The sequence below is a fragment of the Chiroxiphia lanceolata genome, chromosome Z (genome assembly GCF_009829145.1).
Source record: "Chiroxiphia lanceolata isolate bChiLan1 chromosome Z, bChiLan1.pri, whole genome shotgun sequence".
Taxonomy (NCBI): Eukaryota; Metazoa; Chordata; class Aves; order Passeriformes; family Pipridae; genus Chiroxiphia; species Chiroxiphia lanceolata.
Window position 1 is genome coordinate 41,014,041 of NC_045671.1, and position 144,179 is coordinate 41,158,219.

General features: G+C 39.0%; 1 protein-coding gene and 1 long non-coding RNA gene across 5 annotated transcripts; one reads left to right on the forward strand and one right to left on the reverse strand.

The window, feature by feature from the left end:
• Positions 1-40,989: 40,989 nt before the first annotated feature.
• SLC12A2 (solute carrier family 12 member 2) lies at positions 40,990-100,996 on the reverse strand. 3 transcript variants are annotated; one of them, XM_032674913.1, is made up of 27 exons: positions 100,144-100,996; positions 81,777-81,896; positions 79,766-79,841; positions 79,066-79,161; positions 77,428-77,567; positions 76,678-76,788; positions 73,607-73,715; positions 73,033-73,160; positions 72,860-72,944; positions 68,667-68,815; positions 64,088-64,195; positions 63,372-63,495; positions 62,089-62,190; positions 60,715-60,870; positions 59,635-59,734; positions 56,858-56,969; positions 54,333-54,473; positions 54,023-54,129; positions 52,244-52,323; positions 50,806-50,946; positions 50,093-50,140; positions 48,622-48,744; positions 48,351-48,462; positions 47,782-47,868; positions 45,691-45,826; positions 44,693-44,760; positions 40,990-43,958 (listed from the first exon to the last, which is right to left on the reverse strand). In XM_032674913.1, exons 1-27 carry the CDS (start codon positions 100,642-100,644, stop codon positions 43,823-43,825), a joined length of 3,396 nt encoding a protein of 1,131 aa, XP_032530804.1. In that variant the 5' UTR covers positions 100,645-100,996; the 3' UTR covers positions 40,990-43,822. The 3 variants fall into 3 exon arrangements, with proteins under 3 accessions (XP_032530804.1, XP_032530802.1, XP_032530803.1); XM_032674911.1 differs by having other exon boundaries at positions 50,806-50,943; positions 100,144-100,950; XM_032674912.1 differs by lacking the exon at positions 50,093-50,140 and having other exon boundaries at positions 100,144-100,949.
• A 135-nt stretch (positions 100,997-101,131) lies between these two features.
• Positions 101,132-108,564, forward strand: LOC116780252. Of its 2 annotated transcripts, XR_004354396.1 has the most exons (3): positions 101,132-101,245; positions 104,258-104,441; positions 108,299-108,564. It is a non-coding gene; the product is annotated as an uncharacterized LOC116780252 (long non-coding RNA). The 2 variants fall into 2 exon arrangements; XR_004354395.1 differs by lacking the exon at positions 101,132-101,245 and having other exon boundaries at positions 102,365-104,441.
• The last annotated feature ends 35,615 nt before the right edge of the window (positions 108,565-144,179 follow it).

Genomic DNA, 144,179 nt, shown 5'->3' on the forward strand with positions numbered 1-144,179 from the left:
CGATCTGCTTCTTCTTCCTCCTCATCTGCCAAACTGAAATTTCCACCTTCAGGTCAATGTGTTATAATCTCTAGAATTCCAGGGCGATTTGAGTTTCCGATTTGGGCACGTTGTGTAATCAAAGCAATCCACTTACTCCATGTAGCAACAGTGGTGTGATGTGTAGAGGACACTTTTCCCTTGAACATCCAGCTCAGCACTGGTAGTCGGGGTGCCAGGAGAAGCTGTGCTTCTGTGCCAGTCACCTCTAAGGCTCCTTGTATTCCTTCATAAGCCGCTAGCTTTGGCTCCAGAAACCAAGTGGTTGGCCTCGGGTGTCACTAGGCACTTTCTACTAGAGACTCCAGGAGGGACCATTATCCCCAGCTGCAGAATAAAGTACATTTTTCACGTCCTGACTGGTCCAAGTGCCACGGCGTGTGCAATCTCTTGCTTAATCTGTTCAAATGCTTGCTGTTGTTCAGGACCCCATTGGAAATCATTCTTCTTACGGGTCACTGAGTAAAGAGGGCTCATGATTTGGCTGTACTCAGGGATATGCATCCTCCAAAAACCTATGGCCCCTAGGAAACCTTGTGTTTCCTTCTTGTGAGTTGGTGGAGCCATTGCTATGATCTTGTTGATGACTTCCATTGGAATCTGGCGATGCCCCTCTTTCCATTTCACCCCTAAGAATTGAATCTCTTTGGCAGGTTCTTTGACCTTACTCTTTTTGATGGCAAAACTGGCTTTGAGAAGAATCTGGATGATTTCCTTTTCTTTTTCAAAAACTTCCTCTGCTGTGTCCCCCCATACAATAATGTCGTCAATGTACTGTATGTGTTCTGGAGCCTCACCCTTCTCTAGTGTAGCCTGAATCAGTCCATGGCAGATGGTGGGACTGTGTTTCCACCCCTGGGGCAATCGGTTCCAGGTGTGCTGCACGCCCCTCCATGTAAAAGCAAACTGCGGCCTGCACTCTGCTGCTAAGGGGATGGAGAAGAACACATTTGCAATATCAATGGTGGTGTACCACTTTGCTGCCTTGGACTCCAGTTTGTACTGGAGCTCCAACATGTCTGGGCACTCAGTGGCGGGGTAACTTCATTCAAGCCACAATAGTCCACAGTCAGTCTCCATCCTCCATCAGATTTTACCTACAGGCCAGATGGGGCTATTGAAGGGTGAGTAGGTCTTGCTGACCACCCCTTGGCTCTCCAGCTCTCGGATCATCTTATGGATGGGAATCACAGCATCTCAATTTGTTCAGTATTGTCGTCTATGTACTGTTGTAGTGGCCGTTGGCACTTGTTGATCTTTGATTTGCAGAAATCCCACAATGGAAGGATCTTCTGAGAGGCCGGGCAGTGTAGATAATTGTTTAAATTTCTCTGTAGACACTGTGGCTACACCAAAAGCCCATCAATACCCCTTTGGATCTTTGAAGTATCCTGTTCTGAGGTAATCAATGCCAAGGATGCAAGGGGCCTCTGGACCAGTCACAATGGGGTGCTTTTCCCATTTGTCCTCCATTAAACTCACTTCAGCCTCTACCACTGATAATTCTTGACATCCTCCTGTCACTCCAGAAATCCAGATGGGCTCTGTGCTTTTATGCCCTGATGGCATCAAGGTGCACTGTGCACCAGTGTCTACTAAAGCTCAATATCTCTGCGGATCTGATGTGGCAGGCCATCGAACCCACACAGTCCAGTAAACTCTATCATCCCTTTCTTCTCCTGGCCAAAGGCAGGGCCCCTCTATTGTTCCTGGTCAAAGTATTCACTGTCTGACCTTTGCACTGCCCAATCGGAGGTCTCCTCATCGGGATCACAGGAGTTGATCTGTCTTTTTGCGTCTCAAAGGTTGCTGATCTCTTTCCGGGGTCTCTGCAACAACTACATGGATGGCCTTTTTACCAGCTTTCTTTCGTCTTAATTCTCTTACCCGTACCAGGCCAGGCCCCAGTACAGGGCAAGAAGTTGCTGGTTTTGATCAGGATAGGCAAGGCATCCTTCCATTAAACAACATGTCAGTTTGTTAGGGTTGAATACTTCTTCTGATGTGAATTCCCAGGCAATGGAGGGTGTCAAATGCCCTAAGAACGTGCCCAAATTCATCCACATTCCCTGCCACCCAGGAACTGGGCCCTTTAAGGCACATCCCAGTAAATTCTCTCTTGAATGTTGTTTTGTCCTGCGATGAGGCAACAAAGACAATACTACATTCCTCAATCCCCATAACGTTCTCATAGTGTTGGTTATAAGCAATCTCATTGCCAGACAGCTCAAGTAAGGGTTAGTAAAGATCATTGGTACTTTCATTGCAAAACCATCTCTGTCAAAATTAAGAAGGGGAAGAAAGTTGTATCCATCCCCCTGAAGGTCTTTTAAAGGTTAAGTCCCACATCCGAGAAAGACTGTTAGTAGAAGTACAGATATAAATACTAAAGCTGGATGTAAGGCCATGTTTTATATTAAAGTGTTCCCAAGTTAGCAAAAACAAAAAGATAAGCGAGGCAGTGTTTATGTAAACAACCTTTCTTGGCAGTGTTCCCGGGTTTCGGCACCAATTTTGTTATCGTTTACTTTGGCTCAACGCCCGATGTCCACCAAGATTCCACCCAACCCCACCCCCCGAGGGAGAAGGAGGAGGAGAGGGAGGAAAGGAAAAAAAAACTTGCAAAACAGAGACTGCTGAGAAAGGTGGTTTTATATTTACACAGAGAAGAAAAAGAGAACTATAAACACTATACACACAGGGAAAACTAAACAATAAAGACTACTTCCTCACAAAAGGTATTTTCCTCCTCCGAAAACAGCCATCTATCCTGCTCAGCTGTCCCAGAAGAGAAGAAGGAAGTTGTTTTCTTCTCATCTCTTTATATCTGAGCTGACATAACATGGTATGGAATAGCTTATTGGTAAAATACACATCAGGTAACCTATCCTAGTTCTGTTTCCCTCCTAGGAAGGGTTACAAAACCACTACAGCCCCCAGAGTTCTCTCAGCCTTTTGTCTCATGACACCATATTCAGTTTGCCTGCCAACTTCATGGTTTCTTTTGGCAGCTGCTGATTCTATATTAGCAATTATGTTTGAGTTGAATTCAGATCACCTACAGTTGTAAAGTCGTGAATATGAAAAAAAAAAAAAGAAAGAAAGCTTTTGGTTTTCCAGGAATATTACTGTTTATGGCTACTTTAGTACTCTCTTGAATTTTTTTATGTTTTTGAGAGCATCGGTGGCTGCCAAACAGATTTTTGCCCAATCAGAATAAAAGGGACTTAATTGCATCCTTTTTCTTCATTCAGCCATATGTCCAGAAAATTTGCACCTACAATTACTAAAATTGCCTAGGTGATCATGTGTGATTGTACTGATACTTAGATTAATATTATGACAGCTCTTACAACATATGTTCCCCATTACTTTCTGTTGATGTTATTTGCAAAGAGCTTTACAAGAATTCATTATTTCTGTCTGTAATGTGAAGGTTGGCAATGGCTAGATTACTTTTTGAGGTTGGAGTGATTATATGCAGGAGAAACCTAAACAATTGGGGCCACAGAAAAATTCTTAGTTTTCATTTACCCATGTAATGTATTCCCTTACATTTTATGTGAATAAAGGGGAAAAGACTTGTTTACTTCAACAGTCTGGCTCATCACCTGTTCTTCATGGCCACAGAAGGACTTTCAGCCCAAGTCATTCATTACAGAGAGCAGTTTTCCCATCCCATGAAGCTGAATTGCTGAGCTTTGTATATTAACAACTATCACAAGTAACTGGGAAATTAATTACCATTTTCTCTGAAATAAGCTGACTTGAAATGCTTCAGAAGTAGGAGCCTGACCATGGGAAGCTACTGCAGAGTTCAGTCATATGCCAGAATATGCTACAGTGGTTTGTCCATGTGCTGTTCCTAAGAGCAATTTCTGAAAATAGGTCAAAATGTAATATTTTTCAGAAGTAATATCACAGAATCTATTCCGACGTGACTTATTCTATCACTCCACTTATATTTGCCTAATAATAAAGACTGTATTTTCATTATTTCCTTACCTGCTAAATACAGGGTGGTTTTCTAAAATACAGTATAGCAGGGAATCCAAGAAGTATGAGCAAAAATGACACTTCAGATTTGTGACTCAACACCCATGAAGCTTACTTTCATGCAGAGTACCTATTCCTGCCTTCAGTTTGATAAAGATCAAGATGGATATTGTTGTAGAATGGTTACACAGCCATAGGTCTCTGATGGTTCTTTCAGTATTCCTTACTGAAAGATTTAGGAGGGGTTGTTCTTTGAAGATTGTTAAAATACATTTCAGAATTTATCAAATTATAATTATTATTATCTTTAAAAATTACCTTAGAAAGGAGGCTCATATATTCTGTCAGTATTTGCAGAATAGAATAAGTTTAAATATAGTTTTGAATAATAGATATGAAAAATTAAAGGTCTCAATGTGTCTATTATATTTTCTTAATCTGTCTATTATATATATAGATGCAGGATGTACAGCTCCACAATTTTACAGGCACATGATGCTTTTATTAAGTCCCCATTTTTTGGCTTAAGCTTTTGATAATTATTTAATGTAATATTTAGTAATATGCCTCTACTAAAAAATTAAATCTCACTGTATTCAAGTAGTCACACCATTATATTGTAAATCATGCAATTGAACAGGAACAGATTTTAAATAACACAATGAGAGTGGCAGTGAAAGACTGCTAAAAATAAATCTGGGTATGCAAATACAATTAAAGGTGTCCCTCTACAAATGAGTAGCTATAGTTTCAGTTCCATAATCTGTCATTCAGCATGAAAAAAGCACACCTTTAATTAAAGAGAACCCCTAACATACAAATTTTTGAAAATGCATATTTGGATGTTTTCTGTTTTAAGAAAAATATTGTTCTTATCAGAATAAAAGCATTTTTTTAATGTTTATGTTATAAATATAACAAAGAACAGAGAATGGTATTTGGAAAGGAGGGTACATGCGAGTGGAATGCTCTAATTTGAAAGATTCAGTGGAACCTTCAGGCTGCTTTATCTCTTGGGTATTTTACTGGAAGCTACTGAAGTTAAATAACTAAATTAATAAACAATCTTTTCTGACCAAGGAAGTCACAGCCAGCGAGGTTATGGTGAACCTTTTCTGCATTACTTTACAGATATTAATGAATGTAATGAGGACGTCAACATCTGCCTCTTTGGGTCTTGTACAAACACCACAGGAGGTTTCCAGTGCATTTGTCCTACAGGTTTTGTGCTCTCTGATAATGGACAGAGATGTTTTGGTAAGTTAATGATAAAGGAATATAATAACTGATTCTAAAAGATAATAGGAACTCTGTAGAGGTCCCTTCCAAATTATGGCCTTATGAGGCATGCAAAATGCTTTCAAAATAGTATGAAAAATACGAGCCTTAGATTATTCATTTCAGGGCTGGAGAGTCATCATCCAGTATTCTCTTTTTTCAGATACTCGTCAGAGCTTCTGTTTCACTAACTTTGAGAATGGGAAATGCTCAGTGCCAAAGGCTTTCAACACCACAAAGGCAAAGTGTTGCTGCAGTAAAATGCTGGGAGAAGGATAGAGTGATCCTTGCGAGCTCTGTCCAAAGGAAGAAGAAGGTACAAATCAAGACTGAAAATTTTTAGGCAGTAGAAAATGAAGAGCACATTGGTGTTGTACCTCTTCATCATTAGAAAGAGAGATTTTTTTGGCATTCACTCTTAATGGCCTTTTCTGGAATAATTTTCAAGTCAACAAAATGAATAAAATTAAACAGAAGAAAACACAAGAAGGGAAACACTGAGGTTTTGGCTTTGCTCTGTAGAGAACTGAACAAATATCCTCCATCTGTAGATCTAGTCTAGGCAAAAGAGGAGAGCAAAATGGGATAAAGCCAAGAATCCCTGAAATAACAGCTTTCAGTTCTTGAGTTTCTCCAGGTATGGAAAAGGGAAGGCACCAAGCACATACACACAGAAGCTGAACAAGTGATAGTGCTGCTTTACTGACCTAAAGACAGTGTTACTTTTGCATCTGACCAAGACAGTGTCATGACAGTGGTTTAAAGAGTTGACAATTTTCAAAAATGTGATATAGAAGATTTTTTTATGGTTTTAACCATCTGTCATGGTTCTCTCACTCTTCTTTTTTAAAAGAAAACATATCTCTACAGTTGCTTTTCAGGACCTGTGTCCTTATGGTCATGGAACTATTCCTGGAATTAATGATACCCATGAAGGTAGGTATTCTTTTTCCTGTTAATTAAAAAAAAAAAAAAATATTTATACTTAAAACTAGACTTGGATACTATAGTATGTGATAACTTACTCCTCAGAGCTGTTGGTGACAAGGCTGACCTGTAAAATATGGACCATTTAGAATGATAGTTAAAAGAACACTTTTGAAATTACATGACTTGAGACAAAAAGAATAGGGTGCTCGAGTTTTTTTAAAATGCTTTTTTTAAGAGTTGAAATGCATCAGCTAAATGATTGATAATATCTTTCTGCTTTTTAGATGTCAATGAATGCCTTGAGAGCCCAGGAGTTTGCTCCAGTGGTCACTGTATCAGTACTGATGGATCGTTCTGCTGTGAGTGCCCCATGGGATACAGCTTGGATTTTACTAGAGTACATTGCATCAGCGTGTACAATTTATAGGAACTGGAACACTTGAAAACACAACTTGAAATGTGTCCCATTTCTCTTCAGGTTGCATTTATTCATTATATACAGGTACTGATGAATGTTCAATTGGCAACCCATGTGGAAATGCTACGTGCACTAATGCGGTTGGCAGTTTTGAGTGCAGCTGTCATGAAGGATTTGAACCAGGCCCAATGATGACTTGTGAAGGTAACCTGCCCTCTTTTTTTTTTCCTTTATTTTTTGTACAGTCCTCAGTATTCAAATTACTTTATTAACCAGGTCTTTGGTGCTGTAATAACTGGGAGGAAAAAAAGTTTCTGAGCTTGAAATACGTCATTGAAAAAGAAGCTGTGAATTGATTTAAGCAGTATTTTTAGTTTATCACAAGATTTCCCCAAACTGTGTGGTGTGGGATGTTCTATAATTCAGTTGTTTGTTGGAAAAAGAGTTAGAGAAGTAACAGTTGAACCCCCAGAATATCCTCGTAGATGGATATAAAAATAGCTAACCATGGCAAAAATGCCTGAATTTGCAGAGCATTTTGTCATGCAGAGCAGAGCAGTTATGAACTGACCCACTCGTCACAGCTGTAGGAACAAGTGAGTTATTTTTCCTGTAATAAACTCAAGTTAAACTGCTGTTCCATTAATTCATCTCTCACAGCTGAAATGCTAATTCAGCATGGAAACATGACTTAACAGGTTTCTGCAGTTCACTCCTCTAATGCAAGAGCTGGATATACAGAGAACATATGATGTAAAGTGGGGGATGCATCCCTGCAGAGGGGGTTTAGTGTCCACTTATGGGTCTGTTGTCCAAGAATCTATCCAGAACAGTTAGAATCTGCTGATGCCTCTCTTCTCATTACTTAGGGGAGTATTTTCTTTTGTCTCTTTTAAACTAATCCCTTACTAGTTTCCTTGAGTACCTCTTATTTTTCACAGTGTGTTAGTTGTGTATGACTCTCATCAGATGCTGATCAGGATTCTTCTTACAGATTTTGTATTTTATGACTGATAATCAGTTTGCTTTTTGGAGCAATTTCTTTTTTTTTTTTAGAGTTGGGGAAAAAGGTAATTTTTTTTTTTAAGATTTGGGGAAACAATATGACATTTCCTATCACATGGAAATATATTAAAAATTATCATATTAAAAAAATCTGAAATAGGCCTATTCCAGCTTGTCATTCTAAGCTTAAGTAGTTCTATAGATATTATGCCATTATTCTCAAACAGAGCATTGTTCAGTTTTCTCTAGTCACTCAAAACCAAACATCTGTAAGTTTCTGGTTTGAATTATGATATTTCTGATAATTTTAGCTGACAAGGGAAGCATAGGTACAACAAACCCCTCATGATGGTTGTTTTTAAACTTAGTAGAGAATGATTATTTTGTTTCTTTCTGTTCAGATATAAATGAGTGTGCTCAGAACACTTTGCTGTGTGCTTTTCATTGTGTCAACACCTATGGTTTCTACAAGTGCATCTGCCCAGTCAGGTACAAACTAAGAGAAGACAGATGTGCAAAGGTAATGGCTGATGTATAAACTCCTCGCTACCTTCCATCACCCTGTACTGGCCAAAGCATAATCCAAATATTTCTGTGCATCTTGCATTCATCCTCTGAGTGGAACGTAGCAAACAGCTCAGCAGATGATGATTTACTGTTTCAGAACTCACATAAAGAGCAGTATTTAGTATTTTTGTCAAGTGTAACCCTTGAGGGGAACCATACAGACAAGGAGGTCACAATGGTGAAATTCATCTTTAACATGCCAAGATGACACAACTCACAAAATTAAGACACCTGCAAATAAGCATTGCTCTTAGATTTTTTTCTTCAGTGCTTGTTAGTTAGGGAAGCCTGTACGTACTTTTTTCTTTAGAAAATTCTAGTCTTCAGTAACTGAAGCTAGTGGAAGGAAGTTCAAACACAAATATGTATTTTTTTTTGCCAGATCTAGATGAGTGTACTGAAGGTCTCCATGACTGTGAATCAAGAGGCATGATCTGCAAAAATTTGATTGGTACCTTCCTGTGCATTTGCCCTCCTTGAATGACCTGGAGACCTGATGGAGAAGGATGCACAGGTAAAGCTTAGAAAGGGAGGAAGACATCTACTGAAATATATACAAGCAAACAAATAAAAAATTCTCTGTATATGTATATAGTAAACTAGAAAATAACAATTCATAAAGAATACTTAAGGTAGCTAATGATGCTAAACATTTTAAACTTTCTTTTTTGTTTCAAGGTTTGAACCTCATCTGGAAGTAGTTCTAAATGACTAATCAGGATTCCAGAAGAAACACTCTATTGTTGTATAACAAAATCCAAAAGTTTTTCAAACAGTTATTACATTTAAGAAATTAAATAGCTAAACAAATGAGACCTCATTTGATGGGTAGGAAGCAAAATTATCATAAATAAAAACAGTGTTCCTTCAGCAGGAGATGACTCCTCCTCTTTACAGAGCTTTCTGATTTTTTTTTCTCAGGTAATATGATCTGTATTAACAAGAATTTTATCTTTTTTGACATGTAATTCTGCCTTTAACTCACCTGAGTTTTTTCTGAGGTTTCATTTTAGACATCTATAAAGGTGTGTAATTGCTTGCAGTATCCATGCCATTAGCTATGGAAAAAATGCACTAAAATTGTAAACTATTTTGGGGAAATATGCGGAATATTGGGGAAATATGACATTGAAGGAAAGATCAAAAGTACTCAGAGACTAGTAGAGATTACAAAGTGAAAATTCATTATGCAAATATTGAAGGTATTCCAGTTTTATTTAAATATTACTTGTCAGGGAAGTGTTATGACTAGACGTTGCTTTGCTGAAAGTGTTTCCTGCTTCTTGTTGTAAGTTGCAGAGCACAGAGAAAGATTAAATTATTAAATTCAGATTTATGATTAAATATTTATTATTAAATATTATTATTTTATGAAAGTCATATTATTATTGTTATTGTTACGGGAGTTTTGTTATTATTATTATTATTATTACTATTATTATTATTATTATTATTACTACTATTATTATTAACTCTTTTCTGGGATGCAGTACAGAAGGAATGGAATACGATAATTGTACTAAAAAAGTCCTTTCCAGAGTTTACCAGTTGTTGGTTTTCCACTTCTTGTAGATATTTTTCAAATATTACAGAGAATAATTGACACATTTTAGGAGTCTGATGTATTTTCCAGTAACAAGTGTTTTATTATAATTATTATGTTTTTATGAACGAGTGCCAGACCAAGCCAGGTGTCTGTGAAAATGGTCGTTGTGTGAATGTTGTTGGGAGCTACAGATGTGAATGTAATGAAGGGTTCCTATCAAGTCCATCAGGCATTGAGTATCTTGGTAAGTGCCTCTTTTGTACACATTTCATCTTAAAAGTGTAAAGGATGCAGACAGTGAATTAGAACGTAACAGGTCTCAATCTACAGAAATGAAATAATCATCCTTATTGAACAATGATATAATATGAAATAATGATAGGAATAAGAAGCATCCTGAGAATATCATCTGAGCGTAGCAATCAGGGGCTTCACATTGAGGTGTCTTAATTCTATAGGATATGAATCTTGACAAAAGATACAGGTGTTTTTACAGAAGAAGGAGAATTTGATTACCTTGAGATAAATAAAAAACTGGGATACAGAGTAAAATTCAGTGTTTGCATATTCAGAACGCAACCTTAAGCGCCATGATACTGCAACTAGGCACCTGAATTTTCTGTACCTTTAATTCAGACAGTGATTATGCATATAAAATACTATGATTTCATGAAAAATTGCAAGACATATTAAAAATTTTTATGCAGGACTGCAGATTAAATGCTACTGAAGAGTTTTATGTTAATCAACCTGTATTTCCTTTTCAATACATTCAGACTTGCACTATAAAATTCATCATTCCCGTTTTGGAAGTCAAACAGAACTGCAAAACCTTACTTTTCCATGACAAACATTCAAGTGTAAATACAATACTGAAATGGTATGAGTATTTATTAATATTTTTACATTAAAAATGCCTGAATATTACCTTATGTAAGTACTATAAAACCAGCTCCCTGTAAATTGTCATCAGTAGTGTTCTGATTTCATGGCAAAGCAATAACACAGGAAAAGCATAGAATTTCCTAAGGATTGAGAACAGATTGGAAGAGAATGGTGCAGTCTGTTAACCCCAGCAAGTCATTAACACCAGGGAAATACCCTGTTTGGAGGTCATTGTTGCTTCTTTATATTTAATATGTAATTTTCTTATTATTTCCTTTAAACTGTGATTTGGGAAGGTTTGCTCATTGCTGCTTTTTCTTCAGGATTTCCTGGGTTAGAAATTACAAGGAAAAATGAGTCTGGCAGAAACACAGTATTTCTTCAGAATTAAAGCACAAACATGAAGTCATAGATTACAGCGTTTTAAATGCACTGCGCAAACTTTTATGTTCTTTGGACATTAAAATTTATTCCACATCTCAAACTGAGGACAAAGCGTTTATGTGTTCCTCAGGTCATAATGTCCCTAAAGATCTGCAATATACCTGTGTAGGAGAACAGAAATCTGCTCACAAAGAGAAGGTCAGCCAAGTGTTGATACATTTACATATTCCAGGTATTCAGAAGGATTTTAACTCCGAAGAGAAAAAAAAGAAAATCTTTCATTTAAAAATTTAAGCATTTTCAGACCATAATTGATAATGTCTCCATTTTAATTAACAAATAAGACAGATGACTTAGCCTATTTACAAGATATGATTTCCACAAGATTTGGAGTTTCCATTAGCACTGGAAACTGGGATCTCTGCTCTCCTCAGCTGCCTGTTTGAAGGAAACCTGTAGCAGCTCCATGACTTTCAAACTTTGCTTCCCTTTCATTATTGACAAGTATTAGCCAAAAGGTGTAGGAGGCGTGTTTAAGGCACGGGGTACGTGCTGGGGCAGAAGAGCCCAAAAGAGCATGTGCCGACATAGACAACCTTATTGGTCAAAGAAGTCACATGGTTTGAAGGGATAAAACCAGCGCCGAATTTGAAGTAAGTCCTCTTTATTCATCATCTCACAAGGAGCGTGCTTCCTTCTTTACCATGTAAAGTACCTGCCATGCTACAAAAAGGCTTTAAAAATAAAATAGAATTAGACAGGGACAGATCAACATTAGGACCATAATTTTTTTTTTCCCTCACAACAAAGACTAGGACAACCACAGAAAAAGGACTGACTTGCATATACACTTTTTAGTGATGAGGATTTTATTATTTAAACCGCATCAGAGTAATTAGAGATGATCAGATGTTATTTTGTCCAGCAAAACAAACAAACAGAACAGACTTCTAATCCCACTCCAAGTAAAAGCATGGGCAGCCTAAGTGGAAGCTCAGTTTGGCCCACAGCCTGTTTTACTGTTAAGCCAGTCTTACTATCATCAGATATGCCCCAGGGCTCAACTTCCCTAGAAGTAAAACTCTTATCCAGCTCATGCAGGTACTGAACATTAGGAATGTCTTGAATATATTTGGAATTGCAGCATACAAAAAAAAATCTGAAAGGTTAAATCAAGACAGTCTTCATGATAGCCAGTAATCTTGTAGTGCTTGCATGTGTTGACGGAGAACCACAGTAATACATCAAGTGCTTAATTTTCTATTCTTCTCTGGTTTAATCTCTTTCCTTCTTCCTCACAGATAATCACCAAGGGTTTTGCTTTGCTGAAGTTCCACAGACAATGTGTCAGATGGCTGCCAGCAGCCAGAATCTTGTCACTAAATCTGAGTGCTGCTGTGATGGAGGCCAGGGCTGGGAGAACCAATGTATGCAATGCAATGCCCACTGCCCAGAACCAGTACAAGAAACTCTGTCCCCACGGACCAGGCTATACCACAGATGGAAGAGGTATTGGCAGGGCAAAAAGGCAAAAAAGAGGAAAAGAATATGCTCACATATTTAAGAAAATGCAGTATTCTCTTTGAAGTTCCTTTGAAGAATTTCCTGTTGAGTTTGATATTTCAAATACTGCTCAGCCACCAGATATTAAAACCACATTTCAACAGTAGCTGCGACCAGAATGGCTGTGCAGAATGTTCAGGATTGGAATCTCTAAAGAAGGAGATACCACAGTAACTAAAAGCTAGAAATTATCCCAAAGCTTTTGTGTGCTGAAAAGTTGCATACATGGCAAAAGCAACAACTGTTGTTCTAACAACACTCTCACAATGCTTTGCAGGTGCTGTTTCCTCAGAGGAAGCAGAAGCTAATGTATGTTTTTTAGTTGTGAAAATTTTATGATCACATGAGCAGTCATAAGAAAATTCACTTCTGTGGGGTTTGTATTTTGAGTTAGTAAAACTGGGACCTGAGTACACAAAGAAATAGCAGGAATGTTTTGATACAAAGAAGAGTAATGAAAGTTTGAGGGATGTTTGGCTTTGTATTCGGATCCATTTTTAAAGAGGGAGAAGGCGTAAAGCTCCTATCACAAGCACAATGATAAGGAACTCTGCAAAAATGGAAGAGGAAAAACGTTGAATTTAAAATTGAGAGGTGACATGTTTATTATTTTCTGTACAGATATTGATGAATGTAAGGTCATGCGAAAGCCGTGCAGAAATGGACAGTGTATTAACACAATGGGCTCCTTCCAATGCTTCTGCAAAGCTGGTCGCACCACTGACATCAGTGGCACATCTTGTGATGGTAAGATTCAGTGTCTTAGTTACCAGAGATTTGTTTGGTTTTTACATAGTGATGTGTCAACCTCTGTAAACCTTTGTAGCAAACCATTTTTTTCTCTTTTTCTGTTTTACCTCGTTTCTGTCCTTCTTTTCCTAACATACACTTCTGGTTTTGCTTTTGATTTGGGGAAACAGAGAAATGAGCTCTACTGGCAGTATTCCTGCAGTAGAATGATCAGTGAAGTTGTACGGATCAGCTGTATAACCACATTAACTGACAAACCAGCTCAAGACTTTTGGTCTACATTTTCCCACTTTTTTTCTGGTTAACACGTATAAATATACCATAGTATGCCAAAAAATAAATACTAGTTCCTTACATGAAAAAACTCAGGACGGTTTTTCATGGTAGAGGCAACCCCATATAACCCCATAAGGAATAGAAACTCTGAACAAGTGTGAATCAGAGGCTTTTTCTGTGAACATTCTCTTAAATGTAGTGCTGTCCAGCAGACATCCTTCTGTTGAGGAATTCAGTACAACAGATACTTAATAATTTCTCCCTTCAGACATTGATAAGTGCTCCCAGACTCCTAGGCCATGCAATTTTATCTGCAAGAACTCAGAAGGGAGCTACCAGTGCTCATGCCCTCGGGGCTACATCCTTCAGGAAGATGAAAAGACATGTAAAGGTAAAGGTTATACACAGTAACTTTTTTATTTGGTTTCAACTTGCCTTAAAAGCAAATAGTTTTGAAATGTAATTTTTTTATCAAATTAGACTAAATGTGCCTCTTTTTTTGTTGACTTTTCTTAAGACAACACCATCTCTTACTTTCAGATCTTGATGAATGTCAAACGAAACAACACAATTGTCAGTTTCTCTGTGTCAATACCCTTGGAGGCTTCACATGCAAATGTCCACCTGGTTTTACACAATATCACAAAGGTTGTATTGGTAAGAAAAACATTGGTTTTCTTTCATAGGTTTTTCTGTAAGAACAACATTCTCAACTCTGTTATTTCTTTTACTCTTTATACAGAGCAATAGTGTCAGGAGTTCAGAAAACAGATTTTGAAAAGTAACAATTATAGCTAAAAAAAAAAAAATCAGTCTATCCAGTCTGTCCACTGTCTGAATTTTCTTGGTTAGTAAACAGTTGTCCTATTTAATACATGTTATTATGTTCTAAGTATCACTACATGGAGACAAAAGGGTGAATTATTAAAATCTCACTTAAAATGTAGTTAACCAAAACCAGACTGCGTTTTCTTTCTTAATAGATACAGATGTCTTTAGATCTTAAGCATCTGTATGAATCTCGCCAACTGAAACTATTTTAGTTCAGCTAACACAGAAGTGCAGCATTTTTCCAATATTAGCAATTACATGACTGGTCTTTCATATCATAACTGAATTACAGCTTGCACTTTCAATTTATTAATTACTCCTAGCTCTGTATGACTTTTCAGTTCATCTGACATTTAAAAATGAAAAGCTACAAAATAAAATGTCGCACCTCTGTGGATTTCAGACTCTTAAGAACTAGTTATATAAACATGTCTAAAATAATGCCACAGGTTAAACCAATCTTCTTCTCTCTCCTCTGTGTTTTTAAGATAACAATGAATGTGGTTCTCATCCATCACTTTGTGGATCAAAAGGAATTTGCCAAAACACTCCTGGAAGTTTTACCTGTGAGTGTCAAAGGGCATTTTCTCTAGATTCAACTGGACTAAACTGTGAAGTTAACTAGCAATGGTCAAATATTTTTTTATGGTGCAAATCCTTACTTCTATGTCTAGTGGATCATTTGATGTCAGAGCACCATCCATACTGAAGATAATCACCAGAAAGTAATTGGAAAGCATTTGAGTAATTTTAAGCATGGTGTAAGCATATGGAAGAACATTACTGCCTCAGTAATTTTTACACAAATTAGAATAAAAGGCACTTTTTAGCCAAACTCTTGAACAATTGTTTTCAGCCTGCCATTTCAACTTCACGTAGGTTTATGCACCTAAAAGTCTAGTAGTTGGGGTTTTTTTTCATTTTTATCTCTATACTTCTAAACAGAGTCTGTCTGCAATTCTTCAGCTAATTGTAATTGTCTACCTGAAGGTATCCAAGATTAGATTCTAAATTCTCTAGATATCCTACCACAGAGATACACATTCAAAAGGCTAATTCTCTATACTCAGAAGGGTAGTCCATTACAGTTAAAATGCAAATTATATTGATGAGCTTCATCTCCCTGTATTGGCCCAAAAGGGAGCCTCAGTCAGGAAATCTCTATTTGAGACCTACAGACTCTTCAGTGGGCCTTAGGTATTGAGCAAAGAAGAAAATAAAAGGCAGTACTAGGCCATATGACTGCTGAGAATTAGAAATGCAGGGGTATACATTAACAAATTTGTGAGATCTCAAAATAGCAGCTACTCTGATACAACGTTTAAAATAGGAATTGATATATAGAGCCTATTTCTAGAATAGCAGTGAAGGATATATGCAGCTAGAAGGTTCAGAAAGATTTATCTCCTGTTAGATTACTTTGTTGTCATGAAGTACATATACCTTTGTGTGCCTATGAAACACAAAAATTATATATATCAAAGCATTCACAAGATATGTAAACAACTAGCACATCAAAATTGCTCTATATGGCATTGCTGATAAAAATGACAGCTTTTGGTTCTTGGCACAATGGTTTTCTACACCTCAGGCTCTGGGACATTACAATTCCATTAAATTTCTTTCCAGCTGTGGACAATGGAATGTAACTTACAATCTGTGATACCATACATGATTTTTTTTATTTTCTGCTAGAATTGCATACTATACCTGACAAATTTGGTTGCTTACAGTGCTTATTTCTTATAGTGGACACAGTTTCAGATGTCTGAGTTTTTATATTTGGGGAAGTTGAGCTAGGGCTTTCTCCTTAATTAACACCTCAGAGACTTTTTACATGGCTTTTTCTTTTTTGTTGGAAAGACATCCAAATTTAGCATTCCAACACCTCAGTATGTTCCAGGAAACTGAAAGCTCAGCCCTGTGTAGTTCTCTAATATGATGGATCAGCTGAGGCAAAAAAAATTCTGATGTTCCAGTGATTATGATCCAAGTGAGTAATGTATTTGGCAATGTGTGTAATTGTATGTTCTTTCATGTTCTGCTTCTCTTTTGATCACACAGATGTGGATGAATGTGATGGAAACCACAGGTGCCAGCATGGGTGTCAAAACATCCTGGGTGGATACAGATGTGGATGCCCACAAGGATATATTCAGCATTACCAGTGGAATCAGTGTGTTGGTAAGGAAACAAACAGCACAAAATATATTTAAGCAGCAAAGGTATCATGGGGATTATAGTGGCAACACTGGGCAAGGGCAAGAATGGACAGAACAAAGGGTATGCAAAGACTGATCTTTTTTATCTCCCTTGCCCTCCTTCCATACATTTACTACTCCCAACATAAATCAATGACAGGAGGTAACAAGAAAACACACTTGTCCTGTTGAAATTCTGTGAGACAAGAAGCTTTCCTAGTAAGGTTTAAATTATAATTCTCTTCTTTGTAGAAAAATCCCCATCTTAGAAGGGTGAAGAATGTTAATTGAATTCCTGAAAGTATCAACGTCAATACCTCTGCTGGGGGAAGAAAGAAAAATAAAAATCATACCTTCCACTATTAAGAATTAGCATTATTAGCAATTTGAGAATACTACAGAATGGCATCTATAGTGGATGGTGAGAAAAAAACCAACAAAACCATTAAGGGTTGTCTACTTCCAAAATACAGTATTAAGGTCAATATTAGTAATTTGTGCAGGAAACAGGGACAAATAAAGATGCTCAGGAGTTTTACAGTAGATTTAGCTAATTTATTTTCTGTGTTTCATTAACTCAGCTAAATGCAATACAAAATGAAATGTGGGATTTTTTTTTTTTTTGTTAATAAAAACCAACCATCATCATCATCATCATGGCTGGACTTCGCGAACGAAGATTTGGGAAAAGCTCTATCCACATTTGTTACAGGCACGCTGGTGGCTAATAAGGCCAATATGAGACAGACATGTCCGATTGCAAAAGGCACAGCAGAAAGACTCCTTAGGTGGTATATTCTGCAAGGCACGATTCTTTCTGCATTGTCTTTTCTCCTCAAGAGTGATCCTGCGTGCTTTCTCAAAGGAAGCAGCAGCATTATAGATGGTGTGTCTCCAGGCCTCCCGATTTGAGGCCAGAGTAGACCAGTTATGTTGATCAATATGGCCAAGGCTGAGATGTTGTTTCAGGGAGTCCTTGTATCTTTTCTTCAGGGCTCCTCTCATGCAGCAGCCGGTGGCAAGTTCACCATAAAGATCTTAGGGAGGCGGTGGTCCTTCATCCTTGAGATGTGTCCTGCCCAACGCAACTGTGTTCTCAGCAACATGGCCTCAATACTTGTGACTGCTGCTTGTTCTAGAACATAGTGAAAAACTCCCATCCTGTTCTGTTCAGAAAGAACAATATAGCATGTTTACCTTTTCAGGTTTGCTTTCATGGCAATGTAATCAGAGGATATAAGCACTGCCATACTTTTCATATAGGCTGATATTACTATCCTGATCCTAGACATATAAATTAGTTTATTCTACACATTTTACATTAAGTAGCACGCCAGACAGTTTTTCTAAGTCCCAACCAACATTGTCACTCCTGACTTATTACTGCTTTACAGCAAAGAAAGCAAAGGACTGGGGTGAGAGTGACAGAACACAAAACAAAAAGCTCTCACAAAACTCCAAACCAGCTACAGTTTCTGAATATTATAGTCCTCAAATAATCTCTCTGCTGTTGTTCTTCTTGAAACCAAATTCAGTCACACTGACTGGAGGTGTCACCTTCTCTGTATCTTAAAACCCACAAGGTGAAGATGATACTCCTTTTCTCTTTCATTTGTTTGGTTACTTCAATTGGCTTTCTCCTCCCAGAGCCTGAAAGTTTCATGAAAAGTATATGCAAACTTCTCCCCATCAGTAGGTGCCCAGGAACACCACCATGGCTGGAATTCCAGCCCATTTTCCCCTCTGTGTACCTTGTATGAGAAGGCAGTACCCTCCTATCTGTATGTATGGCCAGTCTTCGCGAACGAAGATTTGGGAAGGGTCTTTGCCCTTCGAGCCTGCGCAGTGGATTTTTTTTTTTAGGTGAGACACAGTGTGCGCTGAGCTGAGCCCACCCTTTAATCCTAAGGTTCATCTGCCGGGGCCGAGCAAGCTTGGACGGTGGCAGTGAGGTCCTCAGGACGTAGGTTTGTTAAGAGTGACCTTCTCTTAGATGGATGGCCTTACAGGGCTAACGAGCTCCATCTACCCGGGGGACTCCTCTGACCGGGACCCGAACCCGGGCCGCGGCGGTGAAAGCGCCGCATCCTAACCACTAGACCACCAGAGGGCCCCCACCCTCCTATCTACTCTGACGGGAAACAGAACCCTTAAGCAAAACAGACATTGAAGGAAGGGTGAACATTGAGTGACTATAAGGTTAACAGTAACAGTATCCTAAAATACCTCTTCATCCCAGATACACAAATTTGAGGCCTTTGGCAATGACTTTTCCTTCAGAAACCAAGTGTCTGTGGGGTAATGAGGTCAGGGATGTAGCAGAGCCCTAGGACTTGCAGATATTCTGATTTCTTAGCTACATCACGCTTGCCTGATGTCTGTCAGATTAGAAGACACCAATATATTTTTGTTTGCTTACCAGATGAAAATGAATGCTCCAGTCCTAACACATGTGGCTCTGCTTCTTGCTACAACACCCTTGGAAGTTACAAGTGTGCCTGGCCATCTGGTTTTTCCTATGACCAGTCCTCCAGTGCCTGCCATGATGTGAATGAGTGTTCTTCCACCAAGAACCCCTGCAATTATGGTTGTTCCAACACTGAAGGGGGTTGTGGCTGCCCACCTGGCTATTACAGAGTTGGACAAGGGTAAGTATCTTCACAGAGTCATTCACCAGAGACACGTTAAGGAGGGCTGGTCTGAGGAGCAGAGGTGCAAACCTTGTGCTGGTTTAAAGGTAAACCGGCAGGGGAAATGAATCCAACTCAAAAAAGAGATTATAAATCAGCATAACAATTTAATAAAAACAATACAATAAGTACAATTATACAGACAAACAATTGGTTTTAACCCACAAAACCCAAATGTATAACCCAACACCCTGGGGCATGAACAGAGTGGTGTTCGTTGGACCCTCTGAGTCCAGAGTAAAAGGAGAGGGAAAAAACCTGTTGATGAGAGCACTGTTGCAGTCCAGTCAAGAGTGGTGGTCTCAGTCTGGTTGAGAGTGGTGGTCACAGTCCTTCTCTGGATCCCAGGAGTGGTGCAGAAGTCCCAAGACTCCCAAGATTATATATTCTCAGGTTTGGGCAGGAATGCCCAGTACCTCCCTCAGGGCAGGGAGTTCCACAATGGGTGTGAGGACAGGAGCATCCTCCTGTCTCACAGGCCTCTTAACACCCAGCTCATAGCTGAGGGGTCAGGTGTCCTCTGGGCAGCTGCTGTAAATGGTCTATTGATAACAGTTTCTGTTATCAGAAAGGCTATAGAATACACAGTTTTGGGTTACAGTGATGAACTAGTCCCAGCTGTTCTAACTAGGACATCCTTTCTACTCCTTTCTACTTTTACATACAATATTCAAAAACTAGAAAAAAAAAAAAAAAGACGTGTCTGGACATGCAACATGACATTCATTTTAAATCTAGTAGATAACAGTAAACAAAGAGTTCTGCTTTCTTCCCCAGTACCAGCAGATGAACTCCTTCACAAACCTACTCAGTGAGGACTGTTACCACCTGTACTGAGATAATTAAGGGTTGTAAGTAACACTGATCAATCCAGAACATTAAACACAAATCGGCATTGTGCCAGTACATGACAATGGGTAAATTCTGTAGTTCCCAAGTTCAGGGCAGGCTGACCTTTTTCTGTTTCTTTGTAAAACTTGTAAATCAAAATTAGAAAAGCTTACAAGCCTTCAGCCAGCGGTTGTATTTTGTTCAATATGCCACGCTAGTGTGAAGGAAATTAATACACGGACCTCCTGCTGAGTGAAGGGAAAGGAAGGGTCACTGCGGTACAGATTACACACTCACTTTCCATTCAACAGGACAGTTGGTAAAACTGCAAAGAGCAACTAAAACAGAAGTTTTTATTCAACAGACACTGTGTCTCAGGGATGGGATTTAACAATGGCCAGTACCTTCCACTGGATGGAGATGCTGATGAAGAGAATGCTTTGTCCCCTCTAGCATGTTATGAGTGCAAAATCAATGGCTATTTCAGAAAAGACAACAGGAAGAAGAGAAGTGCTAATGACACTGTATGTACTGGGATAAATAACCACTGTAACGTGCTTTCATTTTCAGGTATTTCCAGAGATATGATTCCAACAGTATCAGTAATAGAGGGAATTTTTAACAGGCCACATTCAGTGGTGAAAATCTTTTTTCCCCTGCCCTGTTGGCAGCAATATCATGACAATAAAAACCATAGCAATAACTATGAATGGATGAAGTCTTTAAGGCTTGTATAGATTCCTTTGTAGTGTGATGTCGTCTAGTTCTCAGAATACATTCAGGGAAATAATTTTTATATGATGACAGAGAGCTAGGAAACTTGTCATGTCTGCAGTCTGTTCTGCTGTCAAGAGGAGATTGCACAGCATTTTTGCTCTGGGACAGCTAAACAGACCCTCTTGCAGATCATTGTAGTCATGGTGTCTGTTCCATGGTTGCTCACTATTGTGTGGGACTAGAGACCATGACCTGGCTGATACACTGAAGTCCAATATTTGCAGAATTGCTGAGGCTGATAGAGAACTATACTTCAGACTTATTTTTTTCTTACTTCACTTTGTGGGCTTTTAAAGATAAGTTATAGGATATTGATGAATGGACAGACCTAGTGTTTACATCTTTTAGATACTTTTTTTTCAAATGTTAGAAGAGCATACCTGTGTATCTGTCAGCTGCATAATCTGTGTGATAGCTCTTGTCTTGTAGCTGTAGTCTTGGAATATGCAGTAATATAAAACTAACTCAGTTTAGAGGGGGGGACACACACAGGTAGGTAAAGAGCTGTATAATGCACATAGGCAAAATGCAAACCCTCAACTAAACTGGTAAATTGTGCTACCCACACAAACTACACTGAAAAGATGGAGAAAAAAGTCTGCTTTCTAAAAGGGTAAGGGCATAAAATAATCCAGATGCTCCAGCCTTAGTACATACTACTTTGCATGATGCCATCAAAGCCAGTTCTTCTACTGGCAAAGTAACCTTATAATTTTTGCTCTAAAGGATCTCTCTCTCTCTCTCTAAAGAATATATAATTTAAAATTTAAATATTTGATTTCCCCACACACATCCAAACTTCCTACAAGCATTCCTTGTCCCTCCCTACCACCCACTCCCACTGAACCTGAATTCTAGTGTGAACTCTGTGGTCAGCCCACCACTGAAATTCATGGATATTTTGAAAAACATTTTTTTATGTTGCACAGTTAATTCCATATCGAGTTCATAATTGTTAAATCTTGTTGTTGCACTTTTTTAATAGCATTAACCTTGTCAGTTTCTAGTGCTTGGGTGGTAAAAGTAACAGATTTTGCATCCATAAAATTATGTGAAAAAAGAAAAGCTCTTATCACTATTGACATTTATGGGTTTCAGTATTTAAAACACTACAGTTCTTGCTCTTGTCCAAAAATTTTCCTTGTTTTCAGCATATGTTTTTAATTACATTACATATTGGTACACAGTTGTACTCACGTGGGATTTTTGCAGAAGCACTTTAAAAAGCTGTTACTTGTTAAATGGCTTTCCTAAGACTGCACTGTGTTCACAACTAACACCTCTGGGCACACTCACAACTGCAGCATAACTCTACTGAAACTCGAATTAAAAAAGAAATTGTGAATGATTTGGCAGAAAAACAGTACTGTGTCTTTTTTCACACTCCCTTCAGTGGTCCCAGTAGGGCGTAACTGCACAACGTGACACACTGGCTCTCTCTGTAGAAGGCTGACAATGCAGCAGTTCTCTCCTTACTTTAGTTTCCTTCATAAATGGTGCTTCTTCATCACAAAATGCTGAGCCTGCTTGTTTTTAGAAGGCAGGACTCATTAAAACAGTTTCAGGGAATTCTCAGAGGAAGTTTCAGGGAATTCCCATGGTGTTGTGGTATATGTTTCAGAAATGTGAGATGGATCATAAAAACAAAGCTGTGCCTCATTGTACAGTCTTTACTGCAGTAGTAAACACAGGTTGCTTCTTTATATGGGCTCTTTACAGGCATGAAGTTGAACAGATTGTCAAAAGAATTTGAAATCAGAGCCTCGCAGTATTCACCCTGTTAAGCCCGTGTGAAAAGCCTTTCTGGTTTACTGGATGTGTTGTATGGAATCAAGCCGTTCTTCCAGATGGAAAGGATTTACAGTTGCTTCTTTCACAGGTAGATTTTGACAAATGCAGAAACTGCTAATCATCACATAACAATTCCTCTCTCAATGCAAGTGAGTATCTGTTTCTCCTGCTCTAAACATTCTCTCCTCCTTTGCTTCAGATGGAGCAGACTAAGTTGGGAAGTCTGGACATGGATAGTCCTGTGAGGATCAGGGTCAATATTTCCAGGTTGGATCACATGGAGCACATCCTGGAACTCCTGCCAGCCATCAAGCCTCTCACCCACCATGTGCGTTACGTCATCTCCCACGGAAACGACGATGGGATCTTCAGGATCCACCAAAGGGGTGGGCTGAGCTACTTGCACACGGCAAAGAGGAAGTCAGTGCCTGGCATTCACACACTGGAAATCACCAGCATTCCATCACCAGAAGAAGGAGCTAAAGAAACCGGAAGAGAGCAATAAGGACAGCTACCTCCTGGGGCAGTGCTGGGGGCAGTGCTCAGGATGAGGCTGTGGATAGATCTCTATTAGCCACGTTCCAGACTGAGCCCAGTCCTTTAGTCACTTCTGCTCTCCTTTCTACCCACCAGACAATATCTGCTTTTCCAAAGTTTTGAAAAGCCACTGAACTCCAGGGAAGGAAGAGCCCTTTCTTCCCACCCTGCCAAGACTGCAGAACCACCCTTTCAGGAGGATAACTCAAAAGGCCACTGCCAAAACTTCTATTACAAGGGCAATCATGTTTACTATATCTTTCATATAACCTCAGTTAAAGTATATTAAAGTGCTAAAGTTCAAGAAGTCATTGTATGGCACTAAATGGCACAAAAATGTGAGCTTATTTTCCTTCTGTTAGCAGTCTGTAAAACTTTGGGTATTTTGCTATCGTTCCTAATTAAAAAAATATAGAAGGTTATTTATTTTTAATGCAGTAATATATGGAGAAAATAACAAATTATGTAAAAAAAAGGGGGAAAATTGCTTGTTTTTATTTAGATTTATAAATTTGAGCTATAGCATTTCAGAGGTACTTTCCTAAAAAAACAGATTTGAAAGATGTTTCCTTTTTGGGCCAGTCATCCAAATAGTATATAAGTAATATTAAAATGTATCAGAGCTGAAACATCACCATAGTACATCTTCTGAATATTCTAAAATGCTCTTGAAAAACTTTGAGTATTAAAAAAAAAAAAAAAGGAAAAAATTAAAGAGAGTCATAGAGGACAAGTATTAGAGTATCAGTCTCTGCAGAGATCATGTTTCACATAAGCCACAGCAAATAGTGGAAGAACCACAACCCCTGTAGCAAAATACCTTGTCTATTTTTAATAACATTAGAATTGCAGAACCAAATTGTACCTTCCCTCCAGTGACCTCAAAGAGCCACACATGCAACCGCACTTCACTCTCAGAAAGGGTGCTCTAAAAACTGGCATTACTGCAGGAAGCTGAAGAAAATGTGTCTCTGAAGGGAGCACACAATGTTTTCATACTGTTTGTTGCTGGCTGGAAATGATGGTGCATTTGCTAAAACCTGAAAGCTGTTTCAGGAGTGCCATGTGTGCAAACTAATTATGCAGCACAGACCAAGGAAAAAGTGTTTTTGAAGTTCATTTGTTAGAAATTTCATTAATGCTGTAGTTATACACCGTATGCCTCATTTTATCAGAACTTATTTTGTAAGAAAGGTGACTGTACAATCAGTTGAGTTTTAGTTTACTGTAGTAATTTCTTTTCTGTTTTAAGTTTCGTACCATTATGCGTTAAGTGTAGGTCTCAATGGTGCTTTTTTTTTTTTTTTTGACAGCTGGTGCCTGTAACTAAATCATGTAACATAATCTCACATGTGAAATAGCCAAAGCACATGCTGATTCAAGATTTGTTTCAGTTTCCTGTAGGTGTTGACCAAAGATTATACGAAATTAAACTCAGTGATTTTTCTTTTCTCTTGTTGAGTATGGGGATTTTGAAAAGGAAAAGAAACTTGCTACATTTTTAATCAAATGTTGTAAGGAAAAAATGTTTTTCCTGAATGTCTGTATAAGTAAGACAATACAATAATTGCAATAAAGCTTATTTTGGGTTAGTTTTTATTTGTTGAAATATCTATATTCTTTATACAAAATAAGCAATCTAATAGTAAATCTGAAAGATTCAGAGCAGGAAAAAAGGGTGTTATGGTACAAACACTTCTTCATTCATATTTAAGGTTATACAGTATTTGCTGACTCAGTTTCCCTCTCATGACACAGCTGAAACACAGGAGTTAAAATGTCCTTAGGAAGTTAAAACTGCTTCTCTAAGAATCTGTCAAATATCAGGTTCAGGTGGGCTGGCCTTGCAGAACATTGTGCTTGTCCGTTAATTGAGTGCTGAAGGACCATCACAATTTAAGTTGGATAATTCACCTCTGAAAAAAAAGTCTGCATACGTTTAAGAGTAGGAGTGTAAAATCTCCATCCCACCCGAGCAGCAGAATTCTCTAAAGACCATCAATAAAGGTAATTTTGCTTGCTAGCAGTTGCTTCATTAGGTACACAGTCAAATAACACAAAAAATGTTTTGTTGTTTTTTTTTCCTAAAGTATGCAGGGTTTCCACAAAGACATAAGATAATATAGTGCCCTTTTATTCTATTCAGAGTTAAACTGGTGATTGCTTTTAAGTAATTGTTATAGGTTAGAAATCCAGGAGAATTTTTCTTCCCCCTGCCCCCACTGTAGGAAAGACGGAGTTTGAACGGAAAGGGAGGCAATTAGCATTACAAAAGGTCTAGCCAGTCAAGCTGCATTCCTAACGAATGGCCCATTGGAGGCTGGGGGAAAGGTAGGGAGGAGTTTTGGGGGGTTGCTGGCACTCCTCAGGGGGGAGAGATCGGACTGCTGAGTTCTCTTTCTCGGACGGAGACGGGGGTCTGTGTGTGTGCATTTGGAGAGAAGGCCTGGAGGTCTGTCTTTCTGGCTTCTTGTCCTGGTCAAGCCCTGACTGCTGGCCTCAACTTGCCTGCGAGCTGTCTTTTGTCTCCAGCCCGGATCTGCTGCGTTTTCATCGGAGAGTCTCTGTGCTCGCTGGGAGAAAAAGAGGAGCTTTGGGGCACCATCATCTGAGAACAACAATGAGTCCTGTGGGAGTGGACTGCTTTTCCTTCTGCCCTTCTTCCATTGGGGGAAGGGCCCCCCGTTGTTTCTTTTTCGGCTTCTCCCGCAATCCGAGACCAACCCCCCCCAGCCCCCCTTCCCTTCCCGCGCGGTGACCGCCAGAGCCCAACAGCGCCCCCTGCAGGTCAACACAGAGCACTGCAGGCTCTGCTCCTCCAGCGATCCAACAGCGCCCCCTGCCGACCGTGATCAGAGCTGTGCTAAAGACAGAGAAGTATTCAGACTTCTTCTTTTGTTTGAAGGGAACTTCTGGGTACAGGACTATTGTTCAGCTGTTTTTATGTTCTGCTACTGTTCTTGCCAATATACATATATCTTTTAATAAAGGGTTGTTATTTCTTCCTTTTTTTCCACATTTCCTCAATTAAAGCCCCTTAATTTTTGAATTTACAATTGCTGAGAGAGAGGAGTTTGGTCTGTCTCATAACTCATCCTCTTTAGCAAACATTCCAGTCTCCTCAAACTGAGACAGTAATAGCCAATACTGATTGTGTGTTTTTGTCACACTGGTAACAGCCAGAGAAAGGGAAATTGGACACATTGGTTTAACCACCAAATTAAGATGAAAAATGCTTGGTTTAGTTGTACTCTTTAGTTTCTGAGTATAATAGAAGACAGAATCAGTCTGGATGAGCAGAATTAGCCCTATATACTCTGTTGGGGTTCTTTTGTAGGAGTGGCACTTCACAAGTTAATTGCATTAAAAGTCAAGATGAGGGTTTAAGGTTACAGTTATTGGACATGGTAACAATAAGTTTCCCTAGTGTTAGAGATTTATTCTTTTTCAGCATAAAACTCCTCTTTCCCATGCTGTAAAAGCCCCAGGCTAACATACTTCTGCCACCCTGCTGCATCACTCTTCCCTAAAATATTAATAAATTAATAAAGGAAATACAAGTTTTTAAAGGACTCATACACTTAAATTTCACTCAAGAAAGAAAATAGAAATTATGGCATTGTAATTTGTTTCATAATTAATGAAAGTTCTTGAAGGACTGTCTCATGTGGGAGGAACCCCATGGGGAGCAGGGGAAGGAGTCAGCTCCTCTCCCTGAGCAGTAGCAGAAACAACCTGTGACGATCTGACTGTGACACTCATTCCTGTCTCCTTGCACACCTGGAGGAAGGAGGGAGAGCCTGGGAAGGAGGGAGGGTGAAGGGAAGGTATTTTTAAGATTTATTTTGTTTCTCATTCTCCTACTCTGATTTTCTTAGTAACAAATTCAATCAATATCCCCAGTTGAGTCTGTTTCGCCTGTGACAGTATTTGGTGAGTGATCTCTCCCTGCTCTTCTCTCAACTCATGAACCTTTTGCTGTATTTTCTCTCCCCTGTCCACTTGAGGAGGGAAGAGATAGAGCAGCCCTGGTAGGCGTCCAGCATCCAGCCAAGGTCAAACCACCACAAACCTGCATATGTTCTCAGGTTTATCTTACATTTAGTAGTGCATCAAATTAGACAAAACAATATGAAATTGTCTGTAACCAGACTTACTTGCATTACCTTCAGATACAATTCAAAGCTGCTTCTGGGTAAAAGGACTGACAGCTACAGAAACAAAAAGACCTCTAGAGGTCTGATAACTAACTTTAGGACTTAAAAACTCAGCCAGTTTCCAAGAAGGCTACTCTCTGTTGAAAATGGGAGCTTTCCAGGAAGCATTTATTGCAAGAAAAGTCAACAGACTGAACCCAGTAAAGCATATTATTCTTTGTTGCCAGCTCTCAAAAGAGGAAAGAAAATAGTAGCAACACTCACTAATGACTCAGAGCTCTGAGGCTACAAGTTCTGGAGAATTTTATTGGTAAACAGTGACTATTTACACGTGCTGTGCACACTTTTTAGATTTTTGTAGCCTTTTTTTAAAAACAAGACACTATCATTAGAAAACACCTGTGTTAACTTACCACACACTAAGTTTAATATACTAAAAAAGCCTTATCCCTTTACTATAAAGGCAGCATTATCCTTTACCATCTTAAAGTGCACGAGCCAGTTATGCACAATACCCAGAAAGAAGTTACCCCCAGCTTCAAATCCATAGGGAAAAATATTGAATTATTTAAAAAAACCACAATTAAACAAAACAAAACAAAAAAGCCAAAATCAAAACCAAAAAGCCACCAAGCCAAAACAACCACCTGCTTTCAATCCAGCCTATCTTACTATGTGTTTCTACAGCCATTTATCCAAATTCTACCCTTTAACATCCTCTAGCCTTTTAATGATAAAAGTTTAATGGGAAAGCTGACTAGACTTGCACAGGTAGTGTCCCAGAAAGCTACAAACCCTCCAAATCTGTTGATAACAATAAAATGAAAATTGTCTTGCTCTTTAGAAGAGGCTGATGTATCAATCTCTTGGCAGCTTGGAGCAAGATTGTAGTGACTAAAGGCAACATTTAAGCTAGGCTGAGGCAGCAGGGATTTCATCAGTACACTTTAGCTATTCTAGCAAGTCTATGATTCTTTTTAACAGCAAGTTGTGTGTGGAGATTCCCCCCTTGAGTGGGGGATGCTCCTCAAGGTCACTCTTCAAGGCTGAGTGAGAGATTTGCCCATGGTCATTGGTATAGGTGAGTGACATCAATCCCTACTTAACAATTATTTTGCCAGCTTTAGTATCATTGCTTCAACATTACTTCAAAAAAATAGTGCCCTGTACTAGCAGTTGTGTTGTCCCTGAAAAGTGGGATCTTTCAGCCAGTGTGCAAAGTCAATAGACACACAAGGTCAAAGTATTTATTTATTACTGTTCTGCACTTTTAAGTGCACATCCAATTTTTTTTTTTTAAAAACATTAGCTTTAAGATAAAACTCAACACACAGATCAACCATAGCACCAAAAAGCACATGTTTCATTGTCTGTTCCAGAAAAATCTTCTAGCAGAAGGCTGAAAGTAGGCAAGAAGTAACTGATTAAAAACTTACCAATTAAATAAAAATCCTGCCAAGTAGTTCAACTTAAAGGTTAAAAAGTATTTGAACCGCTCTCCCCAGCTCACATAACATTTTTGAAAGCCATGAATTCTTAAAAATCAGAAATAAAGTCAGTTTTGAGCATGCAAAACATTTGAGAAGAACAGCTCCCACATAACACTGACAGGCACAAATGATTTATGGCCTGAGTTGCCTGTAAACATAAAAATGTAAACATAAAAATGTAAACATTTAACATCAAGGAGGAAAGTTGTTTAGTACAAATATAACACATCTGGTCTCCTATAATGAGATAGGACGTTTACATGACCATTCGGTGCACATATTTTCCCTGTGTGTATGCACAATCAGCCCATCAAGAAGTGATCAGATTTGGGAATTTCGAGATTGACTCAAAAATCCAACAATTCCTACCTCTTACAAACAGGCTTCTAGAATTGCACAGCCTTCATATTTTATGCTTAATCTGTCAAAAGTAAGAATAAAATGCCATCACCAGTCTCCCTCTCAACCTTACTGATTCAGCACTGCCCTACTCTGCTCTTCCATCCTCAACATTCAAGATGCACTTATTTCCAGGTTCTAATTATATAGACAACCACAATCTTTAACTTCTGGTCTAGAGTAAAGTCTGCAATCCCACACCACCTGGCAGTCACAGAGTTTTGTTTTCCTCCATCTAAACTACTAACTTCACAATTTGTGTCATTGTTTTATATTTTTATATTGTAAAATGAAGGGTACAGTGTTGCTGAATGCTTTATTTTCATGGCATTGTTTCAAATATACAGATAAGAGACTGAAAACTGATAGTTAAGAATCAAGATCCAGCTTGAAATGCCTGTCATCATATTTATCAATTGTTGCCCAAGACCCAGATAAGATAAATTAAAAAACAAATAAACAAACAAACAAACAAACACAAACAAACCCCAAACAAACAAAAACCAAAAGAAACAAAAAACAAAACAAACAAACAAACAAAAACCAACCAACCAACCAACAAACAAACAAACCCCAACTAGAGTATTTTTAAGGCCAAACCCACTACGGAGATACCGCAGCTCTAGGTCTCTCAATCTTGATCAGGAAGAATAAACACCAGACAGTTCTGTCAACAGCAGCCCCACCTCTGGAAAGTACAGTGTGTTTCTCAATGGGTCTCTGATCTCTGCAGAAAAGCACTTTTCTGAATCATTCACTGAATTCCTGGACATGCACAGTATTTTAGGTTTTTTTATTTCAGTATGCCTAAAACTCCGTGAAATCCTTACAATGTGTGCTATTTTTACACGGATCAAGCACAGAGTGATGGTCTTAAATTGCTGCTCTTGAATTAGAGCTGAGCTTCATTAGGATGGCTCCTAATATAGACCACCTATTAATACCGATCCATGGAAAATACCAAGTATACCAGACATGCTGGTAACTAAACAGATTGAAATTTCTTCGCTTGCTTATCATATGATGCTATTTCCAAAGCATCCAACAGAATAAGAGATCTATTGAGTCTCACAACAGCTGTTTTTTTGGCTAAACAGTAGCTGTCCTGTAATTCAGTTTTAAAGCCACGGTGAAAGTAGAAGACGACTGTTCGAAAATAAACTTTATTGTTGTAAGTAACTTTTCACCTTTTGAGAACACAAATGTAAATTTTATAAACTTCAAAATATGAAAGTTTGTGGAATATGGATCAAACCACAAATGAGTCTTTTTTCCTTCTGGATCCATGCAACACTTGAACAGAACGTAATTAAATGGGCTGAACTGGCTCCTGTGTTTGTGTTTGACATCCTGTCTACTCCTGTATGTCCTCCAGCTTCTTTCAGTGGAAGGAAAACTCAGCTACCCTTCATCAGGACACATGTTCATAAGGAAAAGTACAGTCCAGAGGAAATACCCAAGCAAAACAAAACACAGTAACCAAATCTCAAATTGAGTACTAGCAAAGCAAATGATTGAAAAGCTCCTGTTCCTCTAAACACCCATGAAAACATTGCTGCTGGCAAGACAAAACAAAACAGTAAAAGACAACATGAAAAGGGCATCAATTATGTATAGAACTTGGTATGCTTAATAAAAACAAACAAAAAAAACCAACAAACCCATCCTTTGTGGAAAGCAGTATTTTTTTAACATTTCTGAAGTTTCCAGATGAACTCAAGATAGAAAATTGGGTCATATCTATTTATCCACAGAACATGCAAAAATGTTAGTCACAGTGCTTGATCTACTTTCTTTGTTGTTCAGACAGTACTTTCCAAAATTAACATAATAGAAATTTCTTCCATAAAAAGAAACCACTCTTAAATCTCACAGTCTTTTTATTCTCTTCAGAGTAACAATATCAGTTAATACTATATAATTGTTTTTGTGAAATAACCTTGTTCCTTGTTATGAAAGCTTCTTAGTTTTGCTTTTGTTTAGTGTTGCTACCTAATTAACCACTCTTATTTTCTTAATTTTTCACTTTCATCCATTTATTTTTTTTTAATTGCCTCTAAATTTCCTAGTGTCACAAATTCTCCATAACATTTAGAAGTCTCATCTGTAAAAGCAGAACATCTATCACCAGTCCCCATAAACAGAGAAACTCTGTCATATGCTGCTGTAGTAACACATCAAAGAACTATGCATTCAGATGTAGAATGCAGTCTACCTCAAACAAGTTGCTTATGAGAGCAACAAAGAACAAATTATTCTAAAGTGATCAAGACAAAACCCTAGATTTGTTTAAAAAGCAAGAGGAAGCAGAATCCAGAGTATGGTCAGCACAAACTCTCAAAATCAAAAGTTTTCAATGATGCAAGTAATATTAAGTATTCCATAACAAAATGGTTCATCATGAAAATAAACAAACAAAAGAAAAAAAACAAACTGGAGGACAAGCAATACAAACTTCAAAAACCTCTTAAACAATGTGACCTGACCAGCCCCAGTTTTACTGCTACCATCAAGAAAATCTTAAGCCTTAGGTAGAACCTTGTCAGTCCTTCAAGCTCCATATTTCACAGGGCAATCTCAAATCTCTGTACATATGTTGTAGCAAAGGCAGTGAATGCACATGATATTTTTTCCTGCTCTTGCTTAGATTTCGGAGGTATTATGCTTAAGGACTGAAGGAACAAGATGGTTTATGTATTTGATTTTTCTTTATCAGTAACAATTACTTATCCAGACAACACAGGGATAATTAATGTTTCAAAGTAGATTACAAAGAGTAATTTTTAAAGTAATTACAAAGGATTAATTTTAAAGTATTTCCCATTAAAGGGGAGAGAAAATATTACTAGTATTCACAGTGAAACCTAGGAAACAGGATTTGATCTGAATTCTAAATCTGTCACTAAGTCATTTCCTGGCATAAAAGGTGCCACAGAATATGGTTAATGACTATCAGAGCATGGACAGAACCACAAACTCAGAATCTAACGGCTGCTGGAGCTGCACGCGGTCTGCTGGAGGTCTCCCGGGAGGCCAACAGCTCACTAGGGGACGGAACCCAGCCCGTCGACGAGGGATTTAAACGGCTGCTGGGAGCGCCAGCGACCCGGAGCGGGCAAAGAGGGACACGGTGCTGCAGTTTGCGCGGCAGTCTGTGCAGGCAGGGCAAGCAGGAGGGGCACAGCCACCTCCCAGCTCTCTCAGGTGAGCTTTTTTTTTTTTTTCCTTTTTTCCCCCGTAACTCAGCTTAAGCAATGGTTTCCAGAAAATCGGAAGCCGTTGCTGCTGCTGTTATCACAAGGAGTGTGTTCACACAGACAGAACCCCTCAAGGACACCAAGAAGGACGCAGCTGTTCAAGTCTCTGGCTGCACAGAGTGTTTGAGCCTGGCTTTAGTACCAGAAGACAGTGTAATTGGCGTCTGTGTACGATGCGAGCAGGTGAATGACTTGCTGTGCCTGGTGGCAGAGCTCAAGGAAGACGTAGAGAGGCTACGAAGCATTAGGGAAAGTGAAAGGGAAATAGACTGGTGGAGTCGCACCCTTTTGCCCCCCAAAAAAGTCCAGCAGGAGATGGCGAAGCCCTGCCCCTCCTGCCATCAGGCAGATGGAGCAAACCAAGTAGATGGGGGGGAATGGAAACAGGTCCCTGACCAGAGAGGTAAAAGAATCCCCTCCCGCCCCCCCATCACCTCCCACAGTGCCCTTAAAGAACAGATATGAGGCCCTGGACCCAGGGAGTCAGGCAGAGGACAGTCAAGAGGAAGATCTGTTTGGAGAGTCTCCTGGTTGCACCCCATCTACCAGATGGATTACAACCACCGCTATTTTTAAAAAAAAAAAAAAAAAAAAAAAAAAAAAAAAAAAAAAAAAGGGTAGTTGTAGTTGGTGACTCCCTCCTAAGGGGAGCTGAGGGCCCTCTATGTCGACCAGACCCATCTCACAGCGAGGTCTGCTGCCTTCCCAGGGCCCAAGTGAGGGATATTAGTAGGAGACTTCCTGAGCTAATTCGGCCCTCAGATTATTATCCACAGTTGGTAGTCCAGGCTGGCAGCAATGACATTAATGACATGAATGGAAGAAGTACCAGGACGATTAAAAAGGACTTCAAGGCACTGGGTCCATTAGTTAATGGGACAAGAGCACAAGTGTTGTTCACCTCAGTTCCTGCAGTAACAGGGATGAATGAGGAATAGGAAACTCATCAATAGGTGGCTAAAGGATTGGTGCCACTGGTGGAATTTTGGTTTTTTTGACCATGGGCCAAATTCCATCATACCTAGTCTCTTCAAATCAGATGGGCTTCATCTGTCTAGCAAGGGCAAAAGAACTCTAGCCCATATGTTGTCGGGGCTGATCAGGTGGGCTCTAAACTAGGTTTGAAGGGGGAAGGGGTTGAAACCAGGCTCTCCAGAGAGGAGCCTAAGGGTGGAAAGCCAGAGTTAGAAGTAAAATCAGCAGCCCAGCTGAAGTGCATGTACACCAATGCACGCAGTGTGGGTAACAAACAAGAGGAGCTGGAAGCCATCGTGCAGCAGGAAAGCTGTGCTGTAGTCGCCATCACGGAAACATGGTGGGATGACTCACCTGACTGGAGTGCTGCCATGGATGGCTACAGGCTCTTCAGAAGGGATAGACAAGGTAGGAGAGGTGGAGGGGTGGCTCTGTATGTTAGAGAGTCTCTTGACTCTGTAGAAGTTGAAGTCAGTAACAATAAGGTTGAGTGCCTGTGGATCAGAATCAGGGGGAAGGCCAACAAGGCTGATATCCTGGTGGGAGTCTGTTACAGACCACCCAATGAGGATGATGAGGTGATGAATTATTCTACAAGCAGCTGACAGATGTCTCAAAATCGCCAGCCCTTGTTCTCGTGGGTGACTTTAACCTGCCGGATGTCTGCTGGGAACTCCACACAGCAGAGAAGAGGCAGTCTAGGAGATTCCTAGAGCATATAGAGGATAATTTCCTGCTCCAGCTGGTAAATGACCCTACCAGGGGTGGGGCCCTGCTAGACCTGCTGTTTACAAACAGGTGGGAGATGTGGCGGTCAGAGGCCGTCTGGGGCACAGTGATCATGAAATAATAGAGTTTTCAAAACTCAGGGATGCAAGGAGGGCCATCAATAAAACTTCTACCCTGGACTTCCAGAGAGCAGATTTCGGCCTATTCAGAAGACTGGTTCAGAGGGTACCCTGGGAAACAAGCCTTGAAAACAAAGTGGTGCAGGAGGGATGGACATGCTTCAAGAAGGAAGTCTTGAAAGCACATGAGCAGGCTGTCCCAGTGTGCTGAAAGGCAAGCTGGCGGGGAAGACAGTCAGTCTTTCTGAACAGAGAGATTTTGAAGGAAATTAGGATAAAGAAGAGAGCCTACCAATTAAGGAAAAAAGGGCTGGCTACTTAGGAAGAGTTGAGGAATATAGTTAGTTCATGTAGAAAGAAAATTAGAGAGACGAAGGCACAACTTGATCTCGCCATTTCTGTGAAGGATAAAAAGAAGTCTTTCTACAGAAAGGAGGGGCAAGGAAAAACCTCCATTCTTTATTGGACATGGGGGGGAATATAGTTATCAAAGATGACGAAAAGGCTGAAATATTTAACACCTTCTTTACCTCAGTTTTCAACAGTAAGACAGGTTGTCCTCAGGACAAGTGGCTTCTGGAACTGGTAGACAAAGACAAGAATCTGAACAGCCTCCCTGTAATCCAGAAGGAAACAGTTAGTGACCTGCTGAGACACTTGGATCCCCACAAGTCTGTGGGACCAGATGGGATTCACCCAAGGGTGATGAGGGAGCTGGCAGAAGAGCTCACCAAGCCACTCTCCATCATTTACCAACAGTCCTGGCTCACTGGGGAGGTCCCAGATGACTGGAAGTTGGCAAATGTCACATCAATCCACAAAAAGGGCTGGAAGGAGGACCCAGGAAACTACAGGCCAGTCAGCCTGACCTCAGTGCCTGGCCAGGTTATGGAGCAGATCATCCTAAGTGCAATCATACAGCACCTACAGGATGGACAAGGGATCAGACCCAGCCAGCACAGGTTTAGGAGGGGCAGGTCCTGTCTGACCAACCTGATCTCTTTTCATGATTAGATGACCTGCCTGGTGGATGAAGGGAAGGCTGTGGATGTATCTACCTGGCCTTCTGCAAAGCCTTTGACACTGTCTCCCACAGTATACTCCTGGAAAAGCTGGACAGGGACACTCTGTGCTGGGTTAGGAACTGGCTGATGGCCGGGCCTGGAGAGTGGTGGTGAATGGTGCTGCATCCAGTTGGTGGCCGGTCACTGGTGGTGTCCCCCAGGGATCAGTGTTGGGCCTAGTTCTGTTTAATATCTTTATCGATGATTTAGATGAGGGGATTGAGTCCACCATCAGCAAATTTGCAGATGACGCTAAGCTGGGGGAGAGTGTCAATCAGCTGGAAGGCAGGAGGGCTCTGCAGAGGGACCTGGACAGGCTGGAGGGTTGGGCTGATTCCAACGGGATGAGGTTCAACAAGGCCAAGTGCCGGGTCCTGCGCTTTGGCCACAACAACGCCCTGCAGCGCTACAGGCTGGGGACAGAGTGGCTGGAGAGCAGCCAGACAGAGAGGGACCTGGGAGTTTGGATTGACAGGAAGCTGAACATGAGCCAGCAGTGTGCCCAGGTGGCCAAGAAGGCCAAGGGCATCCTGACCTGGATCAGGAACAGTGTGGCCAACAGGTCCAGGGAAGTGATTCTTGCCCTGTACTCAGCGCTGGTGAGGCCACACCTGGAGTACTGTGTTCAGCTCTGGGCCCCTCAGTTCAGGAAGGATACTGAGGTGCTGGAGCAGGTCCAGAGGAGAACAACGAGGCTGGTGAAGGGACTTGAGCAGAAGTCCTCTGAGGAGAGGCTGAGGGAGCTGGTGCTGTTCAGCCTGGAGAAGAGGAGGCTCAGGGGAGACCTCATCACTCTCTACAGCCACCTGAAAGGAGGTTGTAGCCAGGTGGGGGTTGGTCTCCTTTCCTAGGCAGCTATCACTAAGACAAGAGGGCATGGTCTTAAGCTGTGTCAGGGGAGGTTTAGGTTAGATATTAGGAAGAAATTCTTTACAAAGAGGGTAATCAGACATTGGAATGGGCTGCCCAGGGAAGTGGTGGATTCTCCATCCCTGGAGGTTTTTAAGATGAGACTGGATGTGGCACTTAGTGCCATGGTCTAGTAACCACAGCGGTAGTGGACCAGGGGTTGAACTTGATCTCAGAGGTCCCTTCCAACCCAGCTGATTCTATGAGTCTATGATTCTATGATTCCATTGTCCTTTATTTAGTGACTGACTACATATAGTCAAAGCTACAGTAGAAGATGGTTTTTATTTTTAAGCTTGCCTAATCCTGGGAAAGTGATAATTTCTTGACTGTGATGCATTTGGAGTGGTGGCACACGGATACATTTGCAAAGACAGACTCCAAACCATAAATTAATACTGGAATGTTTTGTGTCTGGACACAATGAGTTTCCTACAATGACTGAAGGGTTTCAGAGTTGGCGAATAGTACAGGATGGAAGAAGTCAGATCTGCTTTATGGCTAGAGGATGCTCAGTTCCCAGGGTTGGTAAGGAATCATAACTTTTTTTTTTAACCTGTTGGAATTATTTGCAGTTCCAAGTCTCAGCTGGGAATAAAGCCTTGTTCTTCAAAGTACTTACACATGTGTCAAGAACATGAAAGCAGGAAGTCTCAAACCCCACAATATAATTAATATAAAAATATCAGGGATAAAAATCAGCAAGGTTTGGCATGTTGAGCTTTCCCGATAAATCCTACCATGCCTGAATCACTACTACTACTCGTTGAAGGAGACAGAAATATTTAAATGGGAACAAAGACTCTTAAAATTAACAATGCTCCAGAAAATGAAGTCTGTGTGAGGTTAGCCAAAATCCCATATGGAAGCCCACAGTATTCTGTGGTTAGCTTTGATTTAATGTGTTAATACCATGAAAGGCTGTCCTTGGTTGACTCTGTAGTCATTTGCTCCCCTTGGCAACCACTGTGCTTTGACCTGCCAAGATTTCTGGGTTACCTGTGATTAACCTACAAGCAGCAGTGCTTAATTTTTGTGCTTATATTTTTGCACTTTACATCTGTTTCGATTCCATTTTTATTTACCCCCACTGCTTATCAGAGATGAGTCATATTAAATCGACCCCAATGTTTATGAAACACATTGGATTATCTGGCATGTTCTTTTGTACATGTATCTCACCTCCTGCTTTATGCATACTTTTTATCTTCACTACTACTCTAAATGTTAGTCTGTGTAATCAGTCACAGTAGTACAACATTCAAGAGTACCTATAATTTGCAACACTGTGGTTAAACCACCCAGACAAGCAGCTTGATCTGAAAAATGATTAATTTCACAGGCCTGGGAGTGAGGATATTTCAAGACTAATCCCAGCTCTCTTAATTTTCAGCCAGAGCCTGTGGAAATCCTTTGCTTGTGACTCCATTTTGCCATCTGTTTTGCAGAGATGAATCTAACTGCAGAGAGATGTTTCAAGATTTAGTAGTTGTAATACACTTCAACAGTGATAAAGTTATTTTCAAGCTTAATAAATTTGAAAATGCCTAGTGCTACATTATTCAGTTTCCTGCTGAAAAAATATCTTGTTGGAATGTTATGGATCACTCTGAAATCAGATGGGACATGCCAATCTGTTTTGTTTTCTAATGTCTCTTCTCTCTTTGCCTGTGGCATTTCTCCTTCTGCTGAGGTTCACACAGCTGGAAATAGCCACTGAGAAGAGCCTCACACAGTGTGTTATGAAAAGGTGGTTACTCAGTGGTAAAAAGGCTGTTTGATCTCAACAGGCAGCACCTGCTTGGAGATTTCTGCATCCCTTTGGAACAACCAGAGTATTTTTTCCCACCACGGGAGGCAGAATTAATATTAAACTTTTCTCCAATCCACAGTCAAAATTATGAAAAAATTAATGGGAAAGAATATTATCATGCTGATATGTGCTGTTTAGTCAAATTGTTAAGTCATTTAGTCCATGAAACCAAAGAAACAGTGCAAGAAGAGTGTATTCAATCAGTGCAGTTTCAGGCATCACCTGAAATGCTGAAAGACAGTAGTGCCACCTGGTGATACTATTTTAGTTTGAACTCCTAGAAAACTAATGGGACAGTATTTCCTTCACTAAAAATAATGTTCAATTAGCAGGATTTTGTTATTATTGCTGTGGAGGGGACTGAGGGACTATAAATATGAGATACCTAGAACCTCACACTGGAATTTGTTTTGACTACACCTTACCAGGCTCAGTTTTTCCCAGGTCCCCCAGGTGTGGGAGCAGGATTGTGGGGCACTTCTCTCCCATCCAAGTGCTACTGTGACTGGATTCCTGTGAACAGGGGCAAGGGGGCTGCAAAGGGCACAAAACAGAGTGGTTTGGAGAAGGATGGTTAAAAAGTTAAATTCAGCATTTCCTGACAGTTTAAATCCTGAATGATCTCCTTTCCACTCTCCCTATTACATTGTGAGGTGCAGGCAGAGAAGAGAGGCAGGGCTGTCAGAGGGCAGGGTGAAGGTCCCTGGGGCTGCAAAACAGGTGTTTTCTGGAAGAGACAGTTGGCAGATCAACGGTGACAAAGAAACTGTTCTCAGGTTCCTTCTCCTGCTTCTCAATTCAGTCAGAATGGGGATATAAGAAGTCAGCAAGATCTTGACTTGCACCTGGTCACACAGGTAGCCTGTGGTGGTGCATGTCAGCAAATCCAGCTGTCTGTCAGCATGAGATGGACCTCTGGATGCAGGAGGCTACCTATGTTTCCCTGCTTCTGTTTGGAGAAGACGCTTGCTACTGCTTCTGCATTTACTCCTTCCACATTAATTCTCAAAACTTTGCACCAGCTTGCATCTCTCTTTCCTAGTGGCCTTCATCAACCTAATCCACAGTCCGGACTCTGGAAACCTGTGCACACCACGCTGTCAAAAGGCAGAATAGCAAGAAGGATTTGATGATGCACTGTACCACCTCTCACTGCCTCCGTGGTCTCCCACTCGAGCTGGACACAAACCAGGTTTTAGTATTTACAAGATCACATAGCAGTGTTATTGTTTACTTTGGATGAACACCAAGTATCTACTGGGCCTGCACCCAGTCCCTCCGGAGGGAAGGGGAGGAGGGAAGGGGGGAAAAGAAGGGAAAGAAGGAAAAAAACCCCACAGAATTGAAGCTACTAAGAAAGGGTGTTTATATTTACATAAAGAGGGAAGATGTTAGAAACACTGAATGCGCAGAGAAGAACTAAAAATAAGGATACTTCCCCACAACCAACGCTCTTCTCCCCCAAAGGAACTGCCCAATTGCTCCACTCAGCTACCTGGAAGAGAAGGGCCACTTCCTTCCTTCCCGTCTATCTTATATCTGAGCTGACGTAACATGGTATGGAATACTTTTATTGGTAAAATACACATCAAATGACCTATGCTATTTCTGTTTTCTTCTCAGGGAGAGTAACAAACCCATTACAAGCAGCTACACGAGAAGTGTAACTGGACTGGTGAAGAACATGTACCACGGTGAACGGAGTCCTGCTTCACTGTTTCAAAACAAAACCAAAGCACATTACTGTGCTGTGTGAGCCTGTTTCTCTTAAATTCACTGCTGTTTCTGCATTAAAGTGATGAGATCAACCTTGGTCCAATTCTCATTTTTTTGTTTTGAAGTCACTTATCTATGAATTCAGCAAATTGCCATTACTTAGATCAAACACTTCTCCAGCACACATGAGGATCTAGAAAAACTGCTACATACCTTCTACTCTGCCTCTTCACAGAGTAAAACAGGTTACAGTCAATGCCACAGAAACTGGTAGTGTACTTTTAACAAGCTTTCCCTTCCAGTGGCCTTCACCCCTCACTCTTAAGGTCTCGATTTAAACACATGACTAACAATGGATACACTGAGCTCTGAATTTAGTAGAGATTAAACACCAAAACTGATGAGGTTAAAAAATTCTTCAGCGGTTCTAAGTATGATTTTAATATGAGAAAAGAACTTGCCCTTTCTTACCATTATGCTTTTAAACATTTGTTTTTCAACTAGTTTTTAGTTGAATGTACATTAGTGAAGTTAAGGCCAAACATGTCTTGCTTACAAGCAACCATGCAAAAGTTTTAGCAGTTATTTTTCCCAACATATTTCCTCATGTCCCGCGAGGGAACTATTTTAAGGTAGAAAGAGGAGTTAAAACAGCCCTTTACTGTATTCTGAGTCAAAACAAATTGCAACAGGTTTTCAGATACCAATGTTCCAGCCTAAACACACTATGTGCTGAGGATGGGTTCATGTTGTCCAGCAAGCCATGACAAATTCTAGAGGGTAAAACAAGGTTTATTTGTTATGCTACCACTGCTGTTCCTAACCCAGCAGAGGCAAACATTCCGCCCCCCCACCCCCCCCCCAAACCAACACACTTGTGTTCTTATACCAGACACATGAAGTGCTAAAGTTTTACTGGTCCTATACAAATTCCACTGTAAAGCTAATTATCAGATGCATGCAATAAGCATACTCACACATCAAACTATATTCAGCATTAATCTGTTGAACTATGGACTTTATTCCCTTCCCACCACCAAAAAAAAAGCTTTGTTAGACAAGACAGTTGTATTGAATTCACTTCCTTTTATTGCAGTGACATCCCCCAGTACAAAGTTTTAACTGCAATAATTACGTTAAAACATTAGAAAAGCATTTGTGTGACAGTTACAGTACAGTGTCAAATCTTACATCTTCAAACCAAGTGGGCCATGACCCACTGAACGCTCAAATCCTTTAAATTATTTTCAGTTATTTTTAAATATGCAATGTCAGAAAAAGCATATAAAAAGAATGTATGTAAAAGGAAATCTAAATACAGTGAGCAAATAAATAATTGATTTTTGCCAGCTATTACTATCTTTCTAAACCCATACCAAGGAACCTAATCTACAGAAGGTATGAATTGCCATGTGTAAGCGATTTCATTTTCCACGTAATTAATGATGATTGGAACATAAGTAAATTTGGCGTCAAAATCAAAGCAGAAGTTGGAGTGACTGCCGATAACTGATATCTGTTGCAGATAATTACCATTAACTGTTCAAATTCTAGTGAGCAAATGATCTTGAAAAACTTGGCCTCCTGCCCAGCATTAGTGAACTCCTGAGAGTGCATGTGAAAAGCATCCTATCTTATTTTGCAGACATTACCTTAACTATCCCCATATGCATATTTAGATATATTTCATATAATTTTATACACATATATGCATGTACACACACACACTTCATTTGGTTTCTGTGTTGTGTTACAGATCACAAGCAATGGTTTCGTGAATGGGCAAATAAACGCCTTAAATAAGTGTACCTGTGCACGTTTGTTTTTTAAGATAGCAGCACTAAGTCCATGCCATACTGTCCATCTGTTCAAAAGAATGTTTCCCACAAACCAACAAGAAACATGGCAATGATTTCATATGCACAATGTGACAACCTCATCTCCTAAAAAAACACTGTAAAACCTGTGATAGATATGTTGGTAAATTTGATCCAAACCTGGAAGGAAACACCACTTTTACTGCAAACTGTCTTTTTCTTACAATGTTTATGATAACAAGCTGGGTTCATGCTGGCATCAGTTATCTCACACTTAGCAGCAAGACATGCATGTTTGTTTTTCTTAAGTTTTTCAAAGTGAAATGATTCAATAGTCTCAAATCCAAATGACAGAAACAAAAAACCAAACCAAACAAACAAAAAAGACTTTTTGCAGTTTACCAAGAACTTGACAACAGTGTATACTGCACAGTGTAGAATATTTTCATCTTTAATCACAAGTTGAAGCTCTACCTTGCCACACAATGATTATGCTTTGTCCTTCAAAAGGAACAGTTACATTTCAATTTGATCCTGCATTTAGCAAAACAAACAAAAAAAAACCACAAAACACCTTTTCTGTGCATCCTTAAATGAAAGTCACTCACCCACTGGTAAACTGATCCAGTAGCATGTCCAATAATAATATCAAAAACCTGTGAAATGTTTTTAGGCAATCCTTTCTATCCAAAATATATTAGGAATTTAAAAAACAGTTCACATTACTAACCTTTATATAAAGGCTCAAGTGAAATTTCTTTTGCAGGTGTTCATAGTAGACTAAATTATGAAGTTTTCAAAATATACAATGAAAGGGCACACAAGACTGGCAGTTTTTTTAGTGAACATAGAAAATGTATAAAGTAAGATGTATGGAATAGATCAAAATAGCTGGACAATCAAACCTGAGTATTATTTAATAAGACTAAATGTATTTTCTGACAACTGAACAAATTGACCTAAAACATCTCCCCTAATAACTAGTGGTCCTTTTAACCATTTGTTGAAAAATGCGAGAGAACTGCAGCTTTTACATTTCATATTGGATAGCACAATTCCACATAGTGTTTACTGTTTTCTGTTAGATAGCATCACATTGCTTCTATTATCCCCATTCAAGCCTTAAGTTGAGTTTTGTTTCAAAAATAAGCTGAAAGTGACACTAAAACGTAACAGGCCAACAACTAGGACAGGTCTTTTAATTTTCTTCTAATTTGTGGTTAAGATAAAAAGCCTCAGCCAGCAAGATGAATTTCATTTTGTAGTAGAGCTAAGACTGACCAGTATTCTCTGCCAAAGTAGCTAATTTTAGTTCTCTGTCTCAAACTAGTGCCCAAGTAGTACACAATTGTCAAATTTGAGAAAAGGATGCTCTCTGCAAATAACATTAGTTTTATTTTCACAGTTACAAAACTTAGTAGAATGAAGTCTTGACAATAACATCAGGGATTTGCTTTAGTTCAGCTGACCTGCCCCAATTCTCACCTTTAAATCTAACAGATATAATAATAAAAAAACCTAAAAACTTTCTGACGATAGAAAACATACAGTGCTAAGAACTAATAGCTCAATGGAAGACTGAAAAGCAGCATTGATTTTTATTGTAATATGGAAGAGACTAGAAACTAAAGGAAGTCTGATCTAAACTCTTAGTTGAAGGCAGATTTTGACATTCTATATAAATTTAAAAAATAGGATGTATGGGTGAGATTTGGTTAATTTCAGAAGGCACCTCAAGGCTAAAAGGCTTTTATAAATCTATAATCCTTTCATTGATCAAAAATACAACATTTTATTGCTGCTACTCAAATAGCAAACAAAAAAGCTTGTCTTGTTCTTCAGTCTAAGAAGGAATCCTCCCCCATTAAAGCAAGATTAAATTACAGAAAATATAGAATAAAACTGAAGATGTCACAACTTTAGAAATACAGTGACTTTCCTTGTGTGCTTTCAAGTCAGTGAAATAGTAAAAGAAGAGTCACTTTTTGCCTTTGTGATGTTAATGAACTACAGATCACGTCAGTCACTCTCCCCTGGTCACTGAAGTACCATTTCATCACAGCTGAGCCATGTGCAGTACTCTTAGGAATAGAAGGTGAGAACACTCTGATGATTCCCACGAACAAGAAGAATTGGTGGCAGATCTTTAGAGAGGGCTTCTAACCAGGCCATGTACAGTGCACTAGAAACTGCACCTTTTCGTGCAACCGGCAAACTCCTGCAATTCACAAGGAAAATAATGTTCAACAATCAGAAAAACATGGTATAGTACAAGTCCGAGCATAATAAATATGAAACTATGATTCTGCAAAGAAGTCAAATTTGGTCAAATTTCTTAACCTTTTTAATTTATTATTTTTCCTTCAGAATTCAGTCAATGAGTTGAGATTTTGCATCTCAAGCATCACAGGCCTTAATACCTATTTACCCCTCACTTTTGGTCTGTTACCACCATTTTCTATTCAGGCAGCTTCATGAACAACTGAAGAGTCTCTTGAAAGACTCTTTCAAGATTTTAAAATACAGCAGTAAGAAACCTACAATCCACATCCTGTTTGTTTACAGCAAAAGCAATTCCATGAAAATCTGTGACCAGGATAATTATCCAACTCCATCATGAGAGATCTCCTAGAAAAACAGACTGAAAGAAAGAACTGTGAAAAAAAGGGAACAGGTGGCATTCAGGAGGCATGTGCGAATCCTGAACTGCACAGCAAATGTGGAGGTGATCAACTAAAACAGCACATCAAAAGCACATAACTCCACAGGAAATTTTTTCATTAGTATAGCAGTTCCATGCTTCTAATAAATAAATACAGTCAGCATTGAAATCTCCTTGAGTATTTCTACACTTCAGTGACGAGGCACACGGTAGTTCCTGATCTCTATTTACATCTTTGTATATTTCAAATTACAATTCCATATTGACACAAATTGAAGTAACTTACTTACATGACAATTATGTTAGCTGTACTTGAATGTTCTTTCAGCAACTCATTTAGCCTAATCTGTCGGTAAGTCTGTAAATAAAATGAAACTTGTTAGGAAGATATTTTATTTAAAAACTTTATTTATTCAAGAAAAATGAAAAACAATTATAATCAATTGGTATAAGTATTTTATAAAAAGCATATATTTTCACCTCAGTGTGGGAACTTTTCCCCTTTCCAAAAAAAAAGGAAAGAAAAAGGCTGGGAAAATACAATACCACCATCCTCCATAGCTCCTGGAAGTGAAGTCCCTTATCTCAGGATCATAGAATGGTTTGCATTGGAAATGACCTTAAAAAGATCCTCTAGTTCCAACACCCCTCCTGCACATCCTCAAAGAAGTTGTAAAAATCCAAACAGGAAAAAAGATAAGGGTGGAATAAACTCAGGACCATCTTGAAGAGCTTCAGATCAATGCAACTTTACCTAATCTTTCTTTAGGTATGTGTCTGTATCTGTATCCTATTATAGATGACATTTATTGTTCTCCCCCATAGAAGCACTTGAGAAGAAGCACTTCTGATGTCTCTGTAGTGCATGAAGGCTTGGAAAAAGATATCAAACCTTTAACTGCTCCTTTACATCACAATTAGATGTGTTGTGTTGCTTGGTTTTGGTTTCTGGTGGAGTTTTTCAAAAATAGCCAAGCAAAAAACGTTAGTTTGGTCAAAAGGAAAAAGAAAAAAAAAAGAAGGAAGCAAACGCCTGAATACAAACTATATTATTCTAAACTAACTGCTGAAATACTGAAGGGAAAAGTTTGGCCCCTGCTCATACTCAAGTGCAAAGCTTCTTTTTTCTTTTGTGAACCATCTAAATGGTTTTAGATGTTGCTTTCATCAGCCACACATAAAAACAGCTACAAGAGAGAATAACAAGAATGAACTCATCAATATCACTCCCACAAATACAGTAGGAGAAAAAAGGGTATCTAAGATAACGCTCTAAAGAAAACAGTACCTTTGTTTTGTAAAGCTCAAGTTCATTATCTGTTATCCTCCATGGTTCATCCTCCTTCATTTTATCTGCAACTTCTTGCTCTTTATCATCCTCATGAAGTCGGAAGGGCTCTATCATTTCCTCAAAAGCTGCAATGCTTGAAGGATTAAGTGAATAGACATATTAAAACTGATGTGAGTCTGTATGTCAGCAATTACTTTCGTGGTGTCAGAAACTAATATTACTATATAAAAATAATATTACTATATAAAAACTGAAGTTTTTTTCTCTGCCTGGTGCAGTTAGAACATCAGATCAGCTGTTTGCATTACAAAGACACTGTAATTCAGCAAACAGTCTGGGGCAGCTGTAGGAGCTTTCACTGTTCATTACCCAATTGAAGTTCTACCGAGTTCAAAAAACAACCCCCACCTCAACTTTTCCTAGAGTTTCACTCTAGTTTTGAAAGCTGAAGAGTACTACCCTTAGAAAACAGCCAGTAACTAACAGCAGCTTCTTCCAAACTAAATTTGAAAGAGGGGGAATTTACACATCACACTGAAAAAAACCCAGCTATCAAGTCTCATGCTATTGCCATTACAATTTTGGCTTTGGTATTTTTATTTTTCTTCTTTTTAGTCTTTCCAGTACAGCCCAAGAGCCACATTCAAATGCAAAAAACCAGACACCTTATTTAGTCTTCCTGTTGCACTTGTTAGAGTAAGAACATTCTGAATTCACTAGAAAACCTTCTGAAGATCAAAGAGGCATTAAATACCTAGTAGCAAGAACAACTCTCATTACCCTACTTTTCTACTCACATTTCCTCCAGGAAATGCCCACATTACTACTAATACAATTTTTTATCTATCCTTGGTAGTTTTTACTGTAGTTGACACAATGACTTCACCTTAACCAAAAGGAAGAAAACAAATTTCATCTGCTACATTTTGGCTGGACAAAAAGGAGAATTACTAACAATTTTATACTAAACATCACAGCAACTGTTAAAAATAAATCTTCCTGCACTTGGTTTTCAGCTTCTATTAGTGCCAAATGGTATCTCAGAAAGGTTTTGGATATATTATGGGGAATGTATTCACACAGAGAAGAAAAAAATGCTCTCAGAAGAAATAACTCAGATCACTTCTATAAAATAGAACTATTTCCATGTAATTCTACCACTTCAAGTCTGATGCACAAACAGGCGCTACCTCAAAGTTTACATCTTTCACAGTGGCAGAATCCTGAGAGCAAAGACACCAGTGTGTTGTAAGTACTATAATGTTTTAGTTGCTTGATGTATTCTATATAATGAAGAAAAGGTGATTAAAAAGCAGGGTATAAAAGAATGTGTATTAGTATTTAGCATTTGCCTGACTTGTAAAACAACCCTTCCCAATTTGCATGGCATGTCAAGTCTTTCAGATACGTGCATATCCATGTAAAAGACATTTTTACAACTTCAGCATACTCAAGAAGAATTGAAAGGGAAGGAGGATAGTTTTTTAAATTGTACACATTCTGTTACAAATTTTTACTGAAAGTCATCTACAAGTAATATTTTTTGAACTTGAAATGGAGAAGTATCAGATCTACGATCAGTCCTGTGTAAATTAAAAGTCCAAGCAATTTAAAAAAAAAGGAAAAACAAACAAAAAAACCCCCAAACCCAAACCAACAATGAAACCAAACCAAACCCAAAAAAACCAAATCCCAAACAAAAACCTACCAACCAAAAAAACCCACATAAGGCTGTATTTCAAGACCGAGCTTTGTTGCATTAAACTAGGATTCCAAATAAGATTCAGACCACTTCAGTTTTTGTGAGCATTCCTCTCTGTAAACAAGACTGCTCCAGACATCATGGATTTTTTTCCTCTGTATTTGTCTCAGTTCAGTATTACAGTCAAAGGCCCACAGATCTAAAAATATCCAGATTTCTATATTCTTGGAGGTTATTAATTAATTTCCTCCATTTCTGTCAAACGATGAATGTCACAGGAATTAGCTGTGCCATAAATGCTATGTAGAAAAGAATGACGTGTTCTAAATTAATGAAACACATCATAAATTCAAATAACAAACACAATGTGGTTTTTCGAGACTTACTTTTCTTTCTTTGGCTTAGTATTAATATCCCCAAGAACCATAATATCTGAGAAGTCTATCCGAAACTTGCTCAGCAAAGTAGCCATCCTGTATCAGAAAAACAAGCCTTTATAGATTATCATATTTTTAATTATTTCACAGGGTAAATAGTAGATGTTTGGTAATAAAAACATTGGTCTAAGAAATGAAACAAAAAAAAAGGCATCTTAAATGTAAGGAGGGGGAATCAACAGAACTGACATATGATTATAAATCAACACCATGCTTTTGGAAAAAACTCAAAACAGTTTTATGATTTTAAATAAGACAAACTCAGAAAATATTTGAAAAAGAAAATGTTAGCACCAGACAGTACTGCGGAAAACTTAGTTTGAGGTATCTCACCCAAAACCACCTGGGGGAGACGAAACCTTTTCTGGATCAAGGGAATATAGAATATGATAACACCTCAACCAAAGAACAACTGAAATAAAGCTACTAAGGAAGAGATAGTAATCCAACGAGTAAAATGCTCTTGGATGCATGTAGCATTCAAGTAACATGCACTTGAATTTTTAAGGGAAACTTACGCTCTTCTGTCATGATCAATCCTGTTTATTTTCCCACCAATGAACACTCTGATCTTACAGTCTTTCCACTTCTTCTTGGTTGTGATAAGATACGGAATCAACAGTGTCAAACCTGTGTTTAGATCAGAATTTGAGACTGATTGAGAAAACAGCATCTTGTTAAACAGTACAGATTTTATATCAACTGACTGAAAGGTATCTATTGACAATTAATGCAAAATCACTTCAATGATTTTTTTAATCAAGTTTTTTAAACTATAAAGTACATTACCTCCATCATCAAAGAGCCACCAGACATCAATATTGCTTTTGCCTTGTTTCTTCTGAAACTGAGAACTGGCATCAAGAAGTCTTTGGTCAGTCATATTTAAAGGAGAAGATGAGCTCTTTGAATCTGGAAAAAATTATGATAACACCCTGTTTTTGAACTGTTTTGCCTAATCACCTTGAAATTCATCAAATATAACTTCTTAATATTTTGTGGTACCTATAATTTTGAATAAAAATTGTTCCCCCCACCCCCACCCCCCAATTCCAGATTTTCATTGACTGGATATAAACTGAGCTATCTGTACTTAAGGAGCCTAACTCACAATTTCAACAGATGAACTAGTTTAGCAGGCATCTGACAAATAAAGGATGTGTGAGATCTTTATATTGACATTTGCCTGGACAATTTAACTAACCTTGCTTCAGAGCATTAGGCTACGCACTGTTTTCACCTGTTGTAAATAACGAAACTTCCCTCAAATAGGTAGATAACTAATTTTACAAGTAAATACCACATCCTAAGCACTTATTTTCCTTAAATCTGATGTTCCTTAAGCATGTGGTGAAAATAAAAGCTACTTATGCCCATTGGAATCCTGTCTTCTACAAATACCTTTTTGCAAGTACAAGACTCTAAAGCACAATACAGACTGTTCTGCATAACAAAATTATTTGATTTGCTGAGAAGAAAACAATAATGGCATTTTCAATTAGAACAATACAGGTTGATTTTGTTTTTCAGTATAGGAAAAAACCCTAACCTCTTTCTCTTAATTAGAATCTCAGACTGAACAAGAGCCAAGAGTTTGACTTCATCTCTGTCCTTATTTTATTAGGAATTTTTAAATTTAGAGCACATCTGTGACTGATTCACATTAAATACTACTTTACTGCATACTGGACTTCTTCCAAACTGCCATCTTGTGCTTCAAGATGTAATCTCACTTTCCATTATTAAAACACAAAAGCTTCTAGCTGCTGAAATCATGAAGAAAATATCAAAACAGTGAGATGAGTTGTAGTTAAGGCAAAAATACCTAATTTAACTCAGAAGAAGTCTGAAATAAACCAAGAAGTAAAAACTGCTTAGTTCGTCTCTCAAATTGCTATGATTTGAACAACTACTTCAGGTTATTTCAGATGTCCACCTCACTCAAAAAGCTCCTGAACACATTTCAAATATTGCTTAAAAACAAAAGGGTTGTTTTTTTTTTTTTTAAATTCCAACATTTATGCACAATCCTTTCTTAGTAGCAACTTGTTCTGGGAATTTCCATAATGCTGCTTTTTTTTTTTCATAGCCTAATCCCGAAAGATGAAGCCCATTTTAAAGCAGATCTGAAGTAACAAATTAACACTGCATGGTTGATATTTTCCTCTCCAGTACTAAGGTGTAGAAAGAAGTACAAAAGGAAAACTGAAATTAACAATGTGAAAGAATGATTTAACACAAAAAGGTGGAAAATGCCTGCCTTTTTTTAACAGTGGTTGTGCTGAAGTCTTTCCATCCTCGTCCTCCTCTGGAAGGTTTTTAAAGATACAAAATAAAAATGTTAATTTCCTTTGTGATATTAATGAAAACAATACAAATGTATATATAAAAAAATTAGAAAATAAGATGTAGAATGAAGTGGATTTTCACACAAAGGAAAGCACACAAATGCAGTCTACCAAATCCTGAGATTCATTTGTACTTTAAAAAACACTCTACTCCCATTGCTCACTTAACTATTAGGTTTTTGCTTTGTAAGAGAAGAGGAAAGTTGGTTATTGTCAAAGTATCTTGGATGATCTGTGTTTCTGCTAACATGCACAGAATATTTTAGTCCAGGATGAAAAAGCCTTCAGAAATTTAGCAGCCTTCCAATCACATGTGGGGCACAATTCTCAAGCCCTTTTTAATGCCTGTCAAACTCAAGAACAAAGAAAATCCCATTGTAGGTAATTGTCTACCACCTGTTTTATTTAGGGGACTAGAATCAAAAGATTTATTTCACATACAGGTAAGCTCTAAACCTAATTACTTAAATGATTAGACATCAACATCTAGAAAAGCATGACACACTTCTGTTTCACAGATACAAAGATCCCATAAATAACCCCTTAGTAAAGGGAGAGAGGAACTGAAGAGGGAATGAGAGAGAAAGAGTGAGAACTCAAGTTTCACTACTAACTAGCAAGTTACCTTTACGTGGAGTGGGAGTTCTTTCACTAGATGATGGAGCAAAAGCTATAGAAGTGTCTGTCTCAGACTTCTTGCTATAATCCACTTTTACTATGACATCCTTGGTGCATGGAGATTTTTCTTGGGATGACAGTAACTCTTCTTTGAAAAAGCAGAGAAACATACTATAAACCACTTAATTGTTTCAAATGGTATCAACAGAGGTACGTGACTACAGTGTGCTGGTTCACAATTAATTAAACTCTACAGGAACTGCTATGCTTTGGCAAAGAGGGGGGGAAAAACCAGCACAAAAGTCTTGTATGAACTGCTTCACAGTACAAGGAGGTTCCTCCTTTGAGCAGAGCTGTAATTCTTTGCTACTTCCCCACATTGTGGTTATTGAATGCACTCCCACAAGCTAAACATAATAAAGCAGAGCTAGTTAACGCTGTGGAAGCACAACTAGGAGGAAAAAAATTAGTGTTTTCCATTTCCACTCCAACTCCAAAAGGAAGGTAAGCCTTAGACAAGGCACAGACCAAGTATGTCTCACAGCCAAATCTTTTTTTCCAGATTTGGCTTCTGTGGAGCTACTTGGCAGCTGTCAGAGTTAAAGCAAACTCACAGTCCTCAGTGGGCACTAAGATTCTTCCGATACCTCTGTGTTACACTCCCAGTTTTCTCAGCAGTGTTGTTTTCACAATTTGTCATCTCTCATACTCCTCTGCCCTCCTGCATGCAGTGACAGGCTCGCTCTCTCCAAATTCTAAGACATTCACATGTTTCCAGTGAAGGAGCAACCCTCCCCTCTTTCAGGAGAGTGCCCCTCCTACATAATTTGTGTCACGAGGATTCCTCCTCACTGCAGCAGCTCTGTATAGAGCAAGCTACAAACAAATTACACATTATCAACTCAGCAGACAGTTGTCACCAAAGCTCAAAGGCTTCCTTCATTATTGTGCTTGATGCTGAATTAAAATGATACCATTCAGCTTAAGAACACTACCCACAAAGCACAACCATGCCTTCTACAAGGAAAACAGAAGACCTTTCCAAATTTGAGACAGACTACTCAAAAGCTCTAAACTAGTGTGTGTAGAAGTTGGCATCCCACACCAGACTCACGATACTCTTGCATCATAGATAATTTGTTGTGATTTTCACAATTTCTACGCTTGAGTCCCAGATACTTGATACCAACTTATCTTTAATTTGTTCCAGTAAAATAGTAAATCTTTGGGAAACAACTATATACAGCTTACAAATACAGAAAGCTGAAACACAAAAAACCAAGATCTGTTCTTATTTTACAGTTCTGACTTGCTAATTTCAGTGAATTTTATTCCATAAGAAGGGTGGGGGTTTTTTTAATAATTTTTCCTTTAGTATTTTTAGAAAGCAATATTAAAAGGGAATTAGAACAGCTATTCACCAGATAGAAAAAAATAAGTCTTACCTTGGCCCTGAAGATGAGAAATGTCCAGGCCCTCCTGTAGGCGAATGACAACCACACCATACTGAACATCAAAGGCATCACTAAACAAAAGGGACAAAACCAAATTATTTTACAGCTTTTTCCTTTCCAAAGGACCTACCTTATGCACCCTCCTTGAATAAATTCCAGTGATTAAACACTGCCATTGGAAGTCCCAATTAATAAATGTGCATTACAATTTCAGTTTTGATTCCAAAACATTAACTGTATCAGTAAACTGAACAGCAAATCCTGAAAAGCGATGTCTAAAGAGGATACCTGTTCCCTCTTCTCCTTCTCCCATCTATGTAAAAAGTGATTACACGAAAGCAACATGAACAGGACAGTCAAGTTCTGCACAGATAAGATACACTAAGAAAACTGTATTTTTATCTCCCTCAATCAACAAAGAGATTTACTTTGTGTAGATCCTGAACTGAGAACTAAAACATTCTGACATCTTTTCAAAACATTTGGAGTATTAAAAACATCTATGATGTTGTAATTTAGAATCAAATTATCTATAGGTAAGCTATAGTGCTCCTAGTTCCATTACATCTGATGAGGTAGGAACTCACTCCATTCAAAAACAGAGGGAAAACTTCATTATTGTAAAAACAACCAGAGAGCCTGAATAAATTGGTAAATAAAACTGTAGTAAAATTAGTAACAATTTCCTCCCCTCCAAGATACAAGATATGAAAAACACGAACTTAACGATATCATAGTTTGCATTAACCACTAATCATCCTTAACATATAAATACCTCATTAATTACAAACAACCATAAATCAGAGAACTCCCTCCCATATCCTTTCCACAGACAGAAATTTCTCAAGATTTCACTCAATAAACACTTCTTTTTGGAAACACTAAGACTCGATTAGAAATGTTTGAAGTATCAATATATTCTATAGTAAGTGCAAGAAGAATTGGAGTTGATTTAAGAGGAAAACGTTTTGTGCATTAGTGAACATTTTAATTTAATTGTTCAATGTGCTAGATTTATACAGATTAGATGTGTTTCTGTTCTGTGGTTCAGAAATTTTTAATTTTCCAGAAATATGCTTAACCTACAGTTATTACCTCCTGAGGTTTCTTTAGGGATGTGGAGAACCACATGACTTGGTGGTTGAGAACCACATGACTTGACAGATCTTCCAGCAAAAGCCATCCCGAAACAAAATAGGAAACAAAGAAAAACTAAGAACTAACTGATGTGTTTACTTATTTTTCACTTCATTTGGTGCCCCTGCTTTTCTCTTAAGGACCTGGGTGTGACTTTTTTCCCCCTTTTCTAATTTCTGCCTGTAAACTCCCATCCTCTCTTTCTTTTAGAAGGGCAGTAAACAAGAAATATAAAGCACAAATGAAGAGGGTGAAGCGGCACTTGCGCTCAACAAAAAAATCTCTGTGTAAGTGAAACAAGGAGGTTTTTTCCTTAAGTGTTTGTGCAGCACAAGTTATTTGTATCTTTCAGCCAGAACTGGTCTGCTTTTCAGTGCTGTCAAATTACACTGGGATTTCTTTTTGTACCTCCTTTATGGCTACTATATTATCTTAGGGGTCGTGCTGTGTTTTGTAATCTACTAAAGACTTATTAGTTTCCACATCAGGAAAAAAACAAGGTATTGAAGACTGCCAAATCAGTCATATGGAAAATCTATACCTGTAGAAGACTCTGTGCAACTAAGATCTTGACTTACTACTAAACATACTGAAATGGAACACAGGACCTACGGCTTCACATTTTCTACTTACTGGAACAAGTTGATATAGGTTTCAACCTCTCTCATATCACCTTGCCTCCAGTTTTTCTTAAATCCAACAACAAGGGTGTTAGGTCTCATTCTACCCAGACCAGCAGCCTAAGAGGAACAAAAGGTATATTCTAAAATAATATGTTATTGAAACAACTAAAGGTTCTATTATTCTCTTAAGCAGAAAACAAAGTACTTTTCATCAAGGCTATCAGATAATATTGCAACGGAACATATTTCAAAGAATAAAGCCACTTCAAATTTTGATGTGTATCTTCACCACTTTAAAACAAAAATTGAAAGAGATGTACCTGCATTAAATATTGTCCTCCATCCCTCAAGTCCTCTGCATGCACTGGTGCATAGAAAGCTTTCATCTTGTTTTTAATTAGCCATCGCTGATACCTAGCCAAATCAGTCGTCAATTCCTTCATGGCTTGTCTCCGAGGACCCTTTCAAAATAAGGAAATAATAAGAGAAGAGTGAACAACAATTAGGAATATGAGTAGTGGGAGTAAAAAAGCCCCCCCACCCCACCTTTTTTTTTTTAATTCCACTGCTACAATACAAGTCAGACTCTGAGGACCTCAAAAAAAGTTTGCACCCTACCAAAACCACCCAAAACCCACAAAATACCAGGCATTATCAGCAGCAAAGGCTGAAAAATGTTATCATCTTTAGGAAGAGGGTTGCTCAAGCTTTAACAAACTTGTCCCTGCAGAGCACAACACTTTTCCCCAGAGGGTGGCACAAGCTTGTCCTCCAAAGCATATCTGGGAATATCTGTTTCAAGTTGTACAAGTGTGCATGTGTACCAATCCTAATCAGAAAGCCTTTGTCACAGTAGTGTCACTTCTGCAGTTTTATCTTGCAGCCAAAGTCATTTCCTCTTTAAATACTTCTTTTATTATTACTTCCATCAGGATGAATCTTTTGTGTTCCTCCTGGACATCAAAATGCAGAATACAGGACAAGGTATAACCAAGAACACAGCAGCCCAGTTTTTGCAAAAGGACACAGACTCTGAGCAAATATTCAGAGTTAGTGAAGAATGAGGTAGTGTCACCCTTCCTGCAGGAAAGCCATTTTAAATAGAGATAGGATACTTCTCCCAAATAATATCTAATCAGAATTGCCTTCCTACAAGGATGACACCACCTTATTCTTTTCAGTACAGCCCTATTCTTTTCAAGGGGGATATTCCATCTATGATATCTTACTTCCCTATTACTCAGTTTCTGTCCTTTCACACTCATTGAAATATAAAGTTCGTATAGACAGAAACTGGAAGTTTTTGAAGACAAAATATGTATGTACTGTGGATTGCATTAACTCAGTTTGCTCTTATCTGTTCATCAGATCAGAAGCAAGTTATATTTAGTAAGCGTAGTATATTCAAACCCGTTGTACAGTATTTAAAATTACAGAATCATAGAATGGTTATAGTTAGAAGTGACCTGCAACCCCCCTTCCATGGGCAGAGACGCCTTTCACTATCCCAGGTTGCTCCAAGCCCCTTCCAACCTGGCCTTGGACACTCCCAGGGATGGGGCAGCCACAAGCTTCTCTGGGCAACCTCTGCCAGGGCCTCACCACGCTCTGAATAAATAATTTCTTCCTAACATATAATCTAAACCTGCCCTTTCAAAAAACATTGCGCTTTGTCCTGACACCCACCTGCCTGTATAAAATGTCCCTCTCCCTCCTTTTTATAAGCCCCCTTTTGGTACTGGACAGTGCCTCTAAGGTCTTCCCAGAGCTTCTCTTCTCCAGGCTGCACAACCCCAGTTCTCTCAGCCTGTCTTTGTAGGAGAGCTGGCCCAGTTCTCTGAACATCTTCATGGCCCTCCTTTAGACTCCTTCTAACAGGTCCATGTCTTTCTTGTGCTGAGGTGACATATGTCAGTTATATTTACACTTGCCTAAATGTTCTCAGTGATGTGACAAAGTCTGGCCTGAAGATATGAAGCTAAACTACACAATCCCAACATGCTAATGTTCATCAGAGACGCCATGGCCTCTCTGTAGCTAGCTCAAGTTCTGTTAAAGATCACAGTGTGACAGCCACCCTACATCTCAGCTAACACAACTGAGCATGATTCTGAGGAGTAATTACTTGAAGTTTACTTCCTTCTCACCACCATGAAACCACCCTATAAGTATGCCATAAAAGACACTTTAGGTAGTAAGATCTGTTAAAATTATGTCCTTGCAGAACCACCCTCACAACATACCCCAGCGCAAAAACATCCACGTTTCACATTCTGATTAAAAAAAACCAGAGATACTTAGTGAAATAGTAAGGGCTGGACAGAAAGGAAACAGGAAATACCTGTTCACATTACTGTTGCAGCTGCCAATGAAATGAACCTGATAATTGAAGAAATAAAAAACCTACTTGGGAGGTTAAGAGCAATTTTTAACTACTAGCTAAATTGCTATTGACTTCCCTGCTCAAGAAGGTTTATTTTCTCTCAGGCTTTGTAAGAGCTCTACATAGTAATCAGTCTCTCTGAAATAGTCAAATTGAGAGGAAATTTAGCTCTGTACTGCAGATTCAAAGCATGAGACAGTACATGAGACTGTATGATGCAGAAACAGAAAGAGGCCCAGGCTGTAATCCCGTATTAACTTTATTCCTAGAAAGGTTCTTCAGCATTTAGATGTCAAATGATCTAAAGTACTAACTTTGGGAAAAAAACCAAACCCCCTATATTTAAACAAAAAAGAGAAACAAAAAGCAAACAGGTTAAAAAAACCCAAAACCAAACCCCAAACTAGACAGAAAAAAAAAACTCAACAAGGTAATTTTGAAGTAAAGACAGAATACACTTACCATATGCACATGGCCACAGATCATCAAGCCCACATTCTTGGTGAAAGCATGGACAAGGTGAAGCAAAGCTGGACGTGCATTTGGAGCTCCTGTCATAATTAAGCACTGAGGTCTAGAATTATGAAGAGATGGGGGGGAAAAATGGGAATTAATCTGGAGTTCTGGAGCATTTCTATATACAGAAATATTTCTTCTAAATATTAGCCATAACAACATAATCATCACTGAAAATGATCTACTATTACAAGACTAGGTTAAATTGAGTAAAGATCAATTGTTCCAGAACTGTCAGTGGATCTATGACTAATTGGATAAAAATTTAGTATTCCCATTAAATCTAAAAATTTATGCATTTAAGAAGTTCAAGAACAGATTTTAGATAAGACTAGGTCAGAGGGATGAATTTCCTCCCCCATTTTAAGTTCCATCCCTTCGCATTTTCTAGCTTAGATTCTTCTGTGTCCAACGAAAAAACTGGAATCATATGCTCCTTTTAAAATTACTATCATTCAGAAGGCAGAACCAAACTACTGCAAGTAAGTTATTAAAGACTACTTTCTCATCAATTTTAAAAGATGATGTGTCTAGACTTCAGAATTCATTTCAGGTGAAAATTTTCCATATCATAAGAATCACCTAAAGTAATCTGTCTCAACCTCTGTAGCAGCTCCAGTTCATTTTTGATGTTAGAATCATAGAACGGAATCAGAGTTACTTAGGTTGGAAAAGACCCTTAAGATTATTGAGTCCAACCATAAACTTAACACTACTAAATCCACCACTAAACCTTGTGTTCCTGCCAGGTTCTTCATAACCTCAGAGAATGTCATGTGTATTAAGAATCTCTCCCTTAACTAATTTCTTATTAAATTCTGCCCCAAGAATGCAAAGATAGAGATTTGCTAGACTAATTGCCAAGATTATAAATCCTGTGCTGGGCAAAGGCAGCATGTGGGAGGTAATGACAGGTCCATAGAATATCCAGCTTAGGAAATACACAACACTTGACTGGGTATGGCCTTGAGCAACCTGGTGTAACAACAGAGTTTGCAACTGGACCTATGGTGAGTCAGTTGAGTTGGGGACTGGAGGAGACCAGATGGAAAAGTCGCATTCAAGGGAAAATGATTCGTCTCAATCTATAATTCCACTTCTTTGGATGGATTAGTTTAAATCAATACTTTCTGTTAAATTTATTTGAAGCATCTTTCTTCTACAACAGCTTATCCCAGATAAGTGGCATAATTACTAATAGGACAGAAAACCGCCTCTTTGAGTAGGACCTTTCCTGGGGAGCCATGCTGATAGACAACAAATCAGTTCTGTTCCTCAGCTTCGTGAAAAACACCCATTGAGCCTGTTTGCCATTACTGAACTGCAATGAGGGATTTCTGAAGTGAAACAGATGGTGTTGAGTACAACATCCACAGATACATATCTTCGGGATTTAAGGTTACATCAGATTCATCCCAAGTGAAGTGAATGCTTGTTAGCACTTTGGAGCATATCTTCCAACTCAAAGAGGAACACAAATCACAGTTCATGATGCAGACCACAAGGCATCTAACAGTAAGCAGGCATCATCCACAGCCTTACTTCTGAAGTGCAAACTCTAACCACAAACAAAATGCTCACACAAGTATGTTCAGGGGATGTCCACAGTGAGAAATTCGAAGCTGATATAAATCACAGGAGACGAACATGTACACGACAGACTAAATGTTAATGGTTAATGACTCAGACAACTGGCCATTTGCAAAAGCAGCAGATGCTTTGCTGAGGATGTGCAAAGTAACAGCCCAGGCACAGTGAAGGAGAGGATGACCATGACAAACCAACTTTTGTTTGGCAACAAGCTGGGTTTTGAGCCAGACCAGGAAAGAGTTCAATAAGAAACAGATCCTGTGAGACGGGACAGTGCTTTTTATTATGGCAATGTCCTCCCTTACACAACTGGCTCAGGTGTAAAAATTCCCCTGCAAGGAGATACTGAGACATTCAAACCTAGGCCTGAAGGTGTTCATCCCCTCTGATAGGGCAAAACTGGCTAAAACATGCTGATGTGAGAGGCAGCTGCCATCTTAGAAGGTGTCCTAAACCATCAAAGACTCACAAAGAGCCCCCAGACTCATTTCTGGGGCTTTCCACCAGGGGACTGCACATGATCCACAGTGTTGCAACAGTGCTGAACTCCCCACTCAGCAGAAGTACGCGGGTGTTCCCACCTGAACCTAAACAGTCATTAACCCAATGAACTTTGTGTCTTGTGGGCTTTCCCCAGCCCTGACAAACCAAGACTGTGACCATCAGACATCAAAATTGCAACAATGACACTTGTCACTTGATTCATGAGTGGTGATATCTTTCTACTCTTATCCTTTCTTTCTCCTAACTTCTCAAAATATATTGTAAACCAGCCTAAAAATTCCAGTCAATGCCTTAGTAAGTGCCTTCTTGTGTCCAGGTAAGTTAAAGTTGGCTAAGTTTAAGCTTGCTAAGTTACAGTCTGTAAAGTGCTTTACTTTGTCTGGATGTTGTTTTAAAATCTGCCAAGTACCTTTTTCAACCTTAATGTTCTAAAGTTTGCAAGTGAAAGTTTGTTATTGAACCTTCTGAGGATTTTGTTGTTTTTCCCGTGCATGGCCTAGAGTGAATCAAACAACCTGCCGAACAGGATAGGGTGTAACAGTGCATTTAACAGAAGCCACAACAGCAAACATTGTGACAGTGCTCTACTGAACACTGAATTTCCTATTTTTAATATTAACTAAAGTTACCTGAAATTCTTCACATGATCTTCCACTCCTGAGAGCCGGATAGAATGCTGAAGTGCATTCAAGTAAGTCAAAGCTTGCGTAGAGGATCCCCAGTTCACATCTGTTGAAAAATTTGAAGTTCCAATATATTATTTATACATAAAACTACATAATCACAACATGAATGTTGCATACCAACTGAAAACAAGAAATTCAAGCTATACCTCTATACATTCTACACAATACTAGTCAACAAACCCTACAGCTAAACAGGTAACTCTATTAAAGATAACTTCAGAAAAAACACTGTGTTATTTTATATCACAGCAAAGAAAAAAGTAATTTCAAAGCATTTCCTACATAGTCAAGATATTTGCAGTGACAAACTGCTAGATTAAATAAATCCTTTTAGATTATTATTTTTATGAGGAAAAGAAAGATCCCACTATCCTCTCTTTTTGTTCCAATACACATCTCTGATGGCTACAATGAATTATCACAGAGTCAAAGAATATCCCACAAGGATCATAGAGTCTAACCCTTTTCATCCAAGTACTTATAGATATTCACAGACCCAGATGTAGAGTTTTCCTCATTTCCAACTTCAGAAACACCTTTTTGCTCAGTTTTGCTCCATCTTGAATTTACGACATACAGAGCTCTTAGAAGCACTAATAAATCGCTCATAGCACTACGAATGGTTTACAGAAAAAGCATCCACCACTCAAATCCCTTTTCAGTTAAGAACGGCAGAGAAGCATCCTCTCTCACTTCCCATCAAGATATCACATTCTTTCCTAGTGCCTTTTTTGCTGCAACCTGAGCTCTTTCCATATCACCCTTTTCCTCAAATTTTTATTCAGATACATATATCTAAGTGAAAGGCACATATCTTCATAATTTGGGAGGAGGGGAAACAGCACTGACTACACAGGCATAATTACATTTCTTTACAACTAAAAAGCCTGAAACAGAAATTTGAACTAGTTGCCCAAACAGAAAGAAATTGTTGGGTGTCTTCTCCCCACAAAGGCCACCACTTTTTCCCTTCTGCAATCCTCTTTCCCACTCCCCACAACCAAAAGAAGTCCCTATACATACCTGGTTTCTTGTAAGTGACATAAATGTAAAGCCCAAGGACTATGACATATGTTAGAAGTGCTGCCCACCAATTAATGACAAACATTACAATGCAGCAGAGAATAGCTCCAACAAGAGAAATCCACATATTGTAGTATTTGAAAGCAGGGCGCCAACCTAGTAAAAATATGATTTGGAGGACAGAAAAGAAGGGGAAAATTAGTTTTATCACTACTCCAAGAGAAGGAATCACTATCTGTTTTTCCCTTCCCTAGTGTTCTGCATCACATTTCATGTGAATGTGTTGTTTTCAGTGATGTACAAAATACAGATTGGCACATTTATGCTTTCAATTATCCAACACCTTTCAAATGAATTTGCATCTTTCTTAGACAGATATGTAAATGCTCCTAATTTTGCCCTCTAAAAGCATAGCTCCAAAGGAAAGTTCGAAGATGCTTGTGCCAGTATGTCTATTAAATCAGGCCACAGAAACCTTTTACAATGGCTTGTCTGACAACTGGTTTTTGCAGTAAAAGGCAGTATAACATGAATCATCAGCTCATGACTCAGTCTCCTATATACTACTAATTGCTTTTAGTTGTGCATTTTTACTATTTTCACATAGTTGTAAATTTTCACCACGTGAAAAGGACAGATATATCCAAGTAGAACTTGAGTATGTCAAAGTACTGGACTGTCACCATTTTACAGCCTTATTTGCCTCAAGTTTATCCCAAATCAAGTAAATACACGTGCACACATACACGCCCACAAACACATCCAAGATTAACAAGTGTATTAAACACAGAACTGTTGTGTAAACTGTGGAAAAAAAATTCTCCAACTACCTTTCAGTTTGGTAACTTAAGAAGCTTTTAAGGGTGTTATTTCCATACAAATGCATGTGGACTAGGTATGATATACATCTGTTGTGCAAGTACCGGGTTTTGGCTTATTCCTATAAATTAACCAACCTCCCACTTCCACAGACTACAAAAATGTGGCAATACCACCCGCAATTCCTGTTTCTTCTGGACTGGAAGATGGAATATATTAAGAGAAATGCAAAGACAACAAAAGGGTGGTTTGCCAACACCAAATACTGAATAAGTAAGAAAGTTTTCTTCAGGAGTTTCTGAATAGACTCTGAATTATCTTGTGTTCCCTCAGCAAAGGTGACAAAATTAGTAGCTCCCAAGCTCTACCAAGTTCTCAAAATTTCAGAAGACCCAGGTACATAACATATTACTCTTTTAATTCAAATGTGCCATGAGAATCAAGTATGTTTTCAGTAATTAAAGTAAACCTTTATTTATATTAATACTTTTAAAATTACATTTATGCATAAAGGAATTGCAGGTTAAACTCCCACTCCCAAAATGTAGTTCCTACCTGGAGATTTTGCAAGAGAAGCATGGAATACAGAGAAGTTAATCAAGGCATATGAGGCCAAGAAGAAATTAGAAATAATTGGAGCAATGACATTCAGTTCAGCTGCAAAATGAAAAACAAAGCAGGCTGTTATCAAGAAATCATCCAACGGCTTTGTAGACTATAAAGTAAAAATTCTGCTACAAACCATGTTACTTTCTAATATACTCTCAGGAGATGCAGTTTAGTGCACCAATACACTGGGTTCTGAAGAACTCCAGCAGAAATAGATAGAGCACTAATACATCTGCAGTACATCTCCAGGTCAATTCCCAAACAGCAAAGAACAAGACACTTCTACCTTTTAGACTTAACTACAGTGAATAGCAACAGCTGACAAAGTTACTGTGAGCAATATGATAAATATGTTCATCTGCCTGCATTTTAAACTGAAAGTTGTATCAATGGTACCAGTACAGAGCATTATTACACACCAACATCATTACAACAGCGATGCCTAAATCCTTTTTAGCGAGAGGGAAGAACCTGATGCCCTCCTTTCCTTGAGGCAGCACGGGACAAAACATTTATATGTGTACTCTCACCATCAAAAAACCCCCAAAATACAGAATGTGCCATGCTAGCCTACAAGTTTCTACTTGTTGCAATTAAGCTTCTGTCAACATGGTCAGTAGGAACCTCATGGGTATACCTCTGCCTTAAGCAGACTTGGAGGAAAGATGAAAGAGCAAACTGGGAAAAGAAGTTCAAAAGCACTGGCACAGAACTCATGGGTGGACACAGCACAACTAGTTTGCCATCTACATAGAACACATTAATTCTACCTAAACTCATCTTTATCTTTAGAAACAGCAGCATCAGCACTCATCTCTATTATCTGTAACTTACTATAAAAACACATTTTAGAAAATATTGCTCAGGCAAGTTTGTCCTTTACAGAAGCTTTTATAATTATTAAAAATCTGAAATAAACTTTCATATTTACAAGATGTAACATCTCTCTACTCAAGCAAAAGCTGTATTTTTATTGACTGATAGTAACTGAAGACAGATATCTGCAGTTATTAAGAAAGGTGCAGTATTCCTACAGTTAAAATTTACTGCAGTTCTAGACAGAGTTATATCTAGAAGATAGGAAAAATTAATCCTCCAAATAAACAGATTTAGAATGCTAGCTCAGAATTAAGCTTTGCATTAGATCCCTGTCATGAAGTCACAATTTGGACTTGAATGCTTTCTAAAGGACAAAACGGTACTGAGATTTATTACAATTTCCAACTAACCAATTAGTATGAATCCAAGAGCAATTAAAAATGTTAAAATATATCCTCTCAGTGGTTCATTGTTCTTCCCATAGCCTTTAGCAAACATCTGAAATCCTGGGTAAATGCTGTCTTTGCACAAAGCCTAAGAAAAAAAAATAAAATCACAAGTCAGTATGCATTTTGTTCAAAATGTTTCCCTACTAATCCATCTTCCATTACAAATTACCTTCCTGATCAAAGGTTTATAACCATCATGTACTAATTCTATTTTCAATTGTTGTTCCATCTTGACATTTTGCATTTCCAACATATCCTTCAGTAATGTCTATTTATACGAATAGCAGCTCTGCTCTCCTGTAACTAACTTGACTATTCTTTCTGTTTTCTCAGAAAGCAGAAAGTTGTCCAATACATACACTAGTACTTGTGTTTCTATTGTGCAACAAAATCCTTTCTACAACTGACTCCTACTGATTTTTTTTAACCCAGTTAAAGACAAATTTTAAGACAAAGGAGGAGACTAAGTAGTTAAAAGAAGGTAAAGCAAAATAACACAGAAACATCAAACAGTAACATACTGTTCTCCCATTCTAAACAAAAGGTTAATATTAACACAATCTACTGATTTCAACCGGTATGAATCATGATGGCAGTATGTCAAGAGTCTCCTTCCAAGAATCATGACTCAAAATTAATTATTCTTTAAAATATTATGGTTCTGTTCCCCTACTTACCTGGAAGATCTTAGGTGCACTCACAAGAGATGCCAAAGCAGAAGACAGGGTGGCTGAAAAAATACCTGCAGAAATCAGTGGTGCAAATCCTGATACCATGCTCATTACCTGAAAGAAAAATAATTTTTTTTAAAGAATGTGAAAAAGTATACCACACAAATGGATGACATCATTAACTACACAAACAAAAAAAATACTATGTACTCGCCACTTATAAGTTGTTTGAATATCATGCATTCATGTAAATGAATGAACTAGAGACAAATCGGGATATAAATGGACCCTATTTTTAGAACAAGAGAAGGTGGCTTTTCACACAGTACTATCGTCAAACCATGTAATCCTCAGATCAAATAATCAATGCCACAAGTCTTCATGGGCTCATAAGAGGTATAAAAAATGGTAATGGAAGAAAAATATATTGGAATTTTTTTCATATTTTGACTAGCCTATCATTGACCCAGACACAAGTAGAGACGAGGAGAAGAATTCACTGAGAGTTGCCCTGCTGAGGAGGACTTGGGCTTGTAGTGAAAACCTGCACAATTAAGATACAAAACTATGTATTTAAAAATATTCAGGGCTTAATAGAGCACTTCTCTTTATAAAACAAAAGCCTAAGTTGCTTTAAAACAGTCAATGATTAAGAATTTTATACCATGCTTTTAGTCAACCGACCAAACTCTAGTTCTGCATTATTTGCACTACTTACTTGCCTTTCATCCTGGCAAACTCAGCTAGATTAGCAAGAAAGCAACTGATGGAAGGCAAGAAAGATCATGCAGAAGTGTCCCACTTTAAAGTTACTGTCACCTGAAGTTGTAGAATCTAGCTGTTTAAAGTAATCTTACTAGGCAGGACATGTTCTCAGACACAATATATAAGGTGACTGATGAAGTTTTGTTCACATTCCTAGAGCCAACTTCATGATGAAATTTAGTGGTTTTCCCCAGACCAAGCTAACAAAGACTGCTGGGCCTCTCCAACAGGCAACTGAACTCTACACTATATCAGCCTTCATTGGTCAATACAAGGCATGCCTTGGCTAAAAAGAGAAATTAGATAATTGCAGGTTGCAGTAGATGACAGTGAAGTTACCGTCACAGTACTGTAATGAAAGGACAGAATTTCCTGAAGCCTATTTGTAGTTTATAAAAAAAGGTATGCCAGTTTTAATCGCAGATGAACAGAACAACACATTTATTAAGTTATGCCTCCTATGCCTGGGTTTAAGCTAGTTTTATGAGCAACACAAAAAGTTACAGTTCTAAATGCCAATTTCTAATAATCCTACACTATATTATAGAAGAAAGCTTAAGGGTGGTTAATGCTTTGCTGTTATTTTAGAAAGAAACTTTTGCTACAGCAACATAATAAACAAGCAGATAATAACTTTTATAGAAGTAGCAAAAAAAATTTTCTTCCCTGCAAGGATGACAGTCAATCTTCCCTGGTTACAAACAGAATTTATGTACGAGTCTCCATCACTTTACTACACTTGCATCAACTTCTTACAATCTACTCATATTTTACATTCTCTTTCCAGGCTCTGTCCAATGCCTCCAATTATTTACACTATGTACATTTGAGTATTACACCCTTTTACAGAAATAAAATATATAAAATTGAGAGATATCTGAGCAATATGTATGCAAATAACATTTGGCATTTTAAAAGCTAGCAAGTTATGCTTTAGGTTACTAATGTAAGAGACTTTAGGAAGACGTTTTTGGAGGAATACAAGGGAAACCAGTTCCAGCAGAACCAGTATGCTGTGGTGTTAAACACCCCTCCCTCCCACCTCCAGCACAGATCCCATAATCCAGATCTCATGACCACAAACCAAGTAGTGCACACACTGCAGTTGGCTATAGAACCGAAATTTTCATCCCTGAAAGAACATGCAGAATTGGAAGGGCAGAATGGCCCTGTAACCATTGGTGTGGTAACACAGATATACAGTTCCTGCTGATAAGGGCCTCATTATGTTTGCTTGGGACTTGCAGTTTGGGCAGTTTCTTAAATTCCAAACGTTTGGGATAATGAAATAGCATATTTTGACTACAGTTTTAGTTCTTTGGTCCAGCCACTGTGGAGCAGAAAAAAATGCTGTATCAAAACAATGGTGTTTCATGCCACTTTCAACTTTCATCCAAAGTTGACCAGATTCTGCATTTAAGTTATCCAAAGCTGTAACAACTACTACAGAAGTCTTAGGGTGAGGCTGTAGAGCCCAATTACTCTTCTGCCAGGTGACAGCCTGTGCACAGAATAATCACTGACACTGATCAGAGAAATGTCTGAAACCTGTCAGGAGGACTGTAATTCACTGGCACTGACTACAACAGCAACTAACTAAAGATGGTCTTTTAATGCAAGTCTGACTAAGCCAGTCTGAGCAACTGTCCTCATTTTAAGTTTCTCATCTAAGATTTCCACAAGCCATGCATTTGCTGTCCAAACACACTCAAAACCTGAGCTGCCTGAGCAGGAACTTCAGATTAGTTCTTTGCCAGAAGAACTTAATGCAGTATAGAGTGTACTGAAGCAATAAAAAGTCATCAGGCCGTGCACACAAACTGGCACTTTCAGCCTCAGAACCTGTATGTTTACAAGCTGTAAGACAAATACAACACTCTTAGCTCACCTGACGGATTAATTTCAGTTTCTGAAGAATTTGTTCTCAAGTTATTTAAAGTAACAGAAAGAAGTTATGTTTGTATGAAGAGCTTGAGAGGTATACAAGCTCGGAGCCCCTGTGCCCGCACACACTGTGCCCTGCATATGGAAAAAAACCCCAGTATCTCCTTACAGCTACCATACACACAGATCTAAAGTTGAGAGCAGTTCTTCTAGAAAATAGTCAAGAGTTTCTCATTAGGTAAACAGCCTCTCACACAACTTCCTTCTGACATCCTCTGATAAGACAGAATCAGACTCTTCTCACAGATAAACAGCAAAAGCTATGAGGATGAGAGAAAAAAGAGCAAGGGAAAGTCCCACTGGCTATTAGGAAAACAAATTCCGGAGAGAAGGTGGCTAAGCACTGCAGCAGGTTGCCCAGAGATGCTGTGCGGTCTCCATGACAAAGTTTTCAAAACCCCAACAAAGCAGGGGGGTGTGAGGAGCACTGCATTCTCTGTGCTGCCTCTGGCCTTGGAAGTGAGTTTTCCTATTTGGCACTCACTTGTTTTCCCAGAGAGAAGCAGGAATAATTTGGAAGACAGAAATACACTATTGAAAGTACAAGCAACATTTATGGTAAGCAAACGTTATGACTTAAAGGAAAAGACATATCAGAGGAAACCAGTTACATGCTATTTGCAGCTGTACATCTGACAATAATGGTGGCTCTTCTGAGCTTAAACAGATGAGGAAAATCACCCAATTTTGCAGAATTATCATTCCCACCACAAGAGCAATTCTGACTTTCTCTAAACAAGAACAAAGTAACATTACACAAAATACTCAAATCATTCCACTATAAAAATGTATTTTATTGTAAAAGAATGGTCTGCACTGCAATGTTATTTCAGCACATATGGAACAGGTTTTCCACAGTGCTTTACAGATAAGGCTGTCAGCCTAACATGCCAGCACATGTAAGGAGTACATGCACCACATACACTTCTCATCAAATCAATATGTTTTCCAGCAGTGGATTTCAGTTTAATCTCTAGTCAACGTTTTTTACACCTACTGGAAAGACTCAGGGCAAAGATGGGCTACCACAAACCAAGATGAAAATCAACTGGCAGTAAGTACATTTTCTTTGGGTTCTTTCAAACACTTGCCAGTAGTTCACGGACTAAAGTGTGCCTCGAAGACTATGAATTACCCTGTAACTCTTTCAGGATTTTTAAATACAGTAACATCATCTTTAATGGAAATTCACGAGACTCCTACCATTAAAGGGGATACTGTGATAAAGATGTAAAACATTCTTAAGTCAGCATATTTTCTAAGGTACTTATAAAATTAACAAACAAGTTATTGACAGAGGCTACCTATGGTTACTATGCATCACTATTGAAAAAAAGAGTACATCTATCCCCATCAGTGAATGATGACATTCAAGTACCTAAAGAGAGCTGCAGTACCACCTAACCAGTTTACTCAGAAGAAAAGTAAATATTTGTACCACTTGTGTATAAACACCCAGAAGTTTGATATGCATACATTCTTCTTCTACATACCAGCTAAAGTGCACTACTTCACTATTCCAGATAAACCTTGTCTTTTTGGAGATGGGCATATTTAGCCTATGATTTTTCTTAATATGCAAGTAAAAAAAAAAAAAAAAAAAAACCAAACTAAAACCCAAACACCACAAAACCAAAACTAAACCAACAGAAAACAAAAACAAAACAAAAAGCAAACACAAAACAAAAACAAACAACAAAACAAAACCAAACCAAACAAAAACCATACAAAACCCAAACAACAACAAACACAACCCAAAACCTCCAAAACCAAAACAAACAAAATCTCAAAACCAAACCAACCAAACAAGACCATCCAAAACCAAAAAACAAACCACCCAAAAGCCAAAGAACAGAATCAGGAGGAAGTTTTATACCTGGAAATTGTTCATCAGCCCATAGGGACACTTTGTCTGACAGGATGAGAAATCATAGTTTAATTTGCAGGCTGCAGCAGTGCAGTTTGTCAGCTCGGTGACAATGGTGTCATTAATGTTCCCTGTGGCATCTCGCACGACACAGGAACCTACAGTGGACACAACAATAAAAAAGGCATTAACAAACTGAACCTGAACTTAAGGACGTGTGTCAAGCTCAATTCTCTTTTTATGTAAACACTATCTCACAGAGCAACATTAAAATGTAGTGTTATTTTTAACACATTTCAGTACTAAGCACATCTTTACTATGAAGAAAACATACCAAAAAGCAAACTAACTGCTCTCTTGCCTGAGAATACCTTCAGTTTTTTAATAAATCTGAGTCTAATAAGAGAAGTTTCAGCACAGAGCAAAACAATGTCAACAGACTTGCAAAAATCTAATGGCACAATTTCATCTTAATATACTATTTCTTTGAAAAATGAGTTTCCAAACACCTCTTGAACTGAAGTGAGTATTATGCACCAACACTTAATTTGACAGGATTGGCACAGGTTGCCCAGAGAAGCTGTGGCTGCCCCAGACCTGGAAGGCCAGGTTGGATGGGGCTTGAAGCAACCCGGCATAGTGGAAGGTGTCCCTGCCCACGGCAGGGGGTTGGAATGAGGTGATCTTTAAGGTCCTCTTCCAACCCAGGCCATTCTATGGGAGTGCATGTTTGTTTTGTATCTATAGATGTATGCAGACAGGTGTACAGAGTGCTGCAGTTACTTTTTTCCCCAGTCAATATGGCTCAGAAATTTAAAAAAAATTGAACAGTTTGTCATGAAGTCTGTTGCAAGCCATTTCCCAACATTTAAACAAATCATCTCCCATGTGACCATGGTATTTTGAGTTGGTTTCCTGGTGAAAAACAAAGCCACGCAGTACCATTCCTTCCACATTTTTAAAATAAGTATCACCTTAATTGCTATCTACAGTTCATCTATGATTATTTATAATTTCTGCTGGTCAAGAGAATGGTGAAGACACATTAATTCAGCCTGTAAATACTAAGAAAAATAACTAGAAGTACTAAAAGGCCATAAGCCTTCTACATCAAGGTTTCTTATCTCATACAGGATAAAAATTAGAGCAGACTAAGTATTATTTAATATTTTATGGTTTAATAGTTGAGGCAGTCAAACGTTTGTTTGGACACAGCAAATACTTCCAAGAACAGGAATTAAACAAGGAATTGGGAAGAAAAAGTCTATATAGCAACAGTCAATAAAATTCTCTTACTTTGATCTTTTAGCAACTTGAATGACAAGGAGGTCCTGGCAACCAGAACACCTGAGGACCTAAACTATTTACTTGCAAAATGGGAAGGGCACAGATGTGCTGCAAGTTTAACTTTCTCCAGTCATATTCCTGGACATCTATGTAAATTGTCTCTCTTCCACTGGGAAAATTAATTCCTAATTACCTATACCATATTCAGATTGCTTCTCAGCCATTAGAACTTGCTTTACCACAGTAAAACCTGGTCTCATTAGACAGATATTACTTAATCCTTCCACTCCTCAGATTTCCTTTTTAATTACTTAATTAGGCTCAATTGGTTAAATTACAGTACAAATTTCCTATATTCATCCCCTGTCTTATGCTTTTTGTAAGCATGTGGAGGGGCTGAGGTTTTTTTTGTCTTTTTCTGTTTTAAATGGAATTAAAAGCTCTGTAAAAGGAAAATGTTTCTTCTCCTCCACCACGCAAGTATTTGCCCCAGACACTCAAGCAGTACATAATGGGTGGGACAATACAGTTCCCAGCTGAACTATTTGTAGGTAACATTTTGTTGGTGACAGATTGCAGTGGCAGGCCCAGTAAGCTGAGCAACCTTTTAAATACCTACCACGCACTATCACAACCCTCCTCTGCCTCATTTTTTCATAGTTCAGATACAGCTGGCTAGCAGGACTTTCAGACACAGATTTGGAGTGTGACAGAAAGGAATAATGGCACTAGGAATTAATGTGGGCCTTACTACGAAAGGATGTGGAACATAAGCCAGCTGGGCTGACTCTGTTCTCAGCAGAAGACACTTAAATCTACAGAACAATCTGGACACTGTATTTAATGCTTTTTCAGAAAAGTTTTATTGATTTATACAGTTCTGGCAATATTTTCCGTGAGAGCCTCTAGGTCTTCTTTCCGGTAAAAACAGTATTTCCCCTTTTCACAGGCATTTATAAGCACGTTCCTGCCAAAGTCAAATGAAGTTTTGCCATGCTATAAGCCTGAGAAGGTTAAAAGACCATCTATATCACATATTTCCTTAACTACATGAATTCCAGAGGTACCATCCTGAGTCCCTTAGATTGTAGTTCAGAATTTTAAACTTCACCACTGCTACAAGCATCTACAGTTAGGCTCTTGTTAATTAGTTTTACTTTGCAAAGTACAGGAAGCACGTCTTAAGCCTACTCAGAACTTTGGCTTATTTTTTATTAGTGCTTCCCTCCCTTTTAAAGCAATTAATGTTCTTTGAAATTGATCTTTCAAGAATTCTGCTGCCAAATTTGCCTATGACATCTGCGTTCTGCCACTTGCCTGTTTGCACTAGTCCTTTGCTAAAATATGAAACTGCATACTTTCTCCTCACAGCTATTATCTTTTTGAAACAGCCGCCTAGTTCTATCAGCAGGACTAGCAATTTTCCTTTTTTCAAGCCTTTTCTATTCAGTTTAAACCTCTTACTTGCTACAGAGCATAAAAATACTGAGGTAAGTTCAGAACATCATCTTCTTCAGCTATGACTGCTCAGCAACCTCAGCCCCTTCAAAGTTTATGACCTGCTTACCACTACTCTGGAAAAGGGATAAAAGTATTTGTATTTGTCCAATATGTCTAATTCAATGCCTTGAAAAAAAGCCAAATTTCACTTATAATGGCTGACTTCTGCTGCCTTTTTCTAGCGAGCATCCAACAATTCCACATTCAGTTGGTTTTGCAAACTGCTTTTTTTGTCACTATTTTATATTGCATTTTTCATGCTTGGAAGATGATCAAAGTATTCCATTAACAAGTGAGTATTAACAAGCATTTTATTCTCATGTGGGCTGAAGTTCCAAAGTATTCAAATTTGGTAGCAGAGGTCTATGCAGTCAATCTAATTAGGCAATAAGTGTAGGCCATTGTTGCTGCATAAAACACAATCACCACAGAGCAACTATTTGGCAGAGCTACACTCCAGTGTTAGCCAACAGAGGCAGGCTAGCAAGACTGGTATCTTAAAAAAGGAAATCTCATTAGTGGTAAGATCAGTGGTACTCTTATAAATGAGAATTTCATTCAAAAGGCAGCACAGCTATGATAGAACAAGGTCTTTCATATAAGAAAACTGATTATTGCTGCCAGAAAGTAGTTTATATGATATGAATGAAAACATTTCCAACCACAGGCAAGAAATATGCAAGATACAATTACAATCTTAGAATCTTAAGGTTACTAGAATTACTTTTATGGATGGCAAAAACCTGGTTAACCACTGCTGCTCTAGAGTAAAACTGGTATCCAACTCCAATGCAACTTCTACAGAGAATTTCAACCCATTGTGGGGAGAGGAACACTGGGAAGAGAAACTGTACAAGACTCGGATTAGTCTATGACTGTTTCTCCTCTTTCCACATGAAAATAAAACCACAGAACATGTTTCTGACAGTGGATGACTAAGGCATTACTCAGTCTCCTCCCTCAGCTGGGGAACCACTGCTCAAGCATCCTCACCAAAGTGCTTCCTTCACTCCAAGGAAGTGGTTGATTACTACCATCCTCAAATTAGTTCAGTGAGTGTTAGTTCAGTGAGTATTTCCTGAAAATACACTTTTTAACCCAGGGATTATCCCATTGCTAAACTGTAAATCCTTTAACATAAATAACTGCAACAAATGAGGAAACATCCATATGGAGTCTTTTGTTATCTTTAGTCTGAAGCAGTCACCAGTCTTAGGAAAATATTTCAGGAAATTATAAAACCAGCTGAAAACTGAATTTCCAACAGTAAAAATTAGAAACCTTTGGCTATTACTTTCCTGTGCAGGGAAGTCAATTACATAATGGCTTCATGTAATAAATTACATACAACCACATCAAAATACATCCTCAGAATGAACATGAAAGGATAAAAGTTAAAAACATTCTCTATTTACCTACAGATACTGCAATTCCTACGTAAACCAATGTAGTGATTAAGATGGCCAACAGCGTTCCTTTAGGTATGGCTGACTGAGGATCCTGAAAGAAAAATGTCAGTGGACAGTGATGACAGAGATAAATGCACACTCCAGTGGTCATGAACAGTGTTTGCTCATCCACTACTCACCGCAAGGTCCCCCGAGATATTTGCACCAGCAAGTATGCCAGTTGCAGCAGGGAAGAAAATAGCAAATACAGAAAAGAAAGTTTCATCCTCTCGGAAATCTGGTCCAAAATTCTCCATAAATATTTCAGCTGTAGGGAAAGATTTAAGTCTATCACTATTTTTATAGAAGTTACAGTATTAAACCATTCCAGCCATTATTAGACCCATGAAAAAGATGAAAGTCACAGCTCTATGACCTTCTTAAAATTAAGTGCAGAACAGTTGAGCCCTTATTTATCACTTCGACTCAAAGTAAAATTAACACAGTAAACTTAAATAGCTTTTATAACCAGAAAAAGTACTTACAGTATCATACAGGTTTTTTACATTTAATATATTCAATATTAAGCAGTCAGGACCAAGTTTTGGCCCAATAGCTTTAAAGGACAAAACTGCAAAACTTTGAAAGAATCAGGAAACAAAAAAACCTCTATAGTAAATGGGACTATAATCTATATTAAACTTAATTTTAACAGCCGATTTCTTTTTTGCAAAAAAGGTATTGTTTGCAATACTGTAAACTGTTCCAGCATACCTTTATAACCGAAGAATCCTTTGGGCTTCTTGCTATCCAAAGGAATAAATGTTCCTATGACGAAGTCTCCAATAGCAAGTATGAGGATCACCAGCAGGACTATCTGTGCCTGAAACATAATGACTGCAGTCACCCAGAAGAACTTGTTCTCTTCACAGTATCAAGTGTTGTGCTCTAAAATGTAAATGTTTGCTTGATTCCAAATTCAGCTTAATCTTATCAGCATGTTTTCCACAAATAAATAAGGAAAGCTGGAGAGAACTGGCACAAAGATTTTTAATGAACAAACAGGAATAATTTCCAAGTTTAATATCTAATCAAAAGTTCATTTTTACCAAATCCCTCAAAGTCATACGTCTAAAAACAGAATGCTTAAACGAACTGTTTTCTCTATATATAGGCCTTCCAGAACAAATTTGGCTATGAAAATAGCCAAATGCAACACAAATGCTACTATTGCCTTATAAACTGTGATCATAATACTTTGCCTTATACTTCAGTATGTGATATTTACTAAAAATTTTATTATATCTGGAATCAAACAGCTTTGGTTTCCTACTTTATGCAATGAACTAGGTTATTTTGCTACATTCTTATGTTGTCAGCACGTATTTATGGAATTGCAGACTACAACACGTAGTTGTTAATTTCTAGTTTTCTTGAGGCTTCTTTGATCACAACCTAGATTTTTAGTCACTCTTCCACAGAACCCTACAAATGGAAAAAAAAAGCACTTTTAAACCATCCAACACCTCCGAAGTGTGAATAAAGATAAATACAGGCATTGAAGAGATACTTCAGGTTCTACATTTAAGTAAGCAACCACACTGCTGTTATCTTCTGAGTTATTTTGATTCCTTAGAAAGGCATGTGCCAGTGGCATAGGGAAAGCTATTAATAGACTTTTTTCACACCTAGGATCAGAAATTAATGTGCAATAGCATGTGGCATTGCTCATTGCTACAAGTCGAAGTTTTCAGTTCACACAGCCTCCCAAGAAAACAAGGTAGAACAGTGATAAACAGAGCATAATGTCCTGGAGCAGATTTAAAAGTCCACCTGAAGAAACTAGTTTGTCCATCAAACCTAAATCTTTGTAAAGCCTCAGGAATAGGGAAGAGGTGCGAGGATTCAGTTGGGTGCTTACAGAAGTCTTCGATAAAACCAGAGAATTCAACATGAAGTTATCACAGAGCAATCGTCACAAGTTACTGGATTTTTCCAGTCACAAACCTAGGCTTCTCCCTTAAGCTAGGGGTGTTTGCTGAGTATTTTCCTTAAATTCAAAGACTGAAAGAATGGGCTTCTAACACAATACACTCCTTCAACACAAGGAGTTGAGCAGTAAGAGATCACAAACTCTGAAAAGCCATTCTTCAAAACAGACTTCCCTGGAATACCGCTCTCTCTTAGCTTTTAGATCTATTTCAAAGGCATTACTATAGATTCCCCCTGTTCCACTTTCCAAGGCATTTTCTAAGATGTGGGTAAAGCATAGGAGAACATCACAGATACCGTAATCAAGAGGAAAGCATGAGTGTTTTGCTATGCTGAGTTGTACGTTAGCCCACATGAAATGCTCGTTTGACAGATTCAGTTGCTTATCACTGCTCCCACTGGCCCTCTTCCATGAGGCAGAAACCAAGACAAGCTTTGACTTCTGAACTGAGCACTGGATTTTGGAAAGCTACCCGTTCCCTAGTAAGGATGGCACTGTAGTGATACCACAATTCGGGTTTGATATAAAAACACTAAACGGGGATATTTCCATGCAAGCAATTGTTATATAATTGCTCATGGTACACAGCAAAAGCAAGATATTTCCTGTGACTTGAAGTGGCAGTGGCCACAGGGTTAAATAACAGCTAATTCATTAAAAGGAAAAACTACACAGTTCAGAATAAGGAGGTCAGCATTGTTCAAAGCTAGGTGTATAAAGACACCATTACAAATTCGAGGTTACAGACAGGGAAGGACTACTTGAGAAATGTAAACAGTTTTTACAGAAGTTCAGTTTAAAAGTACATGCCAAAGTCAATTTCTGCAAGTTTCTTTTCTCCCTGTAGTAGATCTTCACTCACTTCTATGACTCCTATTTCTCGGACTGGAAGCAACCATGACAACAAACACTCATTTGGTTACGAATATCATCATCTTCTTGATGCAGGAGCATAAAAAACTTTTAACACTTCATGAAGAAGTTCCTTCAGCACAGAAAATAAGAGTTAAAGTGATACAAGTATCAGTTGGGAAGGGAGACCCTGTGAGAGGCTCTTCGCAATTATTTTTGAGCACACTATGGACAGATATTCAGAAAAAGCCAACCACGTGCAGGAAACAAAGCAAACTACAGTGCCTAATAATGCCAAGAAGAAAAAAAATCAGGCAACCTCTATATTAAGGTACTCTAAGATCTCTTAACTGTTTGTTTTCATGAACAGTTGACCAACAAAGAATTGACCTAAGACACTGCAGCCACAGCAAGATGAAGGAAGTAGGTTTACCCTCCTACACATTCATCACCAAAAACATTCAAAACCTCTCTCATTGCTGGGCCCAGTGAATGCATCTCCCTGTCTGGCTGTTTCCAAGTAAAAACCAAACCAGGAGAGAATGGAAGAGAACGGAAGAACACTGGTTTTAAGTCAGCAGAAACTACATAGCTTTAGACTGGCTTCCTGTACTTTTCATCCACAGAACTCACCTGAAGTCTGCAGTAAGAGAAAATTCCCATGCTAAAGTTCTTACCTTTTCTTCTTGTGCTGTAGTTGCCCAGAATAGGGCAATATCATTAACTTATTAAGAGTAGATCATGATGGATTTTAGGTTCTCATAGATGCTTAAGCTTCCAATGAAGGGAAGTGGTCTAAGAACTGAAATGCTGCCCAGACCTGCACATGCCAGTGCCAAAACAGGAGCTATTACATAAAAAGCAACTGACTGACTTCTAACATACCACCATGAAGTACTGAATACACTAAATATATTAAATATAAGTCAAATAACCAAGGTACAAAAATGGAATCAGCATTATGAAGCAGAGAATAAAAGAAAAAGACAGGGTTCCTTACTTTTGCTTCCCATTCCATTCCAGCAATGGAAATACCCAGCAGTATAACTACTGTAATAGCCCCTATGATTCTGATATCATTCATTTCATCAATCATCAATGTTCCATTTTCCTAATGAAACAAAGAAAAAAAAAAACCACAGTCATATACTTCATCAGGTAATTATCTTCACATCTATAGAATAGCACTTTATTTACTGTCATTTATTAGTAGCTAATCTCTATACCACAAATTCACTAATTTTAAATTCCCTTTAAGGATACAAGTAAATAGCTTTTTTGCCTTGTGTTTACATCAATGTATCTTCTAAATGGAAATGATTGGGGTTGTTTGGGTCCTTCAGACTGGGGAAAAGAAAGCTCTAGCAATATTTAAAGGGGGCTTATAAGAAAGATGGGGACAGACTTTTGGACAGGGCTTGTAGTAAGTGACAGGACAAGGAGGAATGGTTTTGGACTAAAAGAGGGCAGATTTAGACTAGATAAAAGGAAGAAACATTTCACAGCAAGAGTGGTCAAACATTAGGATGGGTTGTCCAGGGAGGCTGTAGATGTCCCGTTCCTGAAAGTGTCCAAGGCCAGGTTGGATGGGGCTTGGAGAAACCTAGTCTAGTGGAAGGTGTCCCTGCCCATGGCAGGGGGTTTAACGGGATGAGCTTTAAGGTCCCTCCCAACCTCAACCATTCTGGGATTAGATCACAGCTCAAACTTGCATAAAGTGTAATCAATACGACTACTATCATCCGTGTACCTTGAGTAGCTCCACAACTGTCTCTGCAAAGCCAACAACATACATTGCTACTGCTACAGCATTGGCAAATGCAAAAATCAGACCTATAGCACCACCAAACTCTGGCCCCAGACTTCGTGAAATTAAGTAATATGCTCCCCCTGAAAAAAAGACAAAAAAAAACACATGACAGAGCCAAAGAACAGTCAGTCATCAGTAATTTAATGTTTACATGAACCAGAATCTACTTATTTTTGTACCTTCCCTGATGTTATTAGAAAATAGCCCTAAACTCAGTATTTTAGGGACAGACATGTTGAAGTGTCAGAAATATATCTGAACCACAGTTTATGCACCACATCATATTTTTCAGCTATGTAACCAGTTCTCTGGGTAAAAAAACATATTGTAAAACAAACAGCAGTATTACTGGGCTTTTTGCTTCAAACTGCTGAAAGCACTTGTGTACTGTTCTGCTACTAAACATCTTCTTTAGTTATAGATCAAGAAACTCGCAAAGCCAACTGTAATAAGCCCACTAAAGTCCCAAACCTCCAAGATCTGTTTCTTAAAGTTCTGTTGTGTTAAATGAGTTTTCTGCATTAGAAAATGTAGCAAAGGCATATTCCTCAAATTTAGAGCTAAGCTTTCTAGAAGCAACAAAGTCCTCCAGCTTCCGTCTGAAGTAATTGAGTGAGGAAATCATTAATTTCACTGCCTTACACTTCTTGTGCAAATCGTATGTATGTAGCCAGCCTGGCCACACTCTGAATGCCTTATGTAACATAAAAAAAAAAAATCTTACTGCAGTATAAGATTTTTATAGAAACAATTGTGATTTTATTCTACAGTGCTGCCCATTCAGCACTTCAAATTTTCCAATGAAGTACTGTATTTCAAGAGAGACTAAAAAAAGGCTCCCATAGGAATGGGAAAATCTGATATGCACAATACAATTAAAAAAGTAGAAAGGGCACTTAGAAACTAAGCTTGACATAATGCTAACGCTCATCGCTGCTCTTTCCCATTATATCTGCTTACTCTGTGATACTGAGGCTTTTCTCTTCATTCTTAACCTTAATGAAGACAGTTTTATAAGTTTCTATTTTAATTCCACCACATTTTCTACTAGTAGTAGTCTTGTATGTTATGAAGCAGTCTGACCATTTTAGACCAACCACTTACAAAAATATTTATACGAATTGCTGACAACAGCACATAAACCATGAAAGAGAATGAAAACCATCAACCTCAGGGAAGCTGGAGGTAACCAGGTGTTTGAAGAGTTACTTGTGTGTAGATTTATTTTAGGACATGAACACATACAAGCGTATGTGCACAGTGCAGATGCAGGAGACTATTAGGACCCCATTATTCCTGGATATGTATCCCTAAAAAGCTTTGTATTCAAGAAGTTAAGAATAATGTTTCTTTCACAGTGGAAAAGAAGCCACTAGTCAGATCAAATTAGCAGGCTAACTAGTGACTTTTTGTTAGCATGACTGTTTATTTACGTGACGGTTTGGTCGATAAATAAACATTATTTATATGACTGTTCAGTCAAATACAGAACACAAAGACGACTCTTCTCCTCAGCAACCTTAAAGTGTGCACTTCACGATGAGGAAAGCTTTAAAAACTTTATGAAAGTTGGGTTACCTCCTCTTACAAACCCATTTGTGGCTATTGCTGAAGTAGAGAGTCCTGTAATAGTTGTCACAACAGTGGCCATTCCAATCACCAAGACAGACAGACCTTTTGGAAAAAGGGGGGGAAAACAGTGTAAGCCCAGTGGTATTAAAGAATACAGATTTTCAACTTAACTCCATTTAAATACCTGATCTTGCAAAAACAACACAAATTTACTGTGCATGATTCCACACATTCAGGTAAAAGGCTTCTCCTCTCCCCTTTTGTAAAGAGAAGTTTCCAGGATACAAATAAAACTGGGTAAATGTTCTCTTAAATCAGCAAGGTAAGAGCTGCATCCCTCAGCTTCAAGAAAACATAATCCTTTTGCAGATCAGAGATTTTGTGCAGTCCAATACAAAGGGAAGTCTTTGAAAAGAATTGTTTATATGCTACATGGTCTACACTCAAATTTCAATAACCAGAGATCAAAAGTTTATCTCTACAGCTCACTGAAGAATTAAAAATGCCCATTTTAAATTACATGCCTTATACCTAAACGAAAAAGTCTAAGTAAGTGCCTCAAGTTTTGATAAAGGTAAATTACCATAAAAATGGGCAATATCAAGGTCATTTTCTACTCCTTTTGGAGTGTAAGCTCAGGATCAACACCTCTTTTGGATCACATTTAAAAGTCACTGAAATAAAATAACAGCATTAGTACACGTACCTATCCCAGCTTGTCCTACAATCCATGATAGTCTGATGAAGAGCATCACCCCCCAAATATTTAACATGCATCGTACCTAATATAAAACAGAAATTTTACAATGGTTAGGTCTTACATCTGCAGTCATTTTCACTAGGTTTTCATTTCAGTTTTTAACATTCTTGAAATTATCTTGCTGTCTTTCCTCACCACTTTTTAAATTATTTCACAAGAATACACTGTTATTAGACAAGTTAACATTTGATTAAAAAAAAAGGAACCTAAATAAAATTTAGAAGTTACTACCTTGAACACAGATAAAGTTAAGATTAATTCAATATCTGACACTTGCAGTATGTCTTCACCAAACAATAAAAATAACTTAGACCCCAACCTTCAGGATCCAAAATGCATACTACAGAACACATAACTAAAAATAAGATACAGGTCTACTATGACTGTGAGGTCTACAATCCCAGTTCAGATCTCCCACAAACTCTCTCAAAAAGAAATGCACTAAAGCAACAACCACTACAACTTCTCACTCCTAAAACTTTTGTGTCTTACAACACAGCTGTGCAATAACAGGATGGAGGGTTGCATGTTTTTTTAATCCTTGCATTTAAAACCCTTAGCTCCCAATAAAAGTAGAGTTTACACTGTGTAGAATTTAGACAGGAAAATAAAAAGAAATCTTGGGTCTCTCTCTTACCTAAACAATAGAATAGATTGGGTTGGAAAAGACCTCCAAGATCAAGTCCAACCCCTGATCCAACTCCAATTACTATATTATGGCACTAAGGGCCACGTCCAATCTCTTTTTAAAAACCTCCAGGGATGGTGAATCCACCACCTCTCTGGGTAGGCCGTTCCAATGTCTGATAACCCTCTCTGTAAAGAATTTCTTCCTAAATAGGATATCAATAGGATATCAATAGAATATCAATCCTGCAAAGAGAAGGGAGACCTTCTCCAAACCACAGAAGTTTTCAAGTCTTTTGCTAAATGCAGATCACCTGAGCTGAAAATATTCATCCACACAGCTTATGCTTATTAGGAAATATTAACTATAACTTCCAAACCATTAAAAATGATATCATCCATCTAGAAAATTTTAAAGTGACTTCGGAAGAAACCTTCAGCAACATTTACCCTGTAACTCTTTAATATCAGAACACTGCTTACGAGAATAGTCCTATACAGAATTTGGGTTTCACAGCTACCACAGACACTCTCCTTTCAAGGCAGGGAATGTAGCTACTTCAAGACTTGTTAGGAAGTTGCTAATGTACAGTGGAAATTAGCTGAACTAAAGTTAGGTATTCTGAATGCTCGAGTTCAGCATGTTTTAACCAACTGCCTTGTTTGCAGCCAGCACTATAAATTCTCAGAGCTTTGGAGAATACATATTAACCCTCTCTTTGCCAAGATACTAAAAATATATTAATATGTACTTATAATAAAAAACTCCCATGCAACCCATAATTTCTCACTACTCCAAATCAGTTTTTTTCACTATTACTACATTGTATTTAGTGTCAAAAGACTTCCACAGCTTAGAAGATGACTTTTTGTAGCATGCTCAACAAAATTTAAATATTTAACCCTGGTCAAGTTTTGTTATATACAGACAGGTATTCTCCTCAAAACATTATTTTTTTGTTTCACACAGTCGTGATTCAAAGTGGACACACATTGAGTGTATTCTCTCCATTTACATTTGTCACTTAAAATTCATAAACTTTTTTTTTACTACATATGAATACTTAATATGATCTTTTTCCTTCTTGGAAATTATGCAACTTAAACTCTAAAATGTGCTAAGAAACCATAATCCCCTAAAAACTTGAAGTCCTGAAGTACTTACTTCCTTAAAATTCAGTAAAGTTGGAGCAACCCTTCCTAAAATTATTTTCACATCTCTCATATATATCATCTTTTGTTTACTGCACTATCACAACACCTCTCAAAGAAGATGATTATCAGAAAGATTATATCTGTAAGAAACTTAAGTATAATACATCAAACTTACCAATACACCTTTTATCCATCCAAATTTGACCACCCCTTTGCTATCAGGTGTGTAAGTGACAGCTGCTTCCCCAGCTGCGGTGCCTTCTTCACCATTTGCATAGCCATCTTCAAAAGGCTCCTTGGAAAACAAACAAACAAAAAGACAATATATTATGTGATTGAAAGAGCGGAGCGCGCACGTGATACTTCTGTTGTAAAAAAAACCAACCCATCTACTTGTATAAACAGAAAAATTAAAGAATGATGCAGCTGAAGTTTTGAGCTGTTCCTTTATGTTCTTTGCACAACGCACATCTCGGATTTCAAAGAATGTAACAAACTTCCAAGAGCAAACTGTTAGAAGACACTGTAATAAGTATTTTCAAGAACCAGTTCTACATCCCCTAAAAAAACACTTAGTCTCAGAAAAACGGCTAGAAGATTTCAAATGCAGTGACTTCTACAGTACAAGAGGTTTTACTTCTTAATCTGGAAGCATTTACTGTTCTACCACAAGTTACTGATGTCAGCTGTAGCGTTTCCTGTAGTTCAGACCTACCTGTCATTTGATCAAATTTTCAGGAAATATGTTATTCACTTCTCTGTAAACTATTCTACTATTCATTGTAAGGTGACTCTGGTGGGAAGAAGGGCGGGAGATTGGCTTTTCAGGGAAAAGGAGGGAAGAGAAATCTCTTCCCACTTTTCCCGGTTTAAATGGGAAGGATGATAGATGCAGAAAACATCAGTCCCATGGACAAAGACAGACTCAGGGCTTTTCTTAACAATTTTACTCCCAACCTCACAATGCAGAAATATTAACTATCTGATATATATTAAAAATTATGTCTATATACACTTGAAAGGCAGTTTTGTTTTGCCAAGCCAAGCAAACACCTGAGCATTTAAATACTTTCTACATTTGCTGTAAGAAATCTGTAAGAAGCACTCTAAGCAAAGTATGTTAATTATCCAAGGCAACAAGTATTAAGAATGGATACCCTAGAAAGACTCTGAATACCATTTAACAAACCAGCTCAAGCAGTGTATTATGAAGCTGGCTGCAAACCAGAAGGCTTAGAAAACATTTAAACCATTAGAGGTTCAATCCCAATGAGGTAAAGGGCAGAACCCACATTTGCTAAATAAAACACAAAGTAGAGTGGACACAAATAATGCTTTCAAGAAATATGTGCCATGCTGAAGAATTAGGGTAAGGTATTTAATAAATTATTTATATTCTTGATGCATTAATACCAAATATACTCTAAGTACAGAATCAAGAGAAAATATTTCTAAACCTGTCTATTACGAAGGATGCCACCTATAGCCCCTTATAACCAGCAGTAAACACGCAAAACAGATCTAAAAAAAAAAAATCAGATTAAGTCAACCTTATCCACTGACATATTCATGTCAGTGCTTCTCTCACTGACTCTGAATTATGAAATTCTCATAAAGCCATGCGTACCTGTAACACACCTGGAGATCCTGTAAGGCATAAGCTTTCCACCACTAGGCAGAATCATGATCGGTTTCCAGATCATTACTTTTAACAGTGAGGTTTCTTGAAGAGTACATTTTATCGACTCCAGAAGGGATTTTTAAAAAAATAGACATATAAGTGTTTTATATATATGTGTGTGCATATATACTGTATTACATATATTAAACACATGACAAAAAGAAAACCAGGAGTTATACAGTCTGCTGAACTGCAGCTCTTCTGGGCAAAAGAGAACTAACTAATGCCTGTAATTCTCGGGAGATTTGCACTGCCTTTGACCAGATTAATCTATTGATTTGCTGATTATTTGCATTCAGGCACTCAAGCCAAATCAAGTAGTGGTAGATTTAGATCCATTAGAGTGGTAGAAGAACAGTGAGGACCAAAAAAAAGACAATTACCATGCTGCTACATTTCAGATACACTGACCTGCCTAAACCAGAACAAAGGAAACATAAAGCCCACTACTCAGGCTCACAGCAGAAGAGGATGAGAAGACCAACTGCCGTGGTCCCATAGCCTAGAAATGCAAGAGTAAACCATAAAAATCCTTCCATATGCATGTCTCTCTTCTCCCCACTTCTCCCCCACCCACTTTCAGAAGTGGGGAGGAAACAAAGATGCATTAGAACAAGGGAAAGATTACAAAACATGATCACAACTACAACAAAACTGCCAGTCAAGCACATAACTGCATAACCACTCGTTACTTCTTCATATAAAACACATTCTTCTTTGTCACGGAAACCATCACGTTATACCTGTAACAATCAAATCTACACTGTAACATCCATGTTATCTATGTAATTTTTAAGCTCTGGCCAAGAAAACTGACACTACTAGGCAACATCTGCTATTACAAAAACAAACATAATGTCTCTAATAGAAACAACAAAACTGTTCTTTGAGAAGACTAGTCAGGGAGGATCGAGGAAGGACAGAAGGAATTTGCATCTTCATGTCCTAAAATACTGTTTTAGGACTAAAGTAGTTAATGGGTTTTTTTCTTGTTTCTTTTTTTTTTAAACAGGCTTCGAGTTTGTTTACTGCATGTTTATGTTCTACAAGAAGGTGGAGAATATCTTATTATCTAATGTAAGAAAGAATCATATACTTGAGCATGTGAATGTGGCTTGCCAGGTGTTGGTAGAATCTGCACAAATCAACAAGGTGACCTCCAGAGGTCACTTCCAACCTCAACCATCATGTCTCAGCTACATGTTTTACTGCAGTGTTGGAAAAAGCCCCATAGCTCAGCCTGTTGTACTCCGGGAAGGAGATAATGGCTCACAACTGGTGTTCTGAGTTATCAGTTACCAGATCAGCCCCAGGATAGCACACTGTGAACACAAGGAAGTTTTGTTCTGTATGTCTCATCTCTCCACACAATGCAATATTTCTTAGGAAAATATTTTGAAGCACAAGCAAAATGTAATAACTGAAAGGTTACTCCTGGTTATCAGTGCTAGTGGGCGCCCAATAAAGCACCAGTGAGAACAGATATTACAGTGTGGGCACAAAAGAATTCCACTACATAAGGCTCTAAGTTCAGCCCTCTAATGCAAGATTAAGAAAGCACCACTGTGGTTTCAGCTGTAAATCAAGCAGGGTAGTATTTTTCATGCTTGTACTCATGAGGATACAATGCTTCTACTCAAGTCACATACTGAATGGAAAAACCTGCACCAGAACTATCTTAGAACAGCAATACATGTACGATAAGATCTTCATAAACAGATTGGAGGAGATCTGTTCATAAACAGATTGGATTTGGAGGAGGTGTAACAATAGGGGAAAGAAAAGAGCTTTTAGCATTTCAGATCAGAAATGCTCTTATTGACACAACTTTTAAATCAAAATAATCAGTTCAAAAATACTCAGTTATGGTGTTTACTTACACGGTTAAAGGAAAAGTAAGATACATTTACATGTTGCCAATTTATCATACACTGAGAGGACTTCAGACAAGAAATAGTTAATTTCTGCTCCTACACAGAATTTTGCATTGCTGTTTCACAGTATCTGAAAAATACAAATAATCTACTATTTCATCTCCAGTACTGGATCATAACAATAAGCTATTTGTGCCAACTGTGAATAGCCTTGTAGATTAGTAATGACAAAATACTTGGTAGCCAGAAGTGATTTGAGATTTTTCACACACAGCCTGGAGTACAGCAGTGCATGGGAAAGTTTCTAATCAGTAAAAATTGCTATTTAGTTTTACTTAAGAGGTCTTGATAGTGGTGTATGTCATGCAGCATGTTTGTAATGAACCTATCTAAATTCCATCTTAATGGCAACATACTTTGGCTATATTGAACTGTATGAGGTAGTACCAGAATAAACAGACGTGAAGTCTTCTGCTCTTGTTTTCTTTTCAAAAATCACAACTTGGAAGCCCCAAGTAAAGGACAGGACAACAAGCAAGTTTGTGTGTAAGATTACTGAGTGGTACTTCAGGCAGACTGCTGTCTTTGTGGACTGCCTGATTCGGTATGTCCCTAGTAGTCATTAACCTTTAGCTAACCCATCCAATTACCCCTAGTCCTGTGTGGAAAGAGGACGCCCAAGAAACAGCTAAGACTAGAGCATTTAACCGCTTTTTCCATCTCTCAAGTGTGACCAGTTACAGGGTTACCACATGCCATATAGTACAGAGTTCTTATATAAATTCCTCATAAAGGCTTCAAAACAGTAGCTTTTTCTCTCTTAGTAGGATATAGTACTGAGGCTGGTTCCAACAGCTTATGCTATCATGTTAAGGAAAATTAAGAGCCTTATATTTTCAAGCTCCAATTCCTGCAAGGAAATATAAAAATGGCATTCCACCACATTTAATGAAGCTGCTTCCATTTAAAACTGCTTTGCACCTATGTATACTGACACTGAGCACAGTGCTCTTACCATTTAACGCGCTTGCTGAGAACAAAAAAATAAGAGAAGCCACCTGAGAACCAGCTTTCCCCAAGAGGTACTGACAGAACAGTTCTGCGCAGCAATGGGTCTCTCTCCCACCAGCTGCAGTCAGAGCCTCAAGAGCAGGAGTTCTGAGCTCAGAGATGTTTGCAGGAACTCATCTTCACAAGGGCAACTTTCACACATCTTCTGCAGCCTTTTACTGCAGCTTCCAGTGTTACAGACAAGCTGTTTGCCACACCTTACCATGACAATTTCTTGTTTTCATCTCCCAAAGGTTAAATTTTGTAGTCACTGCCATTTTAAAATATTCCTTACTGTGGGAGGAAGAAAGCAGTAAAATGTATTGATCCAGATGTAGCATGCCAGCTGTCTGAACAGAGGAAGAATCCTTACTTGTAGAGATTATACTCTCAAGATATCCCAACTCTACAGCTGCACACCGTTAAGACTATGACTGCTCAAGTACATAACCTGACAGAATATTTTCAGAATTAACACAGCTCAAAACATACACAGAAAAAGAGCTTATGAACATTTGTTTTTTTGCTTCTCTCATTCAAACACACTTTATCCAATGGATCAAATAACAATGACAGATCAAAGAAAGTTATCCAAGTATAGCAGAATTACTAGACATTTTGCCTCAGATTACACTAACACCATGATTTTTAAAGAGTAACTACTTTCTTTTCTTGAAAGAGCAAACCTTCCACTTTCCCTGCTAGAATGAACTTTTGGATTCTAGCTCCCACCACTTATGACATTTCTAATTATATGAATAAAATATTTTAGAAGTGCTAGATGTATTGCACACGTAGAGTAACTGCACAGAATAATTCTGCTGCAAAGTTGTTTACTTCTGATATAACAATTACAACTTTTGCAAACAGTCTGTACCGGTACAGGTGTGATATTGGCTGATACGGTGTGATACTGTGCGATAAAGTGTGATAAAGAATAATAAACTAGGAATTAAATGCTGTCTGAAGGACACCAAACAGTATCAAACAAATCTGTTCTTCAAACATTACTTTTGCGGCATGCTAATGCTTGCAGTCATGAAATTCTCAGTTTTTGCCTAAGGGTCAGTTTGATAAACTGTTTTTATGTTTCAATGCTTTTATCTAAGCAGCTGTGAAAGAAATCAAGAGCACTGAGCTTCCTTTCCAAAACACCTAAATCTATTGAATGGTTTTAAGCAGAGTGTTCTCCAGGGACACCAGACAGTCCTGTCATTAACGCTTTAGCCCATTAACTTTATCAAGTAAAGTCTGGAATCTTGGTCAGGCAACGAAATTCAGAAGTATTTCAGTACTGAAATATATGAGAAGAAAAATAAGTTCTCGCCAGTCTTTGACTTGACCTGGTGACACTGACTACTGTTTGTAACCAGTTTTTCAAACAATCACTGTTCATTTTTACGTTTGTTTATAGACTAACAAAAAAATCAAAAAATCACAGTGAGTTTTTAACACTGAATTTGAAAAACACCTCTGCCAGGTTTGACAGTTTTCAAGTGGTTTTTTTTTTTTTTTTTTTTGTGCATGTAAGGAAATTAAGCTCTATATAAGCTCTAAAAGGGAGGAAGTATCATAGGTAATGAGTTTCAAAATATCTTACTCTACATAGCACTCTCTTAAAAGAACAGTCTGACTGGACAGGCTCTTCTGTAAATTAATAACACTTGCAATACCATTGTTGGCAAAGAGCTATTTTTTTACTATACCTAAGCCTCCCTCCCACAAAAACCTCAAAACTATACTCAACCAATATCCAAACCTGACTGAAACGGTTACTTCTTGAGAAAGGCATTTGCTAATTGGACCTATCAAACAGTGCAGAAGAATCTTAACACAGAATAATCTGGGGGAAACTGACACAACTGAAAGTCAGTGCCTATGAAAGCAAAGTCATAAGAAAAAAAAAGTATGCTGTCTACATCTCCCACTACCCTTGAAAGAACTTTTTCTGACCAATCCTAAATACTTTTAGAAAACTATCACCTTCCTACACAGTAACAGTTGAAAAGCCTATAAAACCACAAAAATAATCCTGAATGAGTAAATCAAATGGGAAACCCCCCACAACACACATCTGTAGTACACACAAACTTTAAATACTGCATGCAGTTCTAGTCATTCCTCACCGTTCCTACTTTGCTGGAATAAGGAGAATGGCACAGAAATCATGAGAAAGTTTGGAAACAAAGAACAAGTGTTAACAACTCTCAGCTAATGCTTTTTTACAGCCCTCATTCTGATGAAAGTGCAATGAAAGTGTAAATTCTGAAACTGAAAGCAGGTTATGACTTTCTGCATCTTAATTACACCATTTACATCTTATCAACAGATGTAAAAGTCTGAATCTTTGATGCTTCAAACAGCATTATTTCTCACTTAAAAATTGCTACTCATCAAGCTAGTATCTTTCACCTGGGACAGTTTACAAATTTCTGATAATTCGTTAAAATAATAACTTAAAAATAATTTTAAGTTAAGAAAATAGATTCAGGTGTTCAGGTTTTTCAGAAGTTATATGGAAAGCTGGACTGGTTAATACTGCTACCAGTGGGGAAAAACCCCAGTCAGGTAGCACATGCAAAGGAAAACATGGCACAGGACATATACATACCTCAGTCTGCCTAAGCATCTTTTCTGCATTTTCTTGAAAAAACAAACTCAAAAAACTATCAGGGAACATTGCTAATCATTGCTTGTTGACAGCAGCTCAGAAATTTCAGTGGTCATTTTTGGTACTTTACTATTTGGTTATAAAACAGGAGAGAACTACAAATTCTATTAGTAAATTTTACCATAATTCTGACTCCAGCATCTTTACAATCATAACCAGAAAAAGCCTACTAACCTATTACATGGTATCCAGAAGTTACCTGGAGCAACTGGAGATAAACTGCCCAGATAAAACAGTCAGTTTTTAAAACTCAGGATTCCTTGGAATCAAACATGAACAGCTTCAACCATTGGTTACTCACTTCAACCAAAGGAAATCCTTTGCAGGTTTGCAGCCAAGAGACCAAAACTTTGTGCTTTGGCTATGTTACCTTCTCTACAATTACACATTTAAAACATAGCAGCAAATGCCTTTGGCAATCCACTTCCACAGATTTTAAAACAGATTGCATCAAACACAGAACATTAATGTTATCTTAAGCTGAAATTAAAGAGTGCTGTACTTTGATTACAGTAGAACAATTTTAAACAGAAGAAATTTATAGTTGTAATTAACATGTCAACTGAAAAATTAGCTACGTCTCTGCCATCAGCTTGTGTTTCTGTCTTGCACTCAGTGCTTTTAATAGAGAAACATTAAACAATACTTTTTGTGTGTATGCATATATATATATATTTATTTTAAAAGCCATTTTTACTTTTATTATTTTAAAGGGAAAATAATACACTCATCCTTCCAACTCTTACAATAGGATGATGCATTAACCAGTCTAGCAAGACTGTTAATCAAGAAATTTACTCAGGCAATTGATTTCAGCTTAGGAGTAAAATCCTTGTTCTTTCTAGGTGGTACGCTTACATAGATAGGAGCTTTGTTTGTGAATATTAGCACCACTTTAATGTCATACATGCACACAGTTTTCCTGACAAATCTCTAAGCTTACTACATGAAGGCTTTTCTCTTTAAGGAGATGATTACCATCCTTCTGTCCTAAAATGAGATGGATGCAAAATGCAATCTGGTAGACTTCTGCTTGAAGAAAAAAGTGTGGAATCAATTCAGAAGTGAAGTAACAGCAAAACTGCCCACACTTAAGAGTACTTTAATTGGTGAAAATAGACAGACACTGGCCCCTGAGTGATCCTGATGACCTTGATTGCCATGGCAGTGCCCAACAGCCCCCCCAACCTTTTATGACACCCAACTAAACCAGGCATCAGAACATTGTGCAATACTCCAAGGGTGAGCTCATCCCTTCATCTGTATACTTTCTCTATTAGAATTTTGAGTTTTCAGCCTTTTCTAAGCAAAATGATTCAATGCTTTCCTAAGCACCACATCAAAATAAAGTCTCTCACAAGGCAGTTTACTAAACAGTGTCTCTGGAAACAGTGACAGTGTCAATACCATTTGATCTGCTTGTCATGAAATCAGCACAGGACATTCAGAATCAAATCTCTGCAACTTTCCTGACAGGAAAGGACTATCCATATTTCCAAAAGAGAAGTTCCTAAGGGAAGCACTTAAGTCTGAAATTTGAAAGCCCACAGCCAGTATGGTGTGATCAGACAAATTCCTTTGAAGTAGTTTCTGCATGTGACACAGCAGCAAAGTTTTGTTGACATCTGCAGGTATGCAAGAGCACTATCCTTCCTATTTGAAAAATACAGAATATTTTCATCCTCCATACCAAAAATATTAAAGAGAGCACTTAGCAAAATAAACAAAACTCCCTACACCTTCACACCTTGATTCATACATTCCTCCACAGGCAGAAGATGATATGAAAACTCTGGGCAAGCTGATCATGAGAATTACAGACAAATGAAAAAAAGACCTCTGTTCAGGAGCTCTGCAGTGTGGACACCCCATGGAAGACCCACAGTGCTTATGGTCTACACTCCCAGAAATACTGTAGGCAAAGTCAGGCCTTTTTGACAAGAAATAGTCAACATGGTCTATCACAGTAAAAAAACCCACCACTAAATGAACACCCCTTCCAAAACAACACAAAAAACCCACAAAAATCAAAACCAACTAAAAAAAGCCCAAGTCTCTCCCCAGAAAAGCCCAAACTTCCTTTGCCTGTCTCTCTACTTCTAGTTAACAGAAAAGTGCACCACTAATCTGGCCAGAAGGAAGCATGATTTCCTGCACAAGTGTAGGGGCAATCAATCCATTCAGCTTAGGAGGAAGTCTACTTGTAGACTTCAGGTAGTCTACTTCACACCTCAAGAATGCACCTTCCCTTCTGCACTAATGTATTTGATCCTTTCCAGAAGAACCACTGTACTCTGAATGATTTACTCAAGTAATTCCTTACTGCACATTGACTGCAATATTCCTTTTGACATCCATTCTCCTGAAAGGAGAAATCACACTACCAGGAAAAATGCATCCAGGCTCTGAGCACGGAAAGTTTTCACATGAGCATCTGAAATACATAAGCCTGAAACACCCCAGAATGAAGCAGATGCAGTACTTGACTGCACTACGGCTGAAGTAAATCCAATTAGCAAGTCTCCTGCAGAGCAGTTTTGCATTCTCAATTACAGTCCAAGAAACACAATGCTCTGCAATTAAGTACAAAAGAGAATCCATTTCAATCTTGTCAAGAAGTTGTTTTGAGCACACCAGATTTCCAAGTTGTGATATAACCCCAGCCAACACCAAGCCCCTCACAGCCACTCACTCTTACCCACCAGTGGGATTGATGAGAAAACGGGAAGGGTAAAAGCTGGAAAACTTACAGGTTGAAATAAGGACAGTTTAACAGGGAAAGCAAAAGCCAAACACACAAACAAGACAAAACAAGGAATGAATTCACTGATTCCAATGGGCAGGCAGGTGTCAGCCACCTCCAGGACAGCAGGGTCCCAGATTACTTGGGAAGACAAACTCCACCCCTCCAAACATCCCCCCTTTCCTCCTCCTTCCCCCCACTGTATCACAGAATCATAGAATCAGCTGCGTTGGAAGGGAACTCCAAGATCATCAAGTCCAACCCTTGATCCACTACCACTGTGGTTACTAGACCATGGCACTAAGTGCCACATCCAGTCTCATCTTAAAAACCTCCGGAGACAGAGAATCCACCACTTCCCTGGGCAGCCCATTCCAATGTCTGACCACCCTCTCTGTAAAGAAATTCTTTCTAATATCTAACCTAAACCTCCCCTGGCACAGCTTAAGACCATGCCCTCTTGTCTTGCTGATAGCTGCCTGGGAAAAGAGACCAACCCCCACCTGGCTACAACCTCCTTTCAGGGAGTTGTAGAGAGTGATGAGGTCTCCCCTGAGCCTCCTCTTCTCCAGGCTGAACAGGCCCAGCTCCCTCAGCCTCTCCTCAGAGGACTTGTGCTTGAGTTCCTTCACCAGCCTTGTTGCTCTTCTCTGGACCTGCTCCAGCACCTCAATATCCTTCCTGAACTGAGGGGCCCAGAACTGGACACAGTACTTCAGGGGTGGCCTCACCAGCGCTGAGTACAGGGCAAGAATCACTTCCCTGGTCCTGCTGGCCACACTGTTCCTGATCCAGGCCAGGATGCCCTTGGCCTTCTTGGCCACCTGGGCACACTGCTGGCTCATGTTCAGCTTCCTGTCAATCCAAACTCCCAGGTCCCTTTCTGCCTGGCTGCTCTCCAGCCACTCTGTCCCCAGCCTGTAGCACTGCATGGGGTTGTTGTGGCCAAAGCGCAGGACCCGGCACTTGGCCTTGTTGAACCTCATCCCACCAGAATCAGCCCAACCCTCCAGCCTGTCCAGGTCCCTCTGCAGAGCCCTCCTGCCTTCCAGCTGATCAACACTCCCCCCAGCTTAGTGTCATCTGCAAATTTGCTGATTATACATTGAGCATGATGCCATAAGGTCTGGAATATCCCTCTGGCCAGCTGGGGTCACCCATCCTAGCTGTGTCTCCTTCAAACCCCCCTGCACCTCCAACTTCCTTGCCAGTGGGGCAACACAAAAAGCAGAAAAGGCCTTATCTCTCTGTGAGCTCAGCAATAACAAAAACATCTCCATATTATCAACCCTGTGTTCAGCACAAATCCAAACACATCCACTGGGAAAACAAATAATTCTACCCCAGCAAAAACCAGCACACAAGTCATCTCCTATACTCCACCTCCAAAAACAGGTTAATTTCAGGCATTCTTGCTCTTAACACCTTTTGGTTTTCATCCACTTCTGCAAAACAGAACGATGCACTTTGAGATGGGGGATAAGGAGCCAATGACTCTTTGCAGCAATTACCCTTATAGAATGTCCCATTTTTATTAGAGGTCTAGCTCCAAGTGCAGTCAGTTCCTGAAAAATTACATTTAACCTACTGTCTTAAAACAGGCTAAAAAGCCAACTGAAATAATCCTCAAAATCATTTAAGTACTGCCTGAATTTTAATGCCATGCCATGAAGTGGCAAATACAAGCATAGCACAGCCTCTAACCCAGCACTGAGTAGAGCTGGTACATTCACACAGCACAGCACTCACTTGTACTGGCACAACCAAAGCTGCTGAACAGTTCAAAAGCAGCATTACTCAGAACAGTCTTAGGAGTCTCTGCCATGCAAACTGTCAGACTAAGCTGAAACACTAATCCAGCATCACAGTCACTTTACAGATGAAACAGACATGGTTTTTTCTTTGAATTAAAAAAAACAAACAAATAACAGAAAACCCCCCAAACAAAAACAAAACAAAAAACAACCAACAACAAAAAAACCCTACCACCAAACAACTGAATAATCTGAAATATAAACTGTTAATTCAAAGAAGGAAAGTTCACTAGCAAAATGAAGATGCAAGAGACAACTCTCCTTACCAAAATGGATGGTAGGAATTTTTCTACTCTTTTAATCATCATATCATGAGTCAGTTAAGTTTGTAGACCACAGATAATGCATCCTAAGTCAGATTTTATGCATAAAAAGGAATTTCAGTAAATTGGTCAGGCATAATCATTATGCTGAAGTGCACTTCCATGTACTTAAACTGCAAAGCCTGGATAGCTTCCAAAATACTGAAAGGCAAACCATTTGAAGTCAACTACTTAAAAAAATTGTTAGTAGTGACAAGTGACCATAGTGTGACTGCTATTACCTATACCAAGAAGCGGGGGAAATAGGTTTGTGGTTGCTCATGAATGGATATCATATGAGGCTTTGGAAAAAATCTGAAGAATTCAATAGAAGATGTGGTACACTGGTGTAAATTACTCCAAGATACTGATCTTGCCAAGCTCCTCCTCTGCAAGAATGTTCTTCAAGAATGAAAATTATCTGAGGTCTAATCAAGTGCGGTACCAAATGGGAAAAAGTTAATCTGAAGATTTATTCTGCTGCACCTTCCCCTTTAACCAGTTCTGAAATATGTTATGCTGAAAAAAAAGGCATCCATCTAGAGAGAAGTTAGTGCTGTTCTTTCAGGTTCTTTTGCATGACGTTAATAAAGATAAAAAATATTTTTATTTTTATATAATTCTTGAAGTTTACTTTGTATCATACACAATACTTGTACAGTAGTACACATATATAAAATTTTTAAGTAAATAAATACACGCATATTAGGAGTGCACACCTGAACTTTTTTATTGATACAAGTGTGCGGTTGAAGTACTGTGGACATCACTGGAGTACTGGATCAGGGAACTGAATCACCACATCTAATGTAAGATTTTGCAGCTGAGGGGGTGTTGGCTTTCTATAAACCAGATCACCTCCCAGAACCAGCTAAGACCTATGAGGGTAAAAAAGTTCACCCCTTTCAGTAGGAGTCTAAACTTGTGCTCCGAAACTATAAACTGTGAGCAGGGTTCATTTATTTCCAGCTTCTCTGGGACAAAAACAAAGTAGTAAGAACAGTAGTAGCAGTTTGCTGAGGACAGTTTCAAGTGTTTCAGTATTCCACAGGTGTTTTGGACTGGAAACTTCTCACAGAGATACAAGCATCAAGAAATGTAAAAATACAAATTATACACAGCCCTCATAAAATACAAGCAAAGTGAGGATTTTCCACATGGATTAAAAAAGTGTAAAAACATCACTTTGGATGGTGTCAGTAAAGCCTCATCTGAGTACAAGCACATTAAGATCAGTGCTGTAAGGGAGTACAATTACAAATTATAGGCTTCTGGAATATCCCAAGATCGCAGAGAGCAAGACTAAGAGTTTCTTGTTTTATTTTAGTACAGTGAAGTTCAGAAAGAAAGTCTGAATTCTGCTCACATATATGAAGGACAGCAAGAAAGAAAAGCTATCAGAATCAAAAAAATCACAGGGACTCGGGAAATAAGAGACCTATAGACACCAAAAAAGATTCAGCAAGGAAGTGCAGTAAAAACAATCTGCAAGGGGGTCTCAGTCTTCTGGGAGAGGGGAGGAAGGAGCTTTTAGATACAGACCTTACATAATTATTATGGTCAGCTAATCTGATGACCTAGAATCAGCTTTTAGCTTTTTATGCAGCTTTAGCTGAGTTCTGCTTTCTTTAGAGACCCAAGCAGACAAACCAAGAACTGAAAGAAAATAAAAATAAATATTAGACGTGCAGCAGTTGTTTAACATTTTCAAGACAGAATACATTCTGTTAAAAAGTAGTGCCATACAGAACCTTTTCACTTATGTTAAACATTTTAAGTAAGATGGAAAACAACAATGTTTGAGAAAATACTAATCTAAGCCAGAAAGACAATTTAAAGAATTTATAGTCATCCAACTTCAGTGAAAACAAACAAAAAACCCCCCCTCAATTCTGCATCAAGACTATCAGTAATGCCTTCTTTCTTACTTCTGTCTCCAAATTCAGATGACAGGTGCACAGATTTTTATGCAGGAGGAAGCAAAACACACTCGTGTTTTTAAATGCCTTTGGATTTCTTTTTGTTTTGCTTTATAATTTGAGCCGGGGGGGTAGAAGTGGTGTGAAGATCTTCCTCTGAGATCACTACCTTGTGAGCCTGTCAGTGCTCTCGCTGAGTATTTAACCAACAACAGAGCAGAGCTGCCAGTAGAGGGCTTGGTTCACACCGGATCCACTCAACGCAGCTGCGAGGGCTGGCACAAAGCTCATATTAGAATCACTGACATACAGCAAAGTTTAGTCTTAAAAAAAAAAATACCAAAAAGCACCACAATTCATTCAATTCTATACAGAAAAATCATAAATTAAAGCATAGCAGCGGATGACACTGTGCAATTCTGAATACTTTATGAGTAGACCCCTTTCAAAACCAGGTCTGTGACATTATGCCATGGTAACTGATAAACTTAGGAACATAAGGGCAGGTGGAATGCCTTCTACAGGCTGTATTTTTACGTACATGTGTAGCTGACCCAGGCAAAACAGATATTTCTAAACTGTAAGACAGGAAAAAAAGAAAATTAAGAAAAAAAGAAAATTAAGAAAAAAAGAAAATTAAGAAAAAAAGAAAATTAAGAAAAAAAGAAAATTAAGAAAAAAAGAAAATTAAGAAAAAAAGAAAATTAAGAAAAAAAGAAAATTAAGAAAAAAAGAAAATTAAGAAAAAAAGAAAATTAAGAAAAAAAGAAAATTAAGAAAAAAAGAAAATTAAGAAAAAAAGAAAATTAAGAAAAAAAGAAAATGAAGAAAAAAGAAAATTAAGAAATAAATGAGAAAATTAAGAAAAAAAGAAATTAAGAAAAAAAGAAAATTAAGAAAAAAAGAAAATTAAGAAAAAAAGAAAATTAAGGAAAAAAAAGAAAAATTAAGAAAAAAAGAAAATTAAGAAAAAAAGAAAATTAAGAAAAAAAGAAATTAAGAAAAAAAAGAAAATTAAGAAAAAAAGAAAATTAAGAAAAAAAGAAAATTAGAAAAAAAGAAAATTAAGAAAAAAAGAAAATTAAGAAAAAAAGAAAATTAAGAAAAAAAGAAAATTAAGAAAAAAAGAAAATTAAGAAAAAAAGAAAATTAAGAAAATTAAGAAAAGCAAGGATGCTTTTACTCTTCCCTACTGTCTGGAGGCAGATTCCCTCTGGAGGGTAGGGGACACCACAACTGCAACAAAAACCTGCCTGTCGTGTCACAGTATGCTGGTTCCCCTCCTACTTCTTTGCTAATAAACACCCTCTCACCTCTGCATCTCTGGAGACCAAAGCATCCCCCTCATCTATGACATAAGCAATCGTAACCCCATCACAAAATTCCCTCTACCATCTCTCTAAGGCAGAGTAAGATTAATGCACACCACCTGGGTCAGGAACAGATTGATCATCTTGGCTATGACATACTTGGCAGCCAATGACATATTAAAACAAGACCCCCTCCCTTGAAATTTAAAATGATCTACCAAGATCAACATTATGCAATTCATCCACCTCAGAGTACTGCAGCATCACCCAGCCATGTTTACAAAACCAGATTCAAGAGCAATCTCTTTTCTGTTAGAACAGCCACTGTTGGAATGACCTATCCTGCCCGGACTGCAAGACAAACCCTTGAGAAATGGTACCCCTTGCGTACATGTACGTGCATCTTCCTCAAACAGTGCATCTTCTTCCAACAGTGCTTTTCTGTGAGAACAGAATCAGTAGAAGAGTTAGACATAATGAACCTTTGTAAAGAAACCTAAGTGAAAAAAAATTTTTTTCTTTAACTGGCACCAGCATCAACAATGCTCCAACACTCCCTGACATTTATTTACCTATTGAAAGCAAACAGAATAGCACAAACTCTAACTGCAAGGTGAAATTGCTACATTCAAAGCAGTGAACCACATTGACAGTGAAAAGTTTTGGATTAACACAAAGTCACTGCCAACCTTGATTCCCTGGGTCAAGAGCACAGGCACAACAATAGGTATTCACACAGAGTAAACTTTATATAAGGGTATGGAGATGTTTGTACCAGCTGCCCTTTACAGACATGCTGTACCTGTTAAATTAGTATGAAAAGAGCGATCTTAACCCTTCCAGTTACTGAAAATATCTTCTTTAATGCACTGCATTATTTAGCAGTAGAGACCACTACTGTTAGTCAGCAGGAACTGAAGTCACTTCGGGCATGGAGACAATAAGCCCCCCTGAAAACAGCAAAAAAAGCACAATAGCTTTGTGAACATCAAGTACAGTACCCTCTTGATTTAAGAGTTATCAGCACTGTGTCCAGAAATCAAGTACATAATCAGAGATGTATTTCATACCCCTGAGATTGGGAGAAATGTAGGTATCCAGTGCTATTAGTATGCATGACACACCCTTATTAAAAGCTTTTTTATGTTCTTAACTTCACCTTGGAAAATGTCTTGCTAAGTTGGAAGCAGAAATAATGGCTTCTCCTCTTCATATAAGCCTAAATTGCTGCTAATAGATGAACTGCTTTGGAAATTAAACACCCTACAACAGAATAGCTGTGTTACTCCATTGAACTTCAACTCAAATTCTGAAGTTTATACTTGTGACCCTTTTTAAAATTGACACTAGACAGCAAATGCAACCAAAAATGCATATTCTATCCCCAATATTTTTTTTTTTTGAGGTGGGGAGGACCCCACAGCAGACAGGGCATGACTTTTAAGGAAAAAAAAAAAAATCTTCATGTATACATTTATCCACATTGCACACCAAATTAATGACATTTAAGAAATTAATGATTTGACTTAATTAATGCTCACAATGAAACTGTTTTGATAATGATCCTGTAATTAGGTTGTCTACCACTCCTCTATGCCACAAACTACAAAGAAAATTGCTTGCCATGAGCTTCCTCTTAATGAAGATATCACCATTTTAGAAATTACAGTTCCAGAATACATTAGAATCTGCATTCGAATTTCTTAATGGTGTCAAAAAGCTTTCATGATTGCTGCAACCTAAATACACCAAAAAACCTACCTGCCAAGCTTAAGCAATGTTCTGCTTACAGTGCGGAGTATCCAAACACCCGGGCGTCCCATCACGGCCAGAAGTCAGAAATTCAGGGAAGGGGGCAGGAAATCGCTATGTTTTCACATATATTATGAGCACACATATGTGTGTTCTATTTATATCACACCTAGTCCATGCACAAGAGAGTAATTGCCAATTTCTATTTTATACTAACTTAAAATCAGACTACAGAACATCATTTAACTCCATCAGAAGGGGACTTGGAAGGCAGGAGTAACTTGCTGTTACAGGTAGCAGTTATTTGGAGAATTAATCTTAGATGCCACAAGGAAGTATCTCTATAATACATCCAACAATTATTCCTATCAAGAGTCAGTTTCAAAAAATGGACTTAAAACAATCACCACAACCTCCTCAAAAAACAAACGAAAAAACCCAACCCAAACCAGTACTGAACAGCCTAATAATGGTGTGAAAGTCTGGCAAGAACAGACTTTCCCCATGGAACTCCACCTATAAGAAGTGAAAGCTGAGACGAAAAAAGTTCTGGAAACAAAATATTCTTCACTGGGACGTGGCCCACATGCTTCTTTGTTTTCTCTAAACCCAGCTGAAAAACCCCGCTGGAACATGGGCTTCTTGGAGCGCAGCAAAAACCTGCGAGGCAAAAGCACTGCAGTAGGTTTATCTGGCTTTAATTTAATCATGGTAGTTTAAAAAAAATGCATTAAGTTAATTCTACGTTCAGCTAAAGCTGGCCTTTTAACCAAGACAGCCTGCAACACAAAAACAGCTTCCACTGTAACCCACCCCGAATAACACACCGACTTAGTAGTCCGAAATAGAAAAAGCTTGAGGTCTGAAGCCCTGACACCGACAATGGGGCCGCTCAGCACCCCTGGAAAGGCTCGTTCAGAATCTGTGCCTGTGCGGATCCTGCAGCATCTGATCTGAATCCGATCAGATGCAGATCTGCAGATGCTTGGACACAAACCTCCAGCTGCTGATAAATAGGAGGAGCATCCTTATTTTTTTGACTTTTTTTTTATTTTAAGCGTCTCTTCCGAGCATTTCCAGTTCCCTTCCCAGACTAATACCTATGGCAAGCGCCCAGTCTTCCCCAAATAGGGAATTAATTCCCTATCTGCCGGAGGCGATATGGAAGTGGAAAACCTGCTCGGCTGCGAACAGACCTACATCTCTAAACACCTCTCGCACTGGGGGGGGAACCATCTCCCAAAAATACGTGGGGATGGGGGGGTGGCGTCACGAAACGAATAAATAAAAAATAATAAATAATAAAACCGAGGCGCCAGCGATGTATCCGCGTTGTCTGCGCCTCCCTGAGGCTGGACGAGATTTAGCTTCTCCTTTTTTTTTTTTTTTTAGCTTTTTTCTCGCTCCCGGGGGGCCGCTCTCTCACCTTGTCCAGCTCATCATGCAGCTCGGCCAGGCTGGGCCGGAGCAGCTTCTCGCCCAGGTCGGCGGCCGTGTGGCGGTAGTGGTCGATGCGGGGCACGGCGTCCATGGTGTTGTGGCCGAAGGTGCGCAGGTAGTAGGTGTTGGTGTGGGTGTCATAGTAGTAGTGGTGGTGCCCGCCCGAGTGCAGGCTGCCCTCGCTCATCACCGTGTCGCCGCCGTTCTGGACGCCGCTAACATTGCCGCTCTCCGAGCCGCCCCCGCCGGGCTCGCCTGGGCTCTCGCCGCCGGCCGACGGGTCCACGAAGTTCACGCGAAACCTACCCTTGGCTTCCTCGCCGCCCTTCCCCGCCGCGCCGACGTCCCCGCCCGCTTTGCGGGGCCCCTCGGCCACCAAGTCCACCTGGAAGCGGCTCTGGCTCGGCGTGGGACCCAGCGCTCTGCCCAGCGCATCCTTGGCGCCCTCATCGCTCGCAGACGCCGGCGCCGCCTGCTTGCCCTCCATGCCTTCCTTCCCCCTCGCTCCGCTGCTCCGAACGCCGCTGCTGCTGCAGCCCCCGCAGGCGGTTCCCGCAGCTTTAAAGCGCCCGAGCAGCACCCCGGGGCTAGTGCAGACACAGCGGCGCGGCCCGCCCCCACCGCAACGCCAGGTGACGGTGACGGCGCCTCCGGTCCCTCCCGCCCGATGCCGCTGTGCCCGGGCAGGAGCGCGCTCAGCTTGCGCCGCTGGCGCGGAGGGAGGGATGCTGGGGATAAAACCGGCGGCGCCGCGCAGGCTCCGCCCGCTCCCGGCTGCGGCGGAGGGAGTGGCGGTAGCGCGTCCTCGGGCGGACGGCGGCGGCACCTCCTCCCGCCCGCACTATGGCGGCCCCGCCGCATCCGCCCCGCGGCGCCGCTGGGAGGAGAGAAGACGGGAGCGGTGGGGGGCCGCGCCGCGCTCCCGCCCGGCACAGCCCCCTGGCCGACGCCACGTCTCGCGAGAGCCGGGCGGCGGCGGCCGGTCGGTACGGCTGGTCCGTTACGCCCCTCTCGGATCCCTCTGACACACCCTGGACTCCCTCACACACCCCGGACCCCCTCACATACTGCCGGTCCCTGATACCCCGGTACCTCACACACATCCCCGACCCCCTCACACACCGCCCGGACCCCTCACTCAACCTCAAGTCCCTCACACGCAGCCCGAACCCCTCTCACATGCCCGATCTCCCTCACACACTCCCCTGGACCCCTCAGACACCCCCGATCCCCGTCACAAGATCCTCGGTCCTCTCAGGCACCCCCCGAACCCCCTCATGCACCCCCGATCTCACCCACACCACCCCTGGTCCCTCACACACACCCCGGACCCTTCAGACACACCCTGAACCCTCTCACACATCCTGGACCCCTGTACACAACCCCAGTCCCTCACACAGACCCCTAAATCCCCTCACACAACCCCAGTCCCTCACGCAACCCCAGTACCTCACACATCCCCGGACCTCCTCACAGCCCGCCAGGTCTCCCTCACAAAACTGGTTCTCTCAGGCTCCCTGTGAATGCCCTTGTACACTCCTTGATGCCCCTCACACACACCCTGAACACCTCAGATGCTCCCAGACCCCTCAGACACTCCCAGACCCCTCAGAAACCCTCCAAACCGCCTCACACACTGCCCAGACCCTTCACACACCCCCCAGACCCCTCAGATACACCCTGAACCCCATCACGCACAGCCCAGTGCCTCATACACACCCTGGCCCCTCACACACACCTGGACCCCTCACATACACCCCGGACCCCTCATCTCTTGGTCCCATCACACACTTGTTACTCACACCTCCCCCCATTCCCTTACATACCCCCTGGACCCAAACCCTCCAAAACCATTCAGACACTCCTGGATGCTCAGACATGCCCTGAACTCCTCACATGCCCTTTGAAACCACTTATGCACACCCTGGTCTCTGACACACACCCTCAGACTCCTTCACACATACCAGTCCCTCACATACACCCCAGCATCTCCTCACAGACATCCCAGTCCCTAAAACACCTCTGGACTCCCAAACACCCCTGGACCCCTGAAACACCCCCAGGGTCCCTCACACACACCTCGGTCCATCACACACCCCTTGACCCCTCTCACACACCTCAGGTACCTTCTCACATACCCCTTGGACCCCCTCACACACACCCCCATCCCTCACACACCCCCTGCTCCCCCTCAAACACCCCACAGAATCCCAGAATGGTTCAGGTTGGAAGGGACCACAGTGGCTTAGCTGGTCCCACCTCCCTGCTCCAGCAGGGTCATCCCAGAACACATGGCATGGGACTGTGTCCTGACAGTTTTGGAATATCTCCAGTGAGGGAGACTCCACATGCTCTCTGTGCAGTCTGTTCCAGTGCACGGTCACCCACACAGTGAAGTTCTTCTTCATGTAGAGGTGGAACTTCCTAGGCATCAGTTTCTGTCCATTGTCTCTTGTGTTCTGTTGTTTGGCACCACCAAGAGGAGCCAGGCTCCATCTTCTTGGCAACCCCCCCTCAGATATTTATACACATTGATGAGGTCCCTCCTCAGCTGTCTGTTCTTGAGGCTGAACAGGCCCAGCTTGCTTCGGCTTTACTCGTAAGAGAGATGCTTCACCCCCTGTACCATCCTCGTTGGCCCCAGACCCCCTCAAATACCCCCCATACCCTTCACGCACCCCCAGATTCCCTCACACACACCACAAATCCCCCTTTTCACCTTCCAGCTTCCAGATCTCTGCCAAGTGTACTGTAAAAACCACTTGCATAATAGATCTACTGTCAGTAATGTCTTTTTCTGCTGCAGTTTTTCATCCCTATCCTTTTAGAGCTCATTCTTTCTTCAAAAGTATATACAGGTCTTTAATCTGAAAAGTGGGGTCATTCTGCCTCCCTACTCTTACTGGAATAAAAGTGCCTGGATAATCCATTAAAGCATAGGCTCTGAGGGTGTGAAAAGAAACCTCAGATGTGAGTCAAATGCTTCAGCTTCCATAGTCAGAAATTAAGCAGGGACTCATCAATGATTTTCATTGTGTATTTTTTTGTATTTATACTTGAAGGCTGTATCTCACAGAATATCAGAAGGGGGCTGTGTCTTCAAAACACTGCTTAGGTGGTAAAAATCATTTAGCAAACGTTCACTTCAGTTAGGCCTCTAGAGCAATGGTGCCTCTTTATTTCAATGACATTATAGTTGGTATTTCTTGGTTCCAAACCTCTTTTTTCCCTAGTGTGCAGTTTTGTATATTTTCCCCCTCTGCCTAGCAAAGTCTGAGTGCCAACATCCATTTTCTAACTCAACGCTTCTCTGCTGTTTTATTTCAATTAACAACAAACCTGGTGACATAATCCAACAGAAAAGGACTGGAGCTGTAAAACAAAGCTTGCTTTTCCATAACAGTTAGTTAGAGGAAGAAGTATTTAAATTTTAGGGATGTGTATATGCCTAAAAAAAGCTGAAGATGCTTTGGCAGATTTTTCAAACACTGTTCTAGAAAAAAAAAACCAATAAAAATCTTATAATTCAAAATAGTTTGAGAAATTCCTTGATTCGCTCAAAATTTAAAAAAAAAATAAAAGTTTTAAAAAATAGAGAATTTGGCAAATTTTCAGAATGTAAAGAAAAATAATCTGTGTGTGAAGTGGAAAATAAAATATCAAGCTGTGCTGACATTTTAAATACTTTGTTTGAAAGACAGTGGATGATGAAGAGAACGAGTCAGAATAAAAGATTTTTGTTCAGAACTGAAAGCAAACAGCACCCAAACAGCAGGTGAAACACAAACAAAATCCACTGGAACATTTTTATTGGCAGACATAAACACTTCTTGACCAACATCTGCATAGAATATCGTATGATAAGGTGTTTGGAAACAGTTTAGACTTGGAAAGGGTGATTTCTGTCAGTTCCCTGTAAAAACAGAGGAGGAAAGCAGCTTGTGGAATCCCATGGGTTCGTGATGATGGGATTATGGCATTTAGCTACTTTAAAGAGCATTCTACATGTGTGTTGACTGTGTCTGCATGGTGTTAGTTCCTCTTTGGTCTGCATTCATATTATTGCAATGCAATGCTCAAAAGTTTAACATGTCCCACAGTTGTGAATCCCCAGATCCAGTGATGAGGTTGGCCGTGCTCATGCTGAGGACGATCAAAGCTTTGCACTTCAGGCTTCAAGAAGTTCCTCTTTAGAAGAAGGAAGAGGGAAGTGGGTGCAAAGAGAGAAAATGGTGCACAGAGAAGCCCTGAGAGAGGAGAGCACATCATCCAGACGGAAAGACAGTAAGAGAATCTGTAACTGTAAGGGAGAATAAAAGGCACATAAATTCCCATTAACTGCCAATTAAAATGTCATCAATGCTAAAAAATACACTTTGAGAAAAAAAAAAGGCTCATAATTAAATGGTTTCTGACATACCACTACTTAAAACATTATCACAGTAGAGTTTGGATATTGTTGGTGAACAAAACAAAAGGATAACACGTTAAATAAAAGTAAGCAATAAGTTACTCTTGTTCTGGCCAAGATTATTTACCACAGAACGTTAGCAATTTTTTGTTTCTAAAAAGAGAGGAGAGAGGAGCTGTAGAGGGTTTCAGTGTCCTCTCGAAGATGCAAAAGCATTACTGAAAATCCCAGACTTGGTTTTAGTCAGCAGGCATCCTTTTCGACTTTGAACATGCCATTTGCCAACTTCAACTGATACACTATAGTCCTCATTTGATAACCAATGTAAAACACTGGAAAATGCAAACATTTTATGACACTGTGATTGTGGTAATCATTTAGATCTTGACTAGATCTCTCTCCCATTTGCCTCTTTTCCAAGCAGAAGAACTCTAATTTTAAGTCCTTGCTCCTGTGGACACTGTTCCTCACTTTGCATCTCTTTGGTTCTAACAGAGCCTTTTTGAGCGGTCTCAAGAGTCGCAAGCCTGTAGATCCACAAGTCCACAGGTGTCCCCTCAGATCATTAAAACTGGGTATCTGTTTTCAAAGTTCATGTCCTCAGGCACAAAACTGTGGTTTTAAGATGCTGTGCATCAGAGTTAATAATTCAACAGGTTCATCCTTGACTTCCTCTAGCGCTTCTGAGTGTCATTTGGACATATTACCTTGTTACTGTTCAGGCAGATCCCTCCTATTCATTCCTTGCAAAAAGATTCCATCAGAGGAACATCTCCTGCCTCTTCCAAAGTGCAAGCAGATGACAAGAATTCATTTTGGTTCCTGATAGGGCCTTATCTTCCCTGAGAGCTCTTTTTATATCATTGTCATCCATTGGCCTTAGTTTCTAGACAGGCTTGCTATTCCGGATGCTTCTAAGGGGTGATTTCTTACTAATTTTTTTTTTTCTGTATGTTCTGTTTGGTCAGTCATTTCATGCTTATCATGTGTTCTGGTTTAGGCTTACTATATTTTGACACTTCAGGTTTTCCAAGGAAAAGGTTTCTTCTTGTAGCTTGCCTTATTCCTGCTGTTTGGTTGCACCAGTTTCCTCTCAGCCTTTATCAAGACATTCTTGGTTGGTGATACAAATTTGTCATCTCTCAAAAATTATTTTTTTCCGCAATTGGCACCTGTAAGAACCTAGCTGGTTTTGGTCTCCTTGCCAACTTTGTCTTTACCAGCTTACTCATTTTGGGGGTTTGTTTTTTGAGCTTAGGTCTGCTGGATTCTGCGGTTTTGTATACTTCTTGTGCCTGCAGGGCAAGCTGTAGTCCTTGTTGCAGTGCAGTTCTTCAGTGCTAAAATTTTAGAGCAGGTCCTGTGCTGCTTAAACCATAATGAGGGTTATTTCCCCTTTTGTGTATCATCTGCCCAGATGTTCCTTGATACAGTTGTTGTTAGCATCTAAAATTGTTGTTTCTTCATCTCGATCCCATGTCACATTTTCCCAGCCTGCACACAGCCTGATACATCACTGCTCCTTTTCCTTCCTTCATTTTTTTTCTTTTATATTCTTCCCTTCCTTCTTTTTTTCCTTCCTGTTCCGTAGCAAATAGAGGCAGAGTTAATATTTGTATTGTCCTCCTGTGCTGCTTATTGTGTCCTTTATAATTATTACAGGTGTTCATCCAAATCAGTGTTTAAGTAATGCTGTCTTTCTTTTCCAAGAAACCTAGATGGAGTCCTAACAAATACTGTATTGTCAGGTGGCAACTTACTTGTATTTGTATTACATTAATCCTAGCTTACAAGAAAAAAAGGTAATTGCAGCAACACTTTTGAGAGGCTGCCAGATAAATCCTGTGATTAAGACACTCAGAAATTAAATCCGTTTGCTGGCAGCCAGATGTGGTGCTGGAAAATCTTTTCCAGGGGGCCTTTCTTGTTCCGACCACGCTTTTGCTCCATCCATGTATGCCGTCAATATTCCACTGTTTTTGTTTTTATGGACCTAGTGATAGTGGGACCACCTCCATATTGATGCCATGCCTAAAATTTCAGTATTTCTAACATTCTCTGAAGGCTGACGTGCAAGATTGTTTTTGGATAACTTCTTCAAAGGACTTCAGTTTTAATACTCTGCCAGCAATGTATTTACTTAGGAGTGAGATGGAGGGTATATGTCATCTAAAAATGTAAGGTTTTTGCATTTTTGGTAGCTGGAGGAGGGATATTCAGTACCTGCTGCCTGCTCTGAGTTTGTGAGTTTCTGTGTCTAGTTTTAGGGTGCTGGTTTATCTTTAAAGTTCTGGTTGTCTTCATATCCAAGAGACTGCCTTTAATTCTGTGCCCGTATCAGTCCAGTTGAGACCAGTAAAGCCCCACAGGCTCTAGAAACCACTGCCAAAGTGTACATGTGACACAGTGAGATTAAATGCAAAGACCTTATAATTATGAGCTTCAATTATCACATATCATTCAGAGCACTTAATGTCTGACTCATTCATTTTTTTTTTTTTTGCCCAGCATTTGAAAATTGTAGTTTGTTTGTACATGTGTTAGGAAGAAGAAATTCTTCAAAGAGAGATGGAGTTTGTTATCTTAAACTGCTGCGGTTATAGGCAGATACACCAAGAATAACTTGGGAATATAGATGAAGTAATTGCAACAATTCTGGAAATGTAAATAAATAAGCCAGCAAACATGTTTTTGTGCAGTATAATGTTTCTTCAAAGCAAAATTATACTCTTTGTGAATTTTTTTGTTATGTTTTTAGTTTTAGTAATTTCTACTTGTCTCAGTCTCTAAGGAATTTTATAGTAGATGAAGCTGCAGGGTATCATTGAGGTAAAGTGGGCAGCCTGAATGCTCAGTAACTGTTCAGTCCAGACTACAGAGTATTAACCTTGATCCAAACCATGCAGCCAAGTATCTCAGGACAGAGCTCACAGTCAATCGCATGACAGATCATCCTATTTCATTTCTCTGTGGAGTAGGAACCTGTCCTGATACTTTATTCCTGACACCTCTGTGAATCAAGTCGATTTCACATGACTCAGTTACTTCTTCGGTTCATCTCTCCGCTCTTTGGATCTACAGGCAGGAATCTATCTCAGACATAAAGCTTCTGGAGATTGTAGTCTGGATATGGTCATGAGATAGCCAGAATACAGGGATGAGGAAATACTTTACCCTCCAGGGGTGTAGCTGTTTCCCATTTTTCCTTTTCAAAGAGATGTATTTTGGGTTTGGTTACTTAATCATGTTTCTTGAAGATAGAATAGCTTCCACATCTTTGTTTCCCTTTCATTATCTTCTGAAATGTGTGTCCTTTGGAGCAAATACCCATTTTGTGAAGAAGCTGGAGGAGGTGGGTTGGCCAGCAGCCCACCAGTATCCACAGATATCTGTATTTCCAGAGGCTCAAGACAGCCAACCACATTCTACTCACACAATTAATTTTCAGTCCTTTTCTTTTAATTCTTCTTGCATTATGACAGTCAGTCCATTAATTTTTTTTTTATTTCATGTTCTATAAACACTCATTATCGAAATGGAGTGGAAGTTACCAATCATTTATGCTACAGTCATCCTTTTGTAGTTTTTTTTTTTTCACCTGACTACTTCATTCACTGTTTTGAAAACTCTTAGTTTTTGTCCTGCCTTATTATAATGTATTATTTTAGGCACTTTTTCCTGCATTTTTGTTACGAGGAACCATCTATCACTATTTGTTTTTTAGTGCCAGGTTGGCGAAGGGACAGAAGACTAAAAGAAGTATAGGAAACCAAGTAAGTGAGCAAATACAACCTGCTGGATCCAAGAGCCTGGAAGAGGGAGAGGTGAGGCTGCTCAGCTCCATCTCCCTGGGTCTAGCCAGCACTGAGGCCAGAGACGTGATCTCAGCAAGCAGATGCACACAGAGCTCAGCTATACACCATGGACATACCTGATGATTTAAACGTTGATCCATTTGAGGACTATAACACAGTTTTCCCAAAAAAAAAAAAAAAAGGCAGCAAATCTAGAAAATCCTAGATTTTCAAATTAAGTTTATGCCTGTAAACAATAATCCAGAACTAATGGAAACTACAGAAATCAGTAGAATGGCATTTTGCTTTCACAGCCTTTGTAGTCCAAGTGATGCGGACAGGTTCATATTGGCTTATCTTACTGGTTTTTGACCATAGCTGTTCAGACTGTCTCTCATGTCACAAACTATCATGATTTGCCTCTAAAGTGTAACTATCAGCTTGAGCATTTATTAAAGAGTTTTTCATGGTTACTGCCTGATGTCACTTGATGCCAGTCATGTCTCCATGATACCTTATATGCGTTATTTTGTGTGGAATCAGTGGATTCCTTATATGTAGCTTTACAGCAGTTTAAACTTGCAAAGTCTTGTATGCTGACCTTATAGAAGTTAAATCAATTTGAGTCAGATTTGGGATCTACCACTCATCAACAGAAGTTCTAACATGCATTTTAATAAGAGTGGGAACCTGAGCAGGCACTGCCAGAGAGATTCATGTGTGCTACATGTCCCTGCAACGAAAGAATTTTTCATTCCTTTCTACTACTGAATTTGCCAGAAAGACAGATTTTAATTAATTCTAGGATGCTTTCTAAGGTGGTCAGAAATCTAAGAAGAATTTCCAGCTTCAGGGTCTTGCTGGTAGGTGCCATAAAGCTATTTGACAAAGTAGAGTAAAATATCTGCTTAAAATAAGTGGTTCAGACTGGAGGGAGAAGTCTAATTGTTTGGAAATCTAATGTCCTCCTCTGATATGATAAACTAAATGTCTCTTTATGCCAGCAGCATAAAGTGTTGTTTGTCCATTCATTATATATTTTTTCATGTTACTTTTTGAGTTTGTAGAGTTTAAATGTTCAGGAAGTTAAGGTGATGGGAAAGGAGGATTACACTACTTCTATTATATGCCACCAGTGTCCTCTCTTACCCCTTTAATTTCAATTAATATTCAAATACTTGGGGAGGTATGGTATGTAATTTTGATGCTTATGGTGTATGATTGGCATCAGAGGAGAGGATCCTGGGGGACCATGCAGGGAAGATCCATCTTTACCACATCTTTGAGGGTGTCTGCACAGAAGAATTGTGTCCCACACACATACCCAACCTTTGGAGAGCAGCCACTCAGAGGGAATCAGGTAAGCTTGTTCATAAGCACTTTTCATAATTATTTTTCTCCTTTCACCTTCAGAACAGGAAATTAGTGTGGGAATAAAAAGGAATTAATGTGGTAGAAGATATCTAGTAGAGACTAACTTGAACCATTTTACAAATGGGAAAACTAAGGCATAGAAAGATGACAGCTCAAATTGCACCTACTGTATAAGAGTGGAGGTGGATTATCCTGAACATACAATATCCTCTCAGTTTTCATTTCCACATTTTTGTTCCACCCACAGATTCATTTGGGAAATTATTAATAGCAGAGGCAGTCAAATCCATTATAATCTTATAAGTAGTGGAAGCTGAAAACACACGTTTGTAGCAATGCACTTGTTTTTCCATTGCTTTCAGACTTAGAACTACAGACTGCATTATAGATATTAGTTGTAGATCCTTTGTGTAACTTTTAAAGATATGCTGCCAGGATAAGTTGCTGTATATTGTATTCCTGAACAATGCTAAATATTCAAGTGTTCTTTTTTCTTGGGGTATTTTTGTATATGCTATTAAGTCTTTAAATGCTCACACAGTGACTCACTTGCATCCTTTCAAAGAGTTTATCACTAATCTCTGAAAATCATTACACCAAAGTTCTATTAAAAGAACTTTATGTAGGGCTGGAATCCAAATGTTTTTCTTTCTATCATTAAAAATGTTTTTGAACTATTTTCCCCAGGATAAGATCAGGGTGACCTGAATGAATGGTCTCCAGGAGATCTAAGGAAATTTAATGTTTATGAAAATTCATTGGTAAAGACAGCTGTACATGATACTTCTAAGTAAGCATGAATGTTTCAAAAGAAAAAAAATTATGATAAAAACCCATCATGGTGCTGTAACCGTTAAAAAAGGGATAAAACCTGTGAAGGTAGTGAGGCCCTGGCACAGGTTGCACAGAGAAACTGTGGATGCCCCATTCCTGGAAGTGTTCAAGGCCAGATTGGATGGGGCTTGGAGCAACCTGGTCTAGTGGAAGGTGTCCCTGCCCATGGCAGGGTTTTTGAAAAAAGATGATCATTGTGGTCCCTTCCAACCCAAACAATTCTATAATTTTATTATTCTATGAAATTGTTATAATAATAATAATCAATCAGTCACTCATCTCCATTTGACATCATACAGACAGTTCTGATTGATTAGTTTGCATTTAAAAAAAAAGGAGTAGACAAAAAGCTCCAGTTTGAGAGAAATGAAAGTGTTTAGAAGTGGGAAAAATAAGAAACTGAAAAGGCTGTGGTTTTTCAGAGAGGTCAAATAAGAAAGGGCTTAGCATATGTGTGCAAAATGCCGTAAGGCACTGGAAAAGGGAAAATAGGGGGCTACAATCAACCACTCCACTAGAATGGGACAACCAATTAAGTTAAAAATAATGGCATACAGCATAACAAAGTTGTTGATGCAGACGCCATAGACTTAAGTAGGTGGGAAGAAGGGAAGAGCCATTCAAATAACCAATAACACGTCAGCAGTTTTCAGGCAGAGGAAGATTTTTTTTTAAAAGCTCCTAATCTGTTTCTGTCAAAGTATATGTGAACCCTCAACAAGGATTATAAAGAATTTCTCACCAAATCAGTCACTTATTGCTATCTGAATTTTCTCCCTGCTTGCTTCTGGCACAGGTCACTTAAGATTTCCAGATGATGTTTGCATTATCTTACTTTTGTTCCTAGGAAAACACCTCTATTCAGAGATAGCTGGTGGAAAAAGTGAACATCAGATGTCTTTATAAATACTTGAAAACTAAACTGGCATCACAAAATCTGATGGAAATTCTGGTAGAAATATTCAAAAGATAATCTATTCTTTCCATTTCCTTCCCCCTTAATGAAAGGTACCTACAGCACCAGCAAAACAGAGACTGACTTGCTCCTGCTTTGGTCAACTAACTGGTTCATATTTTCAAAATGTCCTGTAAGCAGTTCATTTAGACCAAGAGGGAGAACTTCTGCTGTAGCTACAGCTCATTCCTACCCCATATGTCATATTGTAAAATTTGTTTTATGCAGTTTCAAAAATAACTACTTCAACTGTGTCAAAAAAAAAAAACATATGGGAAGCATAACCCCCACATGTCACAGCCTATTGTCATCACGCATTTATGTCAAAGGGAATTAATATCCTAGGCACTGCTTCATCTTCTCAGTGGGCTGGAAGAAAATGCATCAGAAATACTGTCCTGCAGCTGTCTCTGCACATCCTCTACTTGTGAGATCTGGTTACCCTTCTCGGCTGGAACATCAAAATGCAAAAATAATTAAATTTGTCTTTTTGAAGTGCTCAGTATTCCTTCTTATGTCTTTACTCTGTCAGTAAGCAGCAGTTTTTCCTCCTATAGCCTGCATGGTATGATGTCTTCAAATAATGGTTTGGTTTTGTTTTGTAACAGAAATGATAACTGATTTTCATTACTTTTGTCCTCCAGTTTGGCCCTGTAATGACAAAACCTTGTTCCTTGTGTGATCAGTCACCTTCCACAGCAAAGACATAGACAAGGATTTGCCACCATTCCGCCCGTCTTGTCTCATTTACAAGTGAAATTCTGGATCCCTATCTGATTGTTTCTCCTAAAATTATGACTAGTACCTGCTCAAACTACCGTGGTATTACTCTGCTCTCCATTGCTGGCAAAATCCTGGCAAGAATACTCTTGAACAGACTAATACCTACTATAGCAGAAGGGATCCTACCTGAAAGTCAGCGTGGTTTCAGAGCCAACAGAAGCACCACAGACATGGTATTTGTTCTCAGACAACTGCAAGAGAAATGTAGGGAACAGAACAAAGGTCTCTATGTAACCTTTGTCGACCTCACCAAGGCTTTTGATACTGTGAGCAGAAAAGGTCTGTGGCAGATTTTGGAACGTTTAGGTTGTCCCCCCAAGTTCCTTAAAATGATCATCTCACTTAATGAGGATCAGCACGGCCAAGTCAGGTATGGCAACACACTTTCTGAGTCCTTTTTAATTAAGAATGGTGTGAAACAAGGCTGCGTTCTTGCTCCTACCTTATTCACAATCTTTTTTAGCATGATGCTCCAAAGGGCCACGGCAGACCTCGATGATCAGGACGGTGTCTACATTCGATATTGTACTGATGGAAGCCTGTTCAATCTAAGGCGTCTGAAGGCCCACACCAAGACTCTAAACCATCTTGTCCATGAGCTGCTCTATGCTGATGACACCGCCCTTGTTGCCCACACAGAAGCAGCTCTGCAACGTTTAACATCCTGCTTTGCAGATGCTGCTGAGCTCTTTGGGCTGGAAGTCAGCCTAAAGAAGACAGAAGTTCTCCATCAACCTGCTCCTCAGGAAGTCTTCCATCATCCCCACATCACCATTGGCGAATCAGAGCTCAAATCAGTTCAGCAGTTTAATTACCTAGGTAGCCTCATCTCCTCGGATGGTAAGATTGACGGGGAGATAGACAACAGGTTGGCAAAGGCATATAGTGCTTTCGGAAAACTCCACAAAAGAGTATGGCGTAATAAACACTTGAAGAAAAGCACCAAGATCAGCGTTTACAGAGCCATAGTGTTGTCTACTCTCTTGTATGGTTCCGAATCATGGGTCATCTACCGCCACCACCTGCGTCTCCTAGAACGCTTCCATCAGCGCTGCCTCCGTACAATCTTAAACATCCACTGGTCAGATTATGTGACCAATACGTCTGTTCTTGAGCAAGCAGCAGTCACAAGTGTAGAGGCCATGCTGATGAGAACACAGCTGCGGTGGGCAGGGCACGTCTCAAGGATGAAGGACCACCGCCTCCCTAAGATCCTGCTCTATGGTGAACTTGCCACTGGCTGCTGCAAGAGAGGAGCCCCGAAGAAAAGATTCAAGGACTCCCTGAAACAACATCTCAGCCTTGGCCATATTGATCACCATAATTGGTCCACTCTGGCCTCAAATCGGGAGGCCTGGAGACACAGCATCTATAACGCTGCGGAAGCCTTTGAGAACTCACGCAGGATCACTCTTGAGGAGAAAAGGCAACGCAGGAAGAACCGTGTCTTGCGGAATACACCATCTAAGGAGTCTTTCTGTTGTGCCTTTTGCAATCGGACATGTCTGTCACGTATTGGCCTCATAAGTCACCAACGTACCTGTAACAAATGTGGATAAAGCCTTCCCAAATCTTCATTCGCGAAGCCCAGCCATGATGACTAGTACTCTGTTTTATATTCCTTGTCTTGTTCTGCTCTGTCTTTCCTCTTGGCCTTCATCCAGTAATACAGCTGGAGTTTCAGCAGGTTGAAAAGTATCTCATCCCAGATTACAGTTTTCAGTACTCCTCTAGGCCACTGAATTTTAAAAACTGCTTAATCTCCTATACTGTACTGGAATAAATATTCAGTTGAATACCTGTATTATATACATAGCTGGACACCCAACTTAGCAAATTATATAAGTATGTGTTTATCTCCTTTGCTATTCAGCAAGCCACTGAAGAATTCATTTAGCATTCAACTTGTTCAGGTTTACTAAGGTCAAGCAGTTTGTTTAAGACACATACCAAACAGAGGTGGATTGCTAAAAGAGATCCCTTGTTTTCCATTTTAGTACACGAGAAAAGAAAAAAAAAAAAGGTAAAATAGATGGACACAAATGAGGAGGTTTAGAGATATGGATTGAAATACTTCAGCTCTCACCAGATATGTTTAAGTGTTGTGACTGAGGTTATTTATTTGGTTGCTCTTTTTTTTTTTTTGGAAGGAAATGTATTTGATGGAAACTGGAAATAGAATTGAGTAATGATATTTACACAGAATTTCTCTGTATTTAATTTTCTAGCAACTGAGCCTAGTTGTGAGCCACAGACTGAACTCCATTGGAGATTCTTTTATGATTCATATGGGATTTTTCCCATATGAGTTTTTCATTCCTCAAGTGAACATATACTCTAATCCATCCACAGGCATTGAAACTTGTTCTTGTATTAAATATAAGGAAAAATTCTGTGTATGATTTGGGGGAAACTCTTGGTAAATTTTAAATTCTAATTACAGCTTTTTCAGGAAATAACACACAGTATATTTTGTGTGAAGGGAAACCGACACTTCAGAAATGTAGTATTAGACAAAAATTGTGGAGGGTTTTCTTCTAGATTTCTACTACTAATAGAATATGGATGCCACCATTACTTTGCTAATTTGACAATTATTTCTGTATAGGTAGGATATTAATGCACCTACTTTCATGTTCCAACAGGAAAGCAGGTGTTTTCTCTTTTTGACCAAGTAAAACAGGTAAATGCTGAGAATGACATTTAGGAAGGCAGTGCTTGTCACTCCAATCATTCCTTGATTCCCCGTCAACAGATTGATGAAGTGTTAACATCTCAAGCATTTGGCAACTGGATGTAATTAAATGGTCTTATCTACTTATGAATTATTACCGTAACTAAAATGTAGGCATTATTAAATATATAGAAGACACTAGAAAGGCCTTCCCTAGTAAGATTATCTGAAAACTTGTACTTAACAGTGCTCTGTGAAAACTGCAACTTTGATTTAATAATCTAATCAGTTTTCATGCATTTGCATCTTCAACTGGATTTCTGATAATATTTCATTAAATTGTTTTTTGATTAAAATCCCATAATATTTCAATTTTTCCCAAAGAAAATAAATGGCTTTTCTTGAAGAAACCAGGGTGACTTTCAAACATTACGTAATGTAATAGTTTTACCACTGAGGACAATGAAATTAGAAAATAACTTTACATTAAAACTGTTGTGTTAGCTATGAATACTTCACACAATATAGTCCTTACAGTTCTGGAAAATAATTGCTCTTTTGATAAATAATATTTTAGTGGTTGAATTAATATTCCTTTAAGATAACTGACTCATGAATACAAATGTGATTCACTGAGAGTTCACAGTACAAATTGAGTTTTCTGTTTATCCAATATGCACAGGAAGGAAAGGTCGGGGCTAAAGGCAGAAAGTTTAGAAAGCCAGGATAACATGTTACAGTACATACTAACTTTTAAATTTTTGCAGCTGTTGCTGTACTATCCAGATGTACCAAAATTCTTGTTTTTAATCTGGATAACATCATATTGAATGCTAAACATTTCACATACACAATTGAAGGCACTCTTGATTTCTTCACCTGCATTCTGACTTGGACATGGGTCAAATTTCAGTCCTATTTTTTAACAGTCAAGTCATTCTGCAGATATTGGGGGAAAACACAGTACTGAAAAAAACCTTAGATTCTACTGGATCATTTTTCCATTGTTCTCTGATGTGATTGTTTCTAACTTACATTGATGTTGTGCTGCTTTTTTAAATGTAATTGATGAACATTGAATGCAGCTGAAATGCTTAGCTAATTTATTATTTCAAACAAACAAACAAACAAACAACTCCCCCCAAAAAACCCAAACCCACAAAACAAGATCAAAATGTGTTATCGATCTGTTTATTTTGGTCCTACCCTGTCACTGAAATATTGCAACCTCTATTCAAATTCTTGTCAGGTTTGGAGACTGATTTAGTAGTAGACACTCTTTTGTCTTGTTCTGAGTCTGGTTAGTGGGTTTGTAAATTAGTATCTTGATGCCAGTTTTATTTTCCTAAGATTTATTTTCTAAAACATGAACTAGCATTTCTCAAAATAGTGGATTTTCAGAAATAGCTCTAGAGTTTCGTCATAACAATACATTAATTGAAATGTATCCCTGTAGTTCGTGGGAACTATGGATACATAGGGAAGGTAAAACATTAGCACTCTTGCATGAAAAGTTTGCTGAAATGCAAACTGAAAATCTATTTATTTACTTATTTATATATTATACAGGAAAGTAGGTGTTCTTTAGTTAAAGATGGATTAATTATGACAGTTACTCTGATTTAGGCAGTACAACATTAGAAAATTACATATGTACTTCTATATATTTGACAAAAATATTGTAAGCCATATATATTGTATATATAAAATATTATAAGCCATGTGACTAATTGGGTCAATAATTTGTTCTCCGACTAATTTCACAAAAGAAATGCTGTACTTTAGTTTTTCTTGCCTGGTAAATACGGGAGTAACTGCTTTGTACATTAAATTACTGCCAAAGATTCAAGGGTGCAAACAACCTTCAGAGAAGTAACTCAGATGCTTCCTCAGTGGTGTTCCAACTTGGGAAAGTATGCAGGGAAAATTCTTTCCTCTCCCTCTCACCATTGTTTTCTTGCCAGGATAAGGCTGTTCTTTTTCTTCCTTTGCTTCCTCCTTCTCCCTCCCCACAGTTAGTAAGAGCCAGGTCTTTCTTTTGCTCCTCACCTCCAGGTTTACAGAGCATAAACATAAATTTTAGCAGGGAAAAATTTATTCTCAGTGAATAAATTTGCTGCTTTGATACCTCATTTCTGCTATGCAGGACTAGCCCAAATGGGAATTGCCCAAAGACAGGAATAGAACAGCCTCTTCCAGAGCTCCCATTTAAACTACCTTCCAGTGCCAACATCCTACAACCCGGCTGTGCCAAAGCACCTTGTCTTCCTCTTCTGATGGGAACACTAGGAGCTTACCTGCCCTGGGTATACAAAACACTGGATTAGTCATTCGAGTTAAAGGTTAACTCCAAGAGCCCTTCAGTTTTGCAATCCTATTCTCTGAGGAAAATCAGTTATGGTGCTGCACAGAAGCCTCAGTTCACAGGAAATTAATGAATCCATTCAGCTGATGGGCCTTGTCTTCCCAGAGTCAGTCTGAAACTGGTGGGGAGAGAATTTCTAGAAGGCAACTGGCCTAGTCAAGTTCCAGTCACCTCCCAAAGGGTCCTAACTCCTTCTGCCGGCTGTGGAGAGCAGATAGGCCAGCAAAGTTCTAAAAGTTTGCAAAAAATGAGGGAGCTGGCACACAACCCATGAGATGTGTGGGGCTTGCATCAAGACTCAGGGCAGGGGTAGGGGAGGGCAAGCTTTTGTCACCCAGGCTATGAGAAGAGAACTGTTCCTCACTGGATTCTATGATTGGAGAATAAAATCTTTGCCTCTAGATGCAGGATGTCTAGGTCTCTTCTTGATTCTTTTTCTCTCTTGAAAGGAAGCAGTAGAGTTATTACAACTGTCTATGACCTAGAGAGGAAAATTTGACCAAGAAAAAAGTGCAATGGCCTAAGACCATGAGAACAATAATGGGCAGGGTGAGGAGGAAGGAAAATAGATTTTCAGAAGGTATGTAACTGTAGCTTTTGAGTATGACAAATCAACTGCCCCAATGGCATTTACAATACATGTTTGCCTAACAAAACCTGCAGCGGTAGATTTCCCTCTGTCTCGTCTCTCATCTAGGGTTTGACTGGCTCTGGTGTTCTGCCCTTGGAGAGCACATTTGAGCAGATATTTCTATCTGCCCTACCCTCACACCACAAAGTTCTCCAGCCTCTCACATGAAAGTCCCATTGTCAACGTTTGTTCTGCCTTTTCATATCCAGACAATCTTTCACCTAGCCAGGGCAGGTGTAATGTCAGGCTTATTCCATGCCAAAAGTGGCAGATACATGTTCCTGGATCAGTCTTTACATTCTTATCCAACTTGTCAATTCATACGTAATATGTTTTCATGAATTTTTTTTTAATCTCTACCACGAGCTGCAACATGTAAATGTTTGTGTCTACAGTGAGTATGTAGAGTATGTTCTTTTCAAGGACATTTCTGGAAAAACAGGGTAAGATTTCTTAAAAGACTATCACCTTGTTATACAAAAAGAGCAATTAATTCAATAGTATTACTTATATCATAATTATAATATTTTATGAATACTGTGAACCTTAAAATATCTGCTTTTGGTGTAGCAATATCCCATCTCCTGAAGAGATCATTCCACAGCATTTTCAGCTCTTATTTACATCTTCTTACTTTTCAAAATATATCTTGTATTTTCTATTGGAAACACTCATGGGGAAACAGGTACTTTACTATGTGTCTTCCTCCTCACAGGTGTAGAAACAGAGGGGACTTAACAGTGATAGTGGAAGAGAAAATCTGTGCTCCTATCATATGGACTAGCTGTCGGTGGCCCTAAAACTGGGGAGAAATCTTACGTGCATATGGTCCTGCTTTAGATTCAGTCAGTACAGTAAAGCTGAAGAGGCAAAACAAAAGCAGACATGAGCTTTTGTCAGAACTTTGTGAAATTCAGTATTTGTTATCAAAAGACTGTGTAAATATTATAGCTCCACAGTTCCAGGTTTTGGTTTGGGCTCTGATTGCACTTGAATTGTTTCCGAGTGATCAAAAGAGAAATTAATAGATGCCTAGTAAGAAAGTTCACTTTATGCTGTTTACAGTCTGGTCTAATCTCAGTGTGTTCAGATAGCTATGATAAGCATCCCTTTGAACTGAACCTCACCTATTCCTAAAGGATTACAGAACACTGAAGTCCATGAAAGCACTAAATGCAACTGCTGTCTCAGATTAATTAGTGTTCTGCATTTTTTAAGGGCTCACAAACCATTTCACAAAACTTAGAGATCTACACATTGTGCATCCACATGGATATTCCCTACATACGGGAGAGCAGCAGTTTGTTGTATTTTATTGAGAGTAGGTGATTTAAAAGAAGGTGACTGTCTGTCTTAGCTATGGAGAGGTTGGACAGGAAAGAGGGAGTTTTATGCTTTCCAAAGCAGGCATCTATTAATAGAAATCAGAGCCTGGAATATATCCTCCACTGTAGCCATAAGCAATTCAAAAACATAATTAACAAATATCCAACGGATGTCATTTGTGTTCTAGGTTGTTAATGCCAGAAAGCTATAATTAGAGCTATGAAGTACTTTGATAACCTACCCTTTGAGGAATACAGCATTTTCCTTGGAGTATGCAATGTGCTGCTTACTAAGTTTTGGTGGAAATTAGATCAAAGCAGTATCATCTACATTGTTAAAAGTTAGAAATCTACATTAGACAAAATCACCACTCACTATGAAGTGGACTGAAATATGTTGGGGAGTTGGTGGGGTTTTTTGTATTTAAAATTTAAATTTAAGCATCATGAGTAACTGATAGCAAAACTGATTAATTTCAGTAATCTCAAACTGAGTGCTGTATGAGTAATGTTAAAATCCCCAGAGTGAAAGAGGTCAGCTTCTGTTTAACTTATGGCATTTACATTCAGGTGATGTTAAATTCTATGCCAGAAGATCAGTGGCTTTGAGCAACTCACTTAAACTTACAATTTTTATACATATTTTAATTCTGTTAGAACTGACTAGATGTTTCATTAGTCAGGAATAGAAGTGGTTGGTGCTAAAATGCTGGCATATGCTGAAAGACTTCGTTGCACAGGAGTTGACTCCCTGCAGAAACAGTGATTTTAATAATAGCAAAACTGGAGATAGAGCCATCTTTTCCACATATTCATCATCTGATAAGTACTTTCACATTTCTTTTCACCTTTGAGTGCTGAGTTTAGCTTGTTTTCTGCTGAAATGTTAAAAATGGAACGAGGCATCACACATCCAAACAAACCACTTGCAAGTACCTCTCAGGCAGATTTGTGGAGGTTTTATGTGCATTCTGCTGTGTTTTTAGTCTTGGTTTAGATTTGCTGCATTGCTGTGATCCAGATACGAACAATTTACTTGACATGTCTTGATAAAATCTTACATACTCCAGCAGAGCTTAGAGTTACAGTGCAGCATAAGTATTTCCAAGTACTGCTATATTTCATTATGCGAAAATATCTTTTCTGTAAGTCCAATTTCTATAAAGTGGATTACTGAATTTTGAGAGGGTTTTAAAAAATATTTTTCATATATATCTCAATACATTTACAGTATTATTAAATTGCATCTAAATTATCAGGCACTATGAGGTTGTGACTGTGTGGATTTTTGCATATCTTTGTGAAAACACCCAACATGCTGCACAGTGATTTTGATGTGGTGCAAAACATTTAAATAGCTTCTAACAGCATTCACAAAGTGTTGTGTGACTATAAGGTAATGGAAATTTAGACATCAGGATGTGTGCATGCTTGTGTCAACTGGACATTACGCTGTGAGCCAGTAATTAAACATATACAGAGGGAGACAAAAAATGTACCTAAGACTGAGATCTTTCAAAGCAATTTTGAAAGTACTAGACTATTCAGGAGATGCCTAGTAGTGGGAGAGTTGGAAACAATATTCATGTTTTGACAGTGATATTGGCAATAAAATAGTCTTGGAGTCTTGCACCCTTGGTCAGGTGGTTTCCTTGCAGCAATTTGCCAGTATCGTTTCTGTCCCCGTGCAACTGTCTTGTCTTTTCAGAAGTAGAAACAAGTATTCTGAAAATTTGCCTGAGCAGCAGTGAGTGGGGTTTTTATTCCCATTGTAGTGACCCTTCCCAGGAGGATCAATCAAGTGTTAATCTGAACACGGTGGATCTGAAGAACCACACCACACAAGGTGTTATTGAGAATTTTTAAACTTAAAACTTCCTTGGATTATGCTGACCTGCATTAAATAGAATGATTCTGGTCATTTAGAGTTTGTCCTAAACTTCATATCATTTTACTTCCCCATCTGCAAGTAAGATCTTTCTTATTTGAGGATATGCAGGTCTCCATGCTGGTAAGTTGCTTTCAGCCTAACGTTTAGGAGATACGATGTTTTCAGAATGTCAGTTTTGCATAGCACAGAATTCTTGATCATCTCCCTGACTGGCTAGCTGCAAGCAGGACAACATGTACCTGAGAGAGCCTCCAAGTATACTTTGGATATAAAGCACTAAAAAAAGCAACAATATACATTGCTATATATTTAATTTTGTACAATGATAAGTGAGATCCTGTTCATGTTTACTCTTGAGTCATTACTGGAACAAACACAATAAATAGACAAAGAGAGGCTGATATGCAAGTTATGACAGCAATTTCACATTTTGTTCCCATCTTGATCCAGCATAAAACCCCCAAAATTCTCAGATGACTGTCCCATTTATTCTTCTACCTTTTCACATTTAGAAACCACTGTGTGTCTCCCCAGGACCAAAACATCATGGAAAACCCAACTTCTAAGAATCCCAAGGCCCTTGAAGTGGATTATTTTGTTAGGCTGAAAATGTACAATTCCTTAAGCCAACCTTCCTGGTGTTAAGAACCATCTGTCCAAACGTTCACAGAGGCTGGACCCCAGAGACGCCAAAAGAAGAGAGCTCTGTGGGGTTCAAGGCAGATGACATGAGCTTCTGTTAGATTTAGTCTGGATGTTAACTGGACTGGAGTAGTTGAGTTGCATGGTAACCTTGTTCCTGAGGTTAGGATTAGGACTGCCCAGGAGTTTTCAGTCCAACAGCACGTGAGGTAGACTGCTGTGGGTGCTACAGCTGAACTGTTCGCAACATGAGCCTCAGGCAGCCTTTCCTTATCCTTGGCACTCCTACAACATGCCTGATAACTATTACTTAATCATGAGAGAAGAGAGGTCCCTAATAGGTGAGAGACAGCAGAGGACTCCTGCAGAAAGAACTTGGAATTTAAGGAATACATAAGAGGAAGCCAGTGCGAGTGAATTACAAGTAGAGGGGTTTAGCAGGTCCAGTCTAAGCTTCTTGAATGATTACTACCATCAGAAAAGGATTGGAGGCTGATTATCTTGGGAAAGACACATGCCTGTGAGCTGGCTGAATCAAATTAGTCATAAGCTCCTCTCTTAAGCCTTTCTTTCAAGCTCCTGCTCACTTTATCTTCTGAAAGGCCATTTCTTTGAGAACCAGCTTTACCAAGTGGCATGTAGGAATGAACCTCAGCTCCAAGGGAAGCAGTGCCTGAGTCTGTGCTGTGGGCTTGGGTTATCCTTATTCTGAACTACAACCTGGAACATAAGGATGTGGATTTAGAGAATAGTGACTGAGTATCTGTGGGCAGAATTTTAAATAATTAAAGACTAAAGTGAAATTTTAAACTGGTACTCAAGCAGATTAACTAGAAACCTGCTAAATGTAATAACATTTAGTTATTCTAGTTTCTGAAAAGAAAAAGAAAGTGCCACATACATAATTATCCTTTTTACAGGATGTACTTATGTACAAAAACATGAGCAAAAAAACTACCCAGTGTCCAGTGCCCTCCCACTTAATACTTCTTTTTGGGATGTGGCCATATTTACATAATGCATACACTTAGCTGTATTGATTTGGGCCTGTTTCCCAATTCTTTAACTAAGTCATGGGAAACATAAACAAGATACTATTTAACTTTATACAAATCTGCAGGTGTTTCATGTTACACACATTCTCCAATTATCTCTCCTCTCTGTAATGTTCCAGACAAAAAAAAAATTAAAAAAAAAGTTACTCTGATGAGTATAAGGCAATGTGTAAATTGATCTGGAAACTGAATTGCTTGTGAAGTCTCATGAAAACCGAAAAGCAGAAAAGGGAAAGCTACAGGGTAATAATAACTGCATGGTGCACTTCTCAGATGAATGCTCTCCCTTTTTCACGGCATCTAAACCTCTACGTATGTTGGAATAGATGTTCTATTTTAAAACACTAAGTAAATATTAAACTTCCACGCTCTCTGTCTTATTGTTTGCATTCTTTGACACTTGGCTGTAACTGGTTGCACGTTTCTCAGATGAAGTCACTTTGTAGGAAGATGGTAGATAGCTCCAAATAACACAAACAATGAAAACAAGTAAAGACAGACATTTCCTGAATGCTACAGTGCTTCTCGCTGAGCGCAGTCCTAGTGATCAAGTGATGGTAACATTCTTCCAGCTACCAGAAGGACAACATTACTACTCTCTCTGGATCAGCTGGGCTCAAGGAATCAGCCTTTCTCTTGCTCTTGCCCTTTAAGAAATGGGGAAACCTGCGTCAAGCACATGCTTTGTGCTGGTCTGAGAGGTCACACTGCAGAACTCACTGCTGAGGCTCTTCCTCACTCATTTCACCTGCCAGCCACCTTCTGAAGGGACCTGCTGGCTCTGTTAAATTTTCTTTCTTTGAGTCCATGGGCACATTTTGGTTATGTAACCCTGAGTTTTTGCTTTGTTGCCTGAACAAGGTCATGAGTAAAAGTCATGATCAAATAATGTTTGCCTTTTTTCATTATTGTAAGAAAATAATTCTTTCAGTTAATGATTTACAAAAAAAAAAAAAAGAAGAAGAGAGAAAATGTATGAACTGTGGAGGTTAACTTAATTACACTGATTTGTGAATGCCTCTGGGAATGTCATTCATGCATCTAGGGCTCCCTTGAATACATGATGCATTTAAGGCACAAGATTTTGGTACTTTATAATTATTATTATTATTACCTGATTTTGTAGTAGAACGGTAATTCTAAAAACCAGAAAAAAAGCAATATTTGAAACAACAGATTTGAGAATAAGTAGACTTTGTTCCTAGAGTTACTGATGCCTTTGGGGGTTACCTTGAATTATCAGAGATTTCAAAAACATCCCCTGATCCTGCAAAGTCAATTAAAGATACCCAGGAACCATTTTTCCTGTGATAATCGAGGTTCCTGTGCACTTTGGTAGAGTATGAGAATTCAACATAAGAAACACGGCATCCTAGGATAGAAACATAGGAACTCAGAAACATGGGAACATAGTACCAGAACTCAACACAGGAAAACTAAATGGCATGCATCTCAGATGGAGCACTACCATTAAACAGGGCTTTGATTTAAAAATGATTATATTCCCCTTTCTAACTCTTGAAAATATAGACAGAATGATCCTAATATTGACAAGAAAATTGTTTAGTCAGTGTGCTCTGAACATCATCTGTACATTAGTGTAGTTAATGACAAATACCTTTAAGAAAGAGTGTTTCGCCACAATGTTTTTTTGAGCTGTTCACTAAAAGATTGGTTTATCTGAATTGTTGGCAGTACAGTATATGTTATAAATTAGACTCACCCTGCCAAAACTAACTTCATCAAAACTGACTTTTAACCAAAGCTCTAACCACATACTACTTCGATATTAACTGTTATAGATTTCATATCTTCAGCTTGAAAACATGGCCTCTTCCATAAGACATCGATCATGTGTACTAAATTTTGCTAAAAGATTCAATCTACAAAACAATGTTGATGAAGATTAAAGTATCCTCCGTCACAGGAAGTTGTCCCAAATCAGTATTGCCTTTTGTCACTGAATGTCAGTAAAATTTTCCAGGGAACAAAAAAATTTGGCTTGCTTTTCCTGTTCTCAACAAATATTTATAATCTAGTTTCACACCTGATTACTTTGGAATCATCTGCAAGAGGTGTGTGGCTCAAGTAATTAGAAATACTCCTAAACTGTTCTCATTTGGAAATAGAGAGAAGTGTAACTCAAGGTGCTGTTAAAGTGTCAAAGGGTGGGATTCATCATACCTAACTTTAGCCACCTAACTTTAAACATCAAGTTTAAATTACTTGTCTGATTTCTCATGTTGCTCTAATGGAGAGAGATAAACACCTCCAGTGGATGATTCAGCCACTTGAAGATAAAAATTTAAGATAGGTGGGAAGCGCCTGTCTTTCCATTAGAGAAGGCACCCAGATTTTGAGTTTATGGAAGATATCTAACTTTCAAACAGGTAAAATTGGTTGAGAGAAATCCTCCACAACAGGAAAACCACTCATACAAGGATAAAATGTCCTGCATTGCCCAGAGAAGGAAACAAATCAGGTGTTGAAGTGTGACAAGACTGACACTGGGGCTGAGCACTGGAAGTAGAAGAAAAAGGGGATGTTGAAGTACCACTTCAGTTCATTTCCTGACCAAAAAAAGGTTGAAAATTTATGAAGCTGTTAGGTCTGGCATGGAAGGGATGGAGACAACAATAAAAGCATTGTATAATTGGAAAATATATTAGCTTGTCTTTCTGCTCCCATGTCTTCTCAGTTCCTAACTTTGGAGTCATTCCAAAGAGACTTTTGGATGTAGACAGGCTCCCCACAGCTTCTTCTGCTTCTTTCCTGCCTCTGAGTTTTTCTGAGATCCTGGCTTGTAATCTGCTCTCCTCCTACACTTCCTTATGGCACTGTCTTAGCGTTCTCCAAAAATACTTGTGTTCTATAAAGAAACTTCCTATTTGCTTGGAAATGGTACCAGTATCCTGGGTCTTGCTAGATTGTACCTTCAACTCATTAATTTCCTTCCAGAAGAATTCTTTTCCATTGTAATGATCTCGGTTCAGTGAGTCATTCTGACAGCCAGTTTAACCCAAACCACACAGAATTGCAGAGTTCAGGCAGAACTGCATATCTAGGTAATCTATGGTTGATTTTTTTTCCCCCATGAATTGTTACATGTGGATGCTCATGGAATTAAAACATTCAATGACATTATAAGAAAATTACTTCTCAGGTACACTAAGAAGGCGTGTTTTGGAGCCAATCTAGTATATAGAAGTATCAGATTCTTGCCCTGCTTACCCAGTTTTAGCACTACTTGGGGTTGCACAGCATATTCAAAGCCACAGTCGGGTTTGTGCACGACTTACACCAGACTGCATTTCGTTTTGCCAGTGTTCTGTAATGCAGAAAGGCATTGGCCAAAGATGCACAGAAGTTTGATCTGGAGTTATAGAGAATTCTTGAGCTTCTTAATTTTCCTTCCAGTTTCAGCCACTTTCCTCCTTCTCCTTCGGCATTATGCATGCAGACAGGCACGCTAATACCTTTATTACATGACTGTTCAGAAATGCTTCAATTTCACAGGAAAGATGCGTCTCATTCACACACCTTATGCAAACAAGATATAAATTGCTACACAAGTGAGGACATGCAACGTCTTGCTTGAAATGACTATTGAGATGCAGTCATCATGGCCCTTCTCTGAGCCAGATAGTGAAAACCTCCCTCTTGTTTTGGGGCTGACAAAAACACTGCTTCTTCATCACTAATGGGGAAGGGCTGTGCAGTGAGAAACAGCCCCCTCTCTGTGTTCAAGGTAGGGTTGACCCCTGCTGAATGTACCCTTAAGCAGCAGATTCAGTGCCAACTGGGCAGTTTTTGAAATGCCAACCCAAATGACAGGAATCGCATGAATAAGCCTGTGGGTGAGCTTAGGCTCCTGTAAATGTTTGTCATCACCTTTGCCACAGGCTGATGAGGCAGTGGAAACACAGATCGAGATGAACTATGGTTGATTTTTACAGATGCAGATCTGTAGTAAAATCACAGGGTTTTTTTTTCCCTTGGCTAGAGTTACTGTCCTCTCAACAATCCTTTGAGAAATCAGTCATTGAAAGACCTCTGCTGACTGACAAATTTGTGCAAAAGCTACTGAGGCAGAAGCAGATGATATGATTATGTTTTGACAAGAGACTGGACCGTGATAATTCCTGAAGATTTTGCTTTTGGTAATACTTCGATGAGAGGAGCTGAAAGCAAATTATTCCCAGATTTTCAGACACTAAAATACTGTGATCATTAATTAAAGTTTGATAAACACTATTCTCCAGGAGAGTGCTAAATCAATAAAAATTGTCTTAGACAGCATTGGAGTTGTAAATTATTAATATTTTTTTCAAGCAAGGAATAGGAAAATTGAGAAAGGAGCCATCTTCATGAGTAATTCACTGTTCTTAGTAGTTCATTATTTCTGAGTTCCTAAAGTTCATTATTCTAAGGAAGTTTCTGTATGCAGCAGAAGATGTACTGGTACTCTGTGACCTGAATTAATTAAAATTTGAATTAAATTTAAGCCTGTTTAAATACATTTATTGAAAGAAAAGAAGTAGTATGCTGAAGTAAGAATGGAGAATAGACACAGCAGGTAAGATGCTGACAGCTGCATTTCCCTATTCCCGAGCTATTCCCCCTCCCCCTGTCTAACTCTGGTACTTTTCCTGTAATGCTTCTCACTGCAGGGCAGCTTAGGAGTGTTTTGGCAGGGAACAGTCTGCTTATTCTCCCTGGAGACTGCACAGAGATCATAAATCCTTTTGGAGTTCTTAACCCTTATATGTAAACTGACAGCTTTAATCTTCTGCTTTACTAAATTCAAGCAAGAGGCAGTGCAAGCACGCGGAGAGAAGGACACAAGTTCGAATTACTGGCGAGCCAGTCACACACTTTCTAATATTGTTATTTAATGGGTTTTTTCAAGCAGAACCTGCCTTGCACTGCAAGTAATCTGTTTGAGACACACCAGTGTCATAATTAATACTTATGATAGAAATGGGTCACTGAACATTCTTTGGTTAAGTAATTGTTTGGTTTAGCTATATTAGTGACTTCTACCCCCTTTTGCCTACATTATTATTTGTCTTAGACTCCTTCCTTCCTTCTTTCCCTCTTGGCATAACTGGTACTTCTTTTATGCCTTCTACTGTTAAGAGTAAGAAGGAACCAGGTGCCAATATGACATCAGGGTGATACGTGAATGCTGATGACATTCTTGCAGAACGAAGGAAATGATGACCCATTAAGGCAACCAAGTCAACTGTTTGGATGACAGAACATTCTGCACAAATCTTTTTCCAGATGTCTAAATACAAGAGAGAAATCTAGTCTGGCACACCTTACTTCTCACTTTATCATTAGACCATTGTGATTGTGATACTATTCCAAAAATGTTTTGCAGTGACACGGCACTGCTCCATATATATTTCAGAGCATTTTAGTGCATGAGAGAACATTGCTCCTGCCTATAAGATAAATAAATTAGATGTCCCAAGAGGAGTGTGATTTTATTGTTGCAGATGGGGAGAAGATTGATGTCTTGTGTCTTCTTATCACACAAAGCTGCAGGAACCATTTGTGAAAGATACTGCAATGCTGACGTACAAAGCTTGGGGTTTTTCCACTGTTTTAGCAAACTTGCTGTTAGTGTTTGACTGACTGTGTGTTTCTAAAGATGACAGAAAATTGTCTCCTTTTTAGTTCACAGGGTTTTTTCACCTCTTTTACATAAGGAATACTTTCACAGAACCAATTGCTTAAGGCAAGGGCTATCTAAATGTGTTTGAATGTATGCAATCATCAGAGGCATGTTTTGCAACTCTTTGTCAGAATCCAATAAATAAAAGGCAATTAAAAGTGAGATTATGACAATATAGTAGGTGGGTAAACAAGTTTCTAAAAAGAACACCTTCCACATTTAAATATTTGCCAGACTAATTTTTAAAAGAATCTAGCAGTTCATGAGCTACTGTGAAGCTCAGTTGTGTGTTAGATACTATAAAAGCATGTTTTATTCAGAGTTTGAAGATCCAGAGAAAAAACATGTGAAAATTGGTGCAGTGGTGGTAAGGTTAGATGTCACAGTTTTACCAAGATCCCACATTTCATTTGAACACACAATGCCCTCTGAATGTCAACGAAACAAATACAAACATCACGATGTTTAAACAACTCAAATTCCTTTTGTGGCAAACTGAGCTGGCAGTCAGTAGTGCCCAATGGGGGAGCAGAAAGGGGTACAGTTATAAAGCTCACCATCTTAGGCACTACAGAGATCAGCTGTCAGATCATAGAATATGCTGAGTTGGAAGGGACCCAAGGTTTATCATCCAGGGAAACAAATAAAGCATCTATGACCTATGAATCTATGATCTAATAAAGCAGTGTTCCCAAGAACAGTAAAGACATAGAGGAGCTTAGAGTTCTCCAGCTCTGATCCAAAAACTAAATTGTGCCTGTTTTGGTATTATTCAACACCTGTTACAGCTGTTAATTCATTTATTTATATTGAGTGCCCTCAGGGTTCTCAGAGTTCAATTTGCTTCTGGGTAACTGTCCGCACTTTTCATGTGGAGTTGCTGATGGGGAATTGCCAACCAGGTCCAGTTGTAGCTCAATGGCAGTTCTGGGATGTGTTAAGTATTTTAAGAAAATTTCATTCATATTTCATCACTTAGTGCTTATATAAAAAAGTTGAATTCTGGTCTGGAGAAACATGTGAGTAATTCACCATGTAGCAGAATAGCAGTGACTTCCCATTAATATCTTGGCTTTCTCAGAAATGTGTATGTTATTAGGAAGGTAACTTCTACCTGTTTCAAGGATTTTAAGCTTTTACTAGAAAAACAGTGTGAAATGTTATATTATTTGCCACATATAAGGCTCCTTCCTGCAACACAAAGACAACAGAATATCCAACAGTAACTCCAGAAAATGGGTAGGATATTTACAGTATATATTTATAAAGGACCGTTCTTTACAGGTTGTATGTAGGAGGTTTGTATATCATCCAGGATGACTCAGTTTGCAAGGCTTTTCTGAGCCTATGACAACTGAAGTGATAAATATGAATTATAATCATTACAAGCCAATGCTGTATTTCAAAGTCTCCACTGTGCCTTACAACACTTGCTTTACCTTAGGCAGCCCAAGTATCCTTAAGATACTATTTCTTATTCTACTAAACATCTTACTGATACAACAGTCTTCAGTCAGAAAGCTTGTTTGCACATTGCCAGCAACATTGTAAGTGATTAAATCAATCCTATTTCTTGTCCCGGAATCCTACCACTCCAGTTCATTGAGTTTTCTGAAGGTGAATATGTTGCTCTAAGCTCATAAGGACCCTTAAAAAAAAAAAAAACAACAAAAAACAAACCCAACAAACTCCTCGGTGAATGCCTCTCCATCCATATAACCAGAATGAGAAGAAAAAAACAGCTGAAAAGTTTTCCAACTCACATACACCACTTAAGGCACTCCAGAGAAAATAAAAAGTAGTAATTGCAACAGGATGCTCTGCCTGGAGTAGGGGTGCAACAATTGTAAAAATACCCCATCAGTTGTGAGTGGAGAAGGGGGTATCTGTGCTTTTTTGTTTTCAATAATGTGAAATCAGTCTGATTCATCAATGCCAAAGTTAAACATCCTGATAGTGAGGTGAGGATGTGGCAGAGCTTGTAAAGTACCCAGTAAAGGAACAAACAAGTCATACTGCTGATAACTTATCCAAAGGTGGCCTGGAGACATCTGACTGACAGTCAGTCATCATGAAATCACTGTAAAAGCCCAGTCCCACTTTTTAATGGGAGGGTCTTCTAACACACCCCTTCCTGAAGTGTTTGAGATCCCTCCCTTGACTGGGGACACCACTCAAAGTTACGTCTTTGAGAAGTTCAGAGAGAGATTTGCACACAATCCTTGGGTGAGCAACACCCACCTCTACTTGATAATTGTTTTTTGCTAGCTCCAATATAATTACTCCAATATTGCTCCAGAAATAGCACACTATGCTATACTATACTAGTAGTTGGAGCTACCTATACTGTGCAGTAAATAATTCTTAATAAGATCTTTTAGGTTAATCATTATTATAATAAATCATATCATGTCATGTCATGGCTAGGTGTATTGGGACGAAGTCGGGATGTTATTTTTTGGTCTGTGTTTGGCCCTAGCCACCTGCAAAAGTTTATAGTTTTCCTATCAAGTCTTCTGATAAAGCAGTGAACTTGGCCTTGGAAGGAGAGCTTCTGTGTAAACTGTTTTAATTGGTCTACTGTGGTTGGTCAATGGCTCGTCAAGGGCAGTTGGAGGACAAAGTGATGAGTATGTGATGAAGGCACTCCCCCAGCCTCAATTGGGAAAGACCCCCTTCAACTCACTGTGCCTGTGTAAGGGGATTTCCCAAGTGCTCATGCATGCGCAGGAGGAGTGCACTTACATAACCAAGGGGGTGGGATTGAGAACCCCTGACGGGGCGGTACTGGCCACACCTCCACGGGGCAGGTGCTCTCAATAAACTTTAAAAAGGCAGACACGCTTTCCTTGGATGCTGGCTCTTCACGATGGACCAAGTTGCTTTTAGCGGGGACACCTGCTTGAAGTGGGAGCCTGCCCCCCCTTCGGAACACGCAGCTGCTGTAGGGAGACTTCATTATTGGTTAGGATGGGTAAGATTATCTTATAGTGACACCTGGGTGAGTATGGGGTGTCGAGCCTTCTTTCTAGGGTCTTTTGTGTACTTTTTCCTCTGCCCTAATCCTTTTCCCTCAGGCGCCTGTTTTTCCCCTTTTCTCTGTTTGCCACCTTTCATAATAAATAGCTATTTTGCCAACTAGCAACGGTGTTTGGTTTTTTCACGTTCCAGAATCCCTCGAACCTGTTTTTCCCTGATATAGTTTTCCCCTCCCCGTTACACTAGGCTTTGCAAACAAAGATTTGGGAAGGACTCTACCCACATTTGCTAAAGGTGCGCTGGTGGCTAAAGAGCCTAATGCGAGATAGACAAGATTGGTTGCAAAAGGCACAGCAGAAAGACTACTTGGATGGTATTGGCAGGATACGATTCTTTCTGCATTGTCTTTTCTCTCCTCAAGGGTGATCCTTCGTATGTTCTCAAAGGAAGCAGCAGTGTTATGGATAGTGTGTCTCCAGACCTACCCTGGAGGCCAGGGTAGACCAGCGATGAAGATCAATGTGGCCAAGGCTGAGATGTTGCTTCAGGGAGTCCTTGTATCTCCTCTTTGGGGCTCCTCTCCTGTGGCAACCAGTGGCAAGTTCACTATAGAGAACGATCTTGGGGAGGTGGTAGTCCTTCATCGTGGAGACATGCCCTGCCAAACGCAGCTGTGTTCTCAGCAACATGGCCTCAATACTCGTAACTGCTGCCTGTTCTAGAACAGACGTATTGGTCACATAATCTGACCAGTGGATGTTTAGGATTGTGTGGAGACAGCGTTGATGGAAGTGTTCTAGGAGTCACAGGTGGTGGTGGTAAATGACCCATGATTCGGACCCATATAAAAGAGTAGACAGTACAATGGCTCTGTAAACACTGATCTTTGTACTTTTCTTCAGGTGTTTATTTCACCAGACTCTTTTATGGAGTCTTCCGAAAGCACTGTATGCCTTTGCTAACCTGTTGTCTATCTCTCCATCAATCTTACCATCCAAGGAGACCATGCTACCTAGGTAATTAAACAGCTGGATTGATTTGAGCTCTGATTCACTGGTGGTGATATGGGGATGATAGAAGACTTCCTGAGGTGCAGGTTGATAGAAAACTTCTGTCTTCTTCAAACTGACTTCCAGCCCAAAAAACTCAGCAGCCTCAGGAAAGCAAGATGTTAAAAGCTGCAGAGCTACTTCTGTGTGAGTGACGAGGGCATCGTTGTCAGGGTAAAGCAGTTCATGGATGTGCTGGTTTAAAGGTAAACCAGCAGGGGAAATGAACTGAACTCAAAAGAGAGATCATAAGTCAGAATAACAATTTAATAAAATAATACAATAAATACGATTATACAGACAAACTGTTGGCTTTAATCCACAAAACCCAAATGTATAACCCAGCACTCTGGGGCATAAACAGAGTGGTGTTCATTGGGCCCCCTGAGTCCAAAGTAAAAGGAGAGGGAAGAAACCTGTTGGTGAGAGTGCTGTTGCAGTCTGGTCAAGAGTGGTGGTTGCAGTCCAGTTGAGAGTGGTGGTTGCAGTCTGGTTGAGAGTGGTGGTCTGCAGTCTTCCTCTGGATCCCACGAGTGGTTAAAAAAGTCCCAAGACTCCAAGATTATATATTCTCCAGTTCAGGCAGGAACACCCAGTACCTCCCTCAGGACGGGGAATTCCACAATGGATATGAGGACAGGAGCATCCTCCTATCTTGCAGGCCTCTTAACACCCAGTTTATAGCCTGAGGAGTCAGGCTGCTCTGGGCAGAGAGTGTAAATAGTCTATTGATAACAGTTTCTGGGAAATGGCATGGAAGGCTATAGAATACACAGTTTTGGATTACGTCCATACAGTGATGAACTGGTCCCAGTTGTTCTAACTAGGACAATGGACAAGATGGTTTAAGGTCTTACTGTGGGCCTTCAGTCACCTTAGGTTGAATAGGCTTCCATCGGTACGATATCGAATGTAGATACCATCTTCTTCATCGAGGTCTACCGTGGCCCTTTGGAGCATCATGCTGAAAAAGATTGTGAATAGGGTTGGTGCAAGCACGCAACCTTGTTTCACACCATTGGATGGTTGGGGCATACATACTAAAGAGGACAACATGTTGTTTGTTGTGTAGTGGAAGGCGTAGGGAGATAATAAGATCAGAATGACCTGTCAGCAGATTTTCGAGTTTAGGAACAATAGAGTTCTTAATCATGAAGCCAACTCCTGAAAGATGCCTTTTGGTTCTGGGTTTACCTGACCAAAAGAGGGTGTAACCAGCATCATGTTCTCTAAGGCTGCCTTCCTTGTGGAGACGAACTTCACTGAGAGCAGCCTGCATGGAACTGGACCCACACTATAATCCTAAGGTTCATCTGCCAGGGCCTAGCGAGCTTGGATTGTGGCAGCGAGGTCCTCAGGAGGTAGGTTTAATTAGAGTATCCTTCTCTTAGGTGGATGGCCTTACAGGGTTAAGTGAGCTCCATCTGCCTGGGTTTGGAATTAGAGCTGACCTTCTCCTAGGATGACTGCCAGAAGGCTAGTGAGCTCATCCTGCCCATGGACATATTTTATTTGACCCTTCGTTTTTGACCTATCAGGCATGGGAGACCCTACTGAAGGCACGTACCATCGCCAGCATAGCTCGCAACAGCATGGGGTACACAGGCTTCTTTCCCACTAAAAAAGTTAGGGCAAGCCTTTCACTTGCTACTTTTCTGCCACCCATCTATACTTAATCCCAGGGAAATACCCAGAAACATCTCTTTGTTCTGACCGCCCTTTTCAGGATGCAATAAATAAATCCAAAACAAACTGAATCTGGACAGTAACTGCAGGTGAGCCAAAACCAAGCCGTTCTGGCCCCCACACCCACCTGGGGCTCGGGTGCCTCCCATGGCCCCAGCCTGGCCAAGGCCCCCCAGCCCCCCAGAAGAACCCACTATCTACCCTGACCTTATCCTCCCCCCACCATGTTACCACAGATCTTCCCTCGCACTGCTCACCTGCAACACTCCGTACAGGACTGCCCTGCCTGCCCTCCCACCAGTCCGAGGACCCCCACCGCCCGCCCAACACCCCTCCCCTCCCCCAAACCGGACTGGCGAGCCTCTGTGCACTCCGAAGCTCCCCCTCTCCTCTCCCATGAGGGCGCAATCCCTGCCAATGAAGCTCCCCCTTTCCTCCAGTCACGCGGCCAGCGGTAGCGTGGCCCAGTGCCGCTGGCATCCAGCGCCATACGGCCGGTGGCAGCCATCTTAGTAAATAATTTACTTTTATATATCCATAATTTGGTGTTATGAGATAAAATTTCTCTAAAGTTTTTTTAGCCTTCTGGACTGTGATATACTGACATCACAGAGCAGCAATTTCTTTATCATCATCTTATAGACAACTTACTCCATCTGAACACTGACTGTGAAAAATTAAATGCCTGCATCTCACTTTATTTAACAGTAAGTCTGAAGGAGTTACAAAATTTGGAATTCAAGTTCCTGAAATTCCAGTGTAAGGACAGAACTTTTGAAAATTTAAAATAAAAAAATAGGTTCCCTTTTCTTTCAAGGTGTAACCAAAATCACTGCAAAAAGGGCTTAGATTGAAAATTGTCTTCCTTCATAATTGTGATAAATTTCACAGATTAGATGGACCTTGGAAATGGCCCATGAAGAGTGTTTTGCAGTGATGAAACTGCAAAACTGCTTTGTGATGCACATGCTGAAACAAATTGGTCTCATCAGTGCTGATGCAGAAATATGTTTCAAGCCTGATCCATAAGAAATGCTCATGTGGAATTGAGACAGATTGTAAAATTCAACCTCAGCCCTCCTCCCTTTGCTTTGTTTCAGGCAAAGACATTTCTGGTGTACTCCCTGGACTGGAAGGAAGCTGGAGTTTGTTTTTAGAGCTTTTGCCTTGAAATCTTTCTGTCCTTCCCCAGCTTCCTTTCCTCTTTCTCAGTGCCGTGTCTGCAATGACATGAGAAGTTCAAAAGACTGGTAACTGACAGTGTGTGAAACAGGTGGTGTTTATGATAAAGGCCTGGCATTTTGTTTTCTCTCCTGTATGCCATATATCACCAGTCAGTAACATGCTTGGAGTCAGACATGCAACTGCTCTTAATAGTTGAGGTTAAAAAGAATGCTGTGATGACCTTTTGCATGTAAGGACTTCAAAGGAATGTAAAAGAAACCTAAAACTGTTCGACACATGTGAAACATGAATTTAAGACATCAGATGGGCTTCCCTTCCCTGTAAGTTCATTAAGATGTTAATAGAGCAGTGCCATTTATCTTTTCAGCACTCGGTATATTCTGAACATCAGGATTCCAGCTCCTCAGTTAGTTAAAGATTTTTAATCACGTGTTTGTTCAAAATACCAAATTATGCCAAGTAAAAGAACTTTTTCTGGCTCTGGAAGTGGAAATCTGTGTAGAATACTGTAAAAATGGTCACCTTTGGAGAGTGATTTTGAATACTTTAGAATCACAGAATCATGGCTAGGCTTTGCCAACAAAGATTTGGGAAGGGCTCTACCCACATTTGTTACAAGCACGCTGGTGGCTAAAAAGGCCAATACAAGACAGGCACATCCGGTTGCAAAAATCACAGAATCAATATATAGGAAACATATATTGTTATCTTTTCTCTTCTAATGCTTACTCTTGACACAAAAACAGTAAAAGAGGTACACTAGACTTGCAGATGATTTGAGGAGAGGATCTGCCCTCAATGGTCACATTTTTAAGGTAGTGCTTGTGCTTGTGCTTGGCCATGTTCTGTACCCACCATGGGGTGGAAGAATAAAGCACGAGGCAAGTAAGTTTTAGATACACGAGAGGTAGGAAAAAAGAAGAGGTGGGAAAAACCAAGCAAAACCAAGGAACTCATTAAAAAAGGTAATAGTGTGGTACAATAACACACTATAGCTTTGCAGCATCCCAAACACCACAGTTCCACTATAACAGTCCACTTGACAGCACTCCATCAGTGTTACCATCAGGTTTAAGGACATCAGCAAAGAACCCTTCTCTTTGTCAATGAAGGCAACTTTTAGTTCAAGTCATGTGTCTCAAGGTTTTGCACAATTCATGCTTACCTTGTATTCTAGAAGCTCCAAACCTCCTGTAACTGAAGTGGTTAAAACAAAAAAGAAAAGTTTTTTTCTGTAAAAATATTTTCTGATTTTCATTCCAGAACATTATTATTTTAATGCAAATTAAATGTTTGAGGGTTTTTTCTTTCTCTTTTGCAATTTAGTATGTGGCAGAATAGGTAACTCTCAAGCTATACAAATAGGAAAATTGGAGGAAAAAATACAATGAATCTGTTTATTTCGCTGAACTTTCCTCCCTTCGTGTCCTTCTTTCTGCAGGAAAGTTTGATTCACAGACCACTGTAGGTTAATTGAGTGACTGACGTCACGGGTGGGCCTCCCTCAGCCATGTGCAACCCATTGTGTTTTCTGTGATGAAACCCACAGTGATGATATTTAGAAAGTTAATACGGTCCAAGCAAGGAAGCCATTGATTCCCATCCAAGAATTTAATCAAGAGGACACATTTTCTTCAACTGCGTGATGTCTCCATGAATTAATTACTGCAATTCAAGATTCTTATGTGTTGAAAATGTGCTCGGTTATTTACAGGCTAAAGCAAAACACTTCTCAACGAGGATAGGTGATTTGCTTTGCTAATCTGGGGCATGGTTAACTCAGGGTTTAGTCCCTAAAATAAATACCACTCTAATAACTTCCTGCACAGGAGATCAGGAAGAATGTCTCTTTTTCTTTTTTGAGTCTAGTACCTTAATTCGAGAAACACAGTGCCTTGTCATCCAGAGAGAAAATGAAGGTGTAATAAAACATGAAGTGACAACTTTTGTGAATCATGGATTCCCTTATTTTTCTGTCTTAATTTTGTGGAAAACTCATGTTTCCAGTCTTGCTTTCTCCTTAAAAGGCATAAGGCCAAGATGAACATAAGGGATTTTAACTTCTAATTTTTGTAATTTTTTTCAGCTGCACAGGTCTGTCTGGTTTACCTTTTATGACAAATGAAAGTCATGTTCCAGTAATGCTGTAATGTGAGAGTTTTAGGACTCATACAGTACTACTCTTAATAAGTTATTTAAAGCTGACCTCAATGTTTTCAGGTTTTTTTTTGGTAACAAGCATGGATAAGCATCTTTTAATTAGTTATCTGTAAAACAGGTTAGTTCCTTTGACAGTTGCTGCTGACAAGAGAAGGTCTGTGACTGGTCTGTATTACAGACAGTGCAGGTTATCATACTGGTAAAGTTTCTACAGATGTGGTTATTATATACAGACAATATATATAACAATATAACAGTGCAACAAGTAACAACAAAGCTAATGACAGGTACATAAACACATTAAGATAATCAAGAGCTGGGCATATAACAACCAGATATCAAACTTTTTTCTATGACCTTTTGTCTTCTCTCCATGGCTCTATGGCAGACAGGTTAGACCAGAGGTTTTCAGTGGACAGGTTGTTTTTGCTATGTTTGCACAATCTTCAGCAAAATAAGAACTCAGTACTTCATGAAGTCTTCAAATACTGCTGTCATATTAAAAAAAACCTCATCAGTATAAGCAAAGATGATCCAAGAAACTCTACTAGTGCTTATTCATACAGTTCAAACTACTATATAACTGTCTTCCCTCCTCACTACCATATGTAAGCTGTACACAGTTATTTGAGTGATCAGCTTTCTTTAAATTACTTTCTGGCCTTTAAATTAGACTAATAAAACAGAACATGCTCTTGATTCAAAGGTAAAAAGAGAAATCTGGCATCTACAGGAATTAAGACTGAAATATCATAATACACAGAAAGTACTCCATTTCAAAGGAGATGTAAAGAAATTATTCTAAACTTTGTAGATTTTCACTGTTAAAAAGGAAAAAATATTGGAAAAATACGACCTTAAAATCAGATATTCAAACTGAATTTGGCAGACAAGCTTCACCTTGTGAGAATTTAGAAGGTAAAATAAATTCTATTCTCTGTGGAAGAGAAATTTCAACAGCACCTGACCTTTACAAAGAAAGCTGTACCCATTTTGCTCAATCCTGCATCCTGAAAGTTCACATGGTAGTAAGAGCACCTTATTATGACTAAACTGTTGAATGTATTTATTGATAAGCTGATTCTTTTCTTTCTTATCCTTCTCATTAATTAATTAATGAGACCTATTGTTGTTTCAGCTACATGGCTGAAAGAACACCATAATCCGTGACATTTATTTAAGGAGGAGAATTCATGAAATACTTGGCTTAAATAGAACTTTGGCTCCATGCAATTGCATTTGCATCCAGGTGTAGATACAAATATATCTTAAACACTATTCAGAATTTTGGAATTAGAGGTGCAAGCTTACATAAGTGTATTCAAAATTAATTATAAAAAACAGTATTGCTTGTAATCCATAGGCAATCACTAGATTGTCATAGTTTTCAAACGCATTCCAATAATGGCTAACTAATCTGATAGCAGAAAAAAATTATAAATATTATCCAAAGGTAAAAAGTCCAAGATTTAAAATGTTTATTCATACATTACAGGAATGTATTTACATATTCATTAAGTGAATTAATTACATTTGTGACTTACTGCATGTAACCAAAGGTGGGTAACAAATCAAGGAAAAAAATCCAGAAAAATTCAGTTTTACATTCGTAGTTCTTGAATGTCACCTTGAGTAATAAGTTAGGATGCAATGATGACCAAGTCACATTTTCCCAGATGGTGAGCATTTCTTGTATTGTAGGGGCTTAAAATATATAGGGCCTCATCTGCAATAAACTACCGTGACTGTTGCTGTTGAAGTCAAGACTTTGAATTTCCAATGACATGCTAAACTTTAAAAAAAAAAAGTATCTGATAAGTATTATAAATATGTCAATTCTGAATTAGTTTTAAGTTTAACGTTTTCCTATTCTCCTCCCCAATTAAGAAAATTGCCAACTAACTTCATGGTTGTTATTAAGCAACATTTCTAAACAATCAAGAAACAGATCATTAATGGTAATAAGAACTCAAAGACGAAACAGAAATATTTAAAACTCACGAGAGCAAACAGACAAAGAACTTTGGAGGGAGATTAAATTATGTTAAAAGAAGTCCTAAAATCATTTGACTACTAGAGGAAAATTTAGGAGGAAATTAATCTCTCTGCATGTACAACATAGTATCAATGATGGACAGTAAAATAATGCACAAGGCCTCACACAAAATGATTGCATAACATTATTGGCTGGTGATTTATTTTTTGATTATCACCCATTCTGATGATTGCAAGAGAAGGGATTGATCTGTTCTGATATAAAAATTCTCTAAGTATTTCTTTTCCATTAATAATATTTAAAAGGTAACACAGACTATCTAAAATATAGGTTGCATACCTAAAATACTTCTCTACAGCTTTGGGAAGACTGAAATAACCTAAGAAGAGTACAGAGAATCAATTAGGTAATTTTCTGCCTGCTTTGCCAAATCATAGTCTGAGACCATCACACAATAGTTAGTTAGAGTCATTTTTATGTTATTTTAATGCAAGAGCAACTCTGGTTTAAAACATATATTTTGTGGAGCAACAGCAAATATAATCAATAAAAAATAAAAATAAGTTATGGGTACTACACAAAAAAGACCTCTGTATGTGAGATTTGATTGACATGTACTTCTTTTTTCCAGGGAATCACCGCCTTTTCAAAAAGCTTGACAGTAATGATTTAGAGCTGTGGATGTTGGTACTCTCTTGGGGCTAACAGAAGGAGATCAGTTCCCCAGTTGATTTAAGTGAATGGATTTGTGGACTGTGAAGCTATAAGCTGACTTATTAAATTGAAATACAGATGTCAGACTGGGGCTGATTAATCTTAAATTTTTAAAGCAAATTACAACAGTTTAGTTGAAAGACATTCACATCCCTTTCTACTTCCAAATCTTGAAAAGGCCTTAAAAGCAGCTGCTCTCTGTTCCTCTATACAAAGGAACTGACCAACTTCTCTGTAGGGTGGTCATGATTCTACTGCCACTATGCCAGTAAAACTTGACCACATGGACCAGGTATTTTAAATTAATTAGACTATATGGAAAAACGAGCCCTTTCTCTCTGGGTTCATGTTATTGGAATCACAGAATCATTTAGGTTGCAAAAAACCTCTAAGATCATTGAGTCTAATCATTGACCCAGCACTGTCAAGTCCAGCACTGAACCATGTCCCCAACTCCCACATCTACAAGTCCTTTAAATACCTTCAGGGATGGTGACGCAACCACTTCCCTGGCCTGACTCTTACAATGCTGGACCACCCTTTGAGTGTCAAAACTTTTCCTGATGCCTAATTTAAACCTGTCCTGGTGCAATTTCAGGCCATTTCCTCATTCTATCACTTGTTACCTGGGAGACTGTCCCCTCCCTGGCTCCACCCTCCTGTCAGGGAGTTGCAGAGAGCAAGAAGGTCCCTTCTGCGACTCCTTTTCTCCAGGCTGAACTGCCTCCAGCTCCCTCAGCCACTCCTGGTGCTCCAGACCCTTCCCCAGCTCTGTTCCCTTCCCTGGACACACTCCAGCCCCTCAATGTCTCTCTTGTCTGAGGGGCCCAGAACTGCCCCCATCACTCGAGGTGTGGCCCCAGCAGTGCCCAGCACAGGGATGGGCACTGCCCTGGGCCTGTGACACACCATGGCTGGGACAGCACAGGAGGGACCATTGGCCTCTTGCCCACCTGGGCGCACCTGGGCTCATGTTCAGTCACTGTTACCAGCACCCCCCTGGTCATATCCCACTGGGCAGTTTTCCAGCCAGTCTGTCCCCAGCCTGTAGCAATGCAGGAGGTTGTTGTGACCCCAGGTCAGGAACCAGCACTTCCCCTTGTTGTACCTCACACAATTGGCATCAGCCCACAGATCCAGTCTGTCCAGATCCCTCTGCATAGCCTTCCTGCCTTCCAAAAGATCAACACGGTGTCATCTTCGAACATACATAAGCGAGAATTTGTCTCACTTGTTTAGTAAAACAGCACCCACAGTAATCTCCTGTCCTTCATCCACCTCAAATTTCTGACTAGAATGCAACTTTTGTCACTTGGTCCCAGCAAGAGTCTCACAGACTCTTTAATATCTCTTGGATAGCAAGGCAAGGGAGAGAGTTGAGAATATAGAAGGACATCCATCTCATTGCTGCATGCAAATGGCAAGTAATCCCAAAAGAATGTACTGGATGATGCTATTGAAATCTTGTGTTCCTCAACTTGAAAGCCATTTCTTTGAAATATCAGCATTTAAAGAATGTTATTCAGTGATTGTTTTCGCTGATACCTTCCTTATTCTTTCCATGAACATTTTGGATTCCTCTGAGCACGCAAAACTGTAGTTGCCACATACCAACCATTCTATTATTCTGCTTATCATATGACAATGCTTTCTGCATTGCATATGAAAAGCTCCTGAAGCAGCTTTCAAAAACCTTTTCTCTGCAGTGCTATTGATATTTCCAAAGAAATTCAGAAGCAGAGAAAATTACTTATTCGACTTCTTTTGGCATCTGCATCAAGGAGCCTTTAATATACGGAATAAAGCTAAAAATTTCTCTTCTTTGCCCATTGGTGCCTAGCACCACAAATTTAATACAAAGCTGGTATGCAGCTAAGAAGGAAGTTAGGAATTTGTGATTTGTAACTCCTATTGATACATTTCCCCTTCCTTTCTCCATCTAAAAAAAAGCTTTGGACAATTTTTCAGATGCCTGTAAGATAGCTATTTTTTCCTGAGAATCCTTACTCATTTCCTATCTTCCTGTAAATAATTTTACCCAAGAATTTGTCATCCAGTGTTCTCCCTACTAACAAATCTTCAGTCTGTTTACATTCAGAAAAATTGCAATATGCTAAAGCTTGAAAGTAAAGAGATAATTAACTTAGTGATTCTTTCTGAAGTATTTTATTCCATGTGCTTTTCTGAAACAAAATGATTCAGTCCTGCAAAAGTAACATCCTTAATTATTTCATTCTACATCAAGATAAGGATTCTGTCTGCCTTCTCGGCTTAGTGTCAACAACTGTCAGAAAGGAAATGATGGAAAATAAGAGCCTACACTGTAAGGTTTAACTAAGGTCATGGATGCATTTAAGAACACCTATTACATGACTGTCCACATGAAATAGAAGATAAGCACAGCTTTGATTATATGTGTGTATATATATAATTTTTTTTTAAGGAAGTGGATGTTTAGAGACTAATCATATTTCATCTGGCGATGCGAAGCATTGTGTTGTACACCATTTTGAAAGGAAAATGCAGTAAGGGAAATTTTCTGCAGAGGAATCTACATGTTGGCAATATTTCTCTTTTGTGATAAATACCTGTCATAGGCATTGTTATGTATTTTGGAAAGTTACACAAAAAAAACCGCTTTTAGAAATAGAAAGTAAACAAAAAGCAAAATAATACATGTTTTGCCTTTTGTATTTTAGTTCTCTGTCTTACGCTTAGAAAAAACTACCGCAAAGAACTCTCTTGTTCACCATATCAGATCATATCTCATTTATTTACTGCTTTGGCTTCTGCTCTGTATCAAACCCCCTGCTAGACTGCTGCAGCAATTTTAACCTAATAAAAGCATTAAGTTACTTGAGGAAACAATCCGAGTTCACACACAATAAAAAAATTCCGGATTTTTTTCAAGTTACCCTAAGAATTATATTTATCTCTGTTGTTGCCTTAATGGACCTAAAAAACAAGAATGTAGCTTTGGAGCAGCTTCTTGCATCCTGTGGTATGTATTCACCACATGGAAGTAGTCCTTAGTACAGAGGCCTCGTTTAAAATACATGACAGATTTTCTTACACTCCAGGTACTTGAAAGTAATTTTTTATATCTACAAAAATAGCCAAATCAACCTTACAGGTACAGAGAGAAGGGTCCTTATTTTTTTACGCCCTGTCTCTTTTTTTATCTTGTTTTTGAAATGGCTTGTGAATGGCTGATCCTAAATCCACGCAGAATAAATTTGATAAATCTGATTAATTTGGAGGATAATACAACTTAAATAAAGCACAAGCTCAGATTGCCAGCAATGCCATTAGTTTTAGAAAATGCATCTCTAACACATGGAGGCTTGCAAACATGCAGGCATAACCCACTTCTGTAACTACCAGTTTATTTGAAACCTACAGAGTTAATATATTCTGATATTTCTTTTGTGGTGCAGGACAACTAGAGATATTATTCTGTATTTAAAGGTAATGAATGGAGCAATAGTGAAAATCAGAGATTGCGCCACACAGAGGACAGAAATATCAACATGACTCACCTGCATTAGAAAAATCCTACACTTTATATCTGCCTCAAACATGATTTCATTTCCCTGATATGCAACAGCTGTCAATTTAAAAATAAAACAAAACAGGCTTAGCACAGCTACAATCATAACAAACAATGACCTTGGCTTATATCTCGTAGCCATGGTAGCAACTGAAAGGACTCTTCCCACAGTGTGTTAGAAGGGGGGGGTTAATCACAGTTTCCCATGACTGGGTGTCTCAGCCACGGAGCAAGGCTGAAAGCTGAAACAAAGAGTTCTGCAGCAAAGGAGGTTATTCTGAGGCAC

Bases quoted from the DNA above. Each gene is read 5' to 3' on its own strand.
- SLC12A2 (XM_032674913.1), bottom strand. From the start codon at position 100,644: ATGGAGGGCAAGCAGGCGGCGCCGGCGTCTGCGAGCGATGAGGGCGCC. The intron at 81,897-100,143 runs GTGAGAGAGCGG...TTGTTTTCCAAG, and splicing joins TGCATGATGAGCTGGACAAG to GAGCCTTTTGAAGATGGCTA. The intron at 72,945-73,032 runs GTGAGTAGTGGA...TTTTTCTTTCAG, and splicing joins ATATCTCGGGGGACCTTGCG to GATCCTCAGTCAGCCATACC.